Source organism: Mytilus trossulus, chromosome 3 (assembly GCF_036588685.1).
Source record: "Mytilus trossulus isolate FHL-02 chromosome 3, PNRI_Mtr1.1.1.hap1, whole genome shotgun sequence".
NCBI classification, from domain to species: Eukaryota; Metazoa; Mollusca; class Bivalvia; order Mytilida; family Mytilidae; genus Mytilus; species Mytilus trossulus.
Genome location: NC_086375.1, coordinates 39921207 through 40065385, shown reverse-complemented (window position 1 = coordinate 40065385; position 144179 = coordinate 39921207). Strand labels below are relative to the sequence as shown.

At 31.5% G+C, this 144179-nt stretch overlaps 5 protein-coding genes and 1 long non-coding RNA gene across 9 annotated transcripts; 5 read left to right on the top strand and 1 right to left on the bottom strand.

Annotated features, from left to right (window-relative positions):
* The first annotated feature begins 31598 nt into the window (after positions 1–31598).
* On the top strand, positions 31599–41850 carry LOC134709424 (uncharacterized). 2 transcript variants are annotated; one of them, XM_063569584.1, is made up of 8 exons: positions 31599–31732; positions 33163–33290; positions 33933–34120; positions 36471–36567; positions 37658–37718; positions 38445–38630; positions 39866–40005; positions 41466–41850. In XM_063569584.1, exons 1-8 carry the CDS (start codon positions 31684–31686, stop codon positions 41679–41681), a joined length of 1065 nt encoding a protein of 354 aa, XP_063425654.1. In that variant the 5' UTR covers positions 31599–31683; the 3' UTR covers positions 41682–41850. The 2 variants fall into 2 exon arrangements, with proteins under 2 accessions (XP_063425654.1, XP_063425655.1); XM_063569585.1 differs by having other exon boundaries at positions 39866–39987; positions 41466–41848.
* Positions 41851–47930: 6080 nt separating this feature from the next.
* On the top strand, positions 47931–56745 carry LOC134711467 (uncharacterized). 2 transcript variants are annotated; one of them, XM_063572069.1, is made up of 8 exons: positions 47931–48084; positions 50268–50329; positions 51445–51632; positions 52866–52980; positions 53896–53959; positions 54588–54776; positions 55644–55759; positions 56079–56745. In XM_063572069.1, the coding sequence occupies exons 1-8, from the start codon at positions 48000–48002 to the stop codon at positions 56304–56306; spliced, it is 1047 nt and encodes a 348-aa protein (XP_063428139.1). In that variant the 5' UTR covers positions 47931–47999; the 3' UTR covers positions 56307–56745. The 2 variants fall into 2 exon arrangements, with proteins under 2 accessions (XP_063428139.1, XP_063428138.1); XM_063572068.1 differs by having other exon boundaries at positions 53896–53962.
* A 19916-nt stretch (positions 56746–76661) lies between these two features.
* Positions 76662–102725, top strand: LOC134709423 (uncharacterized). Its single transcript, XM_063569583.1, has 8 exons — positions 76662–77086; positions 82564–82685; positions 88229–88386; positions 89493–89601; positions 90038–90101; positions 97738–97938; positions 100959–101095; positions 102474–102725. The coding sequence occupies exons 1-8, from the start codon at positions 77041–77043 to the stop codon at positions 102705–102707; spliced, it is 1071 nt and encodes a 356-aa protein (XP_063425653.1). The 5' UTR covers positions 76662–77040; the 3' UTR covers positions 102708–102725.
* An 8664-nt stretch (positions 102726–111389) lies between these two features.
* LOC134711466 (TRPM8 channel-associated factor 3-like) lies at positions 111390–117340 on the top strand. Its single transcript, XM_063572067.1, has 5 exons — positions 111390–111792; positions 112154–112305; positions 113210–114639; positions 115572–115817; positions 116789–117340. Exons 2-5 carry the CDS (start codon positions 112164–112166, stop codon positions 117266–117268), a joined length of 2298 nt encoding a protein of 765 aa, XP_063428137.1. The 5' UTR covers positions 111390–111792; positions 112154–112163; the 3' UTR covers positions 117269–117340.
* Positions 117341–120358: 3018 nt separating this feature from the next.
* Positions 120359–130616, top strand: LOC134711464 (uncharacterized). Of its 2 annotated transcripts, XM_063572065.1 has the most exons (8): positions 120369–120631; positions 123582–123703; positions 123997–124160; positions 125403–125511; positions 125815–125878; positions 126631–126822; positions 128813–128940; positions 130203–130616. In XM_063572065.1, exons 1-8 carry the CDS (start codon positions 120586–120588, stop codon positions 130431–130433), a joined length of 1056 nt encoding a protein of 351 aa, XP_063428135.1. In that variant the 5' UTR covers positions 120369–120585; the 3' UTR covers positions 130434–130616. The 2 variants fall into 2 exon arrangements, with proteins under 2 accessions (XP_063428136.1, XP_063428135.1); XM_063572066.1 differs by lacking the exon at positions 130203–130616 and having other exon boundaries at positions 120359–120631; positions 126631–126826; positions 128813–128934.
* A 1477-nt stretch (positions 130617–132093) lies between these two features.
* LOC134711463 (uncharacterized) lies at positions 132094–137448 on the bottom strand. Its single transcript, XR_010106189.1, has 3 exons — positions 137135–137448; positions 134854–134931; positions 132094–133578 (listed from the first exon to the last, which is right to left on the bottom strand). It is a non-coding gene; the product is annotated as an uncharacterized LOC134711463 (long non-coding RNA).
* Positions 137449–144179: the final 6731 nt, after the last annotated feature.

Below are 144179 nucleotides of genomic sequence, written 5' to 3'. Positions count from 1 at the left end.
AATGTATTTCCTTATCAGAAAAAAAAGTGAAATTACAAAAAAACTGAACTCCGAGGGAAATTCAAAACGGAAAGTCCCTAATCAAATGACAACACCAAAAGCTCAAACACCTAAAACGAATGAATAAAAACTGTCATATTCCTGATTTATAAAGGATTTTTTTATGTACAAAATAGTGAATTCAACCGGGTTTAATAGCTGGTTAAAACTAGCCCTTGTATGATAGTCGCATCAAGTTTCATTATATTGAAAATGATGCATAAACAAAACAAACAGATTTTAAAGGTAAAAATGTCAAATATACAGCAGCCAAAATTATTTGTTAATCTTAATCACTAAAAAACAAACAAATATGTAACAAAGAAGCCCAATATGGCATTTATTAGCCATAGTACAATAACACATCATTTATAAATACAGAGCCACGTTATATACCTAACGAAGAAATATAAAAAAACATATAGACAAATCACAAAGCAAAAATGGAAAACAAGCAACAACCAAGTTTTACGATAGCACAATAATTGAATGTTTAAACACAGAGCCACATTACATGCATCCGTGAAAATCACAAACTAAAATGAAAGGAACTACAAGTACCACAAGCATCTAAATCAGAACAAAACCAAACAAATATCTAACAAAGAAGCACATATATCAAACCTAACAACCTCACCTATCACTTTCCCATTTTTGAAATTTTATCTATTTATGTCAAATCCACCCATTAACGACTGAAAATCTTTAAGTACTGGGACCAAATGGCTTGACTATCACTGACTCTAACGTAGAATTGTGCGTTTGACGTCAGAATGTAAATGTCACACAGGTAGATATATAAAATAATGTTGTCGTTTAAAGTATGAAAATATTATAGTCTTCATTGAAGACCTATTGCTGGCCTTCGGCTGTTATCTGCTCATTGTCGGATTGTTGTCTCTTTGTCACATTGCTCATTTCCATTCTAAATTTTATTTAGTTCTAGGCATCGATCTCCGGCGCAGAGTTCATATCCGTTCCATACATGCGCCGCAATACTGCACTTAATAGGATTGTAGTGTTACAGGGTATTGAACGGAACGGATATGTGATCTCTGCGCCGGATATTGTCTAGGCATATCATTTGCAGAATGTAAATTAGAAGTTTACCTTTCCATCTTGCCGATTGTCTATATGCTTATTGTGTATTTCCTCTATAAAAGATCAATGTCATTATATATAAAAGAAACACAAAAGGACATATAGGCAAAAGATTAGCAAATATGAAAGACCAGAATACAAAAATATAATAGAACAACACAATGGCGAAATGTTTAAGTACAGAGCGACGTCATATGTATCAAAGAAACATAAAAGTACAACGGACAAAGCCAATATGAAAGAAAGAAAGATAAACGAACAATATAACACGTATTAAGATGATTAAAAACGTCGGTATGCAGAATCTATACTTCAAGACCGTCGTGTATTATTTATGAAGTTGATAGGGAGTACTTTTCAACAAGGTCTTGGTACTTTCCAATGAAAATTGTTTGAAAAACAATTAGACGTTCTTTTACATACACCTGGTTCACCAACGTTCTGCTTAGACACTGCTGACGTTTCTCTGAGTAGGAGTTGCAAGTTCTTGAATACCGAATAAGTTGGGAAATGTATATCCCATGTGCAGGTGAATATGGTATTTTGCTACTAAGGTGGCGGAAATTGAAAATTTCAAAATCAAACTCGTCTCGTTTGTCATAGATTCTTATATTGAGATGACTGTTTATGTCAAATTCAAGGTATATGTCTAAATATGAAACGTTAGAAGCCGTGTCTTTTGTCTCTTCAGTTTCTAGTCCTAATAAAAACAGTTAATGGAAAGACAATCATCAATTTATTTGAAAGAGAAATTAAATAACCTGGATTCCTTGATCTTCTTGTTTTTGTAAAGTGTCTGATGTAACTTTGATTCAGATGAAAAAAAGAAAAGAACAGCGCTAGCAAGGGGAAGCGAGTTTCGACATTTTGTCGAAAAGGGTCTACCTCCAAAATCAACAAATATGTTGTTGATTAGAAAATCCAGCATACTGATAACTTGTTCCTCTGTGTAGCATGTTTTATCGTTTTTGTTCACTATTAAAAAAAGAAAAGGAACAACTAAGATCTACTCTATCCAAGTGTTCGGTTACCAAAACGAACTTTTTGACCGATACGGTGTGTCATAGTCTAGGGCTCACTAGCGTCATGTTTTTTTTTAGGAATTTGGACTCCATATATACGTCTATTTTTGGTCTCAACTACCGAGTTCCAGCAATTCACAGTCAATCACCTTTTAATCACATTTGACTGTCCTTCTGGTATCTTTGGTCCCTATTTCATCTGATTACTCAATTACTGGTACAGTAATATATGCTACATAATTTACAAATATGCGTAAGAATTCTTCTACTTTTAATATACTACCTTCCAGTACTTTCTTTTTCATCAGGCCCGGTTAAATGGTCTGACATTTTACAAAATATATCTATTTCTTTTGGCAAAGAACTTGCAGCAGTGAGGTGAGAGTTTTTTTCTTAGTAGTAGAGTCCTCCCTGTGACTTTTAGATAAATAACAGATATAAATGCGTTGTTTCATTGTTGTTTGTTGTTTTTTTTATGTTCATGTACTAATTGTGTGTCGTGGGTGGATATCTCATATTCTTTCCATTACAAAGTCACACCATTCTATAACATTAGTCAGAAGACACACATCGATCATGGGTGTCAAAAAGGAGCTAAAACAGCTGCGTCGACAGATTAATTGTTTTCTTCTATAGCTTTTGACTATTGACTGACACCAGCGCATGCATTATATATTTGCCACTGGACTTTAAGCAATCAACGAGCAATATTTTCAAAATCCTTTATCAATAACAATCAGAAATATTTTCCAACTCTATGTTGAATCCCCAGCCCTAAATTTTTTCCCGAAATAAAACAATGTATCATCAGCACCACCAAACTCCGAAACTGTGATGACGTTGCTTCGCTAAACTACCACAACGTAGCGTAGTAAAGAGGACGTAACCGCTGTTTCGGAGTTCGCAGCACCACCTTAAGGGGGTACAGAACACCTAAGAAAAGATAACTCTTACTCATAGTCTGATTCATTGCTGCGTTTTAAAATTATTTGCAATATGCAAGCTTTTAAAAGATCATGATCAGAATGTTTACATTATTGCTAAGACCAGCTGTACACCCTTTGTTATTCATTTACTCCTTAAAAATCATTTAAAGTTAATCATTTTCAATAAATGAACCGTCAATGAGACATAATACATATGTAATAGGGAAATTTCAAAGTGAAAAAAATTTACCAAAAGAAAACAAGGACGTTTGAAAAGGAGGGAAACAGAAAGAGAAGGGACCATAACTGTTTTCGTTTTTTACTTGGCAATGCCTACATGTAGGTCTTAAATAAAATGAAATAAAATGCAAAATATCTAAGGATGCTATCATTTGATATTAGGGGGGTAGGGGGGCTAGGACTTATAAAACTTTGTCCTGCATTTTTTTTTTATAGTTGAACTCATTATATTGTCCTGCATTTTTTATTTTTCATTCTTTGCGGACCTGTAATTTTCATTTCCTGTTATGCTAAATTACTGATCCTGCCTTTGTTTGTTCCAAAGCCTGTCTTGCCTTTTTCAAATTTCATCATCCAAGCCCCCCTCCTCAAATGAGGGTGGATATGACCTTTATCGGGACTCCGGGATCGAGTGTTTCTAATGTTAAGATTTTGGGATTGACCCTTTCGAGATCCGAAATTTTATTTTCGGATATCGGGATGTCGGGATTTAAATTTATCTAAATTCGGGACCTCGGGATTTCATGTTTTTAAGCCGGGCTTTCGGGATCAGGACCCCTCCTACCCTCCTCTCAAATGGTAGCTCCCTCCGACAATAAAATTTTAACCAAATAAATTGAAGAATCCCTGGACAATTTCACAATGCTTATGTTCGTAGATCTTCTTTTCAACTTGATTAAATCAAAACTGAATTGACTTCTCATACTTTTTTTGTTAAACAAAACTAGTATTTTTAAATAAAATACACTATGACCTTAGTAATACATGTAGTACAGTAATATAAAAAAGATTACGAATACTTCATGATTTTATAATTGCTGTCATATTATTTAAAGTGCAATTGAATATTTTATTGAATGATTTATATTCATGTAAAAAGTTTGAAGATACCCAGAGGGATACTCAACCACCAGTGCATCATTAAAATGTCACAGAACAAGGCAAAAAGAAGAAAAAAAACATCTCATTCAGTCCAAAAAACACTACACATATTTTTGCTTTCTTAATTCATCTAAAAAAACTTGATCTTTCTAGTATCTTTTTTCTAACCTTTATCTTGACATGAGTAGAAAATTAACGGGTGTCTTCTATTCCGTCCGCAATTTTAGGGAAAGTAAAGTCTATATTTAGAATCATAGTTGAAACTGAAACTACTCATGTATGATATAAATAGAACAAGTTATTTTCGCTTTATCGAACTTCAATTTCGAAGGGATAGCAAAATTTGCTATTTTCTTTTGTTGTTCCATTGTCATGTTTGTGTATCTTTCCGATATTTTTTTATCCAATGCAATTTTGAAATAAATATAAAAAAGAAAGTGTGATGTTATTGCAAGTGACAAGTGAAAATGTTTATTTTCAAGTCTCAATTAATTCAAGATTATTACCGAATAGAGTAATCATTCTCTATCATAATAAGGGGCCCAAAATAATGTGAAACTTGTAACTGACTTTTAACTAAAAATCAGTTGTATCTAATTGTCATATTTATAAACCTCTGCAGAAATACTATGGTCTATGTTTAACGAACTTGATTTAACAGTATAAGGATTTTGCACAGTCAGCTCTGTTTCATCTCTCATAAGCCGTAATTATTTGCACTAATGGTTTTGACGTTATGTTTTGAATCGTGTGAATCTGGCCAAACGACCAATAAATTGAAATCTTGATCATGTAAAGCATCTGCCAACTTTAAAGCTTTTGCCTAATAAGTATGTATCATGTGTACTTTTGGTGTGTCATGCTATTTTTATAATATTTTAATTAAAATTTCAACAGCTCGTATCTCAAATCAAAAATCAATTACATCCTTTTGTTCCCCCTGCAACTGATTGTCGATTGGGGGGAGGGGGTTACCCCTGTCCTTCTGTCCCTTTATTGGTATATATATAGTTATTTGACATAACTCCTCCTATTCTTTGATTCCTAGAAAGTTTTCACTTCGCTGTCTGTTGAGTATTTAAGTACGTACACTGCGCTTCAATAGAAACGATTCCCTTTTCAAACAATTCTATGCGACTACATGTCCATTATGTGTGCCGTGTGCATTGAATGGCTTGAAATGTCATAAAATGTGTCTATATTGTTGTATGGTCGATTAAAGCTTTTGTTATATGATTTTTTTAAAATAAATATGAATTCATAACTACATGAAAGTCATGGCCTGTACAAGTGTTTCTTACCAAAAAAAAAACACATATATCGTTCTTGAGGTCAAAGTTCAAGGTCATAAGAAGGTCAAAATTTTAAGAAGGCACACCACCTCGTGGTGATACATCCACATGCCAAAGATGTAAGGCCTAGGTCAAAAGGCAAAGAAGTTATGGCCTACATGGTTGTGTTTTTCACGGAAAAACACCCATAAATTTGACCTTGAGGTCACATTTGAAGGTCACACAAAGGTCATCATGATGCCATACACTTAACCCTGTGATGATACATCCACATTCCAAATAGCTAAGGCCTAGTTCAAAAGAAAAACAAAATTATGGCCATTATGTACTTTTTGAATAGATTTTGCTCCTATTTAATGAACCAATTTGAGGGTGGGGCCTTATTTAAACTTAAATTCCAAAAATTCTAACGGTTAAATTTTAAAAAAAATTTGCAAGAACAACCGACTAGTATAGCACTCCAAATGCTTAGTTTTATGAAAAAATTAAACGACGCATTTTTTTTCAAAAAAAAAATTCTTCTTCAAATACTAGAAGCACAGCCTTCACTTTTCGGGGCTAATTCTGATACCCCCAATTAAAGTTCTGACATTTTTTTTTAACCGGAATAAAAAACTTACAAGAATGGGGTATCGGTGAACTAATATTCTCCTCAGCTATCATTATTGGCTATGCTATTTTCAATTTTAGGATTAAATTAATTTTTTTTTACAAATTCAACCCTATACCCATATTTCAGAAACTTCCAATTTTGGCCGATACTAGTATGTAAAAGATGCCATATTTGAATTGCCAAATCTTTTAAACCTATGGTTCAAATCTTTTAAATTTTTTACAAGATGTTAAGGTTGGCCTAGTTTATCAATGAAAAAAAATTAAGAAAAATTAAACGACAGGAATTTTTTGGGGTATAGTGTTGGGTACCCCCTTAAACTCGTTATAAAACAATGAATCACATGTTTGCATACTTCATCTGTTTTATAACAACGACTCATAGATTATTCATTAAATGTACAAATTGTTGAGGAGTAAAGTATACGTAACATCATTTGGTATCCCAAATATAACCGACCCAAGTTAGTATTTAAGAGCTCTTTATTAATGTACAGAAAAGATGTATTTTTTGTCCGCAGGATAACGAACATTATGAGTTTGACTGTCCCTTTGGTATCTTTCGTCCCTCTTTTACCAGTATTTCATACGTATCAGTTTTTTTTAGAATTTCTAAGAAATTACTTAACATTACATAACATACGTAAGTTACAAGTAAGAAAGTTTGCACCTAAACGCAGGACGACTTTTAATCGTGGTGATGGATATTAGAGCAACGCAATATGTAAGATCACGCCCTGTTGAGATCAAGTTGTATTTGATTACACACATTCATTTTGCAGATTGATTTCAATATAATATTTGATTTTTTCGACAAGTAAATGCAATACTAGTTATTTATTTTATTTTTCGATTAAAAATCAATTATTTTCAAATACCTGCATGTAGCTTGTTGAAAAATACCTACAAATCAAAGGAAAAAGATACATGAAATCGACAGAAAGTAAAACAAATAAAGTAGATTTTAAATTGGTTACTGAAAACACTTACAACTTAGATAGCTTTGAAGCTATACAATATTCAAGCAATGCAAGAGGTACAAATTAAGTATCTAACAGCACAATGACAGGTCGTGTTTTTTTAAATTTTTATAAGATCCGTTTTAAACTTCATGTTTAAACGCAAGAGGGAAAATTTAGCACCGTTACTTACATTTTTAATCACTGTTTTAATAATAAAATTTTTTTTTTTTATCAGCAGTCTTTGATAGTTTTATTCAAAGTAATATTATTTATATCTAAAGGACTAATACCTCGATAAACTTTACATGCCCCTGGAAACGTAAAGCTGCTTAATATCTAGCATTTATATTAGTAAAGTAAAGATCAATTATTTTTTTAAATGTTTTTTTAAACTTCAATTTTTAAATTAAAGCAACTATAAGTTTTATGCACATATTTTTTTGTTTATACAATTTTGCTTTAGAGGAAAACCCTACACGGTTTATTACCTTAGATTCAGTCATACGTAATCTTTTTCTTAAAATGTCCTGGACCGAGTTGTTATCAGATAGTTGTATGTTGGCGTTTGTTTTAGTTAAAGTTCAGTTTTTCTGTTTCTCCGTTGTTTTCCTCTTGTAGTATTATTTTAATTCCCGTTTTTTTTTTTACTTCGGATTTGTTTTTGCTCAATCGACTTATGACTCTTGAACATCGGTATCCTACTGTTGCCGTTATCTGTATTTTAAAACATTCAATTTTGAATTAAAAATGTGTGTTGGCTGAGAAATAATTTATAGAATGACGCGTCTAGGTCTTTGGCAAAAAATACCAAAATAATAATCTAACACGCAAGTAGAAAACAAACTGACTATGCCATTACAAAAAAAACCAAATACGACAACACGACAAACAGCAATATACAAAACACAAATTAAAAACAAGAGACTAAGCAACACGACACGATATCGTGTGTTACGGGAGAGTAAATAGTTTTAAATTGTACCACTATTGTGATATTTTGAAATTCAAATATCAAACTTCCATCAGAGGATGCTTTATACATGTTATAACAAAATATTATTCTACCCTATCGGGATAACTTTAATGTAGGATGCAATTTTAAAACACTAAGTTTATTGTGTCATGGGTTTGTTGTACAGTTTTAAATGTCAGGGAATAGTTCAATTTTTTGTATCAAAATATTTTAAATTATAGGACCTATCAAATACAGAGAGACTTCAAAAAGTGATAACGATACGAAAATATTTGACATGGAAACAAAAATGTATGTTGTCTGTATTGGTTGCTGTAATTACAGTTATGATAGCGGTTGGAACTATTATATACATGCTACTTAACAAAGATTCACAAACAGGTTTGTTTATTATAACTTAATAAAAACACATTTTTGTTTAGGGGCCAGCTGAAAGCACGCATCTGGGTGTAATATTTCTCTCTCGGTGTCGACCCATTTCCATTCTCAATTGTATTGTTTGCAGAAAATTCAGCTAAGAAGTGGAATGTCAAAACAAAATGTGGTGTTTTAAATAAACTAATCGCTATTTATTCCATTCCGGATAAGTTCTAAAATTACACAACGTTTTCATCCAGTTGAAGCTTTCTGTGACCCTGTTTAAACAATTCACCATGCATGATACTTTTTTATGAGACCTATTTAAACTTCCGTAAATACTTCAAACAAAATATTTTTTTACTTCAATTTTAATTTCAAAAGAAGTGGATCATACTATATCAAAGTTTCTTGATGATCACTTTCTAAAGTTTTTTCTCCCTCAGCTCACTGCTGATGACCTCCATTTTTCGGCCGGTGACCCAAACAGTAAGTTGTATAAATGACTGTTTTTTTCCGGAATGGACTAAATGGCGATAAGGTGTATGGCAAAGTATTTTTACACTTGAAATATTTCTTTAAACATATTATGCATATTCACTTTTTAAAAAGCAAAACCATCTTACAAAAAAAAAATCATAAAAAAACATCATTACTACAAAATAAATGTAATATTTCCTTAAAGATAGACAGATAACCCCGGCGCCACTGCACCTGTAGCATCTATTGGTGAGAATATTGTTTTGAAATGTAATTTATTTGTATCATGTCCTTAAAAACAAAATGCATTGCCGTTCAAAATAATACTTCCACATTCGTAATGTAACTGTTCTTAGATATAAGAATATGTGGTATGAGTGTCAATGAGACAACTTTCCATCAAAATTACATTTTGTAAAAGTAAATCATATATATGTCAAAGTACGGTCTTCAACACAGAGCCTTGACTCATACCGAACATTAGGCTTTACATCTGTTTGTATTGCTCCCTTTGTTTATACACGTTTATATAACACTGGCTTTCAGATAATAATGTTTGACATTCTTGTTTATGGTGAATCCACAAAAAAAACGTTTCAGATGCACAAAAATTATAAACCATAAATGCTTAATATAGACGTGTTTCTCGTTTTGTTTATATAGATTAGACCGTTGGTTTCCCCGTTTGAATGGTTTTACACTAGTAATTGTAGGGCCGTTTATAGCTTGTTGTTCGGTGTGAGCCAAGGCTCCGTGTTGAAGGCCGTACTTTAACCTGTAATGGTTTACTTTTTAAATTGTTACTTGGATGGAGAGTTGTCTCATTGGCACTCACACCACATCTTCCTATATCTATTTAACTGTCAATCCTACTTTATTTTAAGAGATTGATTTTTAGTCTAATTCTTTGTTTATTTTAGTTTTCTTATGTCTGTTCTAAACATAATGTATAGTATAAGTAGTGGCTGTAATAAATGATTTTACAATGTCGCTTGTATGTTTTACTGAACTCTATCAAACCGTTTTCAAATATTATTTTATATTCAATTAGATTTTTTGGGTTGTTTTTTTTTTTTTTGCTAATGCCGTTTTTTTTTATTTTTTAAGAACGAAAACACGATTAACAGAACAAAGTGCATTAAAATTTGATATATTCCTTAAAAAGTACTCTCACTAAGTTATAGTTGGTACTTTCAAACAAATGTAAGGTATATGCGTTCATTGAAATGTGTTTTATTTCTTGCTAAATTACTCAAACTTTATTTCGTTACAATAAAATGTTGTTGGTTTTTTTAAGTTGTTTTCTGTACTGGTTCCTCCGGTTTTGCTCGATTTTGGACCAATTCAAACTGTTTGTGTAGTTTACCGCAACGTCGTTTTCTATGATGAATGTGACATTCAGAAAATCATCTGGTGCTCATCCAATGCTTATTTCACAAATTGAAAGCGATGGAAGTATCATTGATACAATTAATTACGATAATATTGTCATTAGTGTCAATAGTTACTATAACGATTTAAATAATGTATCGTGATGGTTTCTACGGGGTTTCAGTTGACAGTGTGCACAATTGGACAGACAGATAGAGCAGAGTGGAAGTTATCTTTGTGACAGGTAAATTGTGATTTAATTTTAAGTATAACTATACTACAAAATCAGTATATATATGTAGCACAAAATTATTCAGCAATTTCCTAGACCATTTATTCCAAATGTTTGAGATTTCATTCCTTTTTTTACGTTTTCGTTTAAAGTTATGCTAGTGAGTTTTTTTAGTTTGATTTTATTTAGCAAACAAAATGTTATTAGTACGTATGAATTTCGGTTGGACCAAACCAAATTGCAATGTAGAAACAAAAGAAAACAAAACAAATACTGTAACAGTATTATATTTCACGTTCAACATTAGTTTTAGTATGACAACTCAAAGTTTTTCAGATAAAACTATGTAAAACTATCAGAGTATCATTTCTATGTTTCCTCTTTCAAAATAATTAGCTTTTCATAAAACAAGTATATATTAATAAGGGATTAATAAAGGAATCAAAAGAGCTAAACAAATATATAGATCAGTGTCTTTGTTTTCGAGATATTATCCAATGAAATTTTAGTGGGAAAATGTTCTCTCTTGATTTTTCTTAGCTTATTATCATTGACAAGTTCTCAAAAACTAATGAGTGTTTCAGATGGCTTATCGTTATACACCTACAAAATTAATATAAAAAAAATGAGGGTCAGTGGGCAATTTTATTAGGGCATTCAAATGGATAAATCCAGAGAATTTCAAAAATTAGATTAAAATTTCAAACCATGACAAGCAAACATCCTAAATACACTTGCTGCGTCAAAAATGAAATATGATTAAGGAAAAAATAAAGAGTTTTTGACTTACTATGTAGTTGTCATTTAAAATAATTAATTACATTAAAACCAATTTCAAATTTTGCAGCAAAACCAAGTGGTGCTGTGCAAATCATGCTACACCCTGATCAGATTATCGGACTCGGTACTATTAGATCAAACAATTTGCATTCAAGTGTTAGTGATATTGGCAATACAGAAGGTAAAACTGGAGTTGAATTACTTCTTGATGGACACTATAACTTTTAAATTCTGGATCCTAGCTTTACGTCCATAACAGACATTGTTGTAAATTTTACAGTATTTCGTGAATTCAAGTTTTTGATTAACTTTACAACTGAAATGAATAACACAACCATTAGATGCAAGATAACAAATGACGAATTCCCAGCTGACCCGCCGATATATTCTCAAAACAAAACACTTGCACTTGTTCCACTTAAATTTGTGATATAGCACTAAATTCAGAGTTCAAAAGAGTTTCACCAGTTGAATATATACTTGCTTAATCTTTCATATTAACCACAATTTTACGCAAAATGTTTGAGAAGTTATTTCTTGTCCGATTACATTATTTTTGACATAACTTTAATATTTGTAAATAATAATAAAATCTCAGCAATGGCATGTCATAAAAATGTTTCATTATAATAATTAAAAACTTATCATAAATTTGAGTAATACAGACTTTTATTAAGTCCGGGATACAGTTATCGTTCTTTGACTTAAGTTGTCTACGAATGTAGTCCCTAATAGATATTTACAATAAGTGTATGACTCAGCCTGAGTATGACTACCGGGCAGTTTAAATGACCGGGGCGTATAAAATTCTAATGTTGTTTACGTTGTAATTTAATCATTATAATACTAATTGAAAAGTTTTTTCCTGCGATTGACAAAACTCCCACAAACTTCAATAATGGCTTTAAGTTTGTGACGAGGATGCCTCCCATGACTTAAAAGCAATTCAACTCGCCAAAAGCATGTTCAACGGAGCATACGTATTGTGTTATTATTAGTTCTTATTAACTTTCTACACGTACTCTTGAAATGTTCCCGCTATATGATTGATTGCTGTCTTGCGTAAGGCGTCACAACAAAACAGCGGTTGTGTATATATTGTATCACCAAGTATATACATATTGAATATAACTGAATTTCGTCCGTTGATTTTGAATGTTGATTACAACCTGAGTGTTGTCACGGAATAAAAGTTCCTTCATAATATAAGTTCCAAATGGAAAAAAATATTCTGGAATATTACTTCCACAGGAATAAATATTACAGTAGATGTTCCTAACGGAATAAATAGTATAGAATATTTGTTCCATCGGTTACATTGTGCTACAGAACTCATATTCATATAGAAATTATCTCCCCGTTCAACATTATATTTAATATTTTCATTGATGTTGAGTTGTTATTAGAATACGGTTGTCATTTGTATCTTTATTATGAAAATTAGTGGGATTTGTTTTCTTAATTTGTTGTTTCTATATGTGAATATGTATTTGGGTTTTGTTCGTTAGACACCGAAAATCCGAAACACAGAAATAACTCTATATTTGTGACCGTACGACATTTAATTTATATTATGTAGGATAAAAACAATTGATTTACTGCGTATATTCAAGAGATATGAAGATATAGAAGTTCTGATTGCCACAAATGACAGAAAAACATGTCCAACAAATTAACTCTTACCATAGCAGTAAAAGTAAAAAGTCGTGTGCGAAAATAATAAAACAAAAACATAGATTGGTTTAAATTCACTATAAATCATGATAATGAAGGATATCTGTTATCTGAAGTATTTATAATGACTGACATTTATTGTTTCCTTTTTATTGGTATTGGTGTTGTTTTAAAAACTTTTAAGGCGTTTATAGAACTATTTATTATGTACAGGCATCGCTACTCGTAACGATCCAGTACCCTCGTCAGCAAGATAGTTGAAATGTGTATGCTGATACACAGCTAGGATTCGTGTTTCTCAAACTGTTTTTATGCACTAATGCATTATGTTTTTAGTTTGGATTAGTGTGTCAGTTCTTCTTCCTTGTGAATTTAAATGTCTAGATAGTAATTCCTATCTCAGAAGACAACCTTAACACTGATGATTAAAACATTTCTCAGTGGTGCTTGTTTTTAGTAATTTTTCGGTAGTTGCATGCGAGTCAAGTTCTGTCTTAAAAAGTTTGTGTGATACGGTTGCTCCAAGAACAGAGGAAATAACAAAGAGAAGACACATAGAACTCTCTGATGATTTAGAACATTTCTTCGATGTTGCGAGTTCGTAATTTGTTTATCGAGTGGTGCAAGGTCTGTCTCTTTGTGACACCGGTGATCAAAGAATGGAAAAATTAATCAAGAGAAGACAAATACAAACACATTTCTTCGAGTTTGCTATATTTCTTTTTTGTTTAGGTGTGCGTGTATGACAACTCAATGAAAGTTGAAATAATTACTGAGAGTAGGAAGAAATACATCATATAGATACTATTATTATTATATCATTATTTTCTATGCTCCATGAAAAAGGAAAAGGGTGTTTAGACGAATGGGAATCTAAAAAATAACCGTAAAAAAAAATCTTTTTCTTGTACCCTACTAAGGCATATATCTTTGAATCATGTCTGAAGCTTTGTTATATTAACAAAGTATCAAAAACCTCCCCTAAAATACTTACCATTTCAGCTATTAATAACTTTACAAACATTATTGAAATTGAGAATGGAAATGGGGTTTCTTTTGAACCGGAAATATATATTGTTTCAATTGAAGGACACATTTTTAACTTGAAAATAGACATACTGAAGGAAATAAACAAAACACACAATTGTTATATCATATATCATTTTAGAAAATAAAATTGAGAATGGAAATGGGGAATGTGTCAAAGAGACAACAACCCGACCAAAATAAAAAAATACAACAGCAGAAGGTCACCAACAGGTCTTCAATGTAGCGAGAAATTCCCGCACCCGGAGGCGTCCTTCAGCTGGCCTTAAACTCTATCTTTGAAAAATTGATTTTATGATAATGTCATTGATAAATGAAAGTAGGTCAAGTTACAATGAAAAATTTCTAAGACCCTAAAAACAGACAAAATATGATGCATTGTTTAAAGAAAACAAATCAAAATTAGAAGATGGTGCGTGAAGTTATTCAGGATTACAATTGTGTACCAGTTTTCCTTTAAAATCTTATCGTTGGTTAGGTAAATGATCACTTGATGCAAAACATTAGAGAAAAATACAAGACATCCAGTCAAGCGGGATTCAGATCCTAACATGTTATACGTAATGTATTCAGGAGCCATATTTGTTTTTCATTTTTACTTAACGGTTACATATACAATTACTCCATCTGTGTTTGCTTTGGGTGATCAAAGGCGATTGATGATTATATTTGTGATATAGTTATGATTTTTCCAACTTCTGTAAATAAATCGGAACAAATGTTAGACCTTACCTTTGGTAAAGAGATCTTGGACTGACAGTATTTTTTTCTAATAATATAATATGCTAACTGATACTTGAAAACACTAAAACATTTATAAACTTTTAGCTATCAATTTATCATGCTACTGGCCAGTTTATACGATTAGAAACACTGCATGACATTACATTTAAACTAAGGATTGCAGATACATGTGTTTATTGTGTTTGTTCACATACTTAATCTATAGAAAACAATAAAAACACAGAACAATAAGCGAAGCCAAACCTTATGCTTAAAATGTTTTAATTGTATAAGTCTGTACCATCTCATACTTGAGTAAACAGTTATCACAATATAATCTTATTTATTCATGTAAATATGTAAAAAGAAGTCATATCTGTTTATTCATAAAACATATTCTCACGGATATGTATTTTCAGTACGTTTTTATTATAATATAAGAAGAAGCTATTGGGTAGCAGGATAACCATTAAAGTGTAAAATAATTCATTTTTTCATCAATAATTGTACACAACTCTGTTTGCGAAAAACAATAATGTTCTTGTTTTACCATCTTATCCTTTATGGGTTGAATAAAAACACAAAAATAAGTAAGCAATGAATGTGTTTGTTAAATTTGAAATATGCTTTTTTGTTCTTATTTGTTAAATATTTTTTATTTTTTGTTCTGATTGAGATTGTGACAGGGTGATGACTGATGTACCCCTATTATGACAATTTTACCAATTTTGTTTGTCTACTTCACGCATCGTTGTAAATATAATGGAATGTGATGCTGACCAGTTTCTACATTTAAAAATGCCTGTACCAATAGTTATCAAAGGTACCAGGATTACAATTTAGTACGCCAGACGCGCGTTTCGTCTACATAAAACTCATCAGTGACGCTGATATCAAAATATTCATAAAGCCAAACAAGTACAAAGTTAAAGAGTATTAAGGATCAAAAATTCCAAAATGTTTTGCCAGATACGGCTAAGGTAATCTATGCCTGGATTAAGAAAATCCTTAGTTTTTCGAAAATTTCAAAGTTTGGTAAACAGGAAATTTATAAAAATTACTACTGGGCTGGTGATACCCTCGGGGACGAAACGTCCACCAGCAGTGGCCAAGTCAGGAATATGATAGTCGTTGTCCATTCGTTTGATGTGATTTATCGTCTGATCGTGCAAATTGATTACGGACCGTTTTGAATTTTTCGCGGAGTTTAGTATTTTTGTGATTTTACTTTATACAGCATTTAAAACATTCCTCAACTTCAAAATTTTATTTTAAAACATTTTGACATTGGTATTAACGGTGCAAACACAAGAGGTACATTATATATTTTGTGATACAATTTTTTTGTTGACAATTATGAATTTGAACATGCAAATATAATGTACTTAACCTGTTTTCAATGGGATGCACTTTGGAGGCACTTACAGTTTATCACAGTCGAGTAGAGCATAACATGTCAAGTGCTTCTACTTTTGAATTGAGTGTACGTCTACAAACGTTTACTAATCATACCCTACAATTTTCATAAAAGCAAGATAATGTTTCTATTAAAGTGATCATATAAAAAAAAAAATTGACATACAAACTTGTCAACTATTGGTTTTAGTACAAATAAAAGTACTTTGTATCTATGTCATACTTCAGTATACGGTTATCGTAATGAAATCGTATTTGTTCCTGTAAGTATATGAATAGTCGACATATCCGTTCATTTATAAAACGTTTTCTAACGAATATAATTTAACAAGACAAAATAGTTAACCGTAGTTAAAAGATGAAACTGGCCTAGAAATTCTTGAAGAAATAAAGTACTATTTACATATTTGATTTGTTCGCAGAGGTCATATAACCATTTAACACCTTATACATGTATGTAAAATTTAAAACTGATTTGTTGGAGATATACACATGCAAAACTCAGGAGAGTATTGTTTTACCACACCTTATTATTATCTGTAACATTTGTTTGAGTTTTCTATCACTCATTACAAAAAACGACAGAATTAAATAAAAAAAAAAGTTCTTCCGGAAATAAAATGAAAAAAAAGCAAACACTCAATAAAATATTGATAAATACGTGTACATTTAAAAAGTTTATGATCTACAATGTTTAATTTACCCTCAGTCTTAGGCCTAAGAATGAAATTATATCAATTTGGCAATACGCATTTCAAACTCATTAATATGAAATAATATTATAACGATTTAAGCCCATGTGGGTTACTAAATTGACAAAAAAATATAAAGTGGAAGGTGCAAAACCAAAAATGCTTTTAATCGATTTTAATGTTTCCTGGTTCGATTCCCGTTCTGGTGTGAAAATATCGGAGACTGAATTTTCGGCTCTCCTTTGATACTATTTGAGAGTATGGTCTTGGGGAAACAAACGATAGTCCGTCGGAAGGGGACGTTAAATGGCTGACCCTTGTTAAGGGCATACGATACAGTTTTGAACCTGTATTTACAAGTTGATAAAAATTTGTATATAGGCTATTTTTTACCTGATTAAATCATATATGTATAAAAAAATACCTGCATGTGCTACTTTTTTAGTAAAATAAGGTCGAAATTTTGTATAATTGCTCAAAATTCAGATTTGTGTCCGTATTTTTTTTCGAAAGAAAGACATAACTTTTTTTTGTTTTAAAAGATAAACACAAATTGTTTTTTTGTTAAATAATCGGTAATTCTGTATTTCATAAGTATCATTACAAATTATGTTATCTTTATACAGAAATAAATCATTTTTATCAAATGTTCATGAAAAGAGGAAAAAAGCGTAATTTTTGCTGCATGTTTATCAAAATTTTAAAAAATGCACTATTTACAGTTTTATAAAATTTAGGTCACATAATCTCCTTGCAAAATGAAACAAATTGTTGTTTTCAAAAATAAGGGTCCATGCACTATTCTTCAAATTTAATCAGTTGGAATGATAAAAATCAGTCGAAAAATGCATCTTTTCCCGATATGTCATAGTTAACTTTGACGCCGCGAAAATATCATTTTACGTAGCAAAGTCATTACCTTCCCTGTACCTGTATCGTATGCCCTTAATAGATAGCCATATCTTTTACACGCTAAAGACATCCTTGTATATTTCGAAAAAGAGCAGAATAATGCCACTACAAGGCAGCACTCGCAACCGCAAAGTGGAAAAGGATTAATATAAATTGCAAAACTTGTTTCCCAATCCACTATAAATAAATATGTTTAAACTTAAACTAAACTAACTTTTAGTTTTGATGTTAAATTGTTTAACAGAGGCTCTACAAGTTAATGTTACTTCTAAGCTAGAAAGCAAGACAGAGGCGAAGGATACCAGAGGGCCCTTTAACTCATATATCTGAATTAATCTGACAACGCCATGCCTTTATATAAATTGCATCACCCTTCAAGAATTCAGGAGAACAAATTAAAAAATAAGTTATATTTCAATAAGTATTGAATATCTTAATTAACAGAAAGTATTGGAGCATGCTAGAAAAAAAACCTATTAAAAGAAATTGATCAAAAATTTGAATTATACATATTCATTTTTGACAAGCAGGGGGGAAATAATCAACATCAACATAGCTGCAATGCATTGGACTTAAGTATGTTGAAGGAAAGCATATGTATCTGTTCATAGTTACTGCCATGCAAGGATTGTATCTAAGTTCTCTTAGTAGACCTTGCTGGTATAATACCTATCATTATAAGATGTAATTAAACCCTTTTGAAGTAGCAAAACCACTTTAAAAAATAATTGAAATTACCAGAAAAGTAAAGTGATGTATATTGTTAACAGCAGAATGTGCAATTTGTTGTTGAATAAATCCTTTTTTTAATAACCAGAAAAGAAAGTTTTTATTCAGAAAATATAAAGATTATAGTAACGTGTAAAAGTTGAACGTGTATTCATTTCAAAATTCTTTTAGACATACAATTAATTAATCAAGAATATGCTATATCATTCGTTGATCTATTCAAAATATTCCATAAAATACAATTAAGATAGATTTACACTTGATTCATACCATGAGATAAAAGGAACAAATACAAACCATCACGGAAAATACCTGTATTATAGTTTATAATAAACAAACAACAGAAATACTTTACTGTTAAATCACTGACTTCGACTGATTAATGATACTACCATAAAACCATGGTTTCGAAAACAGAAATAAAGTGGGTTAATAATACTTTTTCTGATAGAACAATTGTATTTTTATATTTTGTCGTAATTCTGCCACCAGCTGAAAGTGATTTTGCTAATGTAAAATAACTTTAAAAAAAATTGTGGTTGAAAAGGTGAATGTGCCAAACACTTAACATTCAGATCATAACGCAGAAAACAGCCGAAGGCCACCAAAGGGCCAACATGGTCGATTAATATATGAGTCAAAAATAAAATCTAAGCTTTATATTATGGGCGCTATGTAGAAGGCAATTAGTCTTCACCCCTGCCCTTTCCATATTTCTCTTTACATGGACTATAGCTTAGCAGGGAAGGCAATGTCTTAAATAACAATAAATTGTATTTGCTACAATGATATTATAATTCTGGCGCATCACATACAAACAAATTGCAACGTCCCATTTCATGGACGAAAAGATTCGAATTCTACAGAAATCGCAGATTGCACAATAATTGACAAATGTGGCTGACAATGGAATGTCCTTTTTCACTATGACCGTTATCAAGGATTTGTACTGCTGTGTCGTCTCATAATTTTTAATTAGTGCGGTCGTAATATAATCCCTTGTGAAATTTCTTTTGTAAAAAGTAAAATCACCAAACTGAGCTCCGTGAAAAATTCAAAAAGGAAAGTCCAAAATCAAGTGGCATTATCAAAAGATCAAACGAATGGATAACAAGTGTCATATTCCTGACTTGGTACAGGTATTTTCTTATGTAGAAAATGGTGGATTGAACCTGATGTTATAGCTAGCTAAACCTCTCACTTGTATGACAGTCGTATCAAATTCCATTACCATGTCAACGATGCGTAAACAGACACAATAAGTAAAAACGTCAAAAATAGAAGTACAGCAATCAACATTATGTTATCATTTTAATAACAATAAAAAAAACAAATGTTATGAAAAAAGGCATACATCAAATTTAATTTCCTCATTGCTTATCTTACACGATTTTTTTATTTTTGTAAAATCTACCCATGAAGGATGGAAGGTTTTCAGTACTGGTGTAAAATTGCGCGTTTGAAATTCGCACAGGTAGACATAAAATAATGTTGTCGTCAAAGTACATAAATGCAGAGTCACATAAATATAACAAACAAAGACTTAGGAGTAAAAATAAAAATAATAATGAATCAAATAATTGTGTGGTTCACAGTATGACGGGATAAACAAGTACAGAGTCACGTCAAATGTATATCACAAAAAAACTGTAATGTTCTTTATGCAACAAGACAATTATTATGTACCGGATTATGGAAAATATAAAGATAACTAAACGTTTCATTTTTCACTATGAATGACAATGTGTATGTTAATTGAAACTGAACTAATAGAATATTTCACAACATTTCTATTTTTGTTTTATACATGTATGCAAATTTGACCAAATTTTAAAAAGTATGCAGTAATTACGAAAGAATGTCACCCAATTTACATTTTTTAAAAGGAAAACACAAGGTGAATTGTGTGCTTATCATTTAAAAGAAACCTCTATAAATTATAAAATTTTACATTTGATCACCCTGAAAAATCCAGCAGAAGTCAAGTGTACTTTACACGTGAATGTGTTTCCTAGTTTAGAATTCGAAAATGTTGATCTTTACTGCGAAAACTGTATTATAGGAAAAGGTTACTTTTAATATAGACACTGCGTATGAATAAAGGTCATTTAAGGAGGCTCGGGTGTCTTCCTCCATCTTGAATTTTGAATAAGCAGATAGCTTTGGTCTATATATTTGATGAAATTTAAAAATTTTGAGAGTTGTATGTAACTTATGTACAAGACTTTTGATATAAATATAGAGACTTGTGTGTTTTAACATAATTGCAGTTGTTATTTCATAAAAACACCTCATTTGTGTTTGATTAGATTTTTTCTAACTTTGCCAAAAAAGGGGAGATAACTCCAATAAAGTAATTTTTACAATAGAAAGTGTTATGAATTTACCTATTTTAATATGTAACAAGAAATCTAAGTTCGGTGACCCCATTTTTCCTTTTTCTTATGTGAAAGCATGTTATAAGATCAATATTCTCACATTTTATCTTAAAGATCTTATAGTACTTTTTCTTTTTATCACACAAAATTTGATTTTCCATGAATAATCTATACAAAATCTGACAATTATGCGCAACTTGTAGCGTGAAAAAAAATCCGCTGACCCATACTTTTTAATACAGTTTTGAAAAAAGCATGATAAAAGCTTCATTTTGATAAGTTATCAAAAAATTCTGTCAGTTTTAATTAAGACGTCCTAGCCACCTTAAGACACAACAAAGTAATGATTCAAACCTAAACCTAAGAATTTTCAGTTCAATTATTTGTTACAAATCATAAATTATTTTAATCTCCTAAACAATAGTGACTTTTAAGATTTGCACAGAGTAAACGTTTCGATAACAATTTTTCAAGGAACAAGTTCACACACTTTAAGTAATTAAGTAAAACAGATATCTAGATATGAAAAATAAAGATATCATAGTGGGTTCATTTAATTACGTCTACATTTGAAATCTGCTTCGTTCTTTTTGTTCTAAAAAAGAGGCATAGATAGACAGTTAAAAATAAATGTTTATAAAACAATTAGTAGGCACCGGCGTCTATTTAAATGAAAATAGAAATCTGTTTTGAAAATTATAGGGACTACTCAATGATTAAATAGTGCATAAAAGAATAATATAAGATACAGAACAAATAGATATTGTTTTTTTCTTTAATTTTCTGAGATAAGTAAAACGTTTTATTCGTTGTTATGTTAAAGACAGTCCTTATCACAATTTATTTATGACGAAAATCATATTATCATGGTGTACAGGGAACTACTTCGAAGAAAAATTTTCCTCTAAATTATGAGTTTATAAATGATAGGATGAACTGACATGCACCTAAAATCTCCGAATTTCGTTTTTCATCTTAAATCTGTAATAAATCGTTTTCTTGGAAATACTTTCTGTTACATAATCGTTTTCTAAATATTATTGTTTCAGTGTGTTTTAACAATTATATTCGAAAAAAAAAAGTTTTGTAGAGTTCCGCAAATATGTCGATCGTCAAGTTTATACGTTGTTCTCCCAATAAAAAATATGCAAAGAAAGATATAAATATATGAGTCTTAAATATACACCCAATAGTGTTAGAATTTTTCTGCTTAAAAGTTTTGTCCGTACTTCACCGGGATTCGAACTCACACCTTTGTTTCAAATAGCACCGATCGCTTAGCCTCATGTTCAACGCTCTAGACCACTCAACCAATCGTAGTATAGCCTTTTAATGTTTTCATGGAAGGCGAATCTAGAGATACATGTAGACATAACACATGTGTGTTTTAAGCTTGTGAGGATGTTATATCATTATTTTTATACACGATATATTTTCAATTTATCAGCATGAGTTCGAATCCCATCGAAAGAAGAACAAACATTTGCGAAAGCACATTTACAGATCTAACATTGTTGGGCTGATATTCAGACGAGTGGCATATATAAATATAAATACATACTTCCAGTTAAAAGTAAACAATCGTAAAGTTATAAAATGAACAATATTCCAAAGAAACATCTTCTTCTCAATAATTCGTAGTTCTAAGTTACCGATAAGTTTTAAAAGATCAGTTAAAAACTGAGACATTACTGCCAAGCACCTTTCATGTAAACGGTATAAAAAAAGAGGGACGAAAGACTCCAAAGGGACAGTCAAACTCGTAAATCTAAAACAAACTGACAACGCCATGGCTAAAAATGAAAAAGACAAACAGAAAAACAATAGTACACATGACACAACATAGAAAACTAAAGAATAAACAATTGTTGGGACTGAAAATATTATGGTAGCTGTGGAGTTATAAATGATGATATAGATACATCAAAAAGAAGTAGACCTGTTTTGTGTCAATAGAAATATGAATAACGAAACACCCTTTCTACAAAATAGCCTATCATTATATATATATCAATTATAGTTCATGTGTTTTTATGAACCAAATTAGAACATGCAAATTCAACTAGCAATATGTTTATAAAGTCCGACTTGGTTGACAATCTATGACTTCTGTTCCTGTGGGGTATTCTTATATATGTCAATCAAAGTTTAAAGTTCAAATAACTTATATGAAACTATATGTAATCATAAATTCAAAAATAACATAAATGTAGTTTTAGATCTCATACCGATCACTTTTAAAAAGAAGTCTTGATTAGCAAATAAAACAAGTTTACGGCTTATGAGTTATTAATTCATGAAAGTATTTTTAAATCTGTTTACAAACTCTGTTACAAAGGTATCCATAATCAGTTGCTTAGGGTTCATCGCAGGGTTCTTTGATTTTGTTTTTCTTCAGAAATATGACATGGGGTTGAAGTCATAAAACTTTACTCAGTGCTCGGAGCACAAAAATCATGATCGAAACATGAAATCCAGCAATTTGATAGATTGATTTGGAAGTATGAGTACAAAACCTTGACTCGAAAATTTTATGACTTCAAGGCCATACCCACAATGCCAAATGTAAGTCTAGTTCTAAGTTTCTAAGTCTCACATATGAAAAAATCTTCTCGGATGAAACGGACTATACTGGTTATCTTTTAACTCATTTTGCGATTTTAGATACACCTGTGACTGAGTAATAACATAAAGAAGTCCCAGGATAAACATATTATACAAATTGTTCCAGAAGTCCACTACTATCCGTTTAGACTTAGACGGTATTTTCGTATACTGAATATGTATTGTTTGTTTAGTATGACGAAGAATATTTCAAATTGAACTTAAGTGACGGCAAATGAAAGGAGAAATATTTCAAGATTTATCAAAGGCTAACGAGTATCCTAGTACTACAACTGTACTGAGTACTCGGCTTTCCGAGCGACTACTCGAGTACTCGTAGTCATATCCCTAAAAACTGAATACAAAGGCATTTATGTTTTGTTTCACATCGTACTTTGAGACAACAAATATAAGTATTTTAAATTTACTATCGACAAGTTGGACACATTGGTCTATTGTAATATCTTCCCATGACGTGAGACATGTTTCTTTCAGTTGACGGAACACGTACTTGACCATATTTTTCTTATGCAAATACATGTCCTGAATTATCTTTCCGGGTGTTTTCATTAATATAAAAGATTGACACTAACCTTATCTATAGCAATGTTTATTTCAGTTTGAAATATAGACGTATTTTTGAATTATAAAGGTGTACAAACCAATCAAAATCAATGGACGAAACAGGATCAGCAAATATACCTATAATGAAACGTTTGATAACCTTGGAAGGCAGACACACATCCAAGTTTATGCAAATACAAAACGGAGAAATTGCTTTTACGGAACTTATTTCGTCACGTTCGTTTATGAAAGTTGAAGATTTCCACAAAAGTAAGTCATGTTCATATAACTTTACAGTATTAAAAAGGCATTGAAAGTAAAACGTCATTTTCCAAAGTCAATTATTTATCAATAACAAGGTTTCCTGTTTGTTATCTGGTAATTTGGTGATTTGGAGAAATGAATAATAATTGATCAGAGTTGATTTTTCTACAACTGTAGGTAATCAATATAAAAAAACCGACATTAAACATTATAATTCATATGCATTATATTATAATGTCTTTTACTTTAAATGGTTAATTCAAATTCTATTTACGAAGAATAAAGAAATAAGATGAAAGTAGATTGCAAATGAAACAACTGTCCTTTATAGACCTAAACAGATGTAAGCAATTATATGTCACCGCACGGAATTTAACAAGGAGCAACACGCTTACGATACAGAAAGTTATCTCAGATTCGGAGATGTTTATATGTTAACCAATAGAGAAAAAAACAACAAACGTTTTGTGTGCAACACAAAAAATGAAAATCAAATGGGACGGAGAGCGAAAGACATCATATTATCTAATACTTAGAAATTATGAAAATTTTCGTAATTTTTTTGATATTTCGTTTTCTTGTTGTTGGACAGATAGGATACAAACAAATGATGTAGTTGCTGATTGAGGCAAATATCTGAAGCTAACCAGATTTCGTTTTTTTTTATCACAAATTTCACAAAGCCGTAAATGCAGTTATTCAAATTTATTTCCATCTGCATAACGTTGTGTACGCATGTTACATGTTGGTTATTCTTTGTTCAAATTTTTTGAATTAGCATTAATTGTTCTAAATAATAAGGATGTTCTTATCCAAAGCATAAAAACAACGCCATATTTGGCACAACCTTTTTCAACTTTTGATCTTCAGTGCTGAACAACTTTGCATTTATTTACATGGGGCATCCGTAAAGAATAATATACTAAAAATGTCAATTAATAAACAAAAATTACAATGCATGGGATTTTTATGATATATCAATCTAGTATGTGTGTCTTATTAATAACCTTCAAGGTGATCTCCGATGAATGTTGTTAATTCTATGTCCTGGTTTTAACATAAAAGAAAATACAAATAAACCGACAAATAAGTGCAATCGTTAAACGAATGGTTTTCTAGCACTTTTCATGTCAAAATCGTTGTTTTATCTGTATTTGAATGATTCTTTGTGACACAATTCCCCAAAAATGGGTTTTTCACTTTGATTCTTTTGTTTTATTTTTCAAATTGTACACTATTTCCATTTAATAACAAACATGATTAGCCCTTGCATTGTTTTATGTGTTTTAAATAAAGTTCGCATGAATAGGGGTTCAAAGGATTTAATAAATTATTAATGAAATATGGAATTTTGATATATTCCGCAATATTCCGCTTCTTATAATATCAGAATTAAAAATGCCTACATTGTAGCTAATGCTCTGTTATAAAACCTTGAACCGAAGTATTTATCAATCGACAGATAATTAAGACTCTTCGGATTGGTAAACAACAAAACGCGGATAATGATTCGTTATAACGGACGCAAAAAACCTACTATGTATTGAATTAACAATATTTGATCACGCATAGTTGCAACCTTCAAATCGTTGAGAATTGAAATATAGGAATAGTTCTAATATAAATTTATTTAAAGAGTTGTCAAACCCAAAATCTCATGTGTTTGCATTACTTTATTTAACGTGTTTCCAAGTTAAAAAAAAAAGTCCCTAAATACATGGACTCCTTAACATTTCGTTTATAGTTATATGGAACTTATCTATTCTACCATCGAGGTGATTTTAAGGGGCATATAACTTGATGTAAACAATTGTTATAGAATTACTGAGGAAAAGGACATCTAATGACAATTTTTAGAGGTCAGTTAGGTTTCATTTCATACCTTTGAAAACACATAAATCTTCATTTTACCTGAACTTAATTTACTTCTCATTGGGAGAATCCTCTGAGCAAGAATCGGTCATCGAAATGGTGACATTTCACAATTTCTCATTTTTAAATGTTTGAAACAAAATAAACGGTTTTGTTAATGTTTTGCAGCGAAAGGACGGAGGCAGTGACTTTCAATTAAAGTGTTCCGCTGAAGTAGCGTTTTTTATAGTTGAGGAAATGGATGGAAAGACATTGCTTTGTTTCAATGGACATAGCGTTAAATTTGTCGAATACCCACAAAGCCGGAATGATATAAATTATATTGATTGTATTCCAGAGAAATTCAGATTCCAAGTGAACAGAGTAGTTTGAAATAGACAGTGAAATAATCATTGATCATTAAACGATAATTATCTTTACTTTACCATGAGCTGTTAACAAATGCAAGACATATTAGTTAACTTGCAATTCAGCATTTTTAGAGATTGCTACTGTTCATAATTGGTGAAATCGTTGATTTCTCCACACCCATGGCGTGGTACGCATTTAAATGATTAAAACTAAAGGACACGGGACTAATTACAAATGAAAGAAACAAACACATTATACAATGTGTAATATACCAATAGAAATTAATTACAGTTATTGTAGTATAAGTTATTATTAGATATTAAAATTGTCATTCTTTTAAGATTCCTTTAGCCACGAAAAAGGCAACAAGCGCGAGATAAGTCTGTTTAAACTGAAAACTACATTTAGAATACAGTAACAACCTTTTATACTAAGATTGTGATATGAAATGTCAGACAGATGTGTTCAAAGCCAAACGCTCGAACTACATGGTGTATAGGGTAGATAACGGTTGAATGGGTGTATGTATTATTAGGGGGAGGTATATTGTTCTTATTAACTTATCTTAATATAAAATTATACGGAGATGTGATATGATTACCATTTAGTCCAATCTACACTATATACCACAAAATGACATAGTAGTTACTATAGTTGGTGTGTTACCCTCGGTTATAGCTTGTTATCGGAGCCGTTTTTTTCTCAATCGATTAATGTCTTTTGACCTACGGTATACTACTGTTGCCTTAATTATATGGCACTTAAAGGCTTTGAAAATGAACAAAAATGCATATATAAAATACCCGAAAATGACAAATGATAAATAATTCTGATTAAAGAACAAAACAATAATGGCAGGCACATACTGACCGTGGCGGTATTGCACATGTTTGAGGGCTGCTGTCAGCGATTGAATAACCATAAAGAGTGGTGTAACAATCCAACATAAGTACAAATTATAGAAATCAGTCATAAAGAATTTACTCATCGGATCAATACAAAGCACAAAATTGGCGAACAAAAACCAAAAAGCCATAAATTACAGATCTTAAAGTACTCGATGTTAATGAACGCAAGTTGAAAGCCAATTACAAATAACAAGAAAATGACGTATCTAAGACTAAAATATCAATCAGTACAAATTAAACATTTAATGTATTTAGTGTTACATGAGGTCGACATAAAGGCTTAAGTGTGTGACCTTTCGATCTGATGCCCAATCAAAACGGGAACTGATAACTTTAACACTAGATACATTTAAGTCTGCCTCAAATCTTTAATTTAATCTAGAAATTAACAATTGGGGTCAGATGAAATCAAAAGAAAGGATTTCAGCTTTCAAATTGTGAACTTTTCATTTCTATGTAGCAAACTTCCAGCAGCGCCTCAATACGAGGTAAATATCTGCCAATTTATATCCCATGGTTTGTATTTCCTATCATGATTCCTTGATAGATGATTGCTGCTCACAAGGGAGCTATTAAACAAAGATTTCAAATTGCTAAAATTGAAATAGTTCCTTTGTAAATTTTACGAATACCACCGACAGTTGGTTGACCGTAATAAAATGTTCATTTCATAGATGATAGCGAATATGTTCCTAATTTCGTATCTACAATTCCGTCCCCTTATGTCTAGGAACAAATTCAATTTCATCTGTGAAACGATTAATAACAGAAATAGACCTAGATTTAAAATTGTCCAGAAGTTCTTTAAAATTTCTAAGAATCCAGAAAATACAATTACGCGTTTAAAATAAATTTGTCGTTTGCCGTTCAAAGTATTTTATAATTAATAAAAGAACTATCACATAATGACAGATACTAGAATAATAACATGAATAATATAACGACGGGATATTATAAAGTACAGAGTCACGTTATAAAAACCAAAGAAACACAAGAGGTCAGCCTCACAATAATAAAGAAACAAGTCGATAAGAAGAGGGGCACAATTGGTTCCCGTTGGAATGCCGACAGTCTGTTGGAAACACATCCTCCAAACGTTACAAATGTGATGTCAATCAAGAAATCAAGCATCTTGATAATGTCAGTTTAAGAGATTTTTCGGATAAATCAGGGTAATCCTTTACAAAGTAGAATTTATCCCTCCCTAATACAAGATACTTGAATATAAGTTGGTCATCCTTTTTGTGTGAAACAAAGCAGTACCAACTGTTACAATTTGTTTTTAGTTTTGAATGTGAAAAACTTGTGTAAAGTGTAGAAAAGTAAAATGTTTTAATACTATTGCAAGATGAAAGAGAGTTAGATTGTATGTACTCTAAAGATCTTTGGAATATTTCAGTATCCACATCTGATTCACGCCACCTCTAGAATTTGCAGATTCACAATACCTATGCAGCCCGACTTTGATCCAAATAGCCTATCATAATATCAATTATTGTTTATGTGTTTAAGAACCAAATTAGAGCATACCAATACAACTATCAATATGTTTATAAAGTCTGACTTGGTAGACAATCTCTATCTTCTGTTCCTGTGGAGTACTTTAATATATAACTACTGTTTAACAAACACAAGTAAGTTTACTGCATGCAATTGTTAATTCGTGTTCAAATATAACAAAGAAGATGTAGTATGATTGCCAATGAGTCAACTGTCCACAAGAAACCAAAATGAAACATTCATTAACAACATTAACAATAAGTCACCGCACAGCCTTCAACAATGAACAAAGTCCATACCGCGTAGTCAGCCATAAAAGACCCCGATATTACGATGTAAAACAATTCAAACGAGAAAACTAACGGTCTTATTTATATAACAGAATGAACGAAAAACAAATATGTCACACATAAACAAACGACAACCATTGAAGTATAGGCTTCTGACTTATGACAGGCACATTTATAAATAATGTGTCGGGGTTAGCATGTAATCGGGATCCCAACCCTCCCCTAACCTGGGACAGAGGTATAACAGAACAACATAAGAACGAACTATAAAAATCAGCTGAAATAGGCTAAACTCATCAGATGGACAAAAAAACAAGTAGACGTGGCCGGGAACTTATACATCCCGCCAACAAAAAGACAGTTGGAACAGATCTGAGAGTACTCGCAGTTATCTGACAGCTAGTTCAAAGCCACTAACAACTAAAAATAAAATGTTGCATCTAAGAATAAACTCAATCCGTACTCATCCAACTTCCAATGGTTTTAGTGTAAAGATGTCAAAAACAGTCAGAAAAAACATGACCTTGTGGGAAATACCGTTACAAATGTCTTTATAACAAGGGTTCACTGCAGTGTTCTTTGTTCTTGTTCTTGTTCAGAAATATGATCTGACCCACAATTTCGAATGAAACTTTATTTCTATGTTTTTAAATCCTGCACATGACAAAATATCTCGGAAGGAACGGACTATATTGATACTTCTAAACCACGTTTTGCGATTACAGATACAACTGTGACTAAGTTTTAACACATAGAGGTCTCAAGGTGAAGTTGTTGGCATGACACGGGTTATGTTCTTCTCATATATGTTATGATGGTATGATACTAAACCTCTTACGGGAAGGATTGTGCCTGATGTTCATATGATCAAATCATAATCTTTCAGTCAGTTTAATTGAAGTCTGGAGCTGGAATGTCAGTTAACTGCTAGTAGTCTGTTGTTATTTATGTATTATTGTCATTTTGTTCATTTTCTTTTTTACATCTTCTGACATCAGACTCGGACTTCTCTTGAACTGAATTCTAATGTGCGAATTGTTATGCGTTTACTTTTCTACATTGATTAGAGGTATAGGGGAGGGTTGAGGTCTCACAAACATGTTAAACCCCGCCGCATTTTTGCGCCTGTCCCAAGTCAGGAGCCTCTGGCCTTTGTTAGTCTTGCATTATTTAAATTTTAGTTTCTTGTATACAATTTGGAAATTAGTATGGCGTTCATTATCACTGAACTAGTATATATTTGTTTAGGGGCCAGTTGAAGAACGCCTCAGGGTGCGGGAATTTCTCGCTACATTGAAGATCTGTTGGTGACCTTCTGCTGTTGTTTTTTTTATTTGGTCGGGTTATTGTCTCCTTGACACATTCCCCATAAAGGCATTTCCATTCTTAATTTTAAAAGTACTAAAAGCAATATTACTAACTGTCTTGTATTTTCGTTTACTTAACATATTTCTTTATTAGTATTACGAAGGATATTTCAAATTGAACTAATGTGACGGCAAATGAAAAAGGAGGAATACCTCAAGTATCAAAGGCAAACGAGTATCCTAGTACTAAAACTGTACTCGACTTTCCCAGCGACTACTCAAGTACTCTTTGCCATCTAAAAATAAATACAAACGTTGTGTTATATTTTGCCTTTTAAGAAAACAAATATAAGTATAATAAAGGAGTAGGTCCGGAAAGGGCTTCAATTTTCAAATAAATCTAACGAAAGATTTTAGACATTTTTTAAACACTTAATTGTCTATTTCAATGGATTCAATTAGTTGATGTGCAAGATTTTAACTGATTAAGGCATTTAAAACGCTCCGATTCAAGTTTAAATATGAAAATTCTAACAAATATGCCACAAATCGTCACTTTTCAGCTGGTTTTTGTCAAAAATGAAAGTGGCCGCATCCGTGTTCATTCTCAAGCTTTATATATATGATGTATCATCATCAAATACAACTTACATTTCAATATTATGGATGACCACGAATGCGGCCACTTTCATATAAGACGAAAACCGTTTAAAATTTTACTTGAATACAAAAATTGTGAAGATTTCAGTAGTTTAGCATGACTTAATTATGCTATAACTCGATATGAATGCATTGTCTTGTCAAAAACAGTCCATATGTATGTAACAGAAGCATTCTAATTTCCAATGAATATCTTAACGATTACATATTATCAATATTCTAAAACTGCTATATTTTGGGGCCAAAAAGGGGTCTTATAACTGAAGCTACTCCTTTACTATCGACAAACTTTTGCCTACTAGTGTATCTTCTCATTTCGTGAGAAACGTTCCATTCGGCTGCCGGAACAAGTACTTGACAATATTTTATTTGTGAAAAAATCATTTCCTTAATGATCTTTCCGGGTGTTATCCTTACAATATAAAGGATTCACACTAATCTAATTCATAGCAAAGTTTATTTCACTTGGAAAAATATAGACGTACTGATTAAAACAAACAGTTAGGCATACCAACCGAAATCAATGGATGAAAATTATGGAGTAACCAGATGTAGTACAGAAGAAGCAAAAGGTAAACACGGATACCAAATTAAAAAAATATCTTAACAATTGAATTCGCATCATGAAATAATTGAAATATAATTGATTACCTTAATTAAAACGGCCAATGTACAACATTGTAAAAATTTTATCAAGAATTTGATAAGCAACTTCCAAAATCCGATTCATTTTCAACATCCTTCTCTTTCTATATTGTCTTGTACAGTTACAAAAAAAACATTGAGCATAACATATTTAGCTAAAACATGCATTGTAAACCTTTAAGTTAGAAGAATGCTTGACAAAAGCTCTGTCCATTTTGTTTTATAGATAATAAAAAACCTTTTGTCTCAATCTGTTGGATTTTTTTTAAGCTTAAGTTAAGCTGGTGAAAATCTCCTTCTCGTTAACCAATTATGTTTGAATTGCTACACATAATTTTAATAAGGGATGGATTTCGCTGCCTTGCCCACCGTGTGGCCAGGTAACTTTCTGGGCCAGATCTCATGTTTGTTTTGTGTACTTTTCCCTGCTCTAATTTACCTTTGAATTTTTTTAATAGGTTTTGTCCCAATACCATTTAACGACAAAACGTTGGTAGATTACATTGATACATCATTGGCAAGGGATGGAATGGTTTGCAATTAACAAGAAGAACTTTTTTTAATGTTTTGTTTTTAGCGGTTAGGTACTTTTTCAATCATGAAGTGTTCGTTATAAATGACTGTCATCAGCAATTTAGTAATGTGTAAATGCATGTTGTATGATGGAGCACACATGTAATGGTTTGTCGAACAAATAATGTAACAGACATTAGAAGGAAAAAAATGACTAAAAAGTAAAGAGTTCCGTATTTGCTTCTAAATACCGTGTGGAGCTATTGGGTTGATAGGAAAAGATACGGAAAAATTTCGGTATATATATTCAAGATCTATATCTTTATGTATAAATCTAAATGTGCTGCACACTTCTCCTTGATTTGTTTCTTTTGTTCACATTACCTAGACGCTTTTGTTCAAATGACCGCTGTTAAGAAGTGCTCTTTTTTATTATTTGATTGTCCTCCAACTGAAATAATTAAGACAACTATGGAAATTATCCAATTTGATATATATTCATATGTCGTTCCTTTTAATTGACTTAATATGGTTTAGAACTTTTTGCATTTTTAAATCCTTTCGGTCAGATTTGATAAACATAAAGTGATGGTCATTAATCAATGATAAATCTAATTAGATCTACATTAATACTTTTTAGTGTTACATAACATTTATTGAGCAAGTCAATCATAAAATGAAATTGAGAATGGAAATTGGGAATGTGTCAAAGAGACAACAACCAACCATAAAAAGAATGTTTATAGATCTACATTGTCCGCTCAATACTACCAAATACTCATTTTCTTTAATTTAGAGATATTTTATTACCGAATTGTTAGAAACAATAGCGTATACATTTTAGATTTCAAGCATTTAAATGACGACAAAACAAGACAGTTTCTTAGCAGTGAAATTAAAGGTATTGAAAAGAAGACGGGTTTAGATCATGGTGAAGTCAGCGAGTTTGAAAATGAAAATTGTAATTGTAATGTAAGTTTTATAATATAAAAACACGAATTTGACTTTTGGTTTGTTATTATTTGTGATTATATTTTCCTGATCAATGAACATTTATTTAATTTTTTAGTTATTATAGTTTTTACATTGATAAACTTGGTTTTAGAAAATCATTAGACAACATTTTCTTTTTTGCAACCGTATTTAACTAGTTCTTTTGACCTGATTTTAGATCTGATGAAAAAATTACTTCGGTATACTATTCAACTAAAAAAGAAAAGGAAATACGAAACTGATGTATGTTTAAAAGAGAACTTGCATGATATTAAAAAAAATCAGCTGTTCATAGAATTAATGATCGAAGTAAACCAAAAGCAACGGTGGTTGTATACCGCTGTTCAATATACATTACTAGGATAACAATACCAGGTTACAAACAAAATACGAGGAAAAACATCAACTACTTGTATAAGAAAAAAATAACGGAACATCAGAAACACTGAACTGCAAGAAAAACACACTGTTTTTGAGTTGTAGAGAAAATCAACTTGATTCATCACCATTTAAAGTTCTTTTTAAAATCATTAAAATACGCTTTATTTCACAAATGACAGTTTATTTTAATTTAACAAAAAATGCACATGACTGTCACTATTTATTTTCCCGTATTTACAGAATGTAAGTAAAACAGATCTTCAAAGAACAAAGCTCTGTTTAACAGAAAACGAAATTAGTAGAAACAATAGCATGGTAAACATAGAAACTCGTTACATTTCTAAAGAAGGATACTTTCAACATACCGATGAGTCTGAACACCAAAAAGAACGATTTTCCTACATATGCAATGGTAGATTAAAATTTGGGTATGTATATAATTAAAAAGAGGGACGAAAGATACCAGACAGTCAAACTCTTAAATCGAAAATAAACTGACAACACCATGGCTAAAAAGGAAAACAGACAAACAATAGTACACATGACATAACAAAGAAAACTAAAGAATAAGCAACACGAACCCCACAAAAAACTAGGGGTTATTTCAGGTGCTCCGGAAGGGTAAGCGGATCCTGCTCCACACGTGGCACCCGTCGTGTTGCTTATGTGATAACAAATCCGGTAAATAGTCTAATTCGGTAGGTCACATAACTTTGGTAGCAATACACAGTTAGAACTTTAGTTTCGCATTATGGCCCCTGTGAAGTTTTTAAATATGAAAGTTTTTGTACAATAAAATTGATTTTTAGATAATTGAAGAATAATAGAGCCTTCTTAGTGGGTTTATATGAACATTTAGATTGATTTCACATGTTTTACAGGCCATTTGTATGATTGACAGTCCGTATTTTCCTATCCGCACCGTTCATAGGTCCTTAAATTATTGACGTGTTTATCAACAAAGATTTTGCGCTCAATCTTTTCAATTTAATTTTATGGAAAAAGGAGCAGGAAAGCATATGATTTTTTTTGGACCACTTGATAGATATACACCTATGGATTCAGGAAAGGTATCACTGTAATTCATTGAAATTTTCCTTTAGACCAAATTTTGGAGACTTTTGTGACATGTTCATCCCCCTTTTTTGCTATATTTTGTATCTAAGAAATGCAGATTGTTGCCATGGTTACACCCAAAATGGATTATATTTCACCCTAATGAGCATTAGAAATCAAATCTATGGAAGATTTTCTTTCTACAAGTATATACATGCATAACACACATATAAAGCCTTCTTTGTTAGACAGGAGGGGAAAGAGGGTGATTAAAAATTATGAGTGTCAATTTTAATTTTTTTTCCTAACTGTGTATTGCTACCTTTAGTGATCAAGTTTGCATCCGAAAATAAAAATATACTATCAACGAATTATTATGCTTTATCATTTGATTCGCATCACAATGCAAAGTCGTAAACTTTAAGTTATAAACGATATAAAATCAGAATCCATGTCGGTTTCAGTATTGCACGTCCTCCCAATGCATAAATCGCGATGGGATCGTGTCAGAAACATACTGTTGAAAATCAGCGATATTCAAAATAGATACTTTATTACGTATTCAATTTACATAATCTGCATAACGTAGTATTTCCTTTTCAAATGAATATCTACTTATGGTGTTGTAAACGTGTCACTTGTCATTAATTTACATTATGTACGAAAACAGTCAAATCGCAAAAATACTGAACCGCGAGGAAAACTAAAAACGGAAAGTTTCTGATTTGGTACAGGCATTTTCTAATGTAGAAAATGGTGGATTGAACCTGGGTTTTTAGCTAGCAAAACATCTTACTTTTATGACAGTCGCATCAAATCCATTATATTGACAATCGCAATGAGTTATTAAAAGCTAATTCTCTAATGCGTTTACTCAGCACAAACCGATATGGAATTACAAGTACTAAGAGTTTTGTTTGGGTTTTTTTTTATGAGTTGTGGATATATATTACCTACCACGTCCTTTGTGTGTTTTTGTTTTATGTGTTTCCTTGCATTGATCTGATATGTTCAGCCTTTTTCAACTGAATTTTATATTTTGTTTTTTCTCCATAAGTGTCAACAGTCGTGTTGCTCGCGTAAGTTCTAACCCCACGAAAAGTATAATTTAGTAGGTCACATTCATAGTAAAGAGCACGTTGTTGGGAAATGTTCAAACGTATATTTCAAAATGTATTTCATTGGAAAAATTGATTTAATAGCTTCCTTGTAAGCAGCAACACTCTATCGAGGAAAACAGGAGAGGAAATGCAAGCTCTAAAGTATTCTTGGAAGATCACAATTGGGAAGATAAAAAAATCTCGTTTGTCGTAATGATTTGTCCTCAACCAATCCCCATTGTCAATTTTTAAATGTATGTCAATTCACGGTACAGAATAAACAATATCTATTGCAGCTTTTATTTCCGGTTCAGGGGAATAAACAAGTGTTGCCAACATGAAACAATAGACGTTTTGTTCACACCCAATGCAAAAATTACATAAAAAAACAACGGAAAAATGTACTTTATTCTTATATATTTTGAGTTCATATTGATAGTATTTAGTGAACTACAACCTTTTTCATTCAAGAATAGAGGATATTAAAATAAAGTTTATAATTACCTACATTGTGCTGCATGATATTAAAGTATTCCTCATATATGAAAACATTCACTGGAAATCTTAACCTAGGTTTTCCCTTTTCAAAGTTGAATTAATTTCTTGTATGATTTTCATTTAGAAAAAGAAATCAGCTTGTAAGCCTGTTTGACGAGGATGTCACACTGATGCCCCATGGTGACGTGTTAGCCCGTTTACGGAATAATATGGATACAAAGGTAACAATATGCCATCAATACACATTTGGAACTGAAGTTATTGATAACTTCATGGTGTGGGAATGGTCATCGGACATCGCATTTGTTTAAAAGTTATATTAATGTATTTATTGTTGTTGCATATGGAAATGTACAGTCAACGCGTAGAAGTTCGACAATCCGATCCAGCTAAATTGCTTGAACATTTTCAATCTATTTACTGCCGTGAACATATCAGACTTTATTTTTGTAATTTTAAATGTTTGCTCCATTTAATTACGAATATATATATCAAACACAGAATACAGTTTCTTCAACATGACAAGTATATTTAACATAAAGATTAACATGATATAATTTGTGTATTTCATAAAACGTATTCACCAATAACAAAAACGTTGACAAATGATAGTCTATAAATGAATGTCAACATCATGCTCAGTTTTGTTTATTCATACCAGTGTTTCTTCTAAAAGAGGACAAAAGATACAAGAGGGACATTCAAACTCATAGATTAAAAATAAACTGACAACGCCATGGCTAAAAAAGAAAAAGAGACACAGACAAATAATAATACACTAGCCACAACATAGACACATAAAGACTAAGCAACACGAACTCCACGAAAAACTTGGGGTGGTCTCAGGTGCCCCGGAAGGGTAAACAGATCCTGCTCGACATGTGGCACCCGTCGTGTTGCTGATGTTATTACAAACCCGGTAAATAGTCTAATTCGATAGGTCACATTTGTGAAAGTGGGTTTGCAGTTACGATATAAGGAACATATCCGATATCATCTGTGAAACGCTTATTCCGTAACGGTCAACCAACTCGTGATGGCGTCTGTAAAATGTACGAAGGAATGATTTCAACTACACCATTTGGAACTCTTGGTTCTAAAGAAAGGAGATGCTTTTTATTTCTTTTCATTTATTTTAATTATCAATCAACATCAATAGAGCCTTTAGAGGCCCTATAAGTATAAAACAGTATGTCTTTAAAAACGAAAGTAAAGGCATCATCTTAATGACATTGATTTGAACTTAGTTTTTATGATATCAATCGTTTTCGATAATTTATTTCTTGTCAGTGAGGTCTATTTATCTTGCAGAATCAATGCAATACAGGATCAGTGGAGGAAAACATTTGTGCAACTGACTACAATACTTTAAGTAAGCTTTTCTTGTTAAAGATATGTATATAATAACTGATAACACAATCGACTGTACATTTTGATATTTTACTTTTGCCTGTCTGTAACAGGCATTGTCTAAGACAGATATTTTTTTTGTATAATTTGTCATTTGCCTTTAAATAACTTTCGAACCTTTTCTTCAGCTTTGTATGTGTATATTTGTTCGATCTGTGTTATGCTTTTATCAATCTTTTTAGTAAATCTCTTCTCAACTATCTTTTTTTATTATTATTATTGTTTAGAACAATTTAACCACTGCCCAATGCAAAGGGGAACGTTTGGCACAAGCAAGAATCCTGCCAATTTTTTTGTATGTCCTTCTTTTTCGCTTAAATTGTTTCACACTTGTCTGTGATATCTCCTAATTCTAAAATCAATGTTATGGAATAAGCCCAAGATAGTTATCCTATTAATGGATATTGCGATACTTGTGTTCGACAACAAACCAATGAACTAAATTGGAGTTTAGTTTGGCGTTCATCATAACTGAACTAGTATATATATATTTGTTTAGGAGTCAGCTGAAGGACGTCTCCGGATGGGAGAATTTTGCGCTGCATTGAAGACCTGTTGGTTACCTTCTGCTGTTGTCTGTTCTATGGTCGGGTTGTTGTCTCTTTGACACATTCCAAATTTCCATTCTTAATTTTAAGTAAACTATCTTAACGATGTTCAATTTTGATACATTTATTCATTCTTACAGGTTCAGCTATTTGTGGAACAGTTCATCATGAGTCTTCAGGATCAGCAAACAAATTTATAATGAAACGTTTGATTACCTTGAAAAGCAGACACAACTCCAAGTTTATGCAAATACAAAACGGACAAATTGCTTTTACAGAACTCATTTCGTCACATTTGTTTATGAAAGATGAAGATTTCCACGAAAGTAAGTTATGCTCATATGATTTTGCAGTTATAAAAAATAAAAACATTTAAAGTGAAACGTCCTTTTCCAAAGTCACTACTAAAATTATCAATAACGCGGTTTCCTGTTTGTTTTCTGATTATTTAGTGGTTTGGGGAAAGGCATCCATGTTCAGTGTTGATTTTTCTAGCAATGTAGGTAATCAATATAAGAAACCGACATTAAACATTAGAATTCTTATGTATGATATTATTTTGTCTTTTATTTAAAATCCTAATTCAAATTGCATAAAGAAATAAGATGAAAGTAGATTGCAAATGAAACATCTGTTCTTTATAGACCAAAGCAATGTGTACAACACAATACTGTGGATTCATTGATTTTCGTGGGTATCAATTTTCGTGGTTTGAGGAAACTCGCATATTCGTGGATATTTAATTTCGTGGAGGGCGACAAATGAAAATCACAACATAACAGAATCATATTATCCAATACTTAGAAATTAAAAAGGTTTTCTCCAATTTTGTATTCATAACCAAAAATATTGTTGGACGCATAAGATATAAACAAATGATGTAGTTGCAGATTTCGTTTTTTTTTTATTTCATTACAGAACAAAGTCGTAAATGCATTAGTTCAAACCTATTTTACCACTGAATAAATATGTTGTACGCATGTTAGGTAAATCTTTGTTCAAAAATATATGAAAGAGTACTATATAGTTTTGTTATTCAAAATATGTAATATGCAAAGAATGTAACTTCAAATGTGCTTATTGTTATGCGTTTACTTATCTACATTAGCTAAAGATATAGAGGGAGGATTGAGATCTCATGAACATGTTTAACCCCGTGGCATTTTGGCGCCTGTCTCAAGTCAGGAGCCTCTGGCCTTTCTTAGTCTTGTATTGTTTTAATTTCAGTTTCTTGTGTACAATTTGGAAATTAATATGACGTTCATGATCACTAAACTAGTATATATTTGTTTAGATGCCAGCTGAATGACGCCTCCGGGTGCAGGAATTTCTCGCTACATTGAAGACCTGTTGGTGACTTTTTGCTGTTATTTTTTCTATGGTCGGGTTGTTGTCTCTTTAACACATTCCCCATTTCCATTTTCAATTTTATACTGTAGCAACCAACCCCCATTTCTCACCACCCACTCTAACTCCCCCCCCCCTTTTTCATCCCCATCCCCACTCCCACCCACCCCCCAAAAAAACTTTTCATTCTCAAAGTTGTTTTTTTTCGTTGCAGGCCATTTTATAGAAGAAAGTTTCCTTAATCAAGATAAAACTTCCTGGTTAAGACGTTATAGCAGCGAGGATAAGGAAAATAAGCAATATCTTAAAATAACTCAGGATGGGAACATTACATTGGTAGGGTTTATAGAGATGGTATGAGACAGATGTTTTCTCAATTATTTTACATTGGAAAATAATAATCTTAACTCACGTTAAATACAACAGCTTCCAAATTCTTGATCACCGACTCAAGTCTCATATTTTATTATTAAAAGAAATTTAAAAGAACCAAAGGGACATTCACACGTATAAGCCGAAAGTAATTGACATTTTCATAGCAAATGAAATGAAAAAGACCAAAAACTAAATATCAGAACTAAGTATTGAAAACACATCATAGAATTCTAAAAACATAGCAATTCGAACCCCATCAAAAACAAGAGGTGATCTCATGTATTCTTGAAGTGTAATCAGATCCTGCTTTACATGTTGCATCGATCCAGAATAATATACTGAAAATGTCATTTATTAAACAACAATTACAATGCATGGGCTTTTTATGATATATCAATCTAGTATGTTTGTCTTATAAATAACCTTCGAGATGATATCCGATGTATTTTGTTAGTTATATGACCTGATGTTAACATAAATGTAAATACAAATAAACCGACAAACAAGTGTAATCGTAAAACGAATAATTTTCTAGCCATTTTTCTGTCAAAAAAATCATTGTTTTACCTGTATTCGAATGATTTTTTGTAATCCAAATCAGCCAGCAAAAGGGTTCTTTACTTTGACTGTCTTGATTTACTTTTCAAAGTTTACACTCTTTTCATTTTAATAACACACATGATTAGCCCATGCATAGCTAAGTTTTCAATTTAGGTTCGCATGAATACGGATTCAAAAGAGTTGACAAGGTGTCGCTTATTTTAAAATATTCCGCTTTTTATGAATATCTGAAACAAAAAATGTCTACATTGTAGCTAATGTTCCGTTAAAAAACCTTGTACCGAAGCACTTATTATTCGACAGATAAATAAGACTCTCCAGACTAGTTATCAACAAAACGCTATTCCAGATTTCGTGGTAGTAACAGACGCAAAAGTACTATAATGTATTTGATGAACAATCTTTTATTACGCATTGTTGCAATCTTGAAATTATTTGAGAATTCAAAGATATAAATAAACTTAATATAAATTTATTAAAGGGGCATAAGTTGTCAAACTCCAAATCTTTCATAACATACTTAAACGTGTATCCAAGTTACAAAAAAGTCCTACAATACATTGACTCGTAAACATTTCGTTTTTAGTAATATGGACCCTGTCTAATTTACCGTCGAGATGATTTTCGGGGAATATAACCTGATGTTAACAATTTTCATAGAATTACAGAAGAAAGGACGACTAAGACGATATTTGCGATTTCATGTCCTATATTTGTATCTTTAAAAATACATAAATCATCGTTTTACATGAATTTCAATTACTTTTCGTTGGGAGAATCATCTAAGCAAGAATCGGTTATCGAAACGGTGACATTTAACAATTTCTCTTTTATAAATGTTTGAAACAAAAAAAAACGGTTTTGTTATTGTTTTGTAGCGAAAGGATGGATTCAGTGTCTTTCAATTAAAGTGTTCCGCTAAAGAAGCGTATTTTATAGTTGAGGAAATGGATGGAAAGAAATTGCTTTGTTTCAATGGACATACCATTCGATGTGTAGAACAACCAGAGAGCCGGAATGATTTGAATTATATTGATTGCATTCCAGAGAAATTTAGATTCCAAGTGAACAAAGTAGTTTGTAATAGACAGTGAAATAATTATTTATTTATAAACGATTATTATCTTTAATTTGGCATGAGCTTCTTACAAATGTAAGACACAGTCGTATACTTGCAATGCAGCATTTTTAGAGATTGTCACTGCCTATAATTGGTGAAATCGTTGGTGTCTCCATATCCATGGAGTGGTACAAACTTAACTGGTTTAAGGGCATACGATACAGTTTTGAACCTGTATTTACAAGTTGATGAAAATTTGCATATAGGCTATATTTTACCTGATTAAATCAAATATGTAATAAAAAATATACCTTCATGTGCTACTTTTTTAGTAAAATGAGGTCGAAATTTTGTATATTTGCTCAAAATTCAGATTTGTGGCCGTATTTTCATTTTTGAAAGAAAGACATAACTTTTTTGTTTTAAAAGATAAACACAAATTGTTTTTTGTTAAATAATCGGTAATTTCTGTATTTTATAAGTATCATTAAATTTTTATTCAGAAATAACTCATATTTATCAAATGTTCATGAATAGGGGGAAAAAACGTAATTTTTTGCTGCATGTTTATCAAAATTAAAAAAAATACGCTATTTACAGTTTTATAAAATTTTGGTCACATAATCTCCTTGCAAAATGAAACAAATTGCCGTTTTTAAAAAAAGAGGTCCATGCACTCGTTTTCAAATTGAATCAGTTTGAATGATAAAAATCAGTCGAAAAATGCATCTTTTCCCTATATGTCATAGTTTGACGTCGCGAAAATAACATTTTACGTTTGCAACGTCATTACCTCCCCTGTAACTGTATCGTATGCCCTTAAACTTGGGGACACCGGAATTAATACGAATAAACAACAAAAACATTATAATATGTGTAATGTAACAATAAAAATGAGTTACAGTTATTTTAGTATAAGATATTATTATATATTAAAATTGTCATTCTTTTAAGATTCATTTGGCCACGAAAAAAGCAAGAAAGGCGAGATAAGTCTGTTCAAACAACAAAATAATTTCAAAATACAGTAACTAGAACTTTATATACTAAATTAATAAATCAAAATGTCGGGAAGCTGTGTTCAAATCACCAATACTAGAAATACATGTTGTATGAGGTGGATAGAAGTTGAATGGGTGTAGGGTATTTGTAATTTGTATATTGTTCTTTTAAACTTATCTTAATATAAAATTATAAGGAGATGAGATATGAATACCATTAAGTCCACTGTACACTATATACCAAAAATAGTAGGTACTATAGTTGATGTGTTACCCTCGGTTTTAGCTTGTAACCCGGATTTGATTTTTTCTCAATTGATTTATTACTTTTTAATTACGGTATACTACTGTTGCCTTTATAAGGCACCGTACGGCTATCGACATTGAAAAAAAAATGTCTATAAAATACCAGAAAATGACAAATGATAAAAAATTCAAACGAGAAAAAATTACTAGACTGATTAATGAACAAAACAATAATGACAGGCACATACTGAACGTGGCGGGATAACACATGTTTGCCGTTTGTCAACTCTCAACTAAACCCGAACAGCAGTGTAACATTCCAACATATTAAGTACAAATTATAGAAATAAGTCATAAAGAATTTACTCATCGGATCAATACAAAGCACAAAATTAGCGAAACAAAACACGAAAGCCACAAATTAAAGATCTTACAGTACTCGAAGTTATTGAAAGCTAGTTGAAAGCCAATTACAGTTAATAAGAAAATGACGTATCTAAGACTACAATATCAATCAGTACAGATTAAACTTTAAATGAATTTAGTGTTACATGAGGTCGACAGAAAGCTTTAAGTGCTGATGGAAACGATGGAAACTGATAACTTAATAACTTTAACAACAAAGTCATTTAAGTCTGCCTCAAATCTTGATTTTCATCTAGAAATTGACAATTGGGGTCGGTTGAAAACAAAACTTTCCAACAAAAAAAGGATTTCAGCTTCCCAATTGTGATAATTTTCATTTCTATATAGCAAACTTCCATCAGCGTCTCAATACGACGTATATATCTCCCATGATATATCCTCTGGCTTGTATTTCCTATCATGATTCATTAAAAGATAACTGCTGCTCACATGGGAGCTATTGAACGAAGAGTTCCAATCGGTGAAAATTAAATGATTCCTTCGTGAATCTCACTGATGATAGAAAAAATGTTCCTATTGTCGTATCTACAATCTAGCCTTATGTCAAGGAAACTATTCGATATCATCTGTGAAACGGTTATTCCATTACGGTCAACCAACTCGTGATGGCGCCCGTAAAATTAACGATGGGATGATTTCAACTTCACCATTCGGAACTCTTGGTTTAATAGCTTCTATGTGAGCAGCAATCCCTTATCAAGGAAATCATGATAGGAAATACAAGCCCGTATCAATTGGGAGATATATACTCCGTATGCTAAGGCAGTCAGTGTCCTATACTCCCCCACCTTGTATGTAAATGTCTATATCCACCACTGGAGTCTGATGTAAACTCATTTTAGGACTTTCAATGCAATTTTGATACTTTACAACCAAGACGTCGTAAAATGTAATTAGATACCCTGCATTTATCATGCTTTTCAAAACCATAGGATCAAAAATCGCTCGTTAATTAGTGACAAATATCGTTCTGTATTGAAAATGATAGTTTGTATTTTTTGTAAATAGGACATACCCATTAGGGTTAACACCCACAAGGTGTATCTATTACTAACATATTATTGTACTCTTTTATCTTTTAAACAATCAGGTTTATGGAAATTAATTCAGAAAAATATACAGGATAGTAGATTCATATTGCCATACAAAAGCAGTGATTAGGTATCACTTTCATAACAGAAAAGAAGTCGCAATGAAGATTTTATTGCAAATCCCTTACTATACAATACCTGTGTTACTGCATCTAAAAATTTGGAGATAACGATAGTTATCAAAGGTACCAAGATTATAATTTAGTACGCTAGGTGCGCGTTTCGTCTACATAAGACTCATCAGTGACGCTCATATCAAAATCCGACACTGTTCCTGTTTTATCAAAGCTTAATTATTTCTTTAGAACTAGAGAAAAGATAAAACTATTCATTAATTCTTAGTAATGCCCGCGTCACACTGTCCCGATTTTTATATACGATGGACACCCGAATGCAAAAATTGTAAGTTCGTACGAAGTTGGTCCCGATCTCGTTAAAATACCAAAAAGTGACCGAAGAAAGTACGATGAATAACGAAGTCTATACGATGGTGCCGAAATTATATACGATAGCAAAAGATGGACATACGAAGGTTAACGGAAGACGGGTATTTAAGCTTCATATCTCAGCCGAAGTCTACACGATGGATCACGAAGGCTACACGATGGATTACGATGATGGTGCGATGGCCATACGATGTCTAAAAGACGTGTACAGCTTACGATGCATTTAAACTTAGTTTATTATCCCCCCGCCTACTACATGTAAGTTGCGTTTAGATAAAATTGTTATTGACACTCTAGAACCAAAATGCTCAAAACTTGGTATGGTGTTACTCGTTATGAATATCTTAAGCGCTATTGACTTTAAAGTTCAAAGGTCAAGGTCACAGTGGCAGTTGTAATACAAGGCAATATCACCCTTGTGGACACTCTAAAACCAATATGCTTCAAAAGATTTTAACCACATTTGGTATATTGTTCCTCCTTGTAATGATCTGACATTTTTACGTTCAATGCCAAAGGTCAAGGTCATGCAGATGGACTTGTTTGTTCTCCTTGAAATAGCATACTACACAGGGAATTGGTTGTTCATTTTTTTACCTGCTGGTTCTAAAGACAATATTAAAGATATTTCCAGTTACTGAATGTTTTGGTTGATTTCTACAAATAGTTTATGTATCAAATATGCATATTCAATTTACCATTGTCTGCATGTGTAATATACAAATATAGTGTCCATATTTGTCCCCAATATGTTACATACGAGGGGATGCCACGCATAAATATCTATAGGGTTTATTTTTTTGTTTGAGAAGAAGCTTTTGTGTATCCTTGCCAATCCTTGAGTTAACTAATTATTTAGTTATCTCTAAATGTGTGAAAAGGTAACAGCAACTAAGAAATCTCCCTTAATTTAATCTGGATAAATGAATATTTAGGACCAGCAGGTCTATAGGGTAGGAATAAATGACATGACATTTAATGCTATCATGATAACGCATTTTATCGCTAACAACGAATTAGAATTTATAAATTATATAGATATATAAATAAATTTGGTGTATTAACTGTCTTCTGATTGGTTAAAATTATTAGTTTTATTTTCAATGTTGTCAATTTTGATGGCGACACACCCACTCTGACGTTGTGTATTCATACGCCAACATGTGTGTACGTTGTTATTGTTAATATAAATAATATAAAAAGTTCTTTGTGTCTTATTTTTGATAGAAATTTATTTATAATGAATGGGAATAATTTATTTTGATTTTATTGAACCATAAAACTAATTTTTGACTCTTCACATTTTACATAATCCACTTCGCGGATTATTCAATGTGAAGAGTCAAAAATTAGTTTTATGGTTCAATAAAATCAAAATAAATTATTGCCATTCATTAAATAGTTAAAAATGATGAAATTCAAAATGTGATTTAAAATTTTACGAAAAAACGTAAAATATGTGCACTAGTCTGAATAATCACCCATAATTATGCCCATGTTTACTGATCTATCTTAAAGGTAAGGTAATGGGTTCGTTGATCCCTTTTATTCAAAAAGACCTCTTTCCAGGAGAATATCATAATAATATATGTGGCAAAATATGACATATAGAAAACAAAATGGTTATGGAGTAAACATTCGTGTGACAACAACTCAGACGATACATAAACAAATCAGATTAATGAAGAAAAAGTTGGTTTCCCTATATACGTGTACCTGCAGTGTTGGTGTACGAGGCGCGTTTGTGATTTTCATTATGTTACTTGATATGAAAAATTGACAAAAACATAATATTTTACTTGAAAAAGTCAATCCTGAGCCTGCAATAGCTGCTCTTCTTGTTCCATTTGAATTAATAGAAACAACGCTGTCGCCTTTCCTGTTCTCATAGAATCATATGATATAAGCTCCATGTTTTGTGAACCGTCTTTCTTAACTGTCGTATTAGACTGACCAGTGCATATCGCGCATGGCTATGACATGGCACTTTAAATGTATTTTAGCGCGAAAATTAACTTATATTTAGCTGGATTAATTGCCGTCGTAGTTCCATCTAGTCGCCTTCGTACTTTTATTCGATGGCAACACGACGGGAGTACGAGGTCTTCACGAAGTTGTGTTGCCATCGTAAGACCTTCGGGTAGCTTCGTGATTCATTCGTGTAGACATCGTAATGTCAAAACTGCCCGATGGAAACGATGGAAACACGAATGCAATACGATGTTCAAAGATGCATTCCCGGTGACATTACGATGGTGAGGATGGTGATACGAACTCAATACGAACCCTCAACATCGGACGCACCTTCGGGGATTTTTTAACATGTTAAAAAATTTAGAACCCTTCACGAAGTTGTCCCCGAAGTCTAGAAAAAGTGGCCGATGGTTCTACGATGGTTAAAGATGGCACTACGAATAGCCCGATCTGGATACGTTCAGTCCCGATTTTGAAAATTTCCATAATCGTGTTGCCATCGGCGTAAAAATCGGGACAATGTGACGCGGGCATAAAGGACGACATCAGCAGTTCAATGTAGGATAACAAAAACTTAATTCATATGAGTTTTTCACTAACCCCCTACCCCTCTTATCTTTTTCTGGGAAAAATTGATTGACCAATAAGGATATATTTAAAATCGATGTCAATTAAACAAAACTTGCAGCAATTTTGCCCCCCCCCCCCCTTACCTCCAAACAATTTGAAGTAAGTTTTTATTCCTTCATTAACTTTTTTATGTCGTCCCTAAATCAGATATAATAGTCGCCTCATATCTCTGGAGCGATATCGATGTGAGACCTAATACGTGTGTCCGCAAATCTTTAAATGTAATATTGTTTCTATTCAAGAACATTATAAGAAAAATACAACTCTTGTATTTCGTAACACACAATCGTATGAATAGACAAGTATCAATATAGGAAATTTAATACGGACATGTTGTACATTGTTGTATAGTAATAACTCCTTGACTTGTTGTGAAAAACAAACGTTTCATTCAACAACCGGAAAAAAGTACTTAAAAATACATTTTCCATGTACAGTAAAAAAAAGAAGTTTCCTTGTGGTTTCTTAACCATTTAAAGGATTGACACTCACAAACTATATACAGTGAGGTTTTGTTTTAATTTGGAATATAGCAGTAATGGATGAACTAGACAGTTGTGTCGCCCAAAGGGCATTGGACAAACTGAATGGAAAAACTACGAATTGCCAAGAGGAAGCAAAAGGTAAAAACTGACGCATAATTTAGGTTTTGTTTAATATACTAGTCGATGAAACACACATGGGAAATTTAACAGCTGTGTCATTTTGGTCGTCTCTTGTGGAGAGTTTTCTCATTATCATTCATATCACATCATTCTTTTCTTTTATAATTAATACATTTTGTACTGATTTCTACTTAATTTCTTACCAACACTTTTAAATGAAATATTTTTGATATATGGATGTCAGATGTTTAACTTCCTCATGATCATACACTGACATACAAGTGATGGCATAATATACATGTAACAATTCATAATTGAGAAAGATATATCGGATGTTGTACTTAGCAGTAGGATATATAAACGAACTATTATACGATTTGAATCACCTAATACCATTGACAATCCATGAATGAATTAGAAATGTATTTGAATATGCATTTTAAGATAGCACTATATGTTTTGAAATGCGTGGATATCTGTTTGTCAGTTAATTAGTTATAACTCGTCTGGCCTGTATGTTCATCAAAGAATTGAGAATGGAAATGGTGAATGTGTCAAAGAAACAATAACCCGACCATAGAGCAGACAACAACAAAGGCCACCAATGGTTCTTCTATGCAGCCAGAAACTCCCGCACCCGGGGGCGCCCTCAGCTGGTCCCTAAAAAAATATGTATACTAGTTCAGTGATAATGGACGCCATACTAAACTACGAATTATACACAAGAATTCTAAAATTAAAAATTATACAAGACTTACAAAGTCCAGAGGCTCCTGGCTTGGGACAGGCGCAAAAATGCGGCGGGGTTAAACCTGTTTTTAAACTCTCAACCATCCCCCTATACCCCTTGTCAAATTTCATGTAGAAAAACAAACGCACAATAATACATAGTAATACATTAAAATGTATTTATTATACTTTGACTTCGGGAACTAATCTAGGATGAATTTGATGATATATCAAACAAAATTTAAGTAGTTCAAGATGATCATGTAGACTACCTTATAATTTATAAATATCACAGTATCAACGAGGATGAATTATCAAATTTAAAAATGTATCAGTTTTTGTCTCGATGACTGACCTCTTGATGAAGATACATGTCTAATATTAGTAAGTGTTTCGGTTCTTGTATCTTCTTTCAATCAGTTTAATTGAAGTCTGGAACTGGCATTTCAGTTAACTGCTAGTAGTCTGCTGTTATCTATGTATTATTGTCATTTTGTTAATTTTCTTTGGTTACATTTTCTGACATCAGACTCGGCCTTCTCTTGAACTTAATTTTAATGTGCGTATTGTTATGCGTTTACTTTTCTACATTGGCTAGAGGTATAGAGGGAGGGTTGAGATCTCATAAACATGTTAAGACCCGTCGCATTTTTGCGCCTGTTCCAAGTCAGGAGTCTTGTATTATTTTTAATTTTAGTTTCTTGAGTACTATTTGGAGTTTAGTATGGCGTTCATTATCACTGAACTAGTACATATTTGTTTAGGGGCTTACTGGAGGACGCCTCCGGGTGCGGGAATTTCTGGCTACATTGAAGTCCTATTGGTGACCTTCAGCTGTTGTCTTTTCTATGGTCAGGTTGTTGTTTCATTGACACATTCCCCATTTCCATTCTCAATTTTATCTCTCTTTTCCCCCTTTCTGTCTTTATCATCATGGTATGTTTACTTTAACAGTGCAGTTTAAAACACATTTTCAGTTTTAAAAAAAACCACACACACAACCGGAAACAAATACCACATCTTAATGCGACTGAGATTGATTTGATATCAAGTACCGCTTGCGTCATTCACAGATAGTCATTGTTTAATTTGATATTAGAATAGCCATATGGATATAACATACAATCTATACTTATATTCAAAAGAATCCGTTTACCTATTTTTAAAATTCCAGAATCAAACCAGTTATATCTGTTTAAAATGTGCTCAATTATTTTAGTAATCTTGTAATATCCCTATTATAAATCTACTGACAGAAAACAAAACATAGAAAACTAAAGACTGAACAGTTCAAACCCACATACAACTTGGGTGATGACAAGTGCTATAGAAGTATATCCTGTTCCACATGTGTCACCCGTCGTGTTATTCACGTTAAAGCAAACCCGGTAATAATTCTAATTGGGAAAATCTTATAGGTGTAAAATTATATTCATATAACGTGTTACTAAGTGCATTTATCTACAAAACAGAACCAAGAAGAGATGATCATCTACAACAAAATATAACAGCAAGATCCGCATCTCGTCCTTACGTGAGTATCTTATCTTAAAATTTGGATTTTTCAAGACTATGGACATGTTTTTTTTTAATACTTAAACTTTATGTTTTTCTACAACAATTTAATTTTGGATGTAACACGTCGTCTGGTTTGCTGAATGTTTATTGTCTATCAGTTCATAAACATAGTATTGACATGTGACCGTGACGACATCAACATTTTTCATGATTTACTCCTAAAAATTAAACTTATAATAAAACTATAACGAATGAAAATAAATTAAATGAAAAGATAATATCATGAGTAATATAATATAGTCATGACGAAGTTGTTGAATTGCTGGGTTTTTTTTATATAATATATTGATACGCCTATAATTTTACTTAATACAAACAAACAAAAAATGACCAACAAGTCTACAAAACACTGTTATGCAACATACAAACCTTAAGGAGGTTCGTTACTTAGTTTCAAAATAACAAGTTTCACAACACGAGTATACATAGTGATAGGGGATTAACAAAGGAACCAAAAGAGCAAAAAATGTTTTCGAGATATTATCCATTGAAATTTTGGCAGGATAATGTTCTCTCTTCATTTTTCATAGCTTTATCATTGACAAGTTTAAGTTCTCAAAAACTATTGAAAAATAACAAGGATTTTGTATGACTTTTACAGATGGCTTATAATTGTACATGTACAAGATTTATAAAAAGAAAAATAGGGGTCAATGGGCAAATTTTTTTAAGGCATTCAAATTGATAAAACCAGAGGATTCTGAAAATCTGAAAAAAAAATCCAAAACATGACAGGCGAACTTTCTCAAGACTAAGCAACACGGACTCCACTGAAAACTGGTGTAGAATGTGGTGATCCGATAGGATAAGCAGATCATGATCCAACCCCCGCATCCGTCATGTAGATCACGATAAGATCAAATTGACAATTGGTCTCATTCGGTGATGACATGAAGTTTTTGAAATTCAGTACGACACATGTCAGATACTTATGGAGGAATATTTTAACACTTTCAATCAAATATTTTTGATAAATTCAGAAAAGCGCTTGAGACGCATGAATTATAAGTAAACGTGTTGTTTTGATTGTTTACTATGTATTTTCATTATTTCTTCTATGAATATTTTTAGGGACCAAATGAAACATCTATCGCCAGAAGAGAAATATTTGTATCACCTAACCACACAAGTGAATTTAGTCTGATGGGAGACATTGAAAGTAGTTATATCACCCCTGATGGATATTTTCGACATAGAATAGTTCTTAAATCGACACAAGAAGTGTGGAACTCTGTATGCTATGGAATGCTAGAACTCAGGTATTTATATCAATTATCAGTATGTTCGAAGATTTGTTTTTCATACAATTGTTTCCAACGTATAATTAAGTTATGTATTTATACATAAAAAGTCTAAAATACAGCCCGAAAATTTCAAAAAAATACTAGATTTTTGCATTTGAAGTTGAGCTGTTGTAACACATACATCAATTGCTCTTTGCTAAGCTGTCTATACCCTTTCTGCTACAAGAAGAAATGAAAAGTATAGCGTCGTCTTTTCCATTATTTAAACGATGTTTGTCTTCGTCGCACTTCCTTAAAGTTGTAGCGCAGTACATGATTAAATACACCCCTGAGATCGATGGTGTATCAGTGCATTCTTCTCAATTTAAACACCTTGTACATTTTGACAATTTAAACTGTCAATCGGTCATACAGAAATGCCTACCCTTTTGAATCACCTGAGTTAATTTGTGAGTTTGAATGTTTCTCTGGAAATGTTCGCCTCTCTTGTTTTTACAACACTTTTCACTGGTAATAACATCTCTACAGTATACTTTTTCATTTGACGATTGGAAGATTATGAGAAACACTCACATATAGGTAGTAGATTGATTACTATACTATGAGATGCTGAGATGAAATGAAATTTAAATGGTTGTTTGTGTAATTTATTTAACCAGTACATAGTCGGCACTTTCAATTTCGGAAGATGCTTTCAGCTGGGTAGTGGTAGTGAAATACCAAGTTATTTAATAGCAGTAAGTGAGGTAGTTACAAGAATTCATACATACTCACAGATAAGTAGCAATTTGACTCTCTTTGGAGCGTGTGGACCTAAATGTAGAAGAACTTCCGTGTAGTGCATACGTCACACCAACACTACATTGTTGGCTGCTTTGTCTGCCAGTATGAACACAAACCGCTTTGCGAGTGCTTGGAGTTAATGTTTTATTCTAGAGATGGATATGTATCATGGACCCTATTATTAATTTCAAAATTGTTTTCAAAATGAAATATACAATTATCAAATGTATTCATAACTGTACTCAAAGAAAGGTCTAGAGATTAAATTTTTTATCAGAATTTTCATATTCAAATATTTTTTTTCAAGAGCTAGACAGTGTTTTTAATGACCCGACGACACTGTTTCAAATCTATTATAAATGGAGGAGGATATTTAGGTTTTTTCTTAAAAAAATGTTTTGACAACACTTTGTATTAAACAGGTTTGTCACCTATCGTTGCATTATTGTTTTATTTTTTGTTTAGGAATGAAGACCAGCTTCTCAGTATCAACAATGTAGATACCACATTACTTTGTCATGAAGACGCTTTAAGTGTTTTTGAAAATCTTCCAAGCAATAACGATGAAAATATCATAATGGTACGTGTTAACTTTGAATACGAAATACACATTAAAAAATAAAGTTCTTCGGGAAAATGCACAACCATCTAATGAGAGGGTAGTGGAGAATTTTGAAAATGAAATTCCTGGGCTTGTGAGAACTGAAAAAAATATTCTTACTTAAAACACATATTTAAGTCAGGTTTATCAACGAAATAATGAGGTGCTCATTGGAAAAGGCGACATAACCCAAACCTAAATAATAAAAGAAATTGTTTTACTAGATGTTTGTATTGCTGTTTGTGTCCATCAGTGTGTAAAATAAAACAAAAATATGATTTTATTATATATCAAAATCTCCGCAAAAGGAAGTGAATATCGAGTGGAATAGATATTTGGTATCTTTGATGCAAATAGTATTTTCAACATTATTGTCGTAGTTAGAACGCCGTAAACTTATTAAATAGATAGTTAATCCATAAAAAAAAGTTTTCTGTTTCAATTATTTACATCAAATAAAAAATGCATTCTCGTCAGAAAATAAATATATTGTTTCGGACATATGTATGACTAGCCAGTTTGTATTTGCAAAATAGAGTTACATTTCAGGTAATCTGTGTTTATTTTCTCTTCCAGCACGTGACGATATCTAAAATATAGACAATATCTTATTATTAAACAACTTATCATAATTGTTATATATGTGCAGTTAATTTTAAATAAGAAAGACGTCACGCGGATGTTTAATGTTAGTATAATCTTTAGCTGCTCACATCTTAAAATATTTTCGTTTTTGCTTGGGTTAATAGCAAATTAACTATTTACTCTTTTAAACAATTTTTATTGAACTTCAACAAGAATTGCTCAAAACGATGAGATTTCCAAATAAGTCACGTTACTCTTTTCAAAAATTAAATGTGCATTTTCAATGAAATTTGGTTTCATTATTTTCAGACTTACAGGCGACCAAGCACTAGAAATATTGTCGACTTAAGTTTTGAGTTAAACTGTTCGTTAGGTAGTATGTATGAGTTATGTCAGTGATAAAAAGTAAACAACAACAAATTAACGAATAAAGAAAAATAGAAATGAAAATAATTGACAGTTGAAAGAAAAAGATATAAAATGTATGATTTTGTAATCGAAACTTTATTTTCTTTTATTCTAATTTTATCCTTAATAAATATTATTATTTTTTCTTTCAAAGTATTTTTTATACATTAACGAAAGCTTCAATATGTGGACACGTAAAGTAATTTGAATAAGACAAATACACAATAATTGAAACTTTGGTGTACAGTAATTATTACACTTTTAAGTTTAAATATACATAAGAGTTTTTTAATGTCCGATTTATGTTTTTTCGTCTGCGCGTCCGTCCATCTGTTCATCAGTTCGTCTGTTCGTCCGTCTGTCCCGCTTCAGGATAAAGTGTTTGGTCGATGTATTTTTTGATGAAGTTGAAGTTCAATCAACTTGAAACTTATGTTTCTTATGGAATGATCTTTCTAATTTTAAAACCAAATTAGAGATTTCCTCTCATTTTCACGGTACATTGAACCTAGAAAATGATAGTGCGGATGGGGCATCCGTATACTAGGGACACATTCTTGTTTTACATATTTTACAAATGTATATCAACACAGGCTCTGCAGTTGAGGCACGGATAAATAATGAGTCGTCAGTACCCGAATCTGACTGGATAAAAAAATCTGCAGTAACCATACAAAATCGAGGAACAAATAAATATATGCAAGCACTAGAGAAAAACTGCGTGATTTTTAAAGAACTTATATCGTCTATTCCAGGACAAAAGCCAAAGGATTTTCATATATGTAAGCTTAAAGTAACTTATAATTTAAAAATTTAAATAAAATATTTACGTTCATGTATTAAATACAACACTGTCTTATATTGAAGACACTGACATCTTTTTGTTGTTTGTGTTGCTTGGTTACTGTAAACATTTTCTATAAAAAAAAAAATCAAACAATATACATAATTTGGCCTTGCAGGTTATTGCATTTTTGACGCAACCCATATCCACTGTAAACAATATTGACAAAATTAATTTAATTAAGTGTCGCAGGATGTATTTTTTACGACGTACTTCCTTATGACACACATATTTGATTTCTCTGAAAGTAATTTCATGTATGATAATCAAAAGTCAGTGTGTTTATTCTCAGATGTAAATATGATACGTGTGTGTGCCAAAACCTGTCATTTGATTTTTAAAAGACGTAGAAATTTTATATATTGTAAATAGTATTTTATTTCAGATTATGTATTATATCTATGCATTTTAATAGTCTCTTATACATCTGTATAGAATGGCTCTCGTTTTATTTAGTATTATTTTACATGTGCAAAGATTGATTGTACTTGTTGAGAGATGAGACTTTAATAAAACATTGAATTCTAAAAAAAAATGTATACAAGGCTTTTATTCACAATTTAACGGGATTGGATGTCCTGAATTTAGAAAAATATTTCAATAAAACCAATTAATGGCATACCCATTCAAGCTACAAAAAACACGTTTATAGTTTTACACGACATTGACGAACCATTGTTAGAAAAAACTGCAATACAAATATAATTTTCCTCAATTCACAAAAATCAGTACATGTGACAAAGGAAATACGAATCCAGTGAAATAATAAACACAAATATTCATTTTTGTTTAAATATATTTATAGGTCACTTTACAGAGGAGCGTTGGATAGAATCTAATAGTCATGCAATGTTGCGACGTTACATGGATGAGGAACATAAGAAATATCTACATGTTACCTGTGACGGAAACATTATACTCGTAAGTCATAAGACAATAGAACACGAATCAATCAATCACTCGGTATTTTTCATTTACACAAAATATATAAAAATAAATTTAATTATGCACCTTTTGAACAATGCAGATATATCTATTTCAATTATAATGTGTCAAACTCTATTAAAGATACCAACTTTTATGTTCCAGTGCGCTAGACGTTCATTACGGCTACATAAAAGACTCATCAGTGGCGCTCGAATAAAAAAAAAAAAGAATTTGTTCTAAATATGTCTTATTGATAAACTGTTGCACTATGCTTTTTTCGTTTTTCATATTTGTTTATTTTGATTCACAACAGAGTAGTACATGTTCCGTCTTCAAATTGAAAGTAGAAAGTATGCATGCTTTCGTCATTATAGAAGAGATAGTTACAGGAAATATTCTTTGCCTAGAAGGTTTCAATAATTGTTGTGCAAAGTTTGTTCATCCAACAAATTATGCAGCTGACCATAACTACATCGATCACATGGAAGAAAAATTCAGATTTGAGAGGGATTCCGTACCTTGTTTAAACAATAAATTATGATGTTATTGTGTATGATGTCTAACGATGATCTCGTAAAGATGATTGTCTCCCCTGAATACCAACGACGAATGAACAAAAAGAGAACAAAACACAACAACGTATGAAAGTAGTGGAGGCAAATATGTTTATTTTCCTGTTTACTATTGCTTGTTTAAAAAAGGAAATAAAGGTGAAAACATTATTGTCAAGAACATACGATCACTTTAAAAATTTGTCCATAATTCTCCTTTTTAGACTCTTCTGTTGTTGCTCTACGCGTACATTTATGCTTACAATATAATGAATTGCTTATAAATAATATTTCTAGGGTTGTATATTGTTAATGGTAAGACCAGTATGACTTCTTATGTACAAAAATATATCATTTTGTATGTGTTGTTTTAAGTATTATGTTGTAGAAGAAAAGTTTTGTTTTACTAATAAAGTTTTGAATAACATGTGCTGATATACTGAAATAGTAAGCAAAATGATAAATGATGAAAAAAACATATGACATAATATTAGAACACACTGGTTCCCCCGAAAGTTAAATATTATAAAAAAAAAACAGGAGCTCCCGATCTGAGCAACAGGGTAAACATTTCCACCATCATTATTTCATATATATATATATAGTTACATATTTTTGAAGGGGGCCGCTTGAGGACGCCTACGGTGCGGGAGTTTCTCGCTACATTGAATACATATTGGTGGCCTTCGGCTCTATGGTTTGTTTTATTTACTTTCTTCAAGGTCGTGTAGCTCTTTCCTCTTTTTTTTTGTTTATTGAGTCACTTGTGTTTTTTAAATCTTTTTAAGCGTTCAGTGCCCTAATGCAAGTATAATCATTTACACCAAGGTGTCATTAATGTAATCAGATACCCTGTATTTATCATGCTTTACCAAAAAATAGGATACAAAAATCACTGAATGACCCGCTCATTAATAAGTGACAATATCGTTTTGCATTGAAGATTGTAGATTTATTGTGGTAAAAAGAATATAACCAATCGGAATAACGCCCACCAGGTGTATCTATTACTAGTACTTACATATTATTGTACTCGTTTATCTTTTACAAAACAATCAGGTTTATGGAAATTGATCCATAAAAAAAATACAAGGTAGTAGATTCATATTACCAATCAAAGACGTAATGAGGTATCAATTTAATAACGAAAAAATATACGCAATGAACATTTTATTTCAAATACTATGAAACACCATCTGAAGGTTTTATGCATCTAGAAATTTAGAGATAACGACACTATTCCTGTTTTATCAAAGTTAATTGATCTCTTTAGAACATGGGAAAAGATACAATAAGTTTTTATCACTAATACATCTTAGTAAATCAGATAAAGTCGTCTCATATCTCTGGGGCGATATCGATGCGACACCTGATATGCATGTCCGCAAATCTTTAAATGCAATATTGTTTCTATTCAAGAAAACTATAAGAAAAATACAACAATTGTATTTCGTAACAAATAATCGGATGAATTGACAAGTAAAAATGTATGAAATTTATTACGGAAAATTTGTATAGTGATAATTCCCTGACTTATTGTGAAAAACAATCGTTTCATTCGGCGACCGGAAAAAAGTACTTTGGATATGTTTTCCATGTAAAAAATGAATTTCCTTGATGAAGTTTCCTTGTGATTTCTTAACCGTTTAAAGGATTGACTCTCACATACTATATCCACAGTGAGGTTTTAATTTGGAATATAGCAGTAATGGATGAACTAGACAGTAGTGCTGTCCATTTGACATTGGAAGAAACCGAAGGAGAAACTGCACGTTGTAAATGTAAAAACTAACGCCTAATTTAGATTGTGTTTGTTATAGTTGAAACACGCATCATAAAATATTCAACATGAATAATCAAATAACTTTAAAGAGGCAATTAATGCGGTATGGGCTTTGTTCATCGTTGAAGGCCGTACGGTGACCTATAGTTGTAAAGCTGTGTCATTTTGGTCTCTTGTGGAGAGTTGTCTCAATGTTATTCATACCACATCATTCTTTTTGTTTTATAATTAATACATTTTGTACTGATTTCTACTTAATTTCTTACCAAAACTTTTCAATGAAATATTTATTATATATTGACGTCAAATATTTTACTTCCTCATGATCATTCACTGAAATACAAGTAATGGCATAATATACATAACAATTTATAACTGAGAACGATACAACGGATGTTGTACTTAGCGGTATTGTATATATATACGAACCATCATAGGATTTTTATTACCTAATACCATTGACAATCCATGAATGTGCTATAAGTGTATATGAATGTAACTTTAAAAATAGCATTAGATTTTGAATATGAGTGGCTGTCTGTTCGTCAGATATTTCGTCTGACCTGTCAATTTATTCATATTTATACCCTAAAATGTAGTTGATCTTACTTTGACTTTGGGGTCTAATATAGGATGCATTTGATAACTCATAAATAAATCTAAAACAAACTGACAATGCCATGGCTAAAAATGATAATATATTTTATAGAAATTCAAGTAGTTCAAAATGATCATATTGGCTACTGTGCAATTTAGATTTTAAATATTACAGTATCCCCGAGGATGAATTATTAAAATGATCAGGGTTTTTGTCTCGATGACTGACCCTCGATAAGGATACACGTTTTATAGTAAGTGTTTTGCCTTATGTATCATCTCATTTTCCCCCTTTCTGTCTTTACTATTATATTATGTTTATAAATACTTAGTCTGTGTAGTTTCAAACAAAACAGAAGCAAATCTTCATGCGATTGAGATTAATCTTATATAAATAAATACCGCCTGCCTCATTCTAAAAGAGTTATTTTCAATTAAATATTGAGATAGCCATATGAAATAGCACCATTTCTATATATTAATTATTCAAAAGACTCCGTGTCATTTTTTTAAATTCCCAGAATGAAATCAGTGAAATCTGTTAAAATCATGATAAATTGCGTTCAATTGTTTATGGTGATTTCTTAAAGTTCCTTGACTAAATCAACACCTTCCCCTCCCCCTTTCTTAAAAAAATAAACAAATCAGGAACTAGTACTAGTATTTGATGATTATCTTAAAGAATTCAGTAATTACTACAAAACCCAACCTCAACCTAGGGGAAATTTCAAGTGCTCCGGGTAGGTCAAATAGATTTTTTTTTACATCAATATCATATAAGGAATAATATATTTAATATTCCCTTTGAAAACAAACACAATAATAACTATATATATTAAAAATGTACAGCTATTCATGCCTTGACATATTACATGAAAAGAGAGCCGAAAGATAACACAGGGACATCCAAACTCATAAGTCGAAAATAAAGTGACATGTACCCCGTCTTCTGATTGCCTAAAGGTTAATTGTCTATCAGTTTATAAACATAATTTTGTCATGTGACCGAGACGACATCAACATTTTTTTCATGATTTTCTCCTAAAAATGAAATTGATAATAAAATTATAACGAATGAAAATAAATCAAATGAAAAGATAATATTGAGTCATGACGAAGATGCTGGGCTTTTTATACAATATATTATTACGCCTAATGTTACTTTATACAAACGATCAAAAAACGACAAACAAGCCTACAAAACACAACATATTCAAACATAAAGACTAAGCAACGCGGACTCCTCTGAATACTGATGTAATATAAGGCGATCCGATATGGTAAGCACATTATAATCCAACCTCGGCATCGGTCGTGTAGATCACGATTAGTTCAAATTGATAATTGGTCTCATTAGGTGACTCCATCACGCTTTTAAAATTCAGTACGACACATGCCACTGAAATATTTGAACACTTTTAATCAATTATTTTTAATGAATCCAGTAAAGCGCCTCGAACGTATGAATCTGTAACGTGTTGTCTTAATTTTTTACTATGTACTTTCAATATTTTTTCTATGAATATTTTTAGTCACCAAATGAAAAACTAATCGCAGAAATCTTTGTATCACCTAACCACACAAGTCAATTTAGTCTGATGGGAGACATTGAAAGTAGTTATATCACCCCTGATGGATATTTCCGACAAAGATAGTTTTGAAGCCGACACAAGAAGTGTCGAACTCTGTATGCTATGGAATGCTAAAACTCAGGTTATCATATAAATTCTTATTATGTTCTAAAAAAGTATACTTATAGATTAGAAAAAGGCATTTTCCATATTAGCCCTGGTATCAGACCTCGACTCCCATATCAAGTAAGAGGCCCTTAACGTCTAAAATAAAACCCGATAATTTCAAAACATTGCTACATTTTTGCATTCGCAGTTGAGCTGTTAAGTTGGGACACAGAAAATATTAGCTTATTATTAAGCTGCCTAGACCCCCTCTTCTTCGAGGGAAATCAAAATTTTAGGGTCGCTTCTAATATTCGAGCGATATTTATCCTCGACGAACTTCCTTATAGTTGTAACTCGGTGCTTTATTACAACCATTGGAACGATGGTGTATCAGTGCATTCTTTTAAATTAAAACAACTCGAACATGATGACAATTTAAACTGTCAATACAGAAATGCTTACCCTTTCGAATCACCTGAGATCATCACCAGTTTATTTGTGAGTTTGAATGTCTATTTGGTATTTTTCGCCTCTCTTGTTTTCTACAACACTTTTCACTGGTAATAACATCTCTTCAGTATGCTTTTTTCATTGGGCGATTGGGAGATAGTTAGAAGCCCTCATAGATAAGTAGTAGAACGTTTACTATACTAAGAGATGCTGAGATGAAAGGAAATTTAAATGTTTGTTTGTGTAATTTATAGTCGGTACTTTCAAATTTTCGGAAAATGCTTTTAGTTAGGTAGTGGCAGTGAAATATCAAGTTCTTTCAAATTGGTATTCGTAAGTGAGTTAGTTAGAAGCACTCATACATACTGATAATTTAGTAGCAATTTGACTCTCTGTGGAGCGTTCAGACCTGAATGTAGAACAACTTAGTGTATACGTCACACCACCAGTACATTAATTGCTGCTTTGTCTCTGTCAGTACGAACACAAAATGCTTTGCGAGTGCTTGGAGGTAATGTTTTATTCTAGAAGTGGGTATATATCATGGACCCTATCATTAATTCAAAAAAGTGTTTTCAAAATGAGATATAATAATATCAACAGTATTCATAGTTATATTCAAATAAATGTCTAGAGATTTTGCACGTTTACACCATTTGATCCAGTAGGCGGACAGCTAGAGCGTCACCTGACGACACTGTTTCCAATCTAATATATGGGGACGAAGTCCCCAATAACAGTAGAAAAATCAATGAAAAAAAAAATCTTTCATTGTACTAATGAACTCAAAATCGTTTAAACTTTTTTATGTCGTGTTTTGAATTCCCGTATATGCGCATCTACAATATACTTCCTTTTTCCGGTCTCGTTTGTATGAAACTTTGAGAAAAATGTATATTTATCAGTCTAGTATAAAATAGGAAGGAACGCAATACCAATTTCATTTTAAATAATTCCTTGAATATGTTACCTGATGATAGTGTTTCTTTGTTTACATTGCATACGACGTCATAACTTAAATAACGTTACAACTAGAATCCCTAACAACAGAACCAAAATCGGAAACGTTACGGTATTTCCGTTTCTTTTTTATCAACAAATATTTAAGTTACAAAAAAATAATTCATACAGACTTCATCCCCATTCACAGGTAATGGCTGCCTCATATAAGATGGTGGCTAATATATAGGTCCTTTCTTTAAAAAAAAAAAAAAAGGTTTTGACCTCACTGTGTATAAAGTTTGACACCTATCGATGCATTATTTTTTAAGTTTTTGTTTAGGAATGGAGATCAGCTTCTCATTATCAATTATGAAGATACCACATCACTTAGTCATGAAGACGCTTTAAGAATTTTTGAAAATCTTCCACGCAATAAAGATGAAAATATCACAATGGTACGTGTTAACTATGAATATAAAATATACATCAAAACATAAAGTTCTTCGGGAAAATATACACCTGTCACATAAGAAGGTAGGGTAGGATTTTGAAAATGAAATTCCCGGTCTTGTAAGAACTGAAAAAATACTCTTACCCGAAACAGAATGAAATGATCATTCTGCAACAAAAAATACACAATATATTGATGGTGTACAAAAGTGAAAAAAAACATCTTCGCGGATGTATGCGTATAGAATTGTAATTTGGTATAATTGATGCAAATACCATTTTTAACATATATTATATATACTTTATGAACTTTTGAAAATATATAGTTTTAGATTTTTTTTTACCAATTTTTCTCATAATCAAGATAATTGGTGTTTGTTTCCCTCTTCAATCGCTGTATCAAATAAAGCCAATATCTAATCATTTAACGTTTCAATGTGCAGTTAATTTTATATAAGAAAGACGTCATACGAATATTATACAATTACTGTTTTTTCATGAGGTAAAATAAATATAGGAAGATGTGGTGTGAGTGCCAATGAGACAACTCTCCATCCAAATAACAATTTAAAAACTAAACCATTATAGGCTAAAATGTTTTTTTTATTCAAAATCCTATTTATCAAGTTTATATAGAGAAACCTACTACAATAATACCAATATGGAATAATTAATGTTATTCTAATCTTTAGCTACCCACGTTTTTAAATATTTTCGTTTTTGATTGGGTTCGTAGCAAATGACTATCTACTCTATCAAATAAAGAAAACAGTAGTATACCGCTGTTCGAAATTCATAAATCGATTGAGAAAATAAATCAGGGTAACAACTAAAACTGAGGACAACACATAAAATATATATTTTTTAATCGAAATTCAACAACAACTTCTCGAATACCTGAAATTTCCTATTTCACGTTTACTCTTTGTAAAAAAAATGTACATTTTCAATGAAATATGGTTCCATTTTTTTCAGACTTACAGGCGACCAAGCACTAGAAATGTTGTCGACTTAAGTTTTGAGTTAAACTGATCGATAGGTAGTAAGTATGAGTTATGTCAGTGATAAAAAGTAAACAACAACAAATAAACGAATAACGAAAAATAGAAATGATTTTTTTTTTTTTTTCAAAGTATTTTTTATACATTAACGAAAGCTTTTAATATTTGAACACGTAAAGTAATTTGAATAAGACCAATACACAATAATTGAAACTTTGGTGTACAGTAGTTATTACACTTAAGTATTAAATATACATCAGAGTTTTGTCCCATTTATGTTTTCTGGTCTGCGCGTCCGTCCATCTGATCGTCCGTTCGTCTGTTCGTCCGTCTGTCTTGCTTCAGGTTAAAGTTTTTGGTTAATGTTAAACATTTTAGTCGAGGTAGTTTTTGATGAAGCTGAAGTCCAATCATCTTGAAACTTATGTTTCTTATGGTATGATTTTTCTAATTTTAAAACCAAATAAGGTATTTCCCCACATTTTCACGGTCAATTGAACCTAGAAAATGATAGTGCGGATGGGGCATCCGTGTACTAGGGACACATTCTTGTTTTACATATTTTACAAATGTATATCAACACAGGCTCTGCAGTTGAGGCACGGATAAATAATGAGTCGTCAGTACCCGAATCTGACTGGATAAAAAAATCTGCAGTAACCATACAAAATCGAGGAACAAATAGATATATGCGAGCACTAGAGAAAAACTGCGTGATTTTTAAAGAACGTATATCGTCAATTCCAGGACAAACGCCAAAGAATTTCCATATATGTAAGCTTTAAGTAACTAATAATTTAAAAAATTAAATAAAATATTTACATACATGTATTACATACAACACTGTCTATCATTGAAGACACTGAAAATTTTTTATTGTTTGCGTTGCTTGGTTACTGTAAACATATTCTCTAAAAAAAAATCAAATTAAACAATATACATAATTTGGCCTTGCTGGGTTATTGCCTATTTGACGCAAACTATATCTACTGTAAGCAATATTGACAAAATCAATATTTTATTACTTTTATGGTCCGCTAAAGTCAAAATAACAACTAACACATAGTATGATGATGCAGGCCACAGATATGACGGTTTATGTTTCACAATCAATCATATAAAAAGATAGGCATGTATAAAATTTACATACACTACAATTATAAGTACCAATTATACATTTAAATATACAGTACTATCATTACAGTCTGAACCAATGAGCATATTATAATATAAATGAAAAGACAAATGTCATCATTTATTGAAATTGTATTTTTTTTTTAAAGTCAATCAATTTAGAGTTATCTCCCCTTGACTATACATTTGTTAATAATAGTGTACCATTTCAACTTTTGGGAGCAAATACCGCACAAGATGCTACTCTTTTTGTCCTCATCAAATGCAACAATAAACAAACCTCTTTTCAAGGTGGAAGAAAGGGAGGGGTAGGGGATTTAAATATTTTATGAAAATTGAATGTCACCTTTCTTCGTGTTTTTCCTTTGGCTTCTATTTGGAAAAGAGACTGGAAATAAAAACATGTGCTTGGAGTAGCGCCCCCTTATCAAATGCAAATTCCAATGAGTTTCAAGTTAGATAATCACATCTGTACCATCCATAACTAAATGTTTCAATAAAACAAATGAATGGCATACCCATTCAAGCTACAAAAAACACGTTAAGTTTTACACGACATTGACAAACCATTGTAAGAAAAACTGCAATACAAATATAATTTGAACAATTTTCCACAATCCACAAAAATCAGTACATGTGACAAAGGATATAAGAATCCAGTGAAATAATAAATACAAATATTCATTTTGTTTAAATATATTTATGATCACTTTACAGAGGAGCGTTGGATAGAATTTAATAGTCATGCTATGTTGCGACAGTACATGGATGAGGAGCATAAAGTTACCTACATGTTACCTGTGACGGAAATATTGTACTGGTAAGTCATAAAACAATAGAACACGAATCAATCAATCACTCGGTATTTTTCATTTCTGTATGAGATTGAAAAATATCAGCTTTTATTTTGTTACACAAAATATATGAAAATAAAATTAATGATGCACCTTTTGAACGATGCAGATATCTATATTAATTATAATAAACGTATAGGTACAGTTTTCAATTTGTTAGCGGGCATGACGTAAAAAAGCGAATCAAAAATTCAACTTTATTTATAACTAATATAAGACAATGCTGTTGATTAAAAAAATACTCCATCCCAGGAACTTTTTTTTTTCAAATAATTAATATTACCAATAATTGATAAGTTCCAGTTAGACGGGTTCAAACAGGAAGATTTGAAAGCAGAGAAAACTGTGATAACCATCTTATAATCGGCATGACTTTATCAGATGACAATACTAATACAAAAATAAGTCTTGCGCATAGTTATATACTTTAATTCAGTCACGGGTGTGTTCTAGTATTGTTAATGCTTAGGCCAGTATGTCTTCTTATGTACAAAAAAATATCATTTTGTGTATGTTGATTTAAGAATTATGTTGTAGGATAAAAGCTTTTGTTTTTACTGATAAAGTTTTGTATAACATGTGCTGATATACTCTTTTATCGCTATTTTACGAAATTTTCTCCTGTGCTCATCTTGACTGATAATTTTCTTTCTGAAGGCCTAGGAGTCGAGTGATATGAAAATTATCGCTAGAAACTACATGGACACGTGGCGTTGCTAATGAAATTGACATGAAATTGAAAACGTGTTATAGTCGTCTTAAATAGCGATAAACAAATTACCATTGATCATCTCAACTCGATTGTTTTTCTCGCTTTCGTCATCCGGCTCAGGCAAGAAAACCAATCTCGATGATGAAAATATATTTATAATGCGCATTTTATCATTGTTATCATAGACTGTGATCAAATAAATAATACAAAGCTTTATATTTCTGAACTCTTTTTTTCAGGTAACTTCTCTGTATTTACCATAAGCTTTATCCATTATTTCTTTATATCTAAGCAACCAATTATACTCTATTCTTTATTTATTTTTTTTTGTTTATTTTTCTCTTTTTATATTAATTTTGTCGCTTTTTGTGCAGATGTTGCCCATTATATTGTTAACCAAAACCCTCAGTCAAGAAATGTTCTAATTTGATAATTGTCTGTTTACTCTGTATATATGTAGACCATGTAGTAAACAAAAAATTGTGTGACCAGCTCATACAAAATGGTACAGTGATTTACACACCACATCGCGTGACCAATTTTATTCATTGTTCAAAAAACGTTTTGAAAAAGAAGTATCTTATTAATTTACAAGAGTCATTTAGAATTTGGATTTCAAAATTAAGAACTGCAAACTTACGGTTGCCTATAGAAACTGGTAGATAGTACAATATACCAAAATCAGAAAGAAAATGTAATTTATGCAAAGAAGATATTGGTGATGAATATCATGTATTATTTATTTGTAAACAATGCAGAGATACTATAGATTTGAGAAACAGATATTTACCACAATATTATAAAAATAATCCAAACATTGTAAAATTATAAGGTCTTTTGTTACTTTTCAATGTTGAACTATATAAGAAATTGTCAATGTTTATCAGAAAACTGTCTTCTTTTCTATTTTGTTTGTATTAATTTTTTAATCACTTGTTCATTTTTGTCTTATTTTATGTATAAAAAAAATTATATGTTATTACCAATGTTATTTCAACTGATCGGGCGGAGCTTATGTTTAAATTTGCTTCAGGGCAGTTTATTTGAAGATGTGTATGACAAGGATGATTGCCGTTATAATTATTATTGAATTTTATCTACTATCTGTGATATTTTCACATTTCCTGATCGGTGTGAGAAAAAAATTTCTCCTCACTAGTGAAAAATCTGTTCTTGGCAAATGATTGGTTGAAATTTTATTGTGAAGTTAAAATTTCTTGTTTTCTTCTGATTTTTCTAATTGTGACTTCATGAAAAAAGGCGCCCATGCCTGATGACGTAACATCAAAAGGACACAACTTTCCTCAAATCTTTGAAAAGGAATGATAAAAATCATAAGAGAAACAGATTCCACCACTGTAACTCGTGTATTACAATATTTTTCCACTCTCGACAGTTAAATTTTAATTATTTAAAAAGCTCGGCAAGCCTCGCGCTTTAAATAATAAAATGTAACTGTCTCGAGTGGAGAAATATCGTTATACCTTTGTTGCAGTGTAGGAACTATATATAATCACATATCAGTGTCATCAAACGCATATACAAAAGAACTGAGTGTTTGATAAAGAACGAATAACTGGACATTTCATTGATGAGTTAATCCCAAAACTCCTGTCTATAGATGGACGGGTCTTATATAGGCGAACTTTTTATAAAACCCGCCCAGTGAAGTTAAACAAATCTAGTAATATCAATAATGATCTCTTGTAACACATTGTTAATGTACCCGAGTGTTTTCCTAATAAATCTTGAAAATCTTGAAATATTGTACTACTGTGTATTTATGTTATGAAAGTAGTGAGACTATAATAATACAATATCGAATCTGAATCTATGTTTTTACACGACAATTTTCTACCTTCACACAGTCTAATATAAAACTTGATTAAAGAAACATGCACTTAATATGCCTGTCTAAATTTCGGTGTGGCGTCGATCATATTCGAAATTGAAACGGGGAGATTGCGGCGTCGCTCCTATTCGAATAGAAACGTGGAAAAATGAGAAATCATGTTTAGAGAAAATATTGTGTAATGTCTGATTGTAATGTCAAATATATGCAGATTTATGTGATAACCTTTTTCATAGTGATAGTCACTTTGACGATATTTTAAGAATATATTTGATGATGAAAAATTAATATTCAAAGGATATATAATTAAAAACAAGTGTTGTATATGTTTAATGCTTGACAGAAGTTGTATCTCGAGGCTTTTATATACATTACGTTTATGCTAATTTGTTTAAATCATTTGATCAATTATTCTTTTTAGAGTGACTTATACATAATAAAATTGAGAATGGAAATGGGGAATGTGTCAAAGAGACAACAACCCGACCATAGAAAAAAACAACAGCAGAAGGTCACCAACAGGTCTTCAATGTAGCGAGAAATTCCCGCACCCGGAGGCGTCCTTCAGCTGGCCCCTAAACAAATATATACTAGTTCAGTGATAATGAACGCCATACTAATTTCCAAATTGTACACAAGAAACTAAAATTAAAATAATACAAGACTAACAAAGGCCAGAGGCTCCTGACTTGGGACAGGCGCAAAAATGCGGCGGGGTTAAACATGTTTGTGAGATCTCAACCCTCCCCCTATACCTCTAGCCAATGTAGAAAAGTAAACGCATAACAATACGCACATTAAAATTCAGTTCAAGAGAAGTCCGAGTCTGATGTCAGAAGATGTAACCAAAGAAAATAAACAAAATGACAATAATACATAAATAACAACAGACTACTAGCAGTTAACTGACATGCCAGCTCCAGACTTCAATTAAACTGACTGAAAGATTATGATTTCATCATATGTACATCAGGCACAATCCTTCCCGTTAGGGGTTTAGTATCATACCATCATAACATATATGAGAAGAACATAACCCGTGTCATGCCAACAACTGTTTTTTTAATAAATGTGTTTAGTTCCGATGCAAAGACCCTATAAGTGAATCAATATTAACGCCAAAATATGCAATCTTTAATGACCTGACAACAGTATCGTAACTATATCCCTTCTTAATAAGTCTATTCAAAGGTTTTGTTAGTTTCTGAGGTGAATACTGACACCTTTGTGCTTTATAAAGAATATTTCCATAAAAAATTGGATGTGAAATACCTGAACGTATAAGAAGTCTGCATGTTGAGCTATATTTACGAATGATGTCATTATACCGATGATAAAATTTAGTAAATGTTTTGACTAGTTTGTGATATCGAAAACCCAGGTGTACTCATTTTTCAGTAATACACAAATTTCTCTCGTTAAAATCTAAAACATTGTTACATACACGAGCGAATCGTACAAGTTGAGATATATAAACACCGTAAGATGGTGACAAGGGAACGTCACCATCTAAAAATGGATAATTAACGATAGGAAATGAAAAATCATCTCTTTTATCATAAATTTTAGTATTCAGCTTTCCGTTAGTGATATAGATATCGAGATCGAGGAAAAGGCAGTGGTCATTGTTAGTATTAGCTTTATCTAAAGTAAGTTCAACAGGATAAATTTCTTTAATATACATACTGAAGTCGTCATTATTGAGAGCCAAAATATCATCCAAATATCTAAAAGTATTATTAAATTTGTTTATCAGATTTTGTTTCGATGGGTCTTTGCTTATTTTTGTCATAAATTGTAACTCATAGCAATACAAAAACAGGTCCGCAATAAGTGGTGCACAGTTAGTCCCCATTGGAATTCCGATAATCTGACGATATACGGAATCCCCAAAGCGAACAAAAATGTTATCTAGTAAAAATTCAAGGACATATATAGTATCAAAGCATGTCCAATCAACATAGTTTTTTTGTTTATTGCTACTAAAAAATGACCTAAAAGAGTTTGAACATATATATTCACATTCTGACTTTTTAAATGCCCATTTAATTAGGTGTGTGATTTTTTTCTTTATGAGAATGTGAGGCAATGTGGTATACAGTGTAGAAAAATCAAAACTTTGAACAGATTCAAAATCACCAATATAAGCATGCAATTTATCAAGTACTTCCAACGAGTTCTTGCCGGACACTCCAACAATAATTAATTCCACTATTTTCGAAGGCCTTATTTGAACAATTTATTATCAGGTTTTTAATTGTACCAAGTGTGCTGGTAAGAAGAATAGACAATTTAGTTGTGGAGCAATGGCTTGAAGACGAAATAAATCTATATTTGTAAGGTGTTTTGTATAAGCCTTTGTTTGCCTTTTATATATGTCTATGTAACAAATAGGTTTTAACACATTCCCCATTTCCATTCTCAATTTTATTTAATGTTTGTATATACATTTGTACTCAGTCTCACGTAACTCTTTTTATAGTGGCTTACGTATAATATACCTTTTATTTATGTCTATGTTTTATATGTATGCACAAACGGTGAAACTTTATCAACGTATTTGTTGTGTTTTGTCTTGTCCTGTCTAGTTCTATCTTGTTAACTTGGCTTGGAGCAAAAAATAAGTCCACACTTAATTTATAAAATATACGTTAATTATGCAATATATTGATAAAAAATAGCAGGAAAATTCTAAATGACAAATTCCCAAATAAATAACTGCTAAAAACATATTTTCTCAATTAAATTATATGAGAATATTTTATAATGAACTTTAAATTTTCACCTAAAATAAAAATTTCTAAATTGAGGGTAAAATTGACACTTTGACATGTCTCAAGTCAGGAACCTGTAGTTCTTTGGTTGTCGTTGGTTTATGCGTGTCATGTTTGTTTTTTTCTTATAGATAAGGCCGTTAGTGTATTTGTTTTTTAAATGTTTCATATTTTTCATGTTGGGGCCGACCATACGGTATGGGTTTTTCTAATATTCGTTGAAGGTCGTACGATTGCCTATAATTGCTAACACTCTCTTCATTTGAACTTTTGTGGACAAACTCGTTTTTTCATTGACAATCATATACATCTCCTTATTTTTATAAAGTGGGTCGACCTTAAGCAAGCGTTAAAAATTTAAGAGTATATAACACTTGAATACAATGGATCTTTGGCAAGCACAAAGGTTACTAAAATACAGTTGGTCTTAGTTGCATGTCGTTTGCAATCAACATATTTTATCGGATATTTTGTTTTACTATCAATGATCATCAATGCTGAACCAAGTTTTTTGTTGAATATTTTGTTTTACTATCGATGTTTAACCATGTGGATCAGCGAAAAAAAGTATCCGATCAATAACATTGAATGCAAACGAGTTGAACCTACGAAGTCTTATATTATAGAACTAAATTAGACCATGATTGAAAAGGTACCGTAAGCTATTACCCCCCTTTTTTAACGGCAAATGAATGCCATCAAAAACGTAAGACAACACGGAAAAGGAAAAATGACATTTACTGGTGAGAAGTATCCAATTCGAATGTATTGTATTGTAGTGAAAATATCACAGTTTCTCAGAGATGATGCATACACACATGTACATTTGAAGTCGTTTAATGAATATATTACTGGACAAAAACGATTTAATGTACCTTAATTAAGCTTTCTGTATGTGTAGAAAATGATATGTATGATAGATTACGACGGATACGTAAGGATATTGCACTGTATAATTCCAACTACCACATCATGAAATATTTTAAATCTATATGCAGATATGAACTCCTTAAAATAATTTTCGGGACAAAAGCAAATTCATTATATCGTATTCGTAATAGTGTGGCTGTGGACATTGATTGGTGCACTTTAATTTCCCATTGACTGGGACAGATTAGGTGAACGTTCGTCTATAACGCCCATAGATCACGACGTCCTTAGTATAGACATTTAAACTGTGGGGTCACCAAAGGTTCTCAACGCCTAAATAAAATAATTCGAATTTGTGTTTTGAAAAAAGAATGATTTACTGGCTTTAAAAATTTCAATGCATGTGTTGATTGATTATCTTTTTCGGACGTCAAAGCTATTTAACAATTGCGATTGTCGAATAATGTCATCTTTTAACTTTTTTTATCTGGTCAAAAATTTATTTTAGAACGAATGCATAATCCACTTTCAAAAGTTGTGCAAATACATAACAAATAGACAAAATATACCTCTGCCCTGTCTTTTTCGTACTTGAAAGTTATTGGATAGTAAGAAAGCTATTTGGATTAAACCTTGTAAAATGTGCATGTGTTTATGGTATTGTATTTGTAAAACTTTTCTGCTATACTGCTACTACTTTGTGATAAAGACTTGGCAACAGAAACGCATTGATCTTATTTATATTTAAATCGACCCAATTTACATAGAAATGGACGAATACTCATACGGCCCGAACACATACATGATATTCTGTGCGTTATAGGTCGTCTATTCATTTTTTTCTTTCTTTTGTTGATGGATTGGACGTCTTTTTGTGAGTGATTATTTGTTTTAAATACTTTAAACATACTTGCAAATAATTTAAAACCAAGACTTGAATTAAATGTCTAAACAAACCATGAGTTTTTAAACATACATCACATCCATTGAAAAGGCTTAAATTCGCCAGGTCTTTCATTTCAACTTAGTGAGTTGACAAAAGTAATATTGCGGACCATTTTCTAATTTGTATGCGGCATCCTTATTGTTTTTCTCTCGCTTAACTTTCGTGTTTGTTTTTACATGCCAAGACCTCTTGGAGCTTTCATTCTATAAAGTGTGTATTTTGCTAACGCCTGTTGGTCACTGGAAAGAATTTGTATGATTGTCTATCACACCACACATTCTTTTTTTGTACATGCAGTTATATCTATGATAAGAATGAGAATTGAATTGTCATAGAGACAACAACCCAACCAAAGAGCAAAACAAGCCCAAGACAACATGTATTCGTATCAAGGGAATTGCTATAAAAATATCTATTTCAGGTTAATAGTATAAGACCATACTCAAGTTGAAAATAGATCTTGTCGTCAACTTTTGCAACCCGCTTCTATGTTTCTATAATGCACCGTTCATCTTTTTTTGGCCTCAACCTTTCCATTGAACAGACAATTTTGTTTTCGACTATTTTTAAAAGATGCATCTATTTACAAAATCATACAGGACGCATTTGTTCCTCCTGTCCCAAGTGTTGGACTTAAGAGCCAAGGCAAATTGACAAATATCTGAATAAACGGATCGATTTATGGTTTATAACAACAACAAAAAAATGATTTTTTTTGTCATCTGGAACTCTTCACAAACAAAACCCACATGGTTAGCATTAAATAAATAGAAAGTCACTCTTAAATGATTTTGTTCCCGTAATCAATAAGATATTTTGTGAAATAACGCAGGTCCCCATTACTTAAAAGTTTTTTTTTTTTTACATGAATAAACTTTTTTTTATCGTTATTTATTGATATCAGCTCTGAACATTATCATTCTTAAAAGTGAAACTGTAGTATTAAGTGATGGTAAAAAAAATATTTAAAACAAATTGCTTAAATGATTTGTGAAAAGAAAGTTTCATTTTATGTATCAAAATGTGTTAACAAGTGATTATGTAAATCCCCACTTGAAGGCCTCTGATAGACTGAGTGAGCATAAAATCATCGCCAACGACAAACAAGTTATAGGTGAATTTTTCAGTATAATTACTAACAAACGTTTTACCGTCGACCACACTGTTATAAATTTAATTCTAAGCTCAAGGACGGTACAAGACTTCCTTGGTAAACTGTATAGACTTGTTTTTGTGTTTTCATGTCAACAACACAACTTAAGCATAATTAATCACCTCCATTGAACTCGGTTAGGAAATACTAGAAGTGGGGAAAAACACAAAAACTATAAATATGAAAATGAGAGAGTCTCAGACGATGACCAATATCAAGTGATTTAAATGAGAAGCGACGACGGACAAATATTATTGTGTGAAGCTTGATAGGAGTCATTCCAATTGTTTCTTCAACTATTTATAACAAATTATAAATTGAACTGATACCTTGCTTAATTAAATACACAAACAACGTAGTTGCAGTAATGTATTGTCTAGTTAGGATATTTGTTGAATTTCCAATAAAATATCCCAAAAAAATATACTTTCAGATTATTACATGTACATGTCATTTTTCATATCGCATATATAATCAGCCATAGGTTCAATATCAGCCCAAGACCCACATGGCTCGAGGGCTGACATTGACCGAGGGCTGATAATACATGCAATATGATAAATGACATGTTTTTATCCTTTCCTCATATGCTACAACAATGGACAAAAATAACAGATTCCTATATTGATCAGTTTACGTGGTTCCCAAATAGAAGTTCACAGAGTGAAAAGTTTACGGAAGTCCGACCCAAAATTTAGTACATACGATATGGAATCTTTCTAGCGTATGTCTCAACAGAGAATAAAAACAGTTTAGCATGACGAATTGCCCAAAAAAAATTCAACAATATATATATTAAATACTGTTTGGAAAAGTCAACTATTTTTAAAGTAACTTTCTAAATTACGTTTGAAACTCTAAAAAAAAATGCATTTATTCAATATATTTTTTTGTATGTATTTTTTTTTTTCATTTTGCACAATATACTTTCCAGTATTCATATAATTGTTTTGTACACTACTTTGTAATTTTTTTACTGAAAACCTAGTATTCAGGTGTAATTTCCGGAATTTGCCGAGTATCACCGGAATGCCATGCGATAACGTTACGAAAAGGCATATGATAACACTCGAAGCATGTGATAAACTTTTCATATCAGCCCGCTAGGCACCAATTAAAAAAATATGAAATTTGCTGTTATCATACAGTAAAAAACTTACAAGTAAAAATACTGTTAATACAATTAGTATGTTATTTAGTCTAAGTATATGATAAAAGGTAAAAACACACTTACATAATTTTCCAAAGAGATGTCATTTTAATAAAATTCACGGTACCAGTTTTCTTGCACCAGATGCGCATTTCGACAATATATGTCCCTTCAGTGATGCTCGTGGCCAAAATATTCGAAATCCAAAGCTTATATAATAGTGTGGACAGTGTATAATAACTTGCAATTATTTTTTTTTTATTTTATGCCTAAAATAGTAAGTAAAAGAATAATACTACTTGTAAAAAGAATGGGGGCATGCATTATAAAGTAATGTAGCGATTTGGTCCAATCTAAAAAGGTAAAAAGCGAAATTTTGGACCCATGAAAGATTGTTTCAGTTTGTTTTGCTTTGTGAAACAGCTCATTCAATCCGTTGCCTCACTTAAATCAGTTTTAAAATGTTGCATCTCCATTTTGCCAAGACTGAGATATAAAAAATCTGAATTAGCCCTTAAGAATACTGCAAACATTAAAACATAAACGTGCTGCAACCATACTGTATGAATTCAGAAACTCGTCTTACTGTCCTTCCGACAACGATGCAAGTAGACAAGATTTGTTGCTGGCTCCAATGAACAGATCAACGTGTCGTAATGTTCAATGAAACGTCAAAAGAATTTGATAATGCAACGTCATTTGCCAGACATGTTTACGGCCGCAACGTCAACTGCTAATCAAATTGCCAAGTGCCATTGAGGACAGATTCATGCCATAAATGTTTCCTATCAACTGAATTGCCAATGATTTGACTGAATGAAAACCTTTAAAGTCCTCAAGTTCCAACCGCATAATTGCCAAAACAAATTAATGGGTTGAACAAATGCAAAATCAGATGGTGTAAAGCAAAACCCTAAACATGTCAGACAGAATTTGTTGACCTTTCTGACAATCAATTTTGCGTTTGTAACATGTAGTCATCGCTTTTGACGTACGGTGACACATTTATTCAAAAATAACACAAAAATAAACTAGTGTTGAGTTTCTAAAGTCGGTCAGTATATTTTGGATTTTTCTATTTTGATATAATTTATCCCATTAGTAGTACACTACACTGTAAAAATCTTTGGAACTAAGAGCAGGTACGATATTTTTATTTCCATTTATTTTCTTCTAATAGAAAAGTACTACAAAGTAACTGTGTTAATGGGCCATAAGTTTGACAAGTAAAGAAGAACTATATGACAAGTTTGCCTAATTAATACTAGTAACGAGATGAAACTAATCAAATGTCGGTATGTGTCAGTATTTCGAGAGTCTGACTTGGGAGTCCTGTAACTCTGTTTTCTCTGATAATTAAACAATGCATCTCTATTCCGTATATTTTAACCCTCCTTTATTTTCTATTCCATTTTTTTTTCAACTGTAAATTTATGTATCATTGTCATTTTCCAAAGTTTCAGAATCTACTGTTACCTATTCTTACATTAGACTCGGACTAAATACTTGAACTGAGTTTTTCTGTGGGTATTGATGCGTGTTTCTTTATTCTACATTGGGAAGAGGTAAAGGCGGAAAATATCTCGATTTTGGAATTTCAAGAACAGAACATTCGACTTGTATATCTTTGTTTGTATTAAAAAGGCTTTTTTAACTTCAAAATTGCAATACTCGGCTATTATTTTTTAGTGTTATCTACAATTTTGGATTTAAGCTGGAGAACAGAAATCAGAAAAAGGGTTTGTCTATTTTTTATTTTTCCAAAATGGGTATGTAAAGACATACAACGATATTGTCCAAAGTTCGGGTTTTGCAACCCTTACTCATCCAAACTTTTTAAAATTCTGTAAAACATTCTTATGGCAAAGATTTGTCAGATATATGACACATTGAATTATAAACCGGACACATCCTCTTTAATTCTCATAAATAAATTAAAGACGCACATAATGATGTCATATACCTTATATCTATAGAATTAAACGTGCAATAAGGATTTGAACACGACAAAAGATATTCATCAAACTTATAAAAATTCGATATGAGAAAAACTCGTCACGAAGTGGTTGTACTACACATGATAGAAGATGATAGTTTTTACTTTTGTTTTTGTACACTCAAGGATGTAAATAATGAATTATTATGACAATAAAAAGGAAATCACCTTTAAAACATACTTTATCTATAAATTATATTTGGTACATGTAACTGTCTCTTTTCACGTAAGAATGATAACATTAAAATATGTCAAGCATTTAGTACGTTTAACTTGAGGGACAGGATGTAATGTGTTATATATAGACGAATAAGTGATATTTAGCATTTAGAATTTTATATATTCGTGGTGGTAAAGAAAACCAAAGACAAAGTTCTTAAAATGGACATTAAAATTGAAGAACATGAGGATTTTTCTGTTGAAAACGGTAAGTATATAAATCAGCAATATCATGAAGAAATACATATATAATATATAAGCAACAATGTAATTAAAGCAATAAGTATTTTTGGACGAGGCAATACATGGTAACATAAACAACCTACTTTCCAAAAGTGGTGTGGTCCATTTGTTTGCTCGCTCGTCTATAATAGTTATCAAAGATACCAGGCTTATAATTTAATACGCTAGACGCGTGTTTCCTCTACATTAATGCCGGCGTCACACATTGGCGTATAGACCGACTTCCACCAGACGTACATAGAAAATTTACTAAACCGTAAATGTTAGATGCACGCAAGAGAAACGCTAAGAAATTGTTTAGCGCGCGTTGCATAAGTTTTAAGAACGTCGATATGCAGAGTTATACGCTTGGTGGACGCTATAACTCGAGTATTTGTTTTATGCAGCATACACATTTTCATCTAGCTGTAGCGTTTGTCAAGCATATACATGTTCGCTACACGCACGTACTTTATACGTTACAAGCGCGTTGCAAAACGCTACAGATACGTTTGAGACACCTCAGGGCACGTTGTATACGCCTCGAACTCGTTCGTCATTTACTTGTATTTTTACTTCGACATACGCGGGGCGTGTTTGTTGCATACGCCTGATGTAGTTTCAGCGCTCCGTCCTGTCCACTACTATAGAATTAAATTTATAACAGTGTGGTCGACGGTAAAACGTTTGTTAGTAATTATACTTACACCCCAGCTCTATTGTTATACTTCATAGTTTCTATTTTTGAAACACGTGTAAATTGAATAGACCTATTGTTACGAATAACAATGGATTTTGACCACAGGCTGTGACAAGCGGGGTTTCTGGAAACCCCTGCTTCTACATCCCGCAAAGAAAGTCCATTGTTATTCGTAACAATAGAAAGTGATTATTCTTTAAATAGCATGAACACAAGAAATTACTAACAGTGTTCACTACAAATTGTTTCAAGATATTAAAAAAATCATTTAAGGAAATTCCAATAGCGAAAAAAAAATTAAGCATTTATTTTAAATTAAAACAAATCCTTCAATTACTCCTTTGCCGAAAGTAATTTTTTTTTATATCCCAGTCATATGTTTCTATTATAAAAAAAAAAGAAGGGGGGATTCTAACTCTGGACCCCCCCCCCCCGTTATCCAGTGGCCGATCCGGGGTAGGTTTCCGCGGGTAGGACCAGATTTAAAATATCAATGTATTTGACTTATTTGAACCCCCGCCCCTTTCTTTTGAGTTGGGAACCCCAGCTGGATCAGCCCCTCTTCCGAAAAAGAGTAACGAAATATTTAATCTGTATCTTTGTATGCTGAGCGTGTCTGGACGTCGGGTTTCTATTGCAGGCACACTTGTCCCTTTGTAGGTCCGAATATGAATGTTTATTCATTCTCGAGGAGAGGGGGCCTTTTTTTCCCATGAAACCGTATTAAGATAGAAAATATAGTTATGATTACCTTTATTAAACTGATACAGGTAAGTACTTTGGGTTATAATATTGCCTTTATCTTTTAAATTAGTCTCATCTACCAAATCCAACGCTTGCTAAGAAATGTCATCCGTCTCATACCCTTCCATATTGACAACTGCATACAAGGAGCATGACGTATTTTTTGTTTTTAATATGAATACACGATACGGTCAACCTTGACCCGCTGATCCATATCATCCCACGGATTTATTTGGAATATGCAAAACAACCTTGACATTGGTAAAACATACTCACTTGTCAAAGTGTGAACGAAGATAACCAAAAAATGTTACTAGTGGGTTTTCATGTAATAACAATAAAATCTTATAAATCATGGTTTGAAACCATGGTTTGATATTGTCAATAAAATATATTCTATCTTTGTTTTTTTTCATTTGATAATCAATGTTAACAATATAGAGTTTAGAATGGGGTGTAAGTTAGTTATACACCTCGGGATACGGCATGTCTGGATTAGAAACCCCTACGGCCTCCGGCCGACGGGGTTTCTAATCCAGACATACCTTTCCCTCGGTGTATAACTATTACTGAAAAATTCACCTATAACTTGTTTGTCGTTGGCGATGATTTTATGCTCACTCAGTCTATCAGAGGCCTTCAAGTGGGGATTTAAATAATCACTTGTTAACACATTTTGATACATAAAATGAAACTTTCTTTTCACAAATCAGTTAAGGAATTTGTCAGTTTAAATAATTTTTTTACCATCACTTACTACAGTTTCAGTTTTAAGAATGATAATGTTCAGAGATGATATCAATAAATAACGATGAAAAAAAAGTTTATTCATGTTAAAAAAACAAAAATTTTAAGTAATGGGGACCTGCGTTATTTCACAAAATATCTTATTGATTAAGAGAACAAAATCATTTAAGAGTGACCTTCTATTTATTCAATGCTAACCATGTGGGATTTGTTTGTGAAGAGTTCCAGATGACAAAAAAAATCATTTTTTTGTTGTTGTTATAAACCATAAATCGATCCGTTCATTCAGATATTTGTCAATTTGCCTTGGCTCTTAAGTCCAACACTTGGGACAGGAGGAACAAATGAGTCCTGTATGATTTTGTAAATAGATGCATCTTTTAAAAATAGTCGAAAACAAAATTGTCTGTCCAATGGAAAGGTTGAGGTCAAAAAAAGATGAACGGTGCATTATAGAAACATAGAAGCTGGTTGCAAAAGTTGACGAAAAGATCTATTTTCAACTTGAGTATGGCCTTATACTATTAACCTGAAATAGATATTTTTATAGCAATTCCCTTGATACGAATACATGTTGTTTTGGGCTTGTTTTGCTCTTTGGTTGGGTTGTTGTCTCTATGACAATTCAATTCTCATTCTTATCATAGATATAACTGCATGTACAAAAAAGAATGTGTGGTGTGATAGACAATCATACAAATTCTTTCCAGTGACCAACAGGCGTTAGCAAAATACACACTTTATAGAATGAAAGCTCCAAGAGGTCTTGGCATGTAAAAACAAATACGAAAGTTGAGCGAGAGAAAAACAATAAGGATACCGCATACAAATTAGAAAATGGTCCGCAATATTACTTTTGTCAACTCACTAAGTTGAAATGAAAGATCTCGCGAATTTTAGCCTTTTCAATTGATGTGATGTATGTTTAAAAAATCATGGTTTGTTTAGACATTTAATTCAAGTCTTGGTTTTAAATTATTTGCAAGTAAGTTTAAAGTATTTAAAACAACTAATCACTCACAGAAAGACGTCCAATCCATCTTCAAAAGAAATAAAAAAATTAATAGACGACCTATAACGCACAGAATATCATGTATGTGTTCCCGGCCGTATGAGTATTTGGACCATACGCGTATGGTCCGGAAAATATTTTAATTGCGATCACAAAATGCACGAAGTCGTCCATTTTTATGTAAATTGGGTCGATTTGAATATTAATAAGATGAATGCGTTTCTGTTGCCAAGTGTTTTTCACAAAGTAGTAGCAGTATAGCAGAACAGTTTTACCAATACAATACAGTAAATGCATGCAAATTTTACAAGGTTTAATCCAAATAGCTTTCTTACTATCCAATAACTTTCAAGTACGAAAAAGACAGGGCAGAAGTATATTTTGTCTATATGTTGTGTATTTGCACAACTTTTGAAAGTGGATTATGCATTCGTTCTAAAATAAAAATAAATACCAGATAAAAAAGTTAAAAGATGACATTATTCGACAATCGCAATTGTTAAATATCGTTGACGTCCGAAAAAGATAATCAATCAAAATATGCACTGCAATTTTTAAAGCCAGTAAGTCATTCTTTTTTCAAAACACAAATTCATGATTAGTATTTCGAATTATTTTATTTAGGCGTTGAGAACCTTTGGTGACCCACAGTTTACATGTCTATACTAAGGACGTCGTGATCTATGGGCGTTATAGACGAACGTTCACCTAATCTGTCCCAGTCAATGGGAAATTAAAGTGCACCAATCAATGTCCACAGCCACACTGTTACGAATACGATTCTAGGAAAAACATCACATAACATTTCATTGAATATAATAAATTAACCATTACTGAAAGTTAACCAATCAAATGTTCACCTCTTTTTCATCTGTGTACAAGCTAAAGTAACCATGTAACCTCAAGTTTCAAAAATATTATATAGAAACCACAATAAAAAAATGGTGCTTTAGATTACCCAAGATATATGTATATATGTAGCAAGAAATGTGTTACTACAACGAAATGTAGGATTACTTACCTACAACTGTCAAATTCAAGGAAATTCATTTTTCGACCTATTTTTGTATGCAACTGGGTTTGACATACTATGATTTGGTGGTATTTAACCTAAAGACATTTAATGAAAATTGCTTTGACATTTATAGTGGCATATGTGCGTGAGTTTACAAGACCAAGTGTATCAAAAAGTAGTTAAAAAACACATAATTACACGTCCAAAACAGGCTCGAATCCAAAAAAAGTTAAAAAGGCCAAATAAAGTACGGCGTCACACATTGGTGTATAGACCGGCGTGCACCAGACGTACAGAGAAAATTGAAAAATTCCATACACGTTAGTTGCACGCCAGATGAACGCTTGGTAATCGTTAAACGCGCGTTGCATATGTTTGAAGTACGTCGAAATGCAAAGATATAAGCTTGGTGAACGCTAGAACTCCAAGAAATTTGTATGCAGCATAAAAATTTTCCTTCAGCCAAAGCGTTTGCCTAGCGTATACCGAACGCTACTCGCACGTATTACATACGCTACAAGCACGTTGAAAACGCTAAAGATACGTTTGAGACACGTTTAGAGCACCCTGTATACGCTCCAAGGTCGTTTGACTTTAACTAAAATGTATGCGGGTATGTTTGTAAGAAACACCCCTTAATTAAACGTCACAGACACGGCGAAAGCACGAATTATCATCCCAGATACGACCGGGACGCGTCTCAAATACGTTCAAGAGATTTTTTTTTCCTTCGAAGCGTACATTCCATCTACGTTAGGCAAACGCCAGACATAAGCCAACATACGTTAATTGAACGCCCAATAAACGCGTAGGTACGCTTCTCGAACGTCCAATACATGCTTGAAGTTCGTTGTACATACTTAATATTTTTATCGTAAGATTAATTTTACACTTAAGATTTTTTGTGAAAAGGGCTACAGATATGATTAACAGTTTGAAAGCATCCAAAATTACTTGCGTATTGGCAGCGTACATGATTTTTGTACCACGCCCGACGTACGTCGGAGCTATACGCTAATGTGTGACGCCGGTATTATGTGTGACGCAGGTATACTCATATCCACAACTATTTTTGAAATATACCGGGATTTCAATGAAACTTTTACATAGATCTCTTAGATTGACCACATCACTATTTTCTACACACTACACATATATACGTGTACTTGCTTGCTGTCATTCGATCATCAGTCACTGTGAATATAAAAAAAAAAACCATTAAAGTATATGCTTCTTTAAATTCAGACAATCAAAACGGCACATCTAATTCAAGAGACAGTGAAACAATTAACTGTATGCAAGATCAAGATCAAGACGAGGAGCATGCGTCGAGTTTGAAGAACAGAACAACTGAAAGTCCATTAGAGGTAAGCATTTACATGCTTGTTAATTTCACCATAGACAGGGTAGATGATTACTTATTTGCACATATCGCATTTGTCTGTTACGTTAGACTTCTTTTACCTTTTTAAATAAGTTAATAAGTTGACTCGATTGCTTCCTATCAACTAAATATAAATGTTACCACAGATACACTTAAATCAGTTTCATTTTTGTCAACATTAAGGAAGTTAATAAGTTGACTCGATTGCTTCCTATCAACTAAATATAAATGTTACCACAGATACACTTAAATCAGTTTCATTTTTGTCAACATTAAGGAAGTTAATAAGTTGACTCGATTGCTTCCTATCAACTAAATATAAATGTTACCACAGATACACTTAAATCAGTTTCATTTTTGTCAACATTAAGGAAGTTAATAAGTTGACTCGATTGCTTCCTATCAACTAAATATAAATGTTACCACAGATACACTTAAATCAGTTTCATTTTTGTCAACATTAAGGAAGTTAATAAGTTGACTCGATTGCTTCCTATCAACTAAATATAAATGTTACCACAGATACACTTAAATCAGTTTCATTTTTGTCAACATTAAGGAAGTTAATAAGTTGACTCGATTGCTTCCTATCAACTAAATATAAATGTTACCACAGATACACTTAAATCAGTTTCATTTTTGTCAACATTAAGGAAGTTAATAAGTTGACTCGATTGCTTCCTATCAACTAAATATAAATGTTACCACAGATACACTTAAATCAGTTTCATTTTTGTCAACATTAAGGAAGTTAATAAGTTGACTCGATTGCTTCCTATCAACTAAAAATAAATGATACCACAGATACACTTAAATCAGTTTCATTTTTGTCAACATTAAGGAAAATCAAAAGGAATAGGTCCGGTAAGGGCCGAATTTGGCCTCAAATTTCAGGTTCATCTAACGAATGTTTTTGGACACTTTTTAAACACTTAAGTGTCTATTTCAATTGATTCGATTAGTTTGTGTGAAAGATTTTAACTGATTTAGTCATTAAAAACGCCCTGATTCAAGCTTAAATATGAAAAATCTATCAAATATGCCAAAAAACGTCACTTTTCAGATGTTTTTTGTCAAAAATGAAATTGACCGCATCCGTGTTCATCCTAAACCTTTATATATGTTTTGTATTATCATCAAATACAACTTACATTTCAATATTATGAATGAACACGAATGCAGCCACTTTCATTTTAGACGGAAACCGTAAGATTTCAGTTATTTAGAATGACTTAATGATGCTAGAACGCGATATTTGTGCATTGTATTGTCAAAAACAGCTCATATTTATGTAGCAGAAGCATTTTTCTTTCCACAATATAACTTAAAGATTACATTTTCACAATTTTCTAAAAATGCTATATTTTGGGACGAAAAAGGAGTCTTACTGAACCAACTCCTTTACAGACGAAAACTGAAATTCTAATTTGACGTCCTTCTTTCGCTTTGTAAACAACACTGTGTGAAAAATCTCGATCTATCTATACTTAGCGCAGACTCAGAGATATTCATGATAATGGATGTTACAATATACCTCCACATGTATTTGAACCTACTTTGCAAACGCTTTGCCAATTTTATTGTATTAGAAATTGTAATAAAACAAAAGACAAAAGAGCTTTTATTCTTATTCGGATGCATAATAAAAAGAATTAATATATTGCAACTAGTTTTGTTTATTTCCTAAATATAGTAACACAGCTATAGTTTGTACAATGTCAATTTCATCATGGAAAACTTTCTCTACACTCAGGGGTTCATTAAGGGACGAAATTAAGCTTGATATTTATGTTACGATTTTAAAATCTATCAATATACTAATGTAAGTTGCAGTATAAAAACAATATTTAGTCAATATGTCACAAAAATATACATTTTTTTGTAACCATCGAAGTTCGTATAATATTGTATCAAAATGGAATTCTGAGGTAGGTTTTGTTTTGTTTTGTTTTCTATTGCATTTGATTTTCAGCGAGTAAACATGGCAGCTCCTTCGTTACGATCGAAATGTCAATTTTGTATTTGGCGGTAGTTTACGAGCAAACATGTAAATTTAAAAACGGAAATATTGGGGTTGAGAATTAAACATATTTTTTCTAGCGGTTATTAACGAAATAATCAATGCAAGCTAAAGGTCTATGAGAATATTTAAGCTTTATCTAACCAGGAGTAAAAAAGAACAGCTACACACACGGCATACCCACCCTCGCTTCAGTATTTAAATGAACTTATTTGTTCTATTAGAATCGAAATAATTTATGGAAGCCATAGATTTGTTGGAAATTTACACATGGCCTGGGTCGTGATATTCGTTAATTCTATCCCTCGCTAACGCTCAGGATAAAATTCGAATATCACGGCCCAGGCCATGTGTAAATTTCCAACAAATCTATAGTTTCCATGAATTATTTCTTAATTATTATCAAATGTTTATGTTCAAAAAAGGGACAAAAAATACCAGAGGGACAGTCAAACTCATAAATCGACAATAAACTGACAACGCCATGGCTAAAAATGAAAAAGACAAACAGACAAATAATAGTACACATGAACATAATTTTTAAACAACTAAAGATTGAATATGTTGATGTTAATATCTCTGTAAAAGCATGATTTATATTTTTCATATGTTATGTATTGTGTTTGAGATATTGCAGATATAAGTGGTTTAGTATTAATGTTTAAATTTCTCGTAAATCATTTTAAATATACGAAACATGATTTTTTTTTATATTTGTATTAATTTGTTATACTGCTTTTTATATTTATTTTATTTATTTCCGCTAGGTCATTACTGGTGGGGAGTTAAGAACATACGATAGTTTTGATCCCGTATTTACATTTTGATCAAAAAATTCATATAGACTTTTGTCTATTCTACTTACTAGTGCACTTGGTACAATAAAAAACCTGATAATAAATTGTTCAAATAAGAACTTTGAAAATAGTGGAATTAATAACTTTGGAAGTGTCAAAAACTCGTTGGAAGTACTTGATAAATTGCGTGCATATATTGGTGATTTTGAATCTGTTCAAAGTTTTGATTTTTCTACCCTATATATACCACTTTGCCTCATATTCTTATTAAGAAAGAATTCACAACCCTAATTAACTGGGCATTTAAAAAGTCAGGATGCGAGAACATTTGTTCAAACTCTTTTAGGTCATTTTTTAGTAGCAATAAACAAAAGAACTATGTCAATTGGACATGCTTTGATACTATATATGCGCTTGAATTTTTACTTGATAACATCTTTGTAGCTTTGGAGATTCCGTATATCGTCAAGTTATTGGAATTCCAATGGGGACTAACTGTGCACCACTTATTGCGGACCTGTTTTTGTATTGTTATGAGTTACAATTTATGACTAAAATTAGCAAAGACCCATCGAAACAACATTTGATACAAAAATTTAACAATACTTTTAGATATTTGGATGGTATATTGGCTCTCAATAATGACGACTTCAGTATGTATACTAAAAAAATTTATCCTGTTGAACTTACTTTAAATAAAGCAAATACTAACAATGACCACTGCCCTTTCCTCAATCTTGATATCTATATAATTAACGGGAAGCTTAATACAAAAATTTATGATAAAAGAGATGATTTTTCATTTCCTATCGTTAATTATCCATTTTTAGATGGTGACGTTCCCTTGTCACCATCTTATGGTGTTTATGTATCTCAACTTGTACGATTCGCTCGTGTATGTAACAACGTATTAGATTTTAGCGAGAGAAATTTATGTATTACTGAAAAATTATTACACCAGGGTTTTCGATATCACAAACTAGTCAAAACATTTACTAAATTTTATCATCGGTATAAGGAAATAATTCGTAAATATAACTCAACATTCAGACATCTTATACGTTCAGGTATTTTACATACTATCTTTTATGGTAATATTCTTTACAAAGCCCAAACATGTCAGTATTCACCTCAAAAACTTACAAAACCTTTAAACATACTTATTAAGAAGGGATATAGTTACGATACTGTTGTCAGGTCATTAAAGATTGCATATTTTGGCTTTAATATTGATTCACTTATAGGGTCTTCGCATAGGAACTAAACACATTTTTTTAAACAGTTGGTAGCATGACACGGGTTATGTTCTTCTCATATATTTTATGATAGTATGATACTAAACCCCTAACGGGAGGGATTGTGCCTGATATTCATATGATGAAGGCATAATCTTTCAATCAGTTTAATTCAGGTCTGGAGCTGGCATGTCAGTTAACTGCTAGTAGTCTGTAGTTATTTGTGTATCATTGTCATTTTATTTATTTTATTTTTTTACGTCTTCTGACATCGGACTCGGACTTCTCTTGAACTGAATTTTAATGTACGGATTGTTATGCGTTTACTTTTCTACATTGGCTAGAGGTATAGGGGAGGGTTGAGATCTCATAAACATGTTTAACCCCGCCGCAATTTTGTCAGGAGCCTCTGGCCTTGTTAGTCTTGTATGATTTTTTATTTTAGTTTCTTGTGTATAATTTGGAGTTTAGAATGACGTCCGTTATCACTGTACTAGTATACATATTTTTTAAGGGGCCAGCTGAAGGACGCTTACGGGTGTGGGAGTTTCTCGCTACATTGAAGAACCATTGGTGGCCTTCGGTTGTTGTCTGCTCTATGGTTGGGTTGTTGTCGCTTTGACACAATCCCCAGTTCCTTTCTCAACTTTATTTTGTATCTGATTAAATCAAATATGTAATAAAAAATATACCTTCATGTGCTACTTTTTGAGTAAAATGAGGTCGAAATTTTGTATATTTGCTCAAAATTCGGATTTGTGGCCGTATTTTCGCTTTCGAAAGAAAGACATAACTTTTTTGTTTAAAAAGATAAACACAATTTTTTTTTTGTTAAATAATTTGTAATTTCTGTTTTTTATATAAGTTTCATAAACTTATACATTTTTTATTCAGAAATAACTCATATTAATCAAATGCTCATGAATGTAGAAAAAAACATCATTTTTTGCTCTATATTTATTAAAATTAAAAAAAATGCACTATTTACATTTTCATTAAAATTGGCACACATGTTTTTCTTACGTAATCAAACCAAATGGCATTTTAAAACATAGGGGTCCATGAACTCGTTTTCAAGTTGAATAAGTTTGAATGATAAAAATTAGTCGAAAACTGAATCGTTTCCCGATAAGTCATAGTTTGACGTCGCGAAAATTACAATTTACATTAGCAACGTCATTACCTCCCCCTTAACTGTATCGTATGCCTTTAAGATATATCGACAGAGTACTTTGGTATTCTATTACGTACAAACTGAAGGTTTACTGTGGAATAATATTTTTTTTAAGAAACTTACACTTTATTTTTTTTAATTTTCATTTGTTAGATTATATCTATTTCAATCATTACACTTAGTTCATCAAATTAATACCCTAATTATAAATTCATGTTCTGGTTTTAAATCAAAACAAATTTTGGCGGTTCTTAACAACTCCTCAATAATTGAAGATATAAAGTCACGTTTACTATTTAGGAATGTACTGCAGAAATTGCAGATTCTGGAGTAGAACAAACAGAAGTAAATGCAGTTCAGTGGTTGCATGGAAACATAGAAACACGGTACATCGAAAATCATGGATTTCAACACATATTTATGTTTGACTCGACAGCGACTCCAACACTGCAAATAAGGTAGTGTACCTAAACATTAGCAATTTTAAATATAAAAGTTAATTTTTCATCAGATTTTAAAAGCTACCAATTTGTTTTATAATGATTGTTTGATTTCTTACTGTCACATCAACACAGAATCAATATGTCACGAGGAGTTATTTGGGAAAGCAAATGTGTGAAAAAGTCAAGTATCGACAACAATACACGAATGAAAAATAATAAAAACATTTTTTTCGTTTGTCCATTTATATAAACACATGTCTTATGTTCATTACAATTCGCTTGCTAATTAAGCTTCCTATTTTGTGAAGCAAATATATGTGATTAGCAGTTTGATCATGATGAACTGTCATTTGAAGTGGCTTTTCGAAACAGGAATAGTTATCAAAGGTACCAGGATTATAATTTAGTACGCCAGACGCGCGTTCCGTCTACATATGACTCCTCAGTGAAACTCATATCAAAGTATTTATAAAGCCAATTAAGTACAAAATTGAAGAGCATAGAGGATCCAAAATTCAACAAAGTTGTGTCAAATACATCTAAGGTTATCTATGCCTGGGATCAGAAAATCCGTAGTTTTTCGAAAAATTCAAAGTTTTGTAAACAGGAAATATATACAAATGACTACATTATTGATATTCATATCAAGACACTTGATACCTTAAGAATTGATGACGAACATTTATGTGATCAGCACCTTAATCATGATGATAAGTCACTCGTAGTGGCTTTTCTAAATGGAAAGACAGCTGATACCTTTAAAATTGATGAACTTGACTATAATTTGATCCAGTGCTCCTGAATATTGAACCTCATTCACACTGATAAAGTGTAACATGTGTAATGTTTAATCACTTTTGAACCTCTCTTGTCATACAGTATATATTGCTCTCTTTCGATACTTTCTTTATCGAAAGAAATAGTGATTTATAAATGGTAATTTCTGTGTCATATGATCTATTGTGGAAAGATGTCTCATTGGCTCTCATACCAGATCTTCTTTTTGAAATGCTTAGCAAGACAACGTTAAATCAACATTATGTCTAAAGTCAAAACTAGCAGAAAACAAATACTGCTTTTATGGTTTGTTTGATACATTGTGCAGTTTGTTTTAATTATAGTAATGGGGATCAACTTCTTGCTATAAACGATGAAGATGGTACAATACTGCATAATAAGGATGTCGTGGAATTCCTAGAAAAAATACTTGTAAAAAAGAAAACAACAATGGTACTTTTATTTTTACAATTATTTTATATGTCGCTTCTCACTTAGCATCTTTGTATATAATATAAGTTAATGTGACATGTGTTTTTACAAAATATTATATAATACAGTGAAATATAAAAAAAAAACCAATTAGAATACACGACCCTTTTGGTCTTTATGTCTTTTTAAACAGCAATGTCAATGGTACGAAAAACAAAAGAAATGTTATCGAAAATTTCCATATAGACAGATTTTTTTTTATTTGTAGATTTTTTATTGAAAGCCTGCAACATATATTGAGCAGTTTTTATAAGGGTTGACATATTAACTATTTAGATGTTGATCTTTTAATAGTAGACATAATTATTTTTTTGTGATTGAAAAAACATTACAACTTATAATAAAATGGAAATCGTTATTACCATATATTTTATATATAAATTATATGCATTTTTAGACTTACTGGAGACCCTCTACAAACTCCGTCACAGTTGTAAAGTTTTGCTTATATTGTTCTGGAGGTAAGTTATAAAATAAGGTGATGTTGAATGTTTGCATATGAGTCCACAAAACGTAGACTTAAGCAACTTTGTACCACTGTCTAAATCAACAATGATAAGGCACATACACAAACAGTATAATCAATAAAAAAAAGGGCCACAACAGAACAAAATGTGAAACAATTCAAACGAGAAATATAACCAGCTTCTACGGGGCGCCGAATGGGACTCTTGTGGTTTTGTACTCGAAATTCAATTTTGTACGGACAAAAGTGACTTTTGTTCAACAAAAATGAGTTCAGTTTAACAAAATTTGTATCAAACTACAAATTTGAAATTTTGTCATACAAAATTATCTATCAGCGGACAAAAGTCACTTTTGTCATGACAAAATTCATTTTTGTTACACAGACTTGACTTTTGTTACCTAATTTGAAAATTGGGCGACAAAAGTCAATTTTGTATTCAAAATAGTTTAGTTTGGATTCTGTGAACTAATTTGCATACAAAATTGACTTTTGTTACACAAAATTGACTTTTGTTACACAAAATTGACTTTTGTTACACAAAATTGACTTTTGTTACACAAAATTGACTTTTGTTACACAAAATTGACTTTTGTTACACAAAATTGACTTTTGTGAGACAAAATTGACTTTTGTGAGACAAAATTGACTTTTGTGAGACAAAATTGACCAATGTGATCAACAAAATTGACAAAATTGACTTTTGTGAGACAAATTGACCAATGTGAGACAAAAAAAACTTTTGTCTTAACAAAATTGACAAAATTCAATTTTGTCTCAACAAAATTAGCAAAATTCAATTTTGTCTCAACAAAATTAACAAAATTGAATTTTGTCTCAACAAAATTGACAAAATTGAATTTTGTCTCAACAAAATTGACAAAATTGAATTTTGTCTCAACAAAATTGAGTTTTGTCTCACGAAAGTCAATTTTGTCTCACGAAAGTCAATTTTGTTTCATAAAAGTCAATTTTGTTCAATTTTGTCGTCACAAAAATGAATTTTGTCGTCACAAAATTGACTTTTGTCTCAACAAAATTGACAAAATTGACTTTTGTCTCAACAAAATTCACAAAATTGACTTTTGTCTCAACAAAATTGACAAAATTGACTTTTATCTCAACAAAATTGACAAAATTGATTTTTGTCTCAACAAAATTGACAAAATTGATTTTTTGTCTCAACAAAATTGATTTTTGTCTCAACAAAATTAACAAAATTGAATTTTGTCTCAACAAAAATTGATTTTTGTCTCACGGAAGTCAATTTTGTCTCACGAAAGTCAATTTTGTCTCATAAAAGTCAATTTTGTTGTTCACAAAAATGAATTTTGTCGTCACAAAATTGACTTTTGTGTCAACAAAATTGACAAAATTGACTTTTGTCTCAACAAAATTGACAAAATTGATTTTTGTCTCAACAGAATTAACAAAATTGAATTTTGTCTCAACAAAAATTGATTTTTGTCTCACTAAAGTCAATGTTGTCTCAAGAAAGTCAATTTTGTCTCATAAAAATGAATTTTGTCGTCAAAATTGACAAAATTGACTTTTGTCTCAACAAAATTGACAAAATTGATTTTTGTCTCAACAAAATTGACAAAATTGATTTTTGTCTCAACAAAATTAACAAATTGACTTTTTTCTCAACAAAATTGACAAAATTGAATTTTGTCTCACAAAATTGAATTTTGTCTCAACAAAATTGACAAAACTGACTTTTGTCTCAACAAAATTGACAAAACTGACTTTTGTCTCAACAAAATTGACAAAATTGACTTTTGTCTCAACAAAATTGACAAAATTGAATTTGGTCTCACAAAATTGAATTTTGTCCCACAAAAGTTAATTTTGTCTCACAAAAGTTAATTTTGTCTCAACAAAAATTGATTTTTGTCTCACGAAAGTCAATGTTGTCTCAAGAAAGTCAATTTTGTCTCATAAAAATGAATTTTGTCGTCAAAATTGACAAAATTGACTTTTGTCTCAACAAAATTGACAAAATTGATTTTTGTCTCAACAAAATTGACAAAATTGATTTTTGTCTCAACAAAATTAACAAATTGACTTTTTTCTCAACAAAATTGACAAAATTGAATTTTGTCTCACAAAATTGAATTTTGTCTCAACAAAATTGACAAAACTGACTTTTGTCTCAACAAAATTGACAAAACTGACTTTTGTCTCAACAAAATTGACAAAATTGACTTTTGTCTCAACAAAATTGACAAAATTGAATTTGGTCTCACAAAATTGAATTTTGTCCCACAAAAGTTAATTTTGTCTCACAAAAGTTAATTTTGTCTCACAAAAGTTAATTTTGTCTCACAAAATTGAATCTTATCTCACACAATTGACTTTTGTGATTTAATTTCCATATCAGGTAACAAAAGTCAACTTTGTATGCAAATAAGTTTATATTTGCATACCTTTTAGACAAAATTGACTTTTGTCATTACAAAAATGAATTTTGTCTACACAAATGAATTTTGTCGTCACAAAATTGAAGTTTTCATAAAACAAGTCTGTAACACATAGTTTTGTAAGACAAAAACCACAAGAGTCCCATTCGGCGCCCCGTAGCTACTACCTAAAAAATCATTATCATAGAAATGTGACGTGCAGCATTAATATTTATTTTTTCTTTTGTCGTTTTATCTTATGGATGTATTCTTCTGACGTTTCAGTCTCGTTGCAATCTCGTTCTAGAATTATTACTAAAATATGTGATACAAGTGGAAAATATCAATGAATTTAATATTGGGTATTTCCAATGGGAAGTTTTTGAGTAATCAATTTTTCAAATTTTATTACCAATCAAGTCATTCTTGTTCGCTACAATTTTGAAAAAATAGGTGAGAGATACAAACAATGTTTTTACCAGAAACATGTACATCTCACATACCTTTATTCTTTTCAAATTTCTTAGATATGTATTTTTTCAATTATTTATTAACAAAGAAGTTGAAAAAATATGCAATTTGTTCTAAAACGGCGGAAAATTTACAAAATGGACTACATGGTAAATTTGACACAAAAAAACATAAAAATATGATAAAACCTTCTTACATTAACACATACCTATATTTTTTTTTTAATTCAAATTTATTCAGATTGGTCTCTTTTATCTTTTTTGAAAATATGACAAAAAGTTTAATTGTGGAAATGTTATTTTTTTCATGACTATAGCCCCAAAATTGGTAAACATTGTATACTTTCAAAGGGCCGTAGCAAATACAGAAGTGCAACACCGTATATTTTTTTCTTCACCAATTATTTTTTTACAGTGACTGTCATATAAACCCAAAAAACTGGTATAGAAAACAGTTAAATTCTAGAAATGTTTGGCCCGACAGTGGTGTACATCCTTCATGTTGAATCATTTATAAACTCAGTGCATAATTGACATATATGAAATGTTTATTTTTATTTCGATCACAAATACTTAATTTGGCATAAAACAGTCAAATAAGGTCCTAATCAATCTACAATTCCCGGAGCACGTTACTTTGTTAACTTTCTTTATCAACATTCCAGCAGCCTGCATACATAGTATATGTATCCAAGTTGATTGGGCTTGTATTTCCTAACATAAGTTTCTTTTATAGAGGATTGATGCTCACGAGGAAGCTATTAATTCAAGAGTTTTAAGTTGTGAATTTGAAATAGTCCTTTTGTAAACTTTACGGACGCCACCACGAGTTGGTTGACCATAAGATAAAATATCCGTTTCACAGATGTAAGCGGATACGCTCCTATTGTGGGCACCACAATCACCCTTTTCCCGAATGTGACCTACCGAATCAGACTTATTTTTGTGTTTATACTTACATCAGCAATACGACGGGCGTGGTTCGTGTTGCTCAGTCTTTAGTTTTCTTTGTTGTGTTTTGTGTACTTTTTCTTTTGTCTTCTTGTTTTTTTTCTATTTTAGCCATGGAATTGTTTTTTGACAATTTAGTTTAAATGTATCTCTGGTGTCTTTTGCCTCTGTTTTATGCACATTTAACTTGAATCTGACATGTGATTACAACGACTCTGTTAGCCTTCGACGTGACATCAAACAATAATAAAAGTGCTGAAACAAAACTCATGAACGATACATAATTTTCTACGCAATACTAGAGCCTTATCTCTATTATACTTTGATTGTGATGATAGCTAAGCGTTTAGATAAAGATAATAAACCGCAATTAGGTAATCTGCTTCTAAATGAATACACATATCTCGGAGTTTATTTTACCGATTCATTGACTTTTGTCTACCATATAAATTGTAACTTATATGATAACTTCGAGCGCTTGCTCCATTATATGAATACATCGCTATATGAGCACGAATCTTTCAAACGTGTATCCTTCGAAGATGCCTCCTGGAAATAGGTAATTCGAACATCTATCGCACACGGTTGTGCTGTATGGCTGACATTGTTAAATTATATATACTAAACTATAATCCTGGTACCTTTGATAACTATTCAAGCAACCAAATTCTTTAAATTAGGCAATACAAATCGGCGAAATTTATTTTCAGTTCTAATATGTAAATACCTAAATCGGCCCTTATTGTAGATTTGGGTTGGGAACCGATCGATAGTTTTCTTGATAAACAAATGGTGTCTTATTTTGCTAGAATTCAGGACCGGGATAACAATAGATAATGTTAAATCATACTTGACGGGCTGAAGGGCTTAACGCTACATTGAGGATGGGGATATCCCCAGTATATGAAAAATGTGTTCCATTCTGTTGGTCTTGACCATTTTTACTATTCAACTATTCAAATGTTAACCTGAATATTTTCAAACAGGTTTTTTGGAAATAATGTTCGTGAAGAAGAATTTCAAGTTATAAGCAGTCTAAATGCGTTCTCCAACTTTGTGCCCGATAGACAGTCTCATTCGTCAAACATGCTCAATTTGAAGTCTACACGATTAAAATTATTAGAACGTACAACCTGTATACCCATGAATCAAGTTTTGTATAGAATGAATATATGCGAGACTCCCATTTGTCAAGTATGTTCATGCTAATCTGAAGAGTCCGTAGAACACTTGGTTCTCGAATTTTCTGAATATTTCCCAATACGAATCAAATATGTTGCCGATATAAATGAGTACTCAAGTACTAGAGTCCCCGACTTTGCTTCACAGGGTTACAGTCCTACGAAAAAATAAACATACTGCTGAATATTTTTATCAGGTTGATCCAAATGTTTGTAAATATGTTGACCCTTTTTATAAAAAGATGTTGAGTGAAATGTACACAAACTGGTTTTCGATTTTTAGAAAATTAAACTAACTGTGATCTGCATGTGGAATGTAATTGGTGTGATCTCTAAATGTTGAGATTATCTTAATATAGAATGCTGTTATGTTTAACTACACCTTCAGCTGTACAATGTCCCATATTGAAATGATCCAAGATATGCTCCAAGAATTAACAAATAAATTATTTAAATATTTTAATCTGTTTTTACATATATTATACTGCAAAATATGTTGATTTTTGGTTATAAAAATGTAAACTTGGATTTTATTTCCATATGCGTCACTGTACACCTACATGAAACACATGTAACTGTTAAGGTTTAAATTTGCCAATGCGGATTAGTTTTTAAGAGGTAGGAGGGGCATGAGGCACGCCCCGTTTGAATATCTTATCTTATAGTATTTTCAAAAGTTGCCTGTCTTTACCACCTCCCAGCTCATTTATTTTTAAAATTATATCGTCAACATGTGAATTGCGGTTGCAAAGCAATTCGTCGAAATCAATTTTATTTTGAGCAAGAAGTAAACAGGTTCCATAATAAAGTACATTACCTTTTGATGTTGAAATAACTGTGTCCTAAAACTATGACAATGTCATTACATAAATTACAATGTTTCGTTTACCGTCGCACGCCAATTTTTATCACAAAGGACAGTGGATAGGATAAAAATATGAATAGCCACGCCTATATCAAACTGAAATGATAAACAAATACATTAATATCTCGTATTGTTTCAGTATTGAAAGATTTGAGTAACGTAGTTAATTTTATACTAAGTTTTGATAGTCGTGTACATCTTTCTTTATCTTAGTTATTCGAATAAATTCCAAAATAAAACAGCTGTTTTTTGGGTTATTTTTTTTTTAAAGAATTATAAATATTTAACAAATCAAACTTATCATCCAGAATAGTTTTTTTCTCATTCTCATCACTTGGCGTACGTCGTCGTCGTCTGTCGGAGATAGCTTTTACAAAAAATCTTCTCCTCTGAAACTTCTTGGCCAAATTTAACTAAACATTGTCACAATCATCATTGGGGTATCTTTTTTTTTAAAATGTGTCTCATGACCAGGTCAATCAAGCAAGATAGCCGCCATGGCTAGAAATAGAACATATGGGGTAACATGTAGATTTTGGCTTATAACTCTGAAACCAAAGCATTTATAGCAAATTTGACTGAGGTATAATTGTTTTTCAAGTCAAGATAAATCTGCTCAGAAATTTCCAGATGAATCGGACGACCGGTTGTTGGGTGCTGCCCCTGAATAGGTAATTGTAAGGAAATTTTGCCATTTTTGGTAATTATCTTGAATAATATTATAGCCAGAAATAAACTGTAAACAGCAACAATGTTCAGCAAAGTAAGATTTAAAACATGACCATAATGGTCAGTTGACCATTTAAAGAGTTATTGCCCTTAATTTGACAATTTTTATTAATTTGATATTTTTTGTATATTCTAACAAAATATTTTCTTCTGTAACTAAAGGGACAAGTTCATTACAATAAGGTAAAAATTGTAACCAGAAAGAATGTTCAGTAAAGTAAGACCTACAAACTCATTACCATCACCAAAACACAATTTTGTCATGAATCCATCTGTGTCGTTTCTTTTATATGCACATATACCAAGGTGAGCGACATAGGCTCTTTAGTTTCCATTTTCTGCTGAAGAGAGAAAGAAGGGATATCTTCCCGCATTTCAGTAAGAAAAAAAACGTTAAAAACGGAAATGCCGAAGAAAAAGCATTTGTTTCCCCTAATCCCGATGAATTAATAATGTATCCTGAATTCCAATTCGTGTAAATCCCAAATTCCGACTAAAATCAAGGTTCAACCCGACGTTCGGAAAAGGTCTGTTCTAGAGTTCAGTTTAATTTTCAGAAATTAAAATCATATGGAAATTTTCACACACATATTCGTCTTCAGACAGGTGAATTGATATAAAGTTATGTATAATTTATGAAACACCGCAAAACTATTCAAAAGATAAGAAAAATCTATAACATAGAAGTTGACTTGTTTAAAAGAGATTAAATTTTTAAATATGATATTGTCCTTTGTGTTATTTCCTTGTACATTGTATATGTTCCTAGAAGCATTTGTAGGTACCCTACCTGCAAGTGAACGAGTTGTAAAGGGGTAGTTTTTGAATAAATATATATAGTAGACTCAGCAGTGAAATCAAACACAAAATCAAACATCGTTTTTCTATTACGAATTATGAATTGGATGGAGAGTTTCTCATTAGCACTCATATAGCCTCTTATATATTATGTAGGATAAAAAAAAAAAAGTGTAAATATAATTCAACAATGATTATTTTGATTCATTAAATGCTTTTTGTTTTCCAATTTCAGGAATAATTCGTGCACGTTTCATTGATGCTTCTACAAATCCAGTGACACCAGATTGGACCAAGAATCAGTTTCGCGTTGTTGTTTTCAATAAACAATTGACAAATTTGTTTATGCAACACTTGGAAATTCAGAGAAATCGTATTGTTTTTAAGGAATTATCGTCGCCTGAACCATGGAAAAAACCATGCGATTTTGCTGAATGTAAGTATAACACTATACTTCAGTTACCGGGTTTGGAATAATATACCTTTTCCTTTATTCAAAAATGAATTGATTTTACATATTACATTTAAAAATTTCTTATTTATTGATGCGTTTTGAATAGGGACTTTCCGTTTTGAATTTTTCACAAAGTTCGGTATTTCTGTTCAGACTTTAAACATATACATATTACAAATGCATGTTGTTCGGTTTTTTTTCTATACGCGCATACATAAATATTGTTTAAATGAAAGTATACAGACTACATGAAAATCACAAGTAGATTGTTTTGATCGAACAGAACAATTATAGTTCCTAAATATATATCAACATATCAATGATACTTACTTAAATTAAAACAAATGTAATTATTTAAAGATAAAAAGGCACATTAAAAAAATGTTTTGATATGAATTGTATTGAATCACGGGTTATTCCGAAATACATTTGGTTTGTTTTAAGTCTTTTTAAAGTAAGAAATATAATCAGACTTGGGGTCAATTACATTGGAATGTAATTAATTAAATTACACATTACATTGCAAAAATGATTAATTACACATTACACTGTTTTTGAAATGTAATTAATTAAATTACAATTACCTTACTAAAGTAATTAATTAAATTACACATTAAATTTCGTCATGGTATTTTTTAACAATCTTGTACATGTATAAATAATGCATGTGTAAAATATTCATGTAAGCATAGTTTTAGCGTTGCATATGATAGTCATTAGCTATTTTAATGTTTTGTCATTTAGTCTGAATCTCTCTGGTCTGAACACTTTGTCATCAATTCTTTTTTTTTGGTTTTTGTTTAACAATGTGGTTAATTACTTATCAGTCTATTTAGTTAAAAGATCTTTCTTAAAAACTAAACACTAATATATGATTCCCACAATCTTTTTTAATTTAAAATTAAATAATAAATACTAAAAAAAAAAACATCTGTAGGTCAAATAAATATTAATATACATTGTAACTTTAGTATAAATTATAGACTTCATATATTAAAAAAGTATGTGATATCAATATTTAAAAAAACAAGTATTATTTTACAATTTATATTATTAAACGCATATCTTTATCTTTCACTACTGTGAGAATACCCATTAATAAGCCATGAAATATACCCATTAAATTAGGTCTATTAATAACGGTTACATTTAATGGGGTGAATTTCCATTTAATTAATCGTCTTGTCATTAAACAAATAAAATATTAACCCTTAAATAAAGCCATGAAACTTGGAATAATGGCCATTAATTATGAGCCCTTCATAAATATATAAATGGGCATGAATTTACCAGATAATGACCATTTAGTTTTACCAAGGGAACTAAATATAATGGCCATTAATTTCTATTTCATAACAGTTTATAATGGACATGAATTCTGTTTTCAAAATTTTAATGTGCATTAAATGTAACCGTTATTAATAGCACCATTACTTCTATGGGAATTTTAATAGCCATTCCTGCATTTTAATGGCAATTAAAACGACTTGATAGTCATGATAGTGGGCATTAAAAAATAACCATTAAATTTGGCATAAAAAAGTAATGGTACATCTATAAAAAAAAAATGTAATGGCCATTATTATTTCAATCGATGGATCATTTCTTTATTGGCTGGTTGTACTTTAATGGTGTGTTTGTATTTTAATGGTCAGTTAACTCTTTACAACTTCAAGCCACCAATTAAACACTTAATGACTGGCTTGTTACTTTAATGGCTTGATGATTCACATGATTGGCATATGCATATTAAAGCAGATGAACATGAAACCTGCTGGTCCAAATAATTATGACGTCTTGGAAGGCTATTTTAAATTTTTGCTTAGACGCCTTAATTCCTGTCGATGTTAGGCGTCAAAGAAAAAAAATAATAGCCTTTCAAGACGTCATAATTATTTGGACTAGAAACCTGCCAGACAAATATATACACCTTACAATCATAAAATTATTAAAAAAGATTTTCTTGAATTTTCATTTTATGTAATTATCATAAGTAAACTTCTCTTCCTGTCTGTAATTAAAATTGCTGTATCAGGACTTCCAACTAGAAATGCTAAATAACATCTTGTTGAAGTTGTTCTGCTTGAAATTCTTCACAGTTGAACAGATATTTTAATCAATAAATGCACCAGTTTCCTCCTGCAAAATCAAAAATCACTCCACAAAGAATCAAAAGTCCTTGATATTTGTTTAAAAAAACACTCAAGTGTAAACAGTTTCTAACAGGTATAATACAATGTAATAATTTAATTCAATAAATGTTGTTTTTATTAAAAATCAATAGATTAAGATTAATAACATGAATATTACTTCAGGCTTTTCAGGACATTTCAAATAATGGACCCCCCCCCCCCCCCCCCCCCCCCATTTTCCCCTTTTGATTTACCCACACACAATCATAAGAATATATATACCATAGAGCAGACAGCAGCCGAAGGCCTCCAATGGGTCGTCGATGCTGGGAAAAACTCCCGCACCCGGAGGCGTCCTTCAGCTGCATGGCTTCTGACCAAATATGTATACAAATTCAGTAATAATGGACATCATATGTTAAACAAATTAAACACAAGAAACTAAAATTAAAAATCATACATGCGCCACTAATTCGTTTATTCACGAAAAATGTTTATTTCGGTACAAAAATAACAAGCTACATTTCTTCATTATGAAAAAAAGAGGGCAGTTGAAGTCAATGTATGAAAACTTTTACAAGTGTATTTTATATTTTTGGTAGAAGGTGATGTGTCACAAAACACAACGAGTATATTCCGGAAAGCCCAATCATATTCTGCGAGTGATTTAATAGATACCATGTTGTTTTTCCATCGTAGAGCAGCGAAATATTACTACTATCTGTTTTCAAGGTTAACACAAAACTATACATCAAATCTGAAATGAAGCACATACTAAAACTATTTCCCAAGGGTGACACTAGTGATAATGCATTGTGTTCTAGTATATGCTGCCTTGACATAGTTGATAAATATTCCATTATTTTATAGGTCGTTTTCTGGAAGAAAGAAGAATTGAAAGTAAAGGAAGCATTGCTTTTTACATAAGGCGCTATTCGACAATATTTAAAAACAAAGAAAAGAAATATCTTCACGTACCAGATGATGGCACCCTTGAACTTGTTGATGTAAATATATAATGGTTTAATTAAACTTCAGAATTATTTTTCTCTCTAGTCCTAAATTCTTTACCTTTTCAATTATATTATAACGCATCTTTTGTTGTATTATCGAACATTTATACTGCACTCGTTCTATGTGAGCAGTCAAAATGCGTTGACTGTATATTTCTATGTCATATACAGTCACTGACCTGATATCACTTTTCCTCATGAATATTTAAATAGAAATTGCCGAAATTGTAATTAATTATTCATACGACCTATTTAACCTGTTCTTGTTTCAAATGTATACGACGACTCAAAACTTATTTATTTACAATTTTTAGTAAAAAAATATTTCACTTAAATCATTATGTTTTATGCTTATTGTTGATATTTTAGTTCATTCTCAAACAATAATTCCTTCACCATCGATTAAGGGTTTCATTAGGAAATGTACATTTCATTTTGTTGTTTGTTTCTCCGCCTGCACGATATGAGGCCTTATTGTAAAAGCGGAATTTTCCCAATATTTAAATCAAATAATAAAATTAACACATTAAACCACAATTGAAAATGTTTATTTAGATTGCAGTATAAAGACAATAATAGTGCATTGACTTGACATGTCAACGATATAAGGATTCGGCACGAAACGGGGAAAATGCTCAGCATAGCCTCGCTTTCCCCGTTTCTAAGCCTCATCCTTATATCGTTGATATGTCAAGTCAATGCATTATTATTGTCTATGTCTCGATGAAATACAGATAAGCCATAGTAGAAGGGATTCTTTAATAATTGAACGCAAAATTAAAATTCAAAACTCGACAAATGTCTCAATATTGATTGATTAATTTGTATTGATTAACGGAATAAGATGGTAAGAACATAACATCGAATACAGAAGTTTAAGTTGTGATGCATTTATATGATGTACTAAAAATTGATTATTTTAGTTAAAATTGCTGTATAACCTACATCATTGTGTTGTCGTGGTTAGATCAAATTTGAGACCGTTGTGTCAAATCATTTACCGATCCCTAGTAAGGGAACTTGTCGAAATGCTGAACAGAGCAACATTTGAAATGCTATTATACAAATGTAATGATTGCGATAGAACGATAACTTTCAATTATCAGTTTAAAATTGAAGATATCTGTGCTGTTTTCAATTGCATGTCAGTCTGTCCATTTTTATTTCTTATATTTTAAGATTTTCTTCTTGTTAAGTAAGGAATGATATCATAACAATAGAGCTGGCTATAACCGTCTATCATATACAAGCAGCTGCTTGGTACTTTTAAAATATGTTAAAACACAGAATAACTAAATTATCTGAATAGCTTTAAAATTCCATCGTCATTTATCTATTGATAGAATGTACTTAAACGTATGATTGTTTTCAGGAGATTAGCAAATCATCAGAATTTGAACTGATTCCAGCTTTGTTATATGCATTTCTTGTTATGCAAGAGAGGCCTACAAATCGATGTATGAAACTGGAAGGAGATGAGGGTACATTTGTGGGTGTTAACGTCAAACCTATTCGCAATATTGGGGATGAATTTAGATTTCAATTATCTAGATGTAGAAAACTATGTAATTCGAAACTTTCGACTACAAATTGTATGATTATCTGACTTTGCTTTAAAAATTCGTTCTTAACTTTATAAATATATTGTTTTATTACTTTTGATCATAAACTCTTTAATATATACATGTTATCAAATACAATTAAATATACAAATGTTAATATCTGAAAATAAATCTCAAAATGTGTATGAAAGAGGCATCAGTAGTACACGCTGTTCGAACGTCATAAGTCGATTGAAAGAAAATAAATCCGGGTTACAAACTAAAACTGAGATAAGCACATCAACGTGAAGTGGACAACAACGAAATAACATCAACACTAAAGTGGAAGAGCTTTTCTCATCACTTGGCGTCCGTCGTCGTCGTTAACTTTTACAAAAAGCTTCTCCTCTGAAACCTGAAACTATTGGATCAAATTTAACTAAACTTGGCCACAATCATCATTAGGGTATTTAGTTTAAAAAGTTTAAATGTGTCCGGTGACTCGGCCAACCAACCAAGATTGCCGTCATGGCTAAAAATAGAACAAAGGATTAAATGTAGATTTTGGCTCATATCTCTGAAACCAAAGCATTCAGAGCAAATCTGACATGGGGTAAATTGTTTATCAGGTCAAGATCTATCTGACCTGAAATTTAACAATGTTTAAGATGAATTGGGTTGCTGCCCCAGAATATGGTAATTTTAAGGAAATTCTGCCAGTTTTTGGTAAATATCTTGAATATTATTATAGAAAGAGATAAACTGTTCACAGCAATAATGTTCAACAAAATAAGATCTACAAAAAAATTTACATGAGCAAAATGGTATAGAACCAGGTTTAATCCACCATTTTCTACATTTGAAAATGCCTGTACCAAGTCAGGAATATGACAGTTCTTTTCTATTCGTTTTTGATGCGTTTTGTTATTTGATTTTGCCATGTGATTATGGACTTTCCAAATTGATTTTCCTCTGAGTTCAGTATTTTTGTGATTTTACTTTTAACCCCTTCAGGAGTTATTGCCCTTTAAAGTCAATTTTTTGTTAACTTTTCGTAATTTTTTGTTATCTTGTTCAGAAATCTTCTCCTCTGAAACTACTAAGACAAATTTAACCAAAGATCACAATCATCATAAGGATATCTAGTTTAAAAATGTGTCCGATAACCCTGTCTGCGAACTAAGATGGCCGACATGGCTAAAAATAGTGGATAGGGTAAAATGCAGTTTTTGCCTAAAATCTCAGAAACCAAGGCATTTACAGGAAATCTGCTGGGAATAAGTTTGTTCGTTAGGTCAAAGTCTATCGGCCCAGAAATTTTCAGACCAATCAGGCAACCCGTTTTTTTTAGTTATTATCTGGAATATTATTATAGATAGAGATAAACTGTAAACAGCAATAATTTACAGCAAATTAAGACCATATAAGAAAAATATGGTTGGTTGAACCTGGTTATGAAGCTAGCAAAACATCGCCTTTTATGGCAATATTAAATATAACTCTAAAATGGCAATAGAACATGACAGGACTACAGTACAAATAAATGCAAGAACATTCAGGACAGAGAAAAACACAAATAAACATTACAATAGGACACTTCGACATGCTAATAGTAATCAAAGGTACCAGAAATTTTTTACACCATACGTGCGTTTCGCCTACACAAGACTCACCAGTGACGCTCAGAGCAAAATAGTAAAGAAAACCAAACATGTAACAGATGTTAACATATAAAAGTTGTTTATGTTGAAAAAGAAGGATTTCTAAATAAACATTTCGTTTCACTGCTTGTTCTTGCTACAGCTTGAATTACTGTGAAAATTAATTTAACATCTCTGTCCATATGCGCTAAAGCTATGAGGTCGTTTATACAAATGTAAATATAAAAAAGAAGATGTGGTATGATTACCAATGAGACAACTATCCTCAAAAGACCAAAATGACACAAACATTATTAATTATAGGTCACCGTACGGCCTTCAACAATTAGCAAAGCCCATACCGCATATAGTCAGCCATAAAAGGCCCCGATAAGACAATGTAAAACAATTCAAGCGAGAAAACTAACGGCCTTATTTATGTAAAAAAAATAACGAAAAACAAATATGTAACACATAAACAAACGACAACCACTGAATTACAGGCTCCTGACTTGGGACAGGCACATTACAATACAACTTATTGATAGATAAAGGCATTGTGTATTAAATATGCACTGGACACTGAACATATACCACCGTGACGTTTACCAACAAGTAAATCCAGAATATTCATAGATATTTTCAATGAGCCGGATCTTCCTTCACTTTATCGAATAACTTGATTACATAAGTTGCCAGGTATTCAAAGAGCTTCAATGAACGTCTGATTAAATCATTACACTCCTTGTTTATAAGCTTTCAAAGCCGGGCTTCAGAGTTATTGTTAGTCTATGGGCGGCTTAAAAAGATGTGGATACAATTCTAAAGATCTGTTAGAGTATATTTTCTATTGCAATGATATTCAAATATTTGCAGTTCTTTTCTGTACACACTTATTTCCAATTTCATATTAAAACACAAATTAAAAAAAATTCATGAGAAAACATAATTATCTTTTCTACCGAAGGGATGGATTTTTTATTATGAAATATCACTCTGATGCAAACAAAACAATCTCTGAAACTAACATTATCATGATGCTTTATTTTGTTATTGGTAACCTATATGTTACCTGTGGAGGACGTGTTTGGAACAACTGTGCTTCTTTTTTGTCGTCTTGTTCCATTATTCATATAAGTCTAACCTTATTCAGTGAGTTCGTAGGAAAATCAAAGGAATCTTGTACTATCATAAAACATCACGTTCCGCTATAAAAATTAGTTCCTGTCCTTTCGATTTCTATTACAAATAACGAACAGTTAATTTGTCTCAGAGTCTATCAATTACAATCTGCACACGTACATTTCAAAATTCAAGCGAAATAATGAGGAGAATCTTTATCACCCTCTTTATCCCATATCATATTTTTTTTCCAAAATATATGCAGAAACCCATATCTTATTATTTAAACTTTAAATAATCAAATCTATTAAAGTCAACAGTTCTAAGTCAAATATAATTTAACAAGACAACAGACATAACAACGTAGGTCAGAAAAATTTAACATGTTGATTACTAGCAGATGTGTAGTCAAAAGGATTTACAAGACATATACCCTACATAGTACAAGAAAGGGTTTACAAGATACTTACCCGGCAGTGTACAAGAAAGAATTTACAAGATATATACTCTGCATGATACAAGAAAGGATTTACAAGACATTTACCCTGCATGATACAAGAAAGTATTTACAAGATATATACCTTGCATAGTATAAGAAAGGATTTACAAGACATTTACCCTGCATAGTACAAGAAAGGATTTACAAGATACTGTAAATTCAGAAAATAATGCGAGGTTTTTATTATTGCGGAAAAATGCGACTGAGTTGTAAACGCAATAATTTAAACTCGCATTTTGAAATAGTTTATATGAATTTAATAGGATACTCCTCAAAATCGTAAAAATTAAAATCGCATTTAAGTCTGAAATGACAAAATCGCAATAATAAATGCACGCAATAATTTCTGAATTTACAGTACTTACCCGGCATGGTACAAGAAAGGATTTACAAGACATATACCCTGCATGATACAAGCAAGGATTTACAAGACATTTACCCTGCATGATCATGAAAGGATTTACAAGACATTTATCCTGCATGATACAAGGACGGATTTACAAGATATATACTCTGCATGATACAAGAAAGGATTTACAAGACATTTACCCTGCATGCTACAAGAAAGTATTTACAAGATACATACCCTGCATAGTACACGAAAGGATTTACAAGATATTTACCCGGCATAGTACAAGAAGGAATTTATAAGATACTTACCCGTCATGGTACACGAAAGAATTTACAAGATACTTACCCGGCATGGTACAAGAAAGGATTTACAAGACATATACCCTGCATGATACAAGCAAGGATTTACAAGATATATACCCTGCATGATACAAGCAAGGATTTACAAGACATTTACCCTGCATGATCAAGAAAGGATTTACAAGACATTTATCCTGCATGATACAAGAAAGGATTTACAAGATACATACCTTGCATAGTACAAGAAAGGATTTACAAGATATATACTCTGCATGGTACAAGAAAGGATTTACAAGACATATACCCTGCATGATACAAGAAAGGATTTACAAGATACTTACCCGGCATGGTACAAGAAAGTATTTACAAGATACTTACCCGGCATGATACAAGAAAGGATTTACAAGATACTTACCCGGCAGGGTACAAGAAAGGATTTACAAGATATATACTCTGCATGATACAAGAAAGGATTTACAAGACATTTACCCTGCATGATACAAGAAAGTATTTACAAGATACATACCCTGCATAGTACACGAAAGGATTTACAAGATATTTACCCGGCATAGTACAAGAAGGGATTTACAAGATACTTACCCGGCATGGTACAAGAAAGAATTTACAAGATACTTACCCGGCATGGTACAAGAAAATGATTTACAAGATACATAACCTGCTAGTTTAAGAAAGGATTTATATGACATTTACCCTGCATGGTACAATAAATGATTTACAAGATACTTACCCGGCATGGTACAAAAATGATTTACAAAATTTGTACTCTGCATGATACAAGAAAGGATTTACACGACATTTACCCGACAGGGTACAAGAAAGGATACACAAGACATTTACTCTGCATGATACAAGAAAGGATTCACAAGACATTTACTCTGCATGGTACAAGAAAGGATTCACAAGACATTTACTCTGCATGGTACAAGAAAGGATTTACAAGAAATATACTCTGCATGGTACAAGAAAGATTTATAAGATACATACCCGGCATGGAACAAGAAAGGATTTACAAGATATATACTCTTCATGATACAAGAAAGGATTCAAGACATTTACCCTGCATGATACACTATAGTTATCCTACATCATCTGATTAGAAAAAAGGTTTAAACTTTGAAAAAGGATATGTCCTTCGTGCTATTGTACTATTTCAAAAGTTTGTCTTTAAGCGTTTCTGATGAAGGTAAATCCAGAAAGGCGTTTCGGACGCAAGAAATTATTGAACGTGTTGTTTTCAATTTTTTACTATTTTAGAAATGAAATGACAAGTTTAAAATATATCAGTAATGGAGAATGATAAATTATTCTGTTACTGCCAGTAATTGTATTGCTTGGTGTGTTCTATTGATACACCTTAGAACAAGGAATACTCCAAGTTAGACAATAATTTATAAATAAAGAAATTCAGCATGGAAATAAAATAAAAAACGTTAAGGAAGACTTGACATCGATGAAAGATCAAATTACTGCAAAGTATAAAGAAACGGACCAAGTAAAACAAATATCGATAGATATTGACGATGCGTGTAGAAAGAAAATAAAGGAAATAAAGAATAATGATGTTGTTACTCAAAGACAAATACTTCTCACGAGGACACACTAAGTGGCGTTAAAAAATGTAAACAAGAATTGATAATACACTATTATACAATATCCCATTTTCTACAGTAAACCCATTTAATTTGGTAAAAGGTGACCAGCTATATTAAAATCAACAGCACGACGGACTAATATAGGATAGTTGGAAAAACTTTTCATTTAGAGAAAGTGATGCCACCCAACTTCGAGAGAGAGAGAGAGAGAGAGAGAGAGAGCGAGCAATACTATTTTATTTACACGACAAAACATATGTCTGTGCGGCATATTATATAATGTATATGCCCTGAACTATTCAATATCACCACTATATCCATATGTTTTTTTTTATACTGGTAACATTCCAAGTTATGTCTCTATGAAATATAGATATCAGAACCAGAACGTAAGCACATGACGATATATATGAGTTGTATCTATCTCACCAGAAAAGGCATGGTGTGTGAAACAGATTTATCTACAAAGTTAACCCTAAATTGCCTGATGTATGAAATTGCAATGACTCACTGTCGGAATTGCTATTTCCGGAAGCATTATCATCAGTATGAACTGTAAGCATCCAGAGAACATCTATCGTTTATTTTCTCTATTTATACTTCAGATTCAAGTAACACATTTCATCTTCAAAAATGATAATGGATCAATGAGCTAAGACAACCAATGTTTGTTGTTTATCTAGTCCGTACCCCTGTTGATTGTTAGGATATGAAAAGTAAAATAACAAGTACCGAACTCCAAGGCAAATTCAAAACGGATTTTCCATTATCGAATTGAACAACCAAAAGCTCACCCATTTCAAACGATTGGTACATGTATACTCAGAAAAGTTTTCTGACCCATAACAACATACCAAAGTTCAGTTGTATTCAAATGGCGATAATTTGATTGATCATCACAAAGATGTTATTCGTGACATTAAGGCAGGTTACTATTTATAAAAGTAGGATGCAACTCAAATTCTGATAGTAATACTTATATTGTTGGATGGGTTTTTATATATCGATATGTTTCGCGGTCATAATTAGATCTTCATATACCAGTATATATTCATTTGAACATCCGATGTCAAATTTTTAATACAGTGTGGATTTGCTCCAAACTCCCCGGCAGTTCCAGCTCCGATCAGCATACGGGTCCGCATACGGGTCCGCATACGGGTCCGCCTACTATTCTACATTGATGGAGTAAAGGAAAATAGTTCCGGAAGGGAAACGATCACTGTACGGAGTTTGGGTTTGTTCAGTGGTATTTCATGCATAGGTAGCAATACACAGTTAGGAAAAAAACTTAAAATTGACACTCATAAATTTTTAACACCCTCTTTCCCCTCATGTCTAACAAAGAAGGCTTTATATGTGTGTTATGCATGCATATACTTGTAGAAAGAAAATCTTCCATAGATTTGATTTCTAATGGTCATCAGGGTGAACTATAATCCCTTTTGGGTGTAACCATGGCAACAATCTGCATTTCTTAGATACAAAATATAGCAAAAAAGGGGGTGAACATGTCACAAAAGTCTCCAAAATTTGGTCTATAGGAAAATTTCAATGAATTACAGTGATACCTTTCCTGAATCCATAGGTTTATATCTATCAATTGGTCCAAATAAAATCATATGCCTTCCTGCTCGTTTTTCCATAAAATTGAATTGAAAAAATCGAGCGCAAAATCTTTGTTGATAAACACTGCAATAATTTGTGGACCTATGAACGGTACGGATAGGAAAATACGGACTGTCAATCATAGAAATGGCCTATAAAACATGTTAAAATCAATCTAAATGGTCATATTAACCCACTAAGAAGGCTATGTTATTCTTCAATTATCTAAAAATCAATTTTATTGTACAAAAACTTTCATATTTAAAAGATTCACAGGGGCTATAATGCGAGACTAAACTTCTAACTGTGTATTGCTACCATAGTAGGAAAAGTTTACCCTTTCGACGCCTAAGGACTCGCTCCTGTTATATTTCGTGCTTATTCCTCAGTTTTTGATTGACTGTTGCCTCTTTATCGATATGCGAGGGATGAACATTGCTTAGTTATTGTCGTCTTATTTCTGATCTTCTTCATATTTAGCTTTTTATATTGACGCAGATGGACGACTTATAACTAGAATATATGACAAAAATGATGATTTTGGGGTTTTTTTTATTGTCATTTTTAAATTTCTTACCAATAACATACCATTTGCTCTTTTTTATGGCGTTCACAATTAATGTCTCATTAGTGATGCAAGGGCCAAACTATATCTGAAATGTCATAAGCAAACATTGACGGGCAGATACAACCAACTGGAAATTCCTTTATTTCTTTGTTTGCCATGCTCTATTCTTTTAGCCAAAATCAAGTTAAAAGGGATGTATCAGTTTTCACAATTGTTTTGGTCACTTAACGTCATCCATTCCTATACTTCTATCGGTAGTTTCTGGTTTTTAACAACTTATTATCCTTACTTTCTGTTATTTTTGCCCAAAAATTCTTTATTCTTTGAGTTTTGTCAAAATTGCTCTTTTTCTTTTGTACTTTATTCCGTAGTTTCTTGCTTTATCCCAGTTTTGCTATATTTTTTTTATCATTTATTTTCTATTCTGTTAACCTGTCAAACGATACTCTAACCTCTTGCAGGTTTCAGTTCGAGGATAGTTTCTTTTTAAGGAGAAATGTGTTACAACAGTTAACTGAACCTCCCTACATGACAGTCATTTTCTATTCCAAATTATAATCTTTGTTTATACTAAACATGGATCGCGGCTACGTTTTACAACGGCAATGTTTGTCGCTTTGTATGTATACATTCCATAGAACCAAAGTGCATCAGATTCAAGAGCTAAGTTATATAAGTCTGACCTACCCGCAAACATAATAAATAATTAACAGACCTCGCGGAAGTGGATGAGCTTAAGTACACTCTGTACAGATAAACAGACCTCCCCTTGTCGGAGGAGGAGTAAGGAGACGAAACATCATAACGAATGCAAACTAGTACATGCTTCACTTACAGTGTGTGCGATAGAAAATTAAAGACTACAAAGCTTATTACATGTAATCGAGTCCCTCTAAGACTATATAATCTATTGTGCGATATTATGAAATGAAATTATTGACACTAAACAAAGACATAATCATAAATGAAATGTAATATTTAGCAATGTTTTGATAATTTATGCCATCGTGACAATGCATTATTACAATACAAGTTCGCAATTAAGATTTGGTTTACCTTTATCTATACCTTTATCTACATCGAATTTCAAAATAAAGACACACTTGTCACAGACCAGTAAACATTTCATTTTTCAGTATCGAGTGTGTATTGTTTAGTAAATGGAAGATATGTCTAAGTGAAATATAATATATAGTGTGACGGACGTGTGTATAATATATTAGATTTAATACACAACTTTGCAAAACGATATACTCGGACTATTTACTGGCCGTTTGTATTATTGACAATTCCATACAGTTAAAATGAAATCAATACCGAACAGCTAATTATAGTACACATTTATTTTACTGTGTGTATGGTGAATAAGACCCTGTTCACATTAGTATTTATCCAGTTTAAACTGATCTTAATATCCTAGTATGACCGGGGACTAAGGACGTTTACCAGGTATGTTATATTTACTTCAATCATTGTTGGTGTTGCATATATATGTTTGGTCATAAAATATGTGTACTGGTTAGTTAAGTGAAATTGTCATATATATAAATTTTCGGGTAACTAACACGTTTTCTAACTCACAAATTATATATAAAAAAGGAAAAATAGCAGATTACAAAACACACAACAAATGATATCGCGAGCAACATTCAAAACAAGGGGTACGCGTGTTGTGTTTAAAGGAAAGCAAATCCACCTTCCTAGTGGCACCTGTGTGTTCTAACTAATTCAAAATATAGCCAGTTAAATCTCGATTATCGACATTACTGTTTTATAGAAGCGTTACTATAATTATAGTTATTTTTGAAAGGACAATCGATATGAAAGACTGGAAAAAAGACATTCTGGAAGGCGTCGAAAGCGTATCATTCCCCGGATGTGCCCCAGGAGTCATTTTTGTTTACGGAGAAAAGACACAAGCAATTCTTGCAAATAAGAAAGGACATGTTTTATGTGCAGGAGGTTTGTATTCTTTTACGTTATTTTATGTTGGTCCTTCTATATTGATCATATGCTTCCAGTAAGTAAATGAAATGTTGTTGGCGACTGGTTACCTTTCTATTAATATTATACAAATTATATTTTAGCAAAATATCTCAATTGTATTTTAAATTTCCAATTGCCTCAAAGGTTTTGTTCTGTTATTTTTCATTCAGAAAAATGTACAGATAGTTCTTAAAACCAACTGTGAAACAGATACCACAGGTAGTGATAAATATGTTGTAAAAACAAACATTACAATACCTACAAACATGACAAATAGCGAGGAATAAAATAACAACATTGATATGGATAGGGGATTGAGATCTCTCAAACATATTTAACGCCGCCGCATTCTTGCGCCTGTCAGGAACCTCTGGCCTTTGTTAGTCTTGTATTATTTAAACTTTTAGTTTCTTGTGTACAACTTGGAGTTTAGTATTGCGTTCATAATCACTGAACAAGTATATATTTGTTTATGGGCCAGCTGAAGGACGCCTCCGGGTGCGGGAATTTCTCGTTGCATTGAAGACCTGTTGGTGACCTTCTGCTGTTGTCTGATCTATGGTCGGGTTGTTGTCTCTTTGGCACATTCACCATTTCAAATCTCAATTTTATTGATAGTCCATAGCCTATGTTTTAACGAAGTACGATTATTATTATATGCGCTTTTATAAAGACTTTGTCAAAACAACGACATCAAATTTCTACGAAAACATTATTGTTCAACAATCCACAACAATTTTTAATAAAAAGGAATCCAAAGGAATCCATTTCACAGTATAGGACCGTGCTCTAGTCATATCTTGCCATAAAGAAGAAAGAAGAATTAAAGAGACAATTTGAGAATCTAAAAAATCATCATAGATTATATTTATATTTTCAGCTGAACATGGGAAAGGAAGAATCATTGTATTTTCGCACGATGCATTAGTTAATAGTTTTGGTGAAAAAGATACAGAACGGCAAAATAATCGATTCAACGAAAATATCAGAAAATGGATAACGAGAAACAAGTACAAGGGAAATGAAATAGCTTGTTTTTCTGAGTATGTAAATAACTTTGATGAGCTACCGCCTGAATGTAGGATATTAACATGGGATGGACTTCCGGTTCTGACAGAAGATTATAGTATTTTGAAATTACTTGAGTGGGTAGAGAGGGGAGGCGGATTAATATGTGGAGTGTGCCCATGGGGTTTCGCACAAGTTTATGAAATAGGCGTTGACAATATACCATTTAAAATCATCTTCAGGGCAATAGGTGTTTGTTACGCTGGGAAATTGGTTTACGAGAATGATAACGATTTAGACGAAATTGTAATAAAAGACAATATGGCTGACTATGCTAAGCCGAATGATCTAGTTGCAGCGATAAACAAACATCCAGAAAAGATAAATAGGTTAGTTGGGATGATATACAATGTATTTTATTCACCAGAAGAACTGTATATCACTTACAAACCACATGTTGTGGATTTGATTCAGAAATTATCACCAGGAAATGACTATATTCCGACACGCAGTCAACCAGTTGAGGTAAATGCCGCTAAAAGAGCTGCGATGCTTATGTGTTATATGATGATCAGAGATGGTTTAGATGGGAATGAAGTGCTAGCACAGGGAATTCAAGAATTTCCAGGAACATTTGAGAACACACCGGAAACTCAGTCTTTCACATTAAACTTTTCCTCACAGACACAAAAATTACATTCAACTGGATGTTACCTGCCTGCTGGTATTGTCATGGAAGTGTCGTGGAGTAAGTCCAAAAATCCATGGGATATTATAATTGGTATCCATGGTGACGAACTTCATGATACAAATTCTGAATTAAAACGCTGGCCTAAGATTAGAATTGAAAAAGAGCTTAAATCAGACGAATTTGGAACGCTTCCTTCAATGCCGTTAAAAATTTGCAGTCCATTTGGAGGACTTGTTTATGTACAGTCTCCAAACAGTACAAAGGATAGAATACAATTGAAACTACACAATGTCGTGTCTGCTCCCATGTTTACTTATAAAACAGCAAAGAACTGGGAATCCGTCGAACGTAACAAACCAGGACTATGGTGTGACATTATTGGAGACAAAATCACTCTGAGCTTACCATCCACATCTGTAAGACATCTCTCAGATCCAACAATGACGGTGAAAGTTTGGGATTCCGTAGTATCTGCCCACATGGATCTACTAGGGAAGGATCCATCCGATGGTAGAGGAGAATGGGTGGTTACAGATGAACAACCATCTGCTGGTTATATGCATTCTGGTTATCCAATCGTCACCAATCTTGATGTGGCAGATCCTAATAAGGTTCGTTTCAATATAAATATTTAAGAACGTTTCTATACTTCGTATTTTTTTCGGTCTATTATTGTTTTCAATTCGAGCGTCACTGGTGAGTCTTTTTGTGACGAAAGATCTGGCGTTCACACTCTTTCGTTTGATTTCTATGAAATTGTTCGAAATATCTAGAATTGCAAGCGATGTTTTACAAATTTTTTTATTTCATTTACATTTGTAAGATCAAACCACCATTATTTGTTCTGTTGAAGTCAATTTTATTTCAAGTTTTTGTAGAATATAAACTCGATCTTGTATTGGAAGTAGAATCCTGGTGAAGGAAACAAATCTTTGACGTTTATATCAAGAATATTTAATTTAACCTAAATTTCATAACATTTCTAACAAAACTAAACTACATATTTGTTTGATTCAATTTTGGTTGTCTTGTTCGGATCGATTATCAGTGCAATTAATAGTAAGACGATTGTTCGTTCAAATCAATCACCTTTTGTTATCATCTAGCTTAACATAAAACAAATATTAGGGAATGGCAAAACTGTTTTAAAATTATATCCTGATAACTTTGATGAGTTTTTATTTTTTTATCTATCATATTTCGATGTGTTTATTGAAAAAGATTTATTATTGCATGACTTGTTTTTTTTATGCCCCACCTACGAGTAGAGGGACAATATGTTTTCTAGTCTGTTCGTTCGTTCGTCCGTCCGTTCGTTCGTCTGATCCGCTTCAGGTTAAATTTTAGGTCAAGGTATTTTTGGATTAAGTTGAAATCCAAGCAACTAGAAACTTAGTACACATGTTCCCTTTGGTATGATCATTCTAATTGTAATGCCAAATAAGACTTTTATCCAATTTCACGGTCCGCTGCACATAGAAAATGATAGTGTGAGTGAGGTGTCTGTTTACTGGGGACACATTCTTGTTCTGTTTTTACTTAGATCGATGATGACTGCTTCCTGTTATCCAGAGATCACATTCTAAACGTACACAACGGGAAGGGAAGTTGGGGAATGTTCCATGAACTGGGACATAATTTCCAGGACTATGCGTGGACCTGGGATGGTACGATAGAAGTTACTTGTAATGTGTTTACATTGCATGCTATGGATGTTATTTGCAATATAAGACCATGGGATCATCTGTGGGTCCGAGATCAGTTCGAGGAAGCCAGAACATATCTCCGGGTAAGGTATATCATAAGTTATATTTAGATGGGTTTCATTTTTAAAATTTATACAAAATCCTTTAAAAATGCAACAAATCAAAGCGACAGTTTTTGATCTATGTCTAAACGTGTTATTTGCTTCGTTTTTGTAAGGTCCATCTGCTGATGAAAAATTAGTTGTTTTTCATTGAAACTTGTACTATATGCTATAACAATATAAATCCACATGTTTTTTTTATGTACCCCTAAACAATATGTACACGCAAATAAACATACATACGAAACTTGCATGTACGTATTTAATTAACAAACATATACGTTTTTTATATATATATAAATGTCATATGTTTTCACATTGACAAATAGTCGTACAAGTGAGAGGTTAAACGCTATAAAACCAGGATTAATCCACTGTTTTCTACATTTGTAATTGCCTGTACCAAGTCATAAATATGACAGTTGTTGTCCATTCGTTTGATGTGTTTTATCATTTACTTTGGCCACTTAATTAAGCACTTTCAGTTGATTTTGTGATTTTACCGTTAAACAGGGCAGTAAATAAGTAAGTGCATTCATCAAAAACAGTGATTCTAATTATATAAAAAAAAGTAGAAGAAATATTTATTTTTACAAGGTCATTGTGGTTCTGACAAGCAAATGATAACAAGCCCAAATAAATAGCTAAATGTATCCATACAAGAAAAATGTGTCTGTCTTTTAACTAATATATATATAATTTTACCAGCTTTTTGATAGTTTTTTAAAAACGTAAACATTATTAAAATTACTAATTAAATTGTTTTAAGTATGCGACTATTTTCATACGACATTATTCAAATAAATTGTTATTGGTCATCTCAATTCTGAAAATTCTGTAAATTTAAATTATATTTGGAATGATGGAAACTCTCTCACATTTTACAGATGAACATTTTAGCAGAAAGTGTTGTTCATCAACAAATTCCTTTACAAATTCACTTTTAATTACAGGAAGGGGCAACGTATGACACATGGTGTGACAGTCCTGGTATAGCTTTGTTAGTATATGCACAATTAGCGAGAGATTTTGGCTGGACTGCTTACAAATCTGTGTTCCGGACTTACAACAAACTTGCAGAAGACAACCGACCATCAACACAGCAGGAAAAGGAGACAATCTGGATACAAACCTTTTCCAATGTAGTAAAGAGAAATCTTAGCCCCGTTTTCGAGTTTTGGGGATGGCCAATTCAGCATTACGCTATTGACGAGTTGAACAAATTTTCACCTTATCTTCCTGATGATATTACAACAAGCGAATTTGCAAAAGACAGAGCTACGAAAATTCTTAAAAGGTACCAACTTGAAGATAATTCTTCTGGTGCACGTCCTACTCAGAAACCACCACGAAAGGAATATGCTTATTGCTCAAGTACAGTACAAACTAAGGAGGACAAAACCAAGAATGCAAGTTCGTGTTCTGCTTTATAAGTAGATTAAATAAAAGAACTTACATACTTAGTATTTACCATGTACTTTAATTTGATATTGAAATAAACTCAATTTCAGTATAATCACATTGATTCATATCTTTTCATGTCGCAAGTTTTGGGCGACAAAAATACTTAAAATGTACCAATTTAAGGTAGCACAATACAAAGATTTTTTTACTTCCAATCACTAACCTTTGAAATGCTGTAACTTTCTTATGAATGCATAGAAAATAATAAAAGAGGTATATATAGATAGATAAAAGATTAATCTTTTAAATGAATGCAATATTTTTATTATGCAAGCATTATGTAATCAATTATTATGTAATTAGGTGGCAAAATCTGGGTAAGTTCACTTGAATGAATTTAGCTCTGCCATCTTTTAACTCTAAAGGAAATTTTAACGAAATCTTAATCAATACATCATGGGCTTCAAAAAGGTGTCTCAGATTGTCTCTATGGTATTCCATTCTCTCATAAATCTCTAATAAGTGTAAACATCCTAACCACATAAAAGAAGAAAATGTTTAATTAGGTGTAAAATTTGTTATATACATTCTATCTGAAATCTGAGACACCCTTTTGTAGATAATGGCCATAGGAACAACATATGATAAAATCAACCCTCTAGGGATACCTATGCAAAAGCTAAGTTCATTTGAAAGTGGAATTTTGGTGAAAAATATTTTAGACGCATTTAACATTATAATTGGTTACATAATTGTTGCATCATACTAAAATTGCATTTATTTGAAAGAGTAATCTGTAAGCTATCCAACACTACCAATTTTATAAATTTTCAAGCATTATTAAGAAAATTACAGCATTTTAAAACTTGGGAGATGGAGTTATAAAAATCTTTGTATTGGGCTACCTTAACAGAATTCTTCTGGTGCAAGACCAACTCAGAAACCAAAACAAAAAGACAATGTATTTTGCACAAGTACAGTACAGAATTAATGATGATAAAGACAATAATTCAAGTTCATTCTCTGTTAAAACATATTAAAAAAAACGGACTTACATAAAAGTTCTAAACATGCAAATTAATATTGAAATTAAGGAGAAAATCAATATCAGACACTTCAATTCAACAATTCTCATCTTCCAAACTCTGACAACACTTAAATTAAATTGAATGTTGAATATAAGTTACATACAAAGGTCATTGCTCATTTAAAAAGTAATATAACAAAAAAACAGAACTCCAGGGAAAATTAAAATGGTTAAATCAAAAGCTGAAACACATAAAACGAATGAAAATCAACTGTTGTATATATAAATGCAACAGTAGTATACTGCTATTCAAAAGTCAAAAATTGATTTAGAGAAAAGCAAATCTGGTTACAAACTAAAACCGATGGAAACACATCAACCATAAGAGGAAAACAAAACGGAACAACAGAAACATTGAATTGCAACAAAATCTGGCTTATATTCAAATAAACGAGCATTTCAAGTTCAAAATATACAAAAAAGTCATGTAAAATTCGAAGATGCAATTTACTGTTCCATTTTACCATGTGAAAATTATATTTTCAATGTTATAGAAATAATTTCTTCTATTTTTCCTGAAGCACATTTTTCTCCATATGAACTGGCCTATCGAATTAAGTAATAAAGTAATAAATAAGATTCTAATTATAGCATTATGTTTTAAATGTGGATTTGTTGGGTTTTTTTGTCATGTGATAGAAATATTAATCGCATCTGTATACTACACAACTGTGGAAAAAACAATTGTCATGAGTTACATTGCTTCGTTTAAGACTTTTGCAAGATTCTTTTTCCATATGTATATTTTTTTTCTGTTCTTAACTACCAATTTCCATAAATTTTGAGTACATGAATAACTCGAATAAATACCGACCCGTTACGGTCATTGTCCTCCAGAGGTTTATGAAATGATCGATAGGAGCGTAATATACCGACTGTATTATTTGTGTTAGTACGTGAACAATTGTTTTGACAAGACTTGAGCATACGTATGGACTTTGAAACTTATTTGTCGTATAACAATATTCGGAAACTGTCTCTTTATCGTATTAAGATAGACACAATAAACAATATGAAAAGTACTTTAAACTCGTTGACTTCATTTCAAATGGAAAAAGTATCATTCATACATTTTAAATGAAATATAAAATTTTGCATTTACAATTACACAGTTTATATGCTCGTTCGAGAGGAGGTTGAAGAAATCAAAATCACAGCTTTAAATTTGCAAAAATAAGGGTTCCTACATCGAGAGTTTTATCTACATTAGAAATTGTATTTAGACCAATGGCATCTTAAAACGGGAGATATTTCGTTGATTCACTATGTTGTCCAACTTCTCTTTGCTTCATGGTTGTACTTTGTAATGTAGTTGCAATGCAAAAGATAGTTCAGAGACTATATGGTATCTGATTGTAGTGTGAATAGTTGTTCCCTTTTGTTTAACCAGAAGGATCTAGAAGGGAAAAAACATGGAATATGCTTACTGAAGAATACTTTCTTACTGTTGGTATCATTATCATGACTTTTATTGAATTGGTAAAAAGAATACATGACTACGACTATATTTTAAAGTATAAAAACTAGTTGTAGGCAAACCCGTACAACGAATACCCGAAAATGTAAAAGACAGACTTTGCTTTCGATAAGCAGAACTATAGAAATACTAGCAATTCCCGAAATAAAAGTAAAGTTAAATGGTCTTTGATATGCAGAATACAAATTTTGCAGGACTATTTTTTTCCAAAACATTGGTTCTGCAACAAATACAGCTTTTTATTCATTAAACTCATTGAGAACTTTTTGAATGTAAGTTGATAACACAAATTCGATTTTAAACCATTAACGAATCAAAAGTATTTGGTAAAACCCAAATTATACACATTCAACAATCGTGTTAATTTACATTGTTTTCAATGGAAGTGTTGCAATACTTTTTTCCAGGTGTATATATATAAACTACGACATTAGTGTCAGGAATTACCCACTAATCATCCGATTCCCGTATGACATCTTGAAGAAAGTACTTTATCATGATTTCAAGTATATCAAATTTTCCAGAGTAGTTGGTGTAATTTAACAATTTGCAATCAGGATTTGTAATGATCATTGAGAGAGGAAGTAATACTACATCGTTTATCTATTGTAATCGGTCTTTTCCGGAAAATGGATTCTTTTTATACAAAGATGTCGAGTACTTAATCCTATATGAATTATGTGAATAAAAGACTTGTTTCATTCTATTCAAGCTCATTATCAAAATTATTAATACCGTAATTAAAAGGTTGTGTTGAGGAAGACACAATATAAAACCACGAAATGAACGATCAAATTGAAGAAGAGAAGGATTCTTTTTTGGAAAGAGGTAAGAATATAAATGGTAATAATAAAATGTCGAAAATTCAGAAAATAAACAAATAAAACAGTCATTGAATTAGTTTTTAACTATTAATTCTTTTAAATTTGAAATGTTTGACTAATTCTTTATGATTGGACATTCAATTAAGAAACCCCAATTAAACAGTAATCCTGACAAACATTGTGAAAACGCTGACAAGAATCAAGGTCACTGGTAAAATTAAAACATTATTAAAATTAATGATTTATGATAAGTGCTTTAAAGAATATTTTATTCATATAAAGTCAGTGAGTAAGCTAATTTGACGCTGCGCTCATAGTGATGCCATCTTGAGGTATTTGATCTTTATGACATATATGCTGCACAAATGATCACAGATAACGTCCAAATGTCGTAATAACAATCTTATTTCCTAGAAAAGTATAGGGTTTTTTCTACTACTTTTTTTTTTTGTTAAACTGTTCTTCTGGTATACTTTTCTTGTTGTTGTTAAAATGCTATTAATTAAAAGAGTAATTTCAGACAATTGAATATTTTGAATATGTAACAAAGTCAAAAGTAGTAAAAATTGTATGACTTATGAAAATACCAAATATTATACACTTCCCTCTTGTATTGCAGAAACCGGAAAAACTCCTTTTGAATCTGATCAATCATTTCAAAACTATGACTCTCTTTCGTTGTGTATAGCTTAAGCAAATTGTATGGGTTTGGCAATACGTTTTTGTTTTATAAGCACTTAAGGGCATACGATACAGTTACAGGGAAGGTAATGACGTTGCTAACGTAATTTGTTATTTTCGCGACGTCAAACTGTGACATATCGGGAAAAGATGCATTTTTCGACTGATTTTTATCATTCAAACTGATTTAATTTGAAAACGAGTTCATGGACCCCTATTTTTCAAAACGGCATTTTGTGTCATTTTGCAGGGAGATTATGTGACCCAAATTTTATTAATCTGTAAATAGAGGATTTTTTTTTATTTTGATAAACATGCAGTAAAAAATGACGTTTTTTCCTCAATTCATGAACATTTGATAAATGGGAGTTATTTCTGAATAAAAAATTGCATATTTTTTTTAGGATATTTATAAAATACAGAAATTACCGATTATTTAACAAAAAACAATTTGTGTTTATCTTTTATAACAAAAAAGTTATGTCTTTCTTTCGAAAAGGAAATTACGGCCACAAATCTGAATTTTGAGCAAATTTACAAAATTTCGACCTCATTTTACTCAAAAAGTAGCACATGAAGGTATATTTTTTATGACTTATTTGATTTAATCAGGTAAAAAATAGCCTATATGCAAATTTTCATGAACTTGTAAATACAGGATCAAAACTGTATCGTATGCCCTTAAAAGTTTGTATTCTATTGTATGCAAATATGTTGGATTCTATGATTATCATAGAGACATTGGTTGTCTAAAAGATAATCTGGTGTCGTAAGATTTGTATAGGTAATGGTATTACAAACACAAAGTAGATAGCCCTGTTAGTAATTGTTATTGACTATGGTATCACCAGTAGGATAGTAAATGATTATGGACCGGTTTAACAATTATTCTTTTATTGAGTTTTGAAGGCATATTAAACATTGAAACATTATTTTAAAACAAGAATATATTTCTCTTAGCTTGGCTCTAATTTCTTTTTGTGGTGGCTTTTTGAATACATATTAAACACTTAAATATTATTTAAAAAACTGGAATATATTTCTTTTAGCTTTGATTTCTTTTTATGGTGGCTTTTTGAATACAAAGTAATCCAAGCTTTTCATAGTTAGTATAATGTTTTGGATCTTTAGATATTAAGGCCTCAAATATCGGTTTACATATTTTGATTATCGAAATGGGTATCTTGTGTAGTAAAATTGGTATCCCTTGTGTTATATCAGTCTGTAATTCAGTCTCACACAAAACAAATGTATATCTTGTGTAGTAAAATTAGTATCCCTTGTGTCATATCATTCTGTAATTCAGTCTCACACAACACAAATAAGTATCTTGTGTAGTAAAATTGGTATCCCTTGTGTTATAACATTCTGTAATTCAGTCTCACGCAACACAAATGAGTATCTAGTGTAGTAAAATTAGTATCCCTTTTGTTATAACATTCTGATTTTTAATCTAAACACAACACAACGGATAGTTAATCAGAGATAATTTATTAACACTTTGATGATAAAGAATTTCTTTTCAAACTATGCCAAATATTCATCTTTAAAACTACATTTACAATTTGAACATAGCAGCTTTCTTCTTATAGTTCATTTTTTCGATACCTACGATGACACAGGAAACGGATCTATAGTTAATGAAATATTTTCAAAAAATATAGTTTAAGAGACATTTCAACAAAATTGTCTTTATCTTTCAATGTTAAATGCATATCACATTAAAATTGCTTCAAAATAAAAATGTTAAATAGTTGACTTTTGATGGATTTGTATATATTTATGTCACTTTTGGTAATAACTTTTTACTCTTTTCAGTGTTACACATCTAACATTTCCCATTAGCGAAGTGTTTATGTATTGACATGGATTAAAAACATACGCTTCTAACGTTTTTTTCATTTGTTAATCATAGATTAATACAAAATTAAGGTTACAACATATATGTTCATGTCAGGTTGACCTAGATGTTTTTCTTCGGAGTTTCCGTTGGTCATATTGTTCCAGACGTATTTAAAAAAATATGCATCCATGGCTATTGTTAACTTGTTAAGTAAGCATATCTAATGATGATAAAAGCAGAAACAATTTGCACGTACCTTTTTGTTCTTTATTTTTGTCGGTAAATGATCAGTTTCTTTACTTCGACGATATAACGTTCATTCGGTCAGTGAAGTAAAATAAACTCATCATAGAAACCAGGACTAAATTTTGTATATAAAGACTTTTAAAAGAAACATAATACTACTATTTATTTGTATCTTTTGAATCAGGTAAATACACTGGCATATCTAGTTCGACAGAAAATGAAAGAAAACTCTGTATACAGGAGTCTGATCACGAGGAAGAACATGCTTCGAGTTTAAAGAACAACACAATTCACTGTCAATTCGAGGTATTACATGAAATCCAACATAGTCAAAATGAATAAAAGTTCACTTATGCAACTAATCAATATAACAATTTTCTGTGTTATCCTCCATTAGTTATAAATTGTCTCTTTTTTTAAAACGAACCATCGTTACCTTGGATGATAAATAAGTTATGTTGATTTTTTTATATAAATTTGGTTATTTTTGATAATATACAATGAATCTGAATTTAAAGTAACTACCCTTCTTTCACATATATATGAGGTCTGGTACGGTGCGATATCGGTAAATATTTATTAGTATGATATACATTTAGGAGATCAACCCAGAAATTTCAGGATCAGAAATAGAACAACCAGAAGTAAAGACGGTTCGATGGCTGCAGGGAAACATAGAAACACGATACATTAAAAATCAAGGTTTCCAACACGTTGTCAAATGTGATTCATTAAACAAAGCTGCCTCAACACTGAAACTTAGGTATTTTATTCAAATATGAAGCCATCATGTTAGATGGGCATGTTAATTCTGCAAATGGTCAATCAAACAAATATTCATTCACAACAATAGGTGACACATTCCGTGTCAAAAGTATTTAAGGATGTACTTAGGTGAGGTTTTGGAATTTGTGTCAAATGTTCGGACTCCTTGGTGTTTTTCCATACAATACAATGTAAAATATTTTGCCCCATAACACCTATTTATTTTTTCATATAAGACTTAATAGCTCATGAAAGGTCATTTACCAAAATTTTAGAAGATTCTTAATTTTCTTTCTTTTGTTTTGAGACCTAATAATACTAATGCAAATATAAGGTAAAAGTCAGAGTCAGCCTTTTCCCGCCATATTTTAAATCTCAAATATTTCGAAAAGGAGGTCCATGACCTATCAATATTTTTAACTTATTTTTATCCTTAGTTGATGCTCTACCAGCTTATAGTATAAATTTTAACTTCTTGATTTATTAATTTTTACCTGACCTCACCTAAGTACATCCTTACACGTTATCGCTTCGACTACAGTTAACGAAGGAGACATATCAAAAGACACACGAAGGAAGGTGTACAACAAAAAAACAGAAAAACACACACAGAAATTGAATACAAGTATAAACACGTATGATGTTTGATGATTAAGAGGGAATTATATCTAGTTTCGTATCAACTATGCATTGGCCCACTTCCAATTCTTACTCAAACAATAGCACGAAAGGAAAGAGACTCATGCAATGAACTATTGTGATCAGAGACTGTCGTTTAAAGCAACATATTTGTGTTAACGAGCGCAAACTTTTCCGATATCGATCTTAATCGCCCTTTTGCTTAATTGAGCTGGAGCAGTTTTTGTGTTGCTTAACATGCAGGCGCAAAACAAATCAGTGGAAACACTAAAAAAGGCTGTAAGATTTGAAAATGTGTTTGTTTCTACTTTGAATTAGACAAAAGGTGAACTTTGCTATTAATCATCGTTTCAAATCTCCATCTTAATCACTTGATACAAACAGGAGATAAAGATAAAATCTAAATCACCACCAGAATAGAAAAGTTCTCAATAATTTATATATGATTATTCAGAGTGTACAGATTTATATACATTGCAATAGACATGAGTGTTATTAAGGAATCAACACCATATTTACATTACAATTGAGTAGACCTCAACACTTATCACATTTAATACTGTTACAATAATCTTTAAAAGATAAATGATTTCTTTTGCAGAAATTCTGACCAACTTCTTGATATAAACGACGAAGATGTTACATTGATGTCTCATAATGAAGTATCGGAACTCGTAGACAAAATACCTTCAAATGGAAATACAACGCTGGTATGTCTATTTTCTTTTTTAATAATTATTTACACGTAAATATGAAAATAAATCTGTGTGTATGTAAATTTGTATCTGATTGAATATTTGAATTTTGAGGTCTGATTAGCGTTTTAACAATTATGTATACTTGTGTTGTAAATACGCCTAGTTATTTTCCAAAAGGTTAACGAGGTGAAATTTCAATTAAAAAAATATTTAAAAAATCATTGTATATACGAAAATTCTTTAACTCAATTGTTGCTTAAGATGAATACTTCGAATACATATTATCAAATGCAATTTATATATATATATAATTAGATCTACTGGAGACGCTCATCGAAGTCTGTTACAGATGTGAAGTTTTCTTTATATGAAGTTAAAGGTAAGTTTAAACATAATGGACATTCATTTAAAATTATCAAAAGAAATCACAATACTAATGCACATAATATGTGTTTGTTAATGTACCATCAACAGATCTTAACAAGGTCACAATTTGTTTCATGCACGAATGAGACATTTATGTATAAATTAGATTGAACAGAGAATTACCGACGTTCAAGCCTCAATATTTCATTCAAACGTTACAAATTTAGGTAAAAAGAATAAATATGTGAACATCGCATGAACTCACATAGGCGAAACCGGGTATATAGACGGCTAAGTATTTCATGACATGCATTTATCCCCCTTCATGCGGAAATACAGATTTACAATTGTGTATTCTGGTAAAACACACAATCGTTTGCTTAAAACCAACCAGTTGTGGTGCAAATCAATATACATGTTGATTGTACAGGTTCAATATTGTTTAGTTATTCTTAGACTAAAACACTGCTTATTAAAATTACTCTCTGGAATTACAATCTGGAATTTATCGTTTATGCTTATGGAAACTAGCTTATTATATACATTATCTTAACTGTAAACGGAATTTAAAACAAATGAGGCATACAAAAAGAAGGATAGATAAAATCATAATAGATACCTTGATTAGAATTTGTATTAACGTCAAACGCTCAAATAAAAGAAAGTTAAAAAGGTCAAGTAAAGTACGAAGTAATGGCAAACCATAACAGCGAGCAATGATTATTAGACTCATTGCATGTATCTTTCATTTTATTTCAATTTCAGAAACTTTTGTGGTACATTTACATCATCATTCTATGAGCCCGGATTCGACTAAAATTTTTAAGCGCACGGTTGTTTGGAATAAACACGGAATGCTGAAATTTATGCAGCCCTTGGGAAAACAGAGTAACAGAATTGTTTTTAAAGAACTCGTATCCAAGATACCAAATAAAAAGCCGTGTGATTTTTTTAACAGTAGGTAAATAAAATAATACAGATATGAAATGTGCGCGTTAGTAACTAAAGTATTTCTTTTCACTTAATCGTGTGGTATCTACCAAATGCGTATTCATATTAATTAACTGTACGAGTATACACATATGGTCCAATGGTACGCTACCATTTATGGCATCAAAAATTCAAAATACATACATATTCCGGCATGACGACATATTAATTATGTCTAGGACGAGTAAAACGATTATTGTGAATAAAAAAAATCACATATGGCTTTTAGACGTAGTTATATTTGCTGCGGATAAATACTGTTGTGTATGAACTTGTATTTAAAGTACTGAACTCTAATGAAAATTCAAATTGTGAAGTACCTTCTCAAATGGGAAAATCAAAAGCTTAAACACATCAAGGGAAGGAAAACAACTGTCATATTCTTCTCTTTTGTAGAAAATATTGGATTCAATCTGGTTTTATAGCTGGAATAACTTCTCAGTTGTATTACAATCGAATAAATTCCATTCTATAGAAAACAATGTGTGAACAAAACATACATACATAATAGGTACAAATGTAAATTAAACAGCCATCAATATTGTGCTATAATTCTAATCACTCATGATCAAAACACTTTCAACTAAGACAACAACTAAAAAAAAATGGCAAATAGACATTCTATAGACAAAGCACACAAGCTCATGAGTTGGGAAATGAATATTCCATATGCAGGTGAATGTGGTATATTCCTGCTAATGTGGGGAAATTGGTTATTTCAAAATCAAAATCAAAATCGTCTTAGTTATAATAGTTTGTAGTAATGAGATGACCGCTTATTTCAAAATCGAGGCACAAGTATAAAATGAAGCGGAGTAAGCCGTGTATGTTTCTTTTAATTTTCAGTAATGACTTGGCCAGCGGGGCTGTAAATATAAGGAGAGTGGAAACAGTCAAGTCTGAGAGTTTTTTTCTGTATTATTATTCTAATTGTTCTAAATCAGGGTACTGGTCCCTCAATGCTTGCTTATAGTTAAAAACTTCCGGTGAATGGCTTTGTATGTATTTTACCGTTATTTAAGAGTTAATGACTGATTAATATTTTATTGCATGCTTCTTTATTGGTTTTAAGTTAGTCCTGATGTCTACATGTCTTTTTAAATGTTTTGAAATACTAAGGCTTTTCTACCTCAGGCATAGATTACCTTAGCTGAATTTGGCAAAACTTTCAGGAACTTTGGTTCTAAATGCTCTTCAACTTCGTACTTTATTTGGCCTTTTTAACTTGTTTTGGATTCGAGCGTCACTGATGAGTCTTTTGAAGACGAAACGCGCGAAATATAGTCCTGGTATCTATGATGAGTTTATTTGTTTAATTCAATAACTGGGTTGATTTTAAAAACAGATTACCCTCATCCACTTTTATGTTATGCATTAATTCATATAATTGCAATAAATGTTAAAAAAAAAAAAGTAGTAACTTAAGGATACAAATTAGCTTTCTTTATAAGATTCTGACGACAATATCAGTTCATTGCTGTCAGCCGAAGAGATGGGAGACTCAAATTGTCATTACTCGTTGATTTGCCGTTATGGAATATCTATGTCACATATCACCATGATTTTTGTAATTTGTTGCCGCATCAATCTTGTACTTTTTATTGCGACAACGCTATCAGTAGGAAATAAACACTTATTTTAACTTCCTGCTTCTTTCGGAATATTCAAGTTGAAGTTTGACATCTTTAGTTTTATGTTTAGTGTCTTGTTTACTCTTTTATTTCTTCGGTATTTTTCTTTCTTTTAAATCATGGAGTTCAGTACTCACTTACCCCAAACGCATTTTCTTTCTTTTTCTTTGTAATTGAAACATGCATATTTTAAAATCTGCGCCAACTGTAAAATAAATCAAAATAACGTAACGTACAGAAATAGAGCTATGTCAAATTTCATTTTAAATTATGTATATAAATGTCCTGAAATCGGAATGGCGAATATCTTTTTTCAATTATTCTAGGTCATTTTCTTGAGGAAAGAATACTTGAAGAAAAGGGAACATATAGACGGCGCTATTCAACAACTTCTCAAAACGGAGACAAAAAATATCTACACGTTACAGATGCCGGCGACCTTATCCTTGTGCATGTAATTATATATCAGTGTAACTAGTCCTTAGATTAAGCTTTTCATAATATATAGTACCGATTTATGTTCCAATTAAGAATGTTATGTATCAGGTGCTATTTTTCTGGTTTGAAGACCCTTTGGTTTTGTTTCACGCTGAATAAAAAACAAACTAGTACTAGTAATAAGATTCGTGATTTGGTCCGTACACGTAACAATAATAACAAATCCCTCCATCTTTTCGACGTTAAAATGTTTTAGTTAAGTGCCGAATTAGATGACATCCAATAGACACCTTGAGCAGTGCAATTCAAAAACTGATATATGTTTGCCTCTCAGCAGTCAGTAATAGTAGTTTGAAGCCCAAAATTTGATATCATTTTTTCTCCAATTCTTCGTCAATTTATGCCTTTATGCACCCATTGTATAAAAAAAATAATCAACGTGTGATTCGTTTGATCTCAATTCTTCATTGGTAAACACCCGAATATGACGTCGAATTTTCTTGTTTTCCTCCGAATCTCCTGTTGTAACGGCATGAAACAGGCGACCATGCCTGGTGACGTTTCATAGATAGAACACATCTTTTGCAGATCATTCGAAAAGAAGGAATAGGTTTGCCTGCATTTTGTTAGAAAATCATAAGAGAAACGAATTCCACCACCAAATCTCGTGTGATACGAAATTTATTCACTCTCGACAGTTAAATTTTAATATTGAAAAATCTCAACGAGCCTCGTATTTAATTATCGTATCACATTCGATGCAGTAGTAGAATCTGTATATAACAGACTAATGTCTATTAAATAAATGAAGGGCGTTATTTCATAGATGAGATGACTTTTTTTTAGGATTAAAACTAGTCTATAATACCCTACTCTTTCCATCATTTTTGTGCACTTGTTTGACAGGTATGCAGTCAACTGCAATGAATGGTATATTTGACAGAAATACCGGATTTATCGTTGAACATGATTTGAAAGTACAATAAGATAAATATAAGTTGAAAAAATAATCATATCATCTTACTGCGTTTCAGAATCTTAAATCTTAAATCTGTCAACAATAGAGGCTGATTTAGCCTCCCCTTTCCTTTGTAGAGCGGCGTCTTGTATGATTAATCCATTTTTTTACCGGTTCCACTACAATTTTTTTTTCGAAATCCTTAATCCGCATCTGAAAAAGGCAGAAAAAAATAAACAGGTTCTTAGATAGTCAACAATTCAATGTCTAAACATCATTCAGACATTCAGTAAAATATAACATACATAATATCTTTTCAGAAATCAGGCAAATTATCAAACTTCGCATTCAAACTCCGGCAAGCTCAATTATCTGCATTTTTTGTTTTGAATGAGATACCAACAAATCGTTGTATGAAACTGGAAGGAGACGAAGGTAAATTTGTATGTGTAAACTACAACCAAGATATTGACAGAATTGGAGATGACTTTAGATTTGATTTACAGAAGTGTAATCACAAACGAACTCATATGTGTTGTATGATTACATGAAGCTGTATATACACATTATGATATATTACCGATGTTATTAAGTATTGTCGTTAGTCGTGAATAATGTCATAGTACCTATTCCTGTTGGAACAAATATTCTGTACCACTTATTCCGTTAGGAACAAATATTCTATATCATTTATTCCGTGAGGAACAAATATTCTATACCATTTATTCCGTTCGGAACATCACTGCATGAAATGATGCATTTAATATAAAATTAAATGCATATATTATGCATATTAAATTTCAAATTACAAAAAATATTATGCATTTACTTCGCTGGAAAATTTCTAATTTATTATAGATTTAAACTGAATTTAATATTGCAAATAAATTCCCAAATTTCAACCTAGTTTAAAGGTATTTTTAAATCTAAATAAATTTCAAATTTAAAAAATTTAAATATAGACTAAATTTGAATAAATTTGTAATTTAAAGAATTTTTTATATAAATTAAATTTGATTAAATTTCAGATTTACAGAATTTTTAATATAAATTAAATTTCAATAAATTTCAAATTTAAAGAAGTTTTAACATAATTTAAATTTGAATAAATTTCAGATTTAAAGATCATTGAACGTAAATTAAATTTGAATAAATTTCAAATTTAAATATGAACTAAATTTGAATAATTATGTAATTTAATTTCATGTAAATTCAAATAAATTTCTTGTTTATGACTTATTTAAATTAGAACTTCCATCAAGTTTAATGCAATTTAAAGTCAATATAATCCTGTATAACTGATGTACTTACAAAACAATAGTGTAAATGAAAAATTAAGAAAAAGAAGAATTTGTCCCTCTGCTTTTTTTTTTGGAAAAGGGATGTAGGGGATTTATTTTTACTTTAACCCATCTATCTGGTTTAGAAATATCTAATTAAAAAAATAACGAATATTAGGAAAAACAGGAAGTGTCAATGATTATAACTTTGTAGCTACTGAACAAATAAAATTGATCCTCCAACTTTTCTGATCCATATTTACAAAGTATAAGACTTAAAAGGCATGGATTGCTGATCTGTATATTTACAGTAGAATAATATTTGTGGTTTCATATGGCAATGTGCAAACGTATAATTTGTCAGTAACATTGAAGACTGTTATTCATTTGCAAAGCTCAATACCATTTTGTAAGTATGCTTTAACCTATATGTAAAGAATGGCACTGCATCTGAATGTGTATAAGAACTTGAAGGATTAGAATCTAAGACATACAAAAAACACAAACACCAGATATAAACTATAGGACAAGGCTATCTCTATGTGTGATTTGGATTTTGACAATTGCAGCAATAAATAATACAGGAGATAACAAAAACTTTTGGACAAAGCATAACCATACACAACAATTTCCAGCATTTTCTTATTGTCATCCTGTCTTGGGCATAGTTATTTTCATGACTTCTCATCAGGTCAGAATAATGAAAACAATTTTGAATTATCTCCCTTTGTATATACTTAAATAAAAGAAACAAATTATCTAACAAATTAATTTTATTCAGATACTGACAAAATAGTTGTTTTGATGATAAATTAAATAAAATGTCAAATGTTTGTTATACAATTTTACTATCAAACAAATAAACAAAGCATTTTTTGTTTAAATAAGTCCAGTTCTACATCCAAGAACCTCATCAAATTCAAACTAATCAATAAAATAATGGTAAGTGACAAATCAACATGCTTACTTGTATAGATGGTTTAAGAAACATAACAATAGGGTTATAACAAATAGCAAACATAGGCACCTTAAAATGTGAAAAAAATAATAAGTTTATAGGTTTAAAAATATATTTGGTGTATTAACTGTCTCCTGATTAGTTAAAAGTATCAGTTTTATTTTCAATGTTTACATTTTATGGTGACACACCCACTCTGACGTTGTGTATTAACACGTCAACATGTGTGTACATTGTTATTGTTAATATTAGTAATATAAAAAGTTCTTTGAGCCTTATTTTTGATAGAAATTTATTTATAATGAATGGCAGTAACTTATTTTGATTTTATTGAACCATAAAATTAGTTTTCAACAATTCACATTTTACATAATCCTCTTCGCAGATGATTTAATGTGAAAATACAAAAAGTTATCTCCCTTTGACCAAGCGATTATAAATAATATGGTAAAATCATCAAAAAAATTGACAGCAAATACTAGACACTGGAATGAGCCACTCAAATTATTATTCAGCATTTTAATGTGAAAATACAATAAGTTATCTACCTTTGACCAAGGGATTATAAATAATATGGTAAAATCATCAAATAAATTGACAGGAAATACTAGACACTGGAATGAGCCACACTCAAATTATTATTCAGCATTTTATTGTGAAAATACAATAAGTTATCTCCCTTTGAGCAAGCGATTATAAATAATATGGTAAAATCATCAAATAAATTGACAGGAAACACTAGACACTCGAATGAGCCACACTCAAATTATTATTCAGCATTTTATTAACTAATAAAGTCAACAGAAAGTTTAAGTAAAAAGAAATATGTAGCTTAATCAAACACAATAACATAATCTGATGTCATGGATATGCTGCACTTGTAAATAATTTTAATAGCAAAATGCAAATGTTGAAATTAAAGAGCAATATTTCATCTGTTTTTCTTTAAAAAATAATTGAATTCAATAAACCAAACCCCTCCATTGGACTTATTTTCAGAGGTTCCCCTTAAAGTGAAGATTGTCAACTATAATTCAAAAGTAAACATGAAGGTATTTTTGTTCTTGCAAATTCCAAAAGTGTACCATTGAATTGGCCCTTTTTTAAATTCAAAGTAATTTTCATTGACATATATCTCAATATTTTGTCATATACCCTTAAGGAAAAAAAACATGCAAGTTCTGTACATTTCTTGTGACAAGGCCTCTCTGATTTACTTGGACCTCAGCTTTGTGCCTTGTGCTTTCAGCTGCCTCTAGTATTTACAGTCTAGTAAATGACTTTGGTCTATCCATGTAAGATTCAGTCAAATCCGAGGTCTTGTGATCAGGCGAGTTTATTTACAGAATCACTGTTCCAATTTGACATTAAATCAATTTTCATGTCCTGTCTTAAATTTTCCTCTTCAGACACTAGCAGTTTCTTGGATTAAAGGACCTTAGCTCTATTTTGTAGATTCTGCAATAAAGTAATTAAAAAATGTTTAATTTTATTAAATTGACTAACTGATATCTATATGACAAAAGAAATAATTTTCTGCATGTAATTATTCTATCTTAATGCAGTTGTAATCAAATCATAAACATTTGCATTTAAAAAATATTCTAATGAGTGACCCAAAAATATCTTGTAGCATAACTCTATTAAAAGAATAGCTAGAAGTCATGATAAATTTTGTATTTTCTATGGACCATGAAATTGGGGTCAAAACCATTAATCTATCATTAGAAAGATTATAACATAAGGCACATGTGTATCTATTTTTGAGTTGATTGGTCATTAACTTCATCAACAACTATCCTGACCAGAACAGATATAAAGATGAACAAAAAAAAGCACGAATCATTTAACATAAAACCCTTCTACTATTGTTGGCTGACATTACATTTTATTACAACTATTTAACCACATTGTGATTTATTCTTCAACATTTAAACATTTATTGATTTGTATCTGACAGTTTATATTTAAAAACTCCTTTCATTGTTTGCTCTTATTGTGTAGAATATATACACCTTTTATCATTTGATGTGTGATCCCCTCAGGGGTTCAGACTTATATTTTGGTGAGTGTTTGATGTGTCTTTGGGCCACTATGGAGGTCTAAAATTATGTAACACTCCCTTTTCCCCTAGGGAGATTATTATTTGAATAACTCTTTGTTGTCTTTATTAATTTCAATATAAATCACAATATTAGGTACAGCAATTGTGTTTTCTTTTGACATATGAGAAGTATTTGTAAATAGTACAATCAGCTGTATACAATATAACCAACAACAAAAAATCTGAAATTGAATTACTGCCCTTTTAACTTAACCTTATATGTATTTATAATTTGATCTATAAAGTAATATTTAATCAATAGAAATGTGAAAAATTTCAAACAAGATTTAAGTCAGTCATTGTTTGATTTGGCTTATTGTACTAAATACACAATTAATTTATTTTATTTATTTTTTTTCCTGCAATTTTTTTTGTGACACTTAATTGTAAAAAGAGTATAATTCAATCCCCCATGACTCTATTCATGCTATTTGTTAGATGTCTCTACTCTCATTGGCAACCACACTTCATCACCTTATAAATTTATTTTTGCAGGCCTCTACTAACAGTATTTTCCATAAAATATATAAACAATAAAAAGCTAGTACAATCATGACAATGAGTACTATTAATTTATCCCAAGTCTTGGTCTAGTCATGTGAAATTGATGTAATCACTAAATAGCTTACTTCAAAATAGAACCAGCTGCTGTTTTACATGCCCAGACTAGATTGTATATGCCTATAAGCATCATGAACAGCTACTTACTGCAAAATAAAACATAAAAAATTCCCTAACTAAATGTGCATTGCCAGGAGATAATTAGTTGAATTTTAAAAATTTCAAGCAAGTCTAGTATATATCATAAACATTGCATATTATATTTGTTAAACTTAGTCTAAGCAAAGGAAATTTACAGGGTGTAGAGGATTCCCAATATATATATATTATAGATATAGGCAGATGTGGTGTGAGTGTCAATAAGACAACTCTCCATCCAAATAACAATTTATAAAATTAAACAACTATAGGTCCATGTACGGCCTTCAACATGGAGCCTTGGCTCACACCGAACAAAAGGCTATAATGGGCCCCAAAAAATAATTACAATGTTTGGCTTTTTGAAACATTATGATTACATGTATATGTATATATTCCGACAGACATTTCAACATACATGTACATATAAGGTACATTTATAGATTTTAACAATACTGAACAAGTATATAAGCTGATAACACTAAAAAGGCATACAAAAGTAACATGTAACTCTATCTTTTATCAAAGACAATTGCAGTGTGCACATCTCTATTTGAATGACATGACATGACAATGTACCTTTATATCTTTTGAAAGATTTTTAAAAATCATAAATTCAGAAAATGTAGACAATATATACAGTGTATATGTTAGCGGCAATAAGTAAAATTAGGCATTACGCTAAAATCCTAGGCAATAAGCTAACGCCTAGGCATTAAGTTATTGCCTGAAATTTTCAGGCATTAAGCTTATTGCCTGAAATCTGATGATGATTATTCATCCTATTGCCGAACATAATTTTAGGCAATAAGTAAACTCTGGAATTTATGTATATTGGGTGAATTATTCTTGATATAGTTTTGTTTCTTTTTAATTATAATTTTACATTTATAAATATACATTCATTTGACAGGTCTTCAAATTTAGTAAGTTTAATTTAGTAATTTAGCAGTTGAAAAACAGAATTAACTCATACTTTTTTCATATTGGTGTGGTATTACTAAGTATCAAAAAGAGGGGGGGGGGGAGATTCTATCGAATAATTATAATTTTATTTATTTGAAATTTTTTACACTTCATTAGTCAAGCTGGTTTGAACTGGTCAAAAGCAGACCAAATTAAGATATGATCTTTTTTATCACAACATTTTCCATTTTTTTTATTTCATAAATAAATTGTCTTCGTTAATAATTCCACAATTTAGAATAACAAAATGATTTTTTAACACAAATTTCTCTCAAGTTTTTATATTTCTAAATATTTTATCTGGTCCCTTGTGTAGATTTGTCATAATATTGGCAATCATGTCACATCTCCTTTTTTATATTTAGGATGACACTGGGCCCTGTACTTTTGCATCGTTAAAATCGGTGAAATTCGATTTTTTTCTTCTGGCCATTTTCAAACATATATATGTTATTTGCAATAATAAAATACAATAGTTGAAATATTCAGTATTCATATGAAAAATGCACAAGATTTTCATATGAACTTTTAAGTATGAAACCATGACAGTTTGAATTCAGGTCCCTCAAAGCATAAAATAATTTTACCGATTATATATTCAATTTTAACTATTTACAATTATTTTGTTCAATTCAAATATAAAAAAAATTTAACGTAGTTATATCTTTTGACTTGTATTTTGTTTCAAAGAGTTTAGATCTACAATTATAATACAAGAATTATTTATAACCTTTCATTTAAAACTAATTATTATTTTCTAATAATTAATCGGTTTATGAATTACAGTTTTTGGTTGAATTTGATACAATATTTCCATTTGCTATTTTCTTTTGCGCCAATACTTAGGACATCCCAACTAATATAATCCTCAGATAGCTTCGATGTGCGGCATGCTGAGAAATGTCGTAAGTCGATCCTAACTATATCATATTTTCTGTCCTAAGAATATCTTATAGGACTAATCTTAGGACAGTGTCGATAAACAGGTCATAGTTATCAGAATGTAACAAATGTATTTTCATTTTAATGAATAAATGTCTTTTATTTGCTCGCATTTACATTTTAGGCATTAAGCTTAATTCCTGCACACATTTTCAGGATTTAAGCTTAAATCCTAGGATTTAAGACTAATACCTAACATCATTTAGGCAATAGACTTACTGCCTAGGCGTTAGCTTATTGCCTAGGATTTAAGCGTAATGCCTAATTTTACTTATTGCCGCTAACATATATACAATATAATACCTTTACATGTAAAGGATCATGGATGGCTGTTGTATTCCCTTATCTTTGACTTTGAGCACCTGTTTCTGCTTGCAAATCGATTCTCTGTAACAATTGATGCAATTCTTCAATTTTTTCACCTTAATCGTTCGATCATCAAGATTTCTGTTGGGGAATCCATCATCTTCTGTATTAGCTAAGTAAAATTAAAACTCTTTTAGAGAATGTAAATATTCATCATGATGTTCATACAATTATGATAGTTAGTTTAAATTCTGTTATGACCTTAAGCTTATGCATTTAAAACTTGAGTCATTGAACTGTAGTAATATGTACATGTATATATAAACAGCATGTACATGTACAGGTTTGCCATGTTTGCAAAAATTTACTCAATAGTCATAATATAAATGAAGGAAGTATGGTGACCAACATGTATGTATCATTTGTATGGCTAGTAATTGCATCGACATCAGTTGGTCATTGGTGGATAGCTTTTATTTTGGAAACATACCACATTGTTTACTTTAATCTTATTAATCTTCATATACAATATGAACATGATGAACAATGCACATATCTTAAGTTTTCTCGTTTGAATTGTTTTACATATATGTCTTATCGGTCGTCCCACTGTCTATATCACTCTGTTCAGCTCTTAATATTATTCCGTATCATGTCTTTGTGACGTCAAATACATTGACCCGGCCTTATTAACTTTGACCCGGACATATCAGCGACGTCATAATGTTTGAACAATAACTTTGACCCGAACTTATCAAGTCATCTTGTGTGTGCTGGTGAAACAAAAAAGACACTTCTGAAACACGCAAATATAGCCTGATAAATTGATTATCAGATTATCTGCATATTGATATTGGAAAATATCAGCTGCTTGACATCATATGAATGCTTTTTGATCTCGTTCGCTATGCTCACTCGTCAAAAAGCTTCATATGATGTCTTGCAGCTGATATTTTACGATATCAACATGCAGATAACCTGATAATCAGTACTTATCGAGGCCTGTTATAGCTGACTATGCCGTATGGGCTTTTGCTCATTGTTGACGGCTGTATGGTGACTATAGCTGTTAATGTCTGAGTCATTTTTAGCTGTGGAACTGTAGCTCATAGGTCCTTATGTTATTTTTTGACTATTTGCGGACCTTCTATGCTCATACATGTAGGTCCTTATGTTATTTTTTGACTATTTGCGGACCATCTATACTCATAGGTCCTTATGTTATGGTCTGCAAATAGTCAAAAATAACATAAGGACCTATGAGCTACGGTTCCGCAGCTAAGTCATTTTGGTCTCTTGTGGACATGTCTCATTGGCCATTTTGGTCTCTTGTTGACAGTTGTCCCTTTGGCCCAATGAGACAACTATCCACAAGAGACTCTAAAAATGACACAGACATTAACAACTATAGGTCACTGTACAAACCTTCAACAATGAGCAAAGTCCATAATGCCTAATGGCAATCATACCACATCTTCTTTTTTATATATCATTAAGCATTTGAATTTATACCAATGTCAAGGGTTCAACTTGTATTGTCACCTGGTAAGTTAGGTACATGTACCTATAGAACAGGTCAATTATCCAATAATCATTAAAAACTTCAGCGCAGTTTGTAATTATTCACAATAAAAAATAATTGGGTTTGCACGACCTGACACGGATTCCTCCTTTTTAAAGGTTTTGGGAATAACATATATGGGGCATGCATATCAGAATAATCATAAAAAGTAAATTGATTGTGTAAGGTTATGTAATGTATAATTATCTGTAAGTAATACGGTCACCAAATCGAAAATCATGCTGTTCTTCTTCTTTTCGAATTTGAAAATCCCGCAACATGACGAGTTAAAGATTGCTATATAGAAAACACTCGAGGCAACCGAAAGGTGCACGGTCGCACTAAATACCAGTAATATATTATTAAGCCAAATAAAATAATGTATCCTAGTTGATAGATTGAGTTAATACACGCTGTTATAATTGTTTAAAGGATGTGAATTACAGAATAAATGACAGACACATGATCTTCAGAAATTAACTAGTACAGATAATAAAGTATTTTCCTGGTCTACTTTTTGGTCTTAACTTACACTGTTATTATATAATAACAACATTACAAAAAACCGCGGGACATGACCAGATAATAAATATAATTTTTCATACATAAATCAAGTTGATCGAATTACCTGGACTCATAATATTCACACATTTTTATAACACTTAATATATATTTCTCAAATTATTGCTTTAATTGTGCGCATATGTACTTGGGGACAAGACATATTTTTTTTTAACCGACCCTTTATTCCAAAATCTGTTATTTTTTTTAGTTTTCTATTATTATTTTTTAGCGTCTGTCTGTGTCATTAGAACATCAATACACTACAGTTTAATTTAAACATACTTTATTTGCAAAAGTAGCACATTAGATAATGGCGGGGGGAAAACATAGTAGTAATGCATGTAATACATACTTCAAACAAAAATTAGAAATAAAAAGAAAAAAAATGCAATATAATAAGGAATAATAATAAAACAACTGGACTGGAGTGAAAGGTTGTAAAGTAGAAATTTGGAATGTTAATTGATTGTTTTAAATCTTTGTGTCATTCTGATATAAGCCGTTGTACGGACTCAAAAATGTCTTTGTTTTGCTGAAAGGAAAGGTCACCGTCACCAGCTAACAGAATTAAGCTCAATGGATATAGTATAACTTTCTAATTTTGAAAACAGTAATTCTCTTGCTTCGTTGTGCAAAGCGCACTCCAAAAAAAAAGTGTATACTATCCTCAACAGGGTAGCCACAGCTGCATGCGGGACTTGGTTTAATATTAACACGATGCAAATCTGAATTTAAAGAACTGCACATATTTCTCAAACGTGTATAAATGATACTAAGTTTTCTATCCCAACAACTAAAATAGGAAGGTGGCTGTATCAATTTGGACTTCATCTTTCGTTTAAAAATATTTATATTTTTTGACGTACGCAGTGGCGGATCCAGAAATTTTCATAAGTGGGGGCCCACTGACTGACCTAAGAGGGGGCCCGCTCCAGTTACGTTTCAGTGATTCCCTATATAAGCAACCATTTTTTTCCCAAAACTGAGGGGGGCCCGGGCCCCCTGCCCCCCCCTAAATCCGCCTCTGGTACGTAATGTCTAGTCTATAACCGGGTTCTACATAATTATTCCTTTTTCGCAAATTGTAGTTAGATACTTAACCAACAAGCGGGGGCATTAAACCACAGCGACAATCAAGGGCAGTCCCATTATGTAGGGAATAGAACATATTAAGCTTTCTGGATTTTCTTCTGTCCACAGGCAAATGCCAGCCAGTTTCAAAATATATAGCTTCCCGACTAGTAAACACGGGCAACCCAGTTACTAACCTCCCTGCTTCTAAATGAACATGTTCTAAATTGTCGGCTGCTTGTTGAGTACAACCATCCCATAACTCACTTGCATATTCCATAACGGGTCTTATAAAAGATAAATATATACGAGCAAGATAATTTCTATTCAATACATATTTCAATTTTTTAAGAACATTTAATCTTGTGCTTGCACACTTTAAAATATTTTCTATATGTGCATGGAATTTACCATTGGAATCAAAAGTAATCCCTAAGTGTTTATGACAGGAGACAAATTCTCCTAATTGGTTTTGAAATTCTATTTCAATATCATCTGGGGAAGTATGGCCGGCGAATATCATAGCCTTAGTCTTATTTGGGTTAAAATTAATAAGGCAATCTTTAGACCATACTGATATTTGTTCTAAATCGCTGTTTAAGACATACCGGTACTCCATAGTGTAAGACAATAGACTACAAAATACTTGGTTTTGCTATTTACTATATATTCCAAGTTTACTATCCACAGCGGTCACGTATATATTACTAAAGAGAGTTAATTAAAAGAAATCGAAAGAATAACGGATATTGAAAAAAAGGGGGAGGGTAAAAAAATTGTCCTATCCCAAAGTACCGATGATAATAAGAACCGTCTTACTATACAAATCCTTGATTCATGACAGTGATATATGCTTTCTAAACTGTATGCAGAAATCAGAGTTATCCAAGATATTGACTTTTAAATTAACTTAATGTTACCTCAGCTACTGACTCCATGTTGACATTATTGTGTAATGTTTGTGTTAAATGAGATATGTGTTTAAATTCTTCGTCGAATAACTGAAATTGGTGTGTCGATATCTAATGGTCCTCCACGTGCCCCGGGCATTTCTTTGCTTCTGACCGAGAAGACTGACTTCAGTCAAAAGGATTGTGTGTAGATGAATCTTTAACTGTTTAAAAACCTTCATCAGACCCCGAGTCTTGCATGAAGATGGAAACTGATAGACTAAGGGACGACATCAAAAGTTCAATGAAGGGTAAAAAACTTAATTCATATAGTTTTTTTCACCGAACCCCCTACCCCCTCTTAAATTAATTTGGGAAAAATTGATTGACCAAGAAGGATATATGTAAAAATCGATGTCAATTTATACAAAACTTGCAGAAATTTGAATTAAGTTTTTTATCCTTCATTGCTTTTTTGATGTCGACCCTGGTACTGGTACATTTCATTAACGACTTTACTATGAGAAATATCATCATCTTCAGAATTTGAAATGATATTCTTGAAGACTTGTAGCCAGAATGGTATATACATAAGCAGACTGGTGAACGTGTAGAACATGAAGGCAAACTGTTAGAAACGTAACATGGCGGTAAAACATGTAGATAGACTTGTAGACACGGAGACAGACTGACGGACACATAGAGACCGGTGAAAACGTAGAGACTTGTGGACACATAGTCAGACTGTTGAGAATCATATGGACAGACTAGGGGTCTATAAGAGAGACTTGTGAAAGTATCAACAGACCAGTAAATGATTGAAAAACTGGTGAACATGTAGACAGGTCGACCTGTGCAAATTGAAATGTAAAATGACAAAAAATATTTGTCAGCCTAAAAAATCTGATTCCATAACTATATTGGGTTTAATTTTCAGACTTATATGAATATGAAATCTATATTCTTTGGGGATGCATTATGTTGTAGGGCAAGCTAGGGTAACAGTTATCAAAGCCCTCCTTTTTTCAAATAATTTGCCAGAAAAAGGATTGAATAGGGGAATTATTCATACCATTTGCACAACATCAACAACGCATACCCCTCCTAAACGATTTTTTCTATTTATCTTCATTTTGTCGGAATATGAATGTTCTATGATTTTTTGATTTTAGTATAAATTAATGGACACTTGTTTACTTGGTTGTGCTATGATGGACCATAATTTTTTTTTCAGTATTAGAAATAAAATAAAAATAATGGATTAGTGTATTATTTCCAAAATCAATTCAACATCATGTTAGCTCATCGGGTCAATTCAAATAGCCGGATATCTTTGACTTTACCAATTATTCCACACCACATTTTACACTAGTTTAACAAATGATTCATACTTTTTATACTGATTTACTGAGAAGCGTTGCCAATATGCACAACATGTGGTTTATTTATCATAAAAGTTGTAGGTCACTGGGTCATTATCAAACACTACATGACTACAGAAAATTAAACAATATATATAAATTTGTCTTTGGAATACAAGTCTATATACTATACTGAGTAAAATAATTTCAGCAGCGCATATTTTAATCAAATATTTCAACAAATAAACAACACCTATTGTCTGTGTGTGTGTTAGAAGTATACAAGTGATCTAATAATTACAGGAAAGAAAGTGAACCATATTGCGTGATTTTCTTTACTTGAAAATGGAAAAACTTGACAGAAATTAAGATAAAATTTGACTTAAATGTATTAGTTGCTTAACTTTTGTTTAGCAGTATATTTAGAACTTGTTAATTGTATATAATGCGACGTAGGTAAAGATTTTTCTTTAAAAAATAAAATCATTTCCAATTTTGATGAAAACACTTATTGTGGTCAAGGAGATAGCGTTGAAAATTAAAAAAATGTTTGCGCTTTGCCCTTTTTGAAGTTTTAATGGTCAGTTTCATTTTACCTTATTAATACTTTTTTACTTGAGCGTCACTGATGAGTCTTTTGTAGACGACATACCCGTCTGTCGTAAATGTAAAATTTCAATCCTGGTATTAATGATGAGTTTATTTACCCCATTTGCAAATATAACAAGTTAACAACTATATATTATCTTTCTATTAAATATACCAACGGAGCTGTTGGCGCTAGGCGCTTTTAATCTTGGTGTTATTTAACATTTGCAGCTATTGAAAATAAATTGTAAAAACGATTCTTAGAATGAATGGCAATATATTTTTTTTAAACAAATATATGACAGGGTATACATATATTCTGGTCTGCTGTGCACAATGAATGAAAAGGGAACGGTTCGTGAAGTCTCAGCGGCTTTCCCAAACACAAAAGAAAAGAACTGCAGTGTTTCAAATTGTTGATTGACAATTCAGGTATTTTGAATTTTAAACGGAAGAGTTAATTTTGACAATTAGTCAGTTAAAAATTTAGAATAGAATCTCGGATAAGACAAACAGTGGCGAATCCAGAACTTTTCCGGGGGGGGGAGGGGGGGGGAGTTGACTGACCTAAAGTTGGGATCTCTCCAGTCATGCTTCAGTGATTCCCTATATACTATCATGTTTCCAGTTCTGCTGAAATCTGGAATTCATAATTAGGAATGGAAATGGGGAATATGTAAAAGAGACAACGACTCGAAAACAAGCAGACAATAGCCGATGTCATCTAATGGGTTTTCAACGATCTTCAACGCGACGAGAATTCCACGCAAAATACGGAAATAACAGAAAATGTTGTATAATTTCCGATCTGACACATGTATTGTAACTGTCCATGCTCCCGTCGAATCAATCGGTAAGCTCGAAGTACAACCTTCGATAATAAACCAACACATGCGAAGTGTACTAATATATATGTAATAATTTATAAAATGTACCGATGTGACAAAATGTGAAACAATAGCATAGAGTATGTGAAAACGAGAACAAAACAAAAAAAAAACGAATTT

Bases quoted from the DNA above. Each gene is read 5' to 3' on its own strand.
- LOC134711464 (XM_063572065.1), top strand. From the start codon at position 120,586: ATGAACGATCAAATTGAAGAAGAGAAGGATTCTTTTTTGGAAAGAG. The intron at 124,161-125,402 runs GTATTTTATTCA...TTTCTTTTGCAG, and splicing joins GCCTCAACACTGAAACTTAG to AAATTCTGACCAACTTCTTG. The intron at 126,823-128,812 runs GTAGGTAAATAA...CAATTATTCTAG, and splicing joins GCCGTGTGATTTTTTTAACA to GTCATTTTCTTGAGGAAAGA.
- LOC134711466 (XM_063572067.1), top strand. From the start codon at position 112,164: ATGAAAGACTGGAAAAAAGACATTCTGGAAGGCGTCGAAAGCGTATCA. The intron at 114,640-115,571 runs GTTCGTTTCAAT...GTTTTTACTTAG, and splicing joins ATGTGGCAGATCCTAATAAG to ATCGATGATGACTGCTTCCT. The intron at 115,818-116,788 runs GTAAGGTATATC...TTTTAATTACAG, and splicing joins AAGCCAGAACATATCTCCGG to GAAGGGGCAACGTATGACAC.
- LOC134711467 (XM_063572068.1), top strand. From the start codon at position 48,000: ATGGATGAACTAGACAGTTGTGTCGCCCAAAGGGCATTGGACAAACTG. The intron at 53,963-54,587 runs GTATGTATGAGT...ATATCAACACAG, and splicing joins GTTAAACTGTTCGTTAGGTA to GCTCTGCAGTTGAGGCACGG. The intron at 55,760-56,078 runs GTAAGTCATAAG...GATTCACAACAG, and splicing joins GTGACGGAAACATTATACTC to AGTAGTACATGTTCCGTCTT.
- LOC134709424 (XM_063569584.1), top strand. From the start codon at position 31,684: ATGGATGAAAATTATGGAGTAACCAGATGTAGTACAGAAGAAGCAAAA. The intron at 33,291-33,932 runs GTAAGTTTTATA...CCGTATTTACAG, and splicing joins ATGAAAATTGTAATTGTAAT to AATGTAAGTAAAACAGATCT. The intron at 38,631-39,865 runs GTAAGTTATGCT...TTTTCGTTGCAG, and splicing joins AGATGAAGATTTCCACGAAA to GCCATTTTATAGAAGAAAGT.
- LOC134709423 (XM_063569583.1), top strand. From the start codon at position 77,041: ATGGACATTAAAATTGAAGAACATGAGGATTTTTCTGTTGAAAACG. The intron at 82,686-88,228 runs GTAAGCATTTAC...TTTACTATTTAG, and splicing joins CAACTGAAAGTCCATTAGAG to GAATGTACTGCAGAAATTGC. The intron at 88,387-89,492 runs GTAGTGTACCTA...TTTTAATTATAG, and splicing joins ACTCCAACACTGCAAATAAG to TAATGGGGATCAACTTCTTG.